Source organism: Zeugodacus cucurbitae, chromosome 6 (assembly GCF_028554725.1).
Source record: "Zeugodacus cucurbitae isolate PBARC_wt_2022May chromosome 6, idZeuCucr1.2, whole genome shotgun sequence".
NCBI classification, from domain to species: domain Eukaryota; kingdom Metazoa; phylum Arthropoda; class Insecta; order Diptera; family Tephritidae; genus Zeugodacus; species Zeugodacus cucurbitae.
Genome location: NC_071671.1, coordinates 13,540,182 through 13,659,655, shown reverse-complemented (window position 1 = coordinate 13,659,655; position 119,474 = coordinate 13,540,182). Strand labels below are relative to the sequence as shown.

The 119,474-nt window shown below is 33.3% G+C and overlaps 7 protein-coding genes and 1 long non-coding RNA gene across 14 annotated transcripts; 4 read left to right on the top strand and 4 right to left on the bottom strand.

Annotated features, from left to right (window-relative positions):
- Positions 1 to 747: 747 nt before the first annotated feature.
- LOC105215106 (putative fatty acyl-CoA reductase CG8303) lies at positions 748 to 35,786 on the top strand. 2 transcript variants are annotated; one of them, XM_011188874.3, is made up of 7 exons: positions 760 to 855; positions 1,706 to 1,850; positions 29,206 to 29,594; positions 33,154 to 33,658; positions 34,669 to 35,110; positions 35,169 to 35,426; positions 35,644 to 35,786. In XM_011188874.3, the coding sequence occupies exons 3-7, from the start codon at positions 29,328 to 29,330 to the stop codon at positions 35,774 to 35,776; spliced, it is 1,605 nt and encodes a 534-aa protein (XP_011187176.1). In that variant the 5' UTR covers positions 760 to 855; positions 1,706 to 1,850; positions 29,206 to 29,327; the 3' UTR covers positions 35,777 to 35,786. The 2 variants fall into 2 exon arrangements, with proteins under 2 accessions (XP_054089647.1, XP_011187176.1); XM_054233672.1 differs by lacking the exon at positions 1,706 to 1,850 and having other exon boundaries at positions 748 to 855.
- Positions 35,787 to 40,883: 5,097 nt separating this feature from the next.
- LOC105215108 (putative fatty acyl-CoA reductase CG8306) lies at positions 40,884 to 58,202 on the top strand. 2 transcript variants are annotated; one of them, XM_011188876.3, is made up of 10 exons: positions 40,884 to 41,041; positions 41,593 to 41,759; positions 54,318 to 54,768; positions 54,917 to 55,062; positions 55,137 to 55,246; positions 55,336 to 55,528; positions 57,197 to 57,334; positions 57,400 to 57,519; positions 57,594 to 57,851; positions 57,914 to 58,202. In XM_011188876.3, exons 2-10 carry the CDS (start codon positions 41,752 to 41,754, stop codon positions 58,050 to 58,052), a joined length of 1,563 nt encoding a protein of 520 aa, XP_011187178.1. In that variant the 5' UTR covers positions 40,884 to 41,041; positions 41,593 to 41,751; the 3' UTR covers positions 58,053 to 58,202. The 2 variants fall into 2 exon arrangements, with proteins under 2 accessions (XP_011187178.1, XP_054090997.1); XM_054235022.1 differs by having other exon boundaries at positions 40,929 to 41,153.
- Positions 54,589 to 55,855, bottom strand: LOC128922850 (uncharacterized). Of its 2 annotated transcripts, none has more exons than XR_008472044.1 (3): positions 55,643 to 55,855; positions 54,850 to 55,577; positions 54,589 to 54,794 (listed from the first exon to the last, which is right to left on the bottom strand). It is a non-coding gene; the product is annotated as an uncharacterized LOC128922850 (long non-coding RNA). The 2 variants fall into 2 exon arrangements; XR_008472043.1 differs by having other exon boundaries at positions 54,589 to 54,791.
- LOC105215107 (U7 snRNA-associated Sm-like protein LSm10) lies at positions 58,079 to 58,854 on the bottom strand. Its single transcript, XM_011188875.3, has one exon. It carries the CDS (start codon positions 58,747 to 58,749, stop codon positions 58,330 to 58,332), a length of 420 nt encoding a protein of 139 aa, XP_011187177.1. The 5' UTR covers positions 58,750 to 58,854; the 3' UTR covers positions 58,079 to 58,329.
- Positions 58,855 to 59,093: 239 nt separating this feature from the next.
- LOC105215111 (pre-mRNA-splicing factor Syf2) lies at positions 59,094 to 60,126 on the top strand. The gene has a single exon (XM_011188879.3). The coding sequence runs from the start codon at positions 59,319 to 59,321 to the stop codon at positions 60,012 to 60,014; it is 696 nt and encodes a 231-aa protein (XP_011187181.1). The 5' UTR covers positions 59,094 to 59,318; the 3' UTR covers positions 60,015 to 60,126.
- Positions 60,108 to 61,776, bottom strand: LOC105215110 (zinc finger protein 277). The gene is made up of 3 exons (XM_011188878.3): positions 61,442 to 61,776; positions 60,487 to 61,379; positions 60,108 to 60,427 (listed from the first exon to the last, which is right to left on the bottom strand). The coding sequence occupies exons 1-3, from the start codon at positions 61,692 to 61,694 to the stop codon at positions 60,188 to 60,190; spliced, it is 1,386 nt and encodes a 461-aa protein (XP_011187180.1). The 5' UTR covers positions 61,695 to 61,776; the 3' UTR covers positions 60,108 to 60,187.
- Positions 61,777 to 62,017: 241 nt separating this feature from the next.
- Positions 62,018 to 106,611, top strand: LOC105215112 (histone-lysine N-methyltransferase, H3 lysine-79 specific). Of its 3 annotated transcripts, XM_054235021.1 has the most exons (6): positions 62,018 to 62,422; positions 88,779 to 90,945; positions 101,188 to 101,406; positions 101,470 to 101,946; positions 105,171 to 105,224; positions 105,493 to 106,611. In XM_054235021.1, exons 2-6 carry the CDS (start codon positions 88,809 to 88,811, stop codon positions 105,519 to 105,521), a joined length of 2,916 nt encoding a protein of 971 aa, XP_054090996.1. In that variant the 5' UTR covers positions 62,018 to 62,422; positions 88,779 to 88,808; the 3' UTR covers positions 105,522 to 106,611. The 3 variants fall into 3 exon arrangements, with proteins under 3 accessions (XP_054090996.1, XP_011187183.2, XP_028898033.2); XM_011188881.3 differs by lacking the exons at positions 105,171 to 105,224; positions 105,493 to 106,611 and having other exon boundaries at positions 62,019 to 62,422; positions 101,470 to 105,029; XM_029042200.2 differs by lacking the exons at positions 62,018 to 62,422; positions 105,171 to 105,224; positions 105,493 to 106,611 and adding an exon at positions 85,504 to 85,638 and having other exon boundaries at positions 101,470 to 105,029.
- A 6,528-nt stretch (positions 106,612 to 113,139) lies between these two features.
- On the bottom strand, positions 113,140 to 116,701 carry LOC105215114 (uncharacterized). 2 transcript variants are annotated; one of them, XM_054235018.1, is made up of 3 exons: positions 116,554 to 116,701; positions 113,971 to 114,402; positions 113,140 to 113,888 (listed from the first exon to the last, which is right to left on the bottom strand). In XM_054235018.1, the coding sequence occupies exons 1-3, from the start codon at positions 116,606 to 116,608 to the stop codon at positions 113,197 to 113,199; spliced, it is 1,179 nt and encodes a 392-aa protein (XP_054090993.1). In that variant the 5' UTR covers positions 116,609 to 116,701; the 3' UTR covers positions 113,140 to 113,196. The 2 variants fall into 2 exon arrangements, with proteins under 2 accessions (XP_054090993.1, XP_054090994.1); XM_054235019.1 differs by lacking the exon at positions 116,554 to 116,701 and adding an exon at positions 116,430 to 116,549.
- Between the last annotated feature and the right edge of the window lie 2,773 nt (positions 116,702 to 119,474).

The following is a 119,474-nucleotide window of genomic DNA, read 5'->3' as shown; positions in this document are numbered from 1 at the left end:
ACAGTGACTACTGCTATTAACATTAATATATTTCCAGAGTACTCTAAACGGTTAACAGCTCGCTGTAATTTGTTTAGTTGCTCCCGAAGCACCCACGATTACTGTTAACATAGACTTTACAGCATAATTTCACTACCGCATTTTTAATGTAATATGAAAAATCATTACTGCTGTTAACATGGCTAGATTTACTAGATTCAATGATTTACCGCTGCGCCTATGGCATAACTGTTAGCATTAAATGACAATGCTGTTAGTCACACCTACAGCAGTTTTGGCTTTAACCCGTTCGTGATCGAGGAAGCGCTATTGAAAACCGGCGCTTCTTTAGCTAACAGACTAACAGCCTGACGGGTTGTAGGATTATTGGTTGGTTGTTTTGTTGTTTGATTTCAATTTCGACTTCGACTTCGGCAAAATGTTAAACGCACTGCTGAGACACGCTGTTCAGCTGCACAGCTCAGCTAATTTTTCAAATACTCATGCCGCCACTTCTTGAAGCTTTTTCGCTGTCGCTATGTATTTTGCATTTATTTATTTTTTTCACAATTTATTTTCGTTTTTTTTTCTTCTGATTATTGCTTTCCATTACTTGCTTTGCTGCGCTGTTTTCGGCATGTTATTTATTCTGCTATGGTGCTATGGATAGTGCCTCTGCTAGTGTTGTTGCTGGTGTTTTTGCTTTTCTGCTAGCTGTTAGCTGCTTGCGCGTTTGTGACTTCAGTTTCGCCGATTTGAGTTTTTACTGAAACATTTCTTATAGCGATCAGTCACAATTTAGCGTGCGGTGGTTAAGGCTGCTCTTCAAAGCGCAAGCGAACGAGAATCGTGAAAAATCTATTGAATATTGAATTGGTAAATTGGGAAAAACCATAAGCAAATATTAATGCCTTAAAGGAAGTGTTTTAGAAGTAAATAAAATAAATCGGTTGTAATATCACTTAAGTAAAACGCAAGTGTTTTGAACGTGTGTCATCGCATTTTTTCGTGTGATTTGGCCTAAAAGCGCAGTGTATTGCCAAACTATTTGACGTTGAGCGGCGCATGAGAGCAAAGCTATCGAATCAATACACATTTGTTAAATAATATTGCCATTTTTTCCGTTTATGCCAAAAGTAAAGCGTAAAAATTTTCGAAACGTGTACGAGACTTTGATAAAAATCATGTGAAAGGAACAATAAATATTTTTTTTAATTCTAACTGCATAATATTACATTTAATTAAGCACAAGTTGACAAATTGAACGTTTTTGCGGCGGTCTTTAGTACTCAGGGGAATTTTGTTTGCTAGATTTTATAAAATCAGCATTTTACACAGCAAGAAATTATTTTTGAAAAATTTAAAAATTAAAATTAAAAAAAAAAAATTGAAAAAAAATTATTAATTAATTAAAATTATTAATAACATAAATATTAAACAATTTTAAATATTTTTAAGCAACATATTTATGTAATTCTTTAAATTGTTTTTTTTTTTTATTTAAATTTTTTTTTAATATATCACATAAAAAATATAAGTCTTAAAATCTTGCCAAAATCTCAAAAAGTTGTCACATTTAATGCATTTATTAAATTATAAAATGCAGCTAATCGAAATTTAACAAATTATAATCAAAATAGCTCATAACATAAAAGCGGAAATATCTGCAAATACTTCTGTGTGCACTAAATTCAACTAAACGCGGTTTTGTTATTGTATTTTTTAGCATTTTTTTTTTGCTGCCGTTGCAACGTGAAAACGTGCCACTAAAATAAAATCGTAAAACAAACCAAATTGAAAAATCAAAGAAAACTTGGAAAAACAATTCGCTCCATATCATATACTCTCCGTTTGTCAACGAGCGCTGCTTGGTGAGTTTTTCCAATATTTTATGTTTAACTATTAAGTGATTAACCCGTTAGTGCGCAACAAAGTTATAAAATATTGAATTTAGGAGATAATATGAATGGATGTGATTAAGTTCGAAAAAAATTACAAAAAATTAAAGTACAGTTTTCAATAGACCCAGGGAAAAATTTTTTTTTCAAACTCAAAAAAATTGTCACAGCTTTTATGAATTTTGCCAAATTTTATTTTTAAAAATTTATTTTTTTTATAAATATTTTGTTTTTTTCAAAATCTTTTTTTGTTATTTTTTGTAGAATGGATTTCTACAGTGTTTTTTGATTTTTTGGCAATAGAAAATAATCAATTTATCGCTAGAAATCCTTAAGTCTATACACTATTTGTTATATAAGAAAGAACATTTTTTGTAAAATTTTCGTTTAATTAATTTTTTTAAATTTTTTTATCACTTCTGCTGAATGTTAATGAAACAGATTGCATATAAAAAAAACGTTAATACAAAAAAAAAACATTTTTATTAAATTTAAATAAATAAAATTCTGTTAATATAATACAAAAAAAAAATCAAATTTTATTAGAATTACCAAACAAGATATAACAAGATATAAGAGTTTTTTAAAATGAGTAATCCACAGAAATTAAAACAAAAAACATTTTTAATATTTTTGTTAACTCGGAAAAAAATAAACAAAATATATTTATTTATTTAAAAAATTTGCGTTAACTTGAAATAAGTCAAAAACCAAAAATAAAATTATAAAAAAAATAATTAAATGCAAAATAATAATTTTATACTATTTATAATAAAATTAAAATTATAAAAAAATAATAAAATAAAAAATAATAATTTTATACTATTTATAATTATTTTTTTATAAAAAGCTAAATCAAGTATAAAAATAAAATTATAAAAAAAATAATATTTTTTTATTTTCAAAAAAGAAATGTAAGCTAAATGAAGTATAAAAAATAAATATTTAAAATTAATAAACTGAAAGAAGTCAAGAAGTACAAATAATAACTTTGTTTAATCTAGAATATGAATTGAAAAAAAATTAATATATAAAAAATTAAAATAACTAAAAAATAAACCAGGGAAAAGTCAAAAATATTTTTTTTATATTTATACCTTTTTGCTATCTTTATACCTGTCCAGCAAGGAAGTAATATCGCTTATCGCTAATGCAGCGCCCAAATGGGTTAAAAATGAGATTTTTCTTTTCAATGCAGCTTTTTATCACAGCCACTATTTTGCAGCGCTTTTCCTCTTCGCAGCTGCTTTAACATTGTACTCGCGGGTTTATGCATGCTCATGCTCATTTTGATTTTGTTGGGAAATTCGCTGTTGCTCATTTGGGCTTTTCGCCGCATCGGCTGTTTTTCCAGCCAACCGAGTTAATAAGCGACATTGCTTAGCTTTTTTCTGCCACTTATTAATTCTTTTGTTGTTGCTTATGCTGCTATTGTATTTGTGCTGACTTCTTGGAAGTTATTTTGTTTGTTTGTTATTTACTCAGTTTTTGCTGTTATTATTGTTTTCCACCGCTTTTGTGGAACACTCTTTGGCTGAGTTTTCAATTTACCAAGTTTTTTTGGGCGTCTTATTTGCTTACGTTGTCGCATGACTTGTATGTTTGTATGTGTGTTGTTTATTTTTGTTATAGTCGTTTTTTGGCTTTTGTCAATGTTGTCAAAATCACTTACATTTTCATGCTGCAGTTTTGAAGGTTTATTTACAGTTCATTTATTACACATTACACACACACACATTTATACATATTTACCAGCATTTTGTTGCTCGCGCCAGCCACTCTAGTTAGCGTAGAATTTCGTGAACGCTTACAAGTTCTTTATTAACTGCATTTACACTTCAAGATCGTTTCTAATAAACTAGTTAAACAATTTTCGGCTAGTGATATGCCGCTTAGAACAAGTTGAGGCTATACATATATTTATATATTTATATTATTTTTGATTGGATTATGTAACCAGCGCTGCATACTAGTAGAACGTGCTAGTTGCACAATATTGGTAATATCTTTATATTTGGTTTCTATTAGTTTGAGAACAACATTCTAATTTCTTGTATTTCCGCTAAATTTTATGCAGCTGTGTTTTAATTTTCTTTATATATATTTTAATCCCCTTGTGTGCTTGCCGAAGTATTGTACTCAAGTTCAAAGCGGTGTATTAAATATTTTGGAAATAAAAATTGTTTTTCTAGCGCAAGCCATTCTCTCGACGTTTGAGTTCAAACACCTCGAGTAAACCTGTGATTTCAAACAAAACTGTGCCGAGATAAGAATAATTACTTAGGTTAGGTTAGGTTATAGCGTTCTTATACAGGAGCTAATTGATCAATTAACCGGCCTCTGATCGATCAAAACGTTTATTAAGATCGATTTACCATACAAAATAAAATCTACATTTATTTTTTATTGAATTTTAATCGACTTGAAAATCAAATGCAACTCTGCGACAAAGACGTACGATATACGTTCTTTGTCTGCGATTGGCTGAATTTTTTGATAAAAAAAGCCACGGTAGATGTCGTTCAATAAGCCACACATAGACCAGTTATGGTCCTTTGCGATACCGGATGGAGTGCCGTCACGAAGTCCATTAGGAGTAATCATCCTTTGGAATGTCTTGACGCTAATTGTAAAAGGCTTCACTATCGATACCTCTTCCTGATTATCATACTGTGAGACCGAAAAACGTTGGAGACGTTGTCTTGACAGTGCAGGTCAAGCGAGGTCAATCGAGTAACAGTACCAATTTTGCGTATTTCTGGTCTACTGTTTTACACATGGCCTAAGCGGTTTTGCACCCCGCTATATTTTTCCAACGCGTTATGATCTTCCTTGTCATGTTACTGTCCAGATCATCGTAAAGATAATGCATATATTTGCCCTTTCATTTCCGGATGCCAGTTGTACATCACTCTTGGCAATCTCGTCCACAACTTCATTGCCCCCAATGCCTTTGTGGCCTGGCACCCAGTGGGGGTGTAGGCACTTGTTTCTGGCGACACTTTCTACTCCCATCTTGGTATCCAAAACACTTTTTGCCGAAATGGGAACCGAGGTTGTTGCATTGATTTCTACTTGACTGTCTAAGTAAATATTGGATTTGTACTGAGGGCTAGCTCTGCGGCTTTCCCAATAGCAAACACCTCCGCTTGAAATATACTGCAGTGGTTCGGTTGCTTGAAAGGCCTCAATAACTTGTTGTGGCCTGGCACCCAGTAGGGGTGTAGCCACTTGTTGCTGGCAACACTCTCTAATCCCACCTTGGTATCCAAAACACTTTTGATCGGAATGCAAAGCGAGGTTGCATTGATTGCAGCTTGACTGTCTATTGACTTTACATTGAGGGCTAGCTCTGCGGCTTTCCCAATAACTTGAAATATACTGCAGTGGTTCGGTTGTTTGAAAGGCTGCCTTACACCTAACTATTTTGTTTAAACAAAGGACTATTCTAAAAGTCTCTTTCACTCTCTTTTCTCTCTCAAACTTTTACATTAAGAATGAATAGTAAGAACATTTGAAGAGCACAGATTCAGTTTGTAACCTACTTAATTCTAAGTCAACCCAACAAGCATTTCTAACATTTCTTATATTTGCGTTAATTTCGATTTAAATTTTCATTAGATCAACTGTAGAATCTCACTGAAGAACAATAAATGCCGCTTCCACCAACTCTGCTGACTAGTTTCTTTAACTGATTATACCTAACCTAAACATCGCTTAATTCGTTCGTCGTGAATACTTACTTTACAGGTGAAGGTCTCCAAAGATGAACATTGAATACATAAAAATGGTGTATTCATATTGCATATACAGTATTTTATATCAATAAATAACAGATATCTGCAGTTCATACTATGGCGGACTTAACCAACAAAGCAAGACATAAACCGGATGTGTTGGTAAATAAATTTTAATCAGTTAAGTTCTCTCATAGTATGTTTGTGATATTAATTTAACATTCTTATAAAATTTATTAAATCAGCATCTCGAATTGCCAGCCACGCTTCTAAAGCGCAGCTTTGATTTCATACTTCCGAATTCTCGACAACTCAACAATTTCGCGCATAGCTAATTTTCGAAACTTATCTTGAGTCACAAAAAACGATCAAATGGCCCAGAAAAGAAACCCACAAAAAAAAAAACTAAAAACAAAAGAAACTTTTTTTGCCAAATTCAAGTCTGCATTTAAAACTTCAACTCAGCAAGTTCAGCAACAACTCGTCGCCTTCCACAGCGCAGACGCACATTAATGAAAAGTTTCTGTTAATTGTCAATATGTTTTCAAAGCTAAGCTTTTATCGCAAAGTATTTTGAAATTCCCCCGAAAAAATCGTAAGCAACGAAATGAGTTGAAACACACACCAAAAATATGTACAAAAACCACATGCAAATTATTGTTTTTTTTTGTTTAATTTTATTTTTGTTCGGTTCACGTAAAACAAATTGTGAAGGCATTGGCACAGCCACAAACAACTGAAGCTGAAGCTTAGAAATAAATGAAAAAAAAATTTAAATAAGAATGAAAAAAAATAAAAAAAAATAAACAATTTATATAAACTGAAGCTGCGCTGTAGCTAAAAAGCTGTTTTGAATATCAATAAGTTATAGCGCATGTGAATCGTACGATGTCGATACACTCATACAATATATATAGAAATATATATATATATTTCAAGCAAGCTATAGTATATTTGTCATATGCCAAAATGGAGGTATTGTGCCAAAACAAAACCGATATTTACATACATACAGTATACATACTAAACACACTAAATATTCTCAGCTGTTTATGTCCGTATAACTAGCTAGTGGCATGCGCTCAATCACACTTCGTCTTTGTCTACGCCATTTGAGAAGGAAGTCGTTTCCGAAGGCACTTTGATCGCTCGTACGCTTATGCGCTTCCTTTTCTCACCTTCAACGGTGATTAGTTTCTGTCAGAAAAGGTTTTTCGAATTAGCATTTAATTTAGTTATGCGAAGATTCTAACTTGGCATACCAAATGCCTTAGCCGCATGGCTGAGACAAATGTTAATACTTGACTGGCGGCGCAATTATAATCTGTTTTATATTTCCAACTAATTTGCTTGCGTTTTGTTTTCATATGTTTTCATGAAATATTTTAGTTTGATTATAAATTAATTAAAATTTATAAAATTTGTATTTGTGATATTTGTCATATATTTTCTTTTTGTGGATCTGCTTCATACTCATTTTTTTCGTTTTAGAAATATTTGAAAGTATAATTCGAACTAATTATAAAATATTGAATTAATATTGAAATACCATTATTAATATTACCATATACTATTATCAATATTCGTATGAATAAGCTCTAAAATACGTGTAAACCCCTAAAGAGTTTAAATGGAACTGAAAATATTTTATATATAAGAAAGTTAATAGAATATTAAGAATATATTGCCAATTTTATGAGTTGAGTATAAATACGGGCCCATTCCGGATTCGTAGACTAAGCTCTCATTAGACATTCTGTACTCTCACACTATTTCAATTCGGAAGTTTGAGGTTAATCTATCTCACAACCAAACTAACAGCCTTTTCACACATGAGCTAATTGATCAATTAACCGGCCTCTGCTCGATTAAAACGCTGATTAAGATCAATGAATCATACAAAATAAAAATCTTCATTATTGCCTTTTCACACATGAGCTAATTGATTAATTAACCGGCCTCTGCTCGATTAAAACGCTGATTAAGATCGATTTATCATACAAAATAAAAATCTTCATTATAGCCTTTTCACACGGAAGCTAATTGATCAATTAACTGGCCTCTGCTCGATTAAAACGCTGATTAAGATCGATTTACCATACAAAATAAAAATCTACATTACAGTCTTTTCACACGGGAGCTAATTGATCAATTAACCGGCCTCTGCTCGATTAAACGCAGATTAAGTTCGATTTACCATACAAAATAAAAATCTTCATTATAGCCTTTTCACACGGAAGCTAATTGATCAATAAATTGCTGCTGCTCAATTAACACACTGATTAAGATCGATTTACCATACAAAAATAAAAATCTATATTAATTTTTGATTGAATTTTAATCAACTTGAAAATTAAATGCAACTCTGCGACAAAGACCGTATTTGTAATTATATATACGTTCTTTGTCTGCGATTGAGTATATTTTTTATAAAATAGCATTAATACTACTCGACGGTAGATGTCACTGCTGGAAATAAATAAATAAATAGCAATCAACTGATGAAACTCACCAATACCAACTATGAAGAGCAAAACAAAAATGTACAACATCGGTTATCGAGTAGCCGCCAGTGTGAAGGGCAAAAAAGATTTCTCCATCAAAATTTTAATTGATCATTTAATTTGCCTGTGTGAAAGGCTATAATGCCAACATCCAAACTATTATTTGCTCTTGAGATTAAGCATCATCGTCTACTGACAGTTAGAAAGAAAAGCAGTCCTTGAAAATATCGAATGTCAAAGCCTTCGCTCCTTCAAATATTCAATAAAATCGAAGTAATTTGACCGCAAGTAATTTTATACAATTGTATATATTTCTAGGTGAAATTTGCTTAATGAATTTTATTTTGCATTTTTAAAACCCAATCTACGTGTAAATCATACATTTCACTAATTTGCTTTAGACCTTAGACCTTAGGCATATAATTTGATATTGAACAAGTGTCTTCAGCGTACTTGTACTACATTTTTATATTCAAATGGCACTACAATTGAATTCATAGTATCCAGAAATTTACATGAGACATACATATGTAAATGGTGACGCTATTGTTGGAACGTATTCCTTGTACAATACTGAATATCCAATATATTTAAAATGTTATGAATTATAATCGTTTGTGTTCGTTTTGTTTATTCATTCATTCGTACTGATTACTCATCAATTGGTATACAAGAATTATTATTGAAAAGCATAAAATTAAAAAAAGGGATATTATAATACATTCTGATGAGATTTACAGAGAGCGACATCTGTTAGGTCGATAGGGAAACATTGAAAAATTTTGGTCGATTGGTTAAGTTTTTTAGAAATACTTTGGAAAACTGATTTGAGACTTGAATAACATTATATCCAAATACCGTAACGTTTGTCATCAAAAAGAAGTTATTTGGATTGGCCGCGCAGATCTTCACATCGGGTTATCCCTGACAACATTTTGTTATTTGAAAAATCACAAAGTGTACGTCTACGCATTGTAGGAACATTGTTTGACTTGAATTCGTAACAAGATTATCACTATACTACGTGAAGTTATCAAAAAAGATATTTTATATTTTAATATATTTAAATTTGCCTTTCGAGATGAGGCCCAGAATGTGATAGTCACATATTTACCCCAGACTATTTCCATGACCACCAAATACAAACACAAGTACTCAGTTTGTAATTAGTGTAATTAAGTCAATGAAACTTTTCTCACTACTAATTCACTCACATTTCTCCAGCTTCACTCGCTTGGCTTACAAACAGCGAATTTGAAAAAAATTTCAATGCAAAAATTTCTGCGCAAATTCAATTCGAGACACCAGAGTTTGCTGAGACACAGCGAAGAGTGCCAGTCATAAGCCGAACTTTAGACATCGTGTCTATCACATTGGACATTGTACTTGCAGTACTTGCATTTACAACCGTTAATTGTGTCAAATGTAAACAAATAAATCAAATGTCTGTGTATGAACTAAACAAATATTTGCAATGAGGAAATGCATTTAGCGAAAATGATTTGTGCGCATATTTGCATAACTAATTAGTGTGAAGACCACAGAGCTGCTATCACATTTAAGTCATCTCTTACGTACTTGTCCACTTACATAGTTAACGTATAGTCGTAGAAAGTATATAAGTACATATGTGTGAGTGTACTTCTTGAGTGATTTGTGAAATGAAAAAATAAAAACGAAACATTTGACAGTAAAACTATTTGCTGTTCGTCGCTTGACGTTAACAGTTAACTGTATACTTAAAATGCTATTTTATTTATTTGATGAATAACGGTATCTATGTATCATTACTTTTTAATATTTTTTTTCTTCTTTTTTTCGAAATATCGACGATTTTTTTCTTTGTCGCAAGTCCAGTAATAAGTAATTATTCCAAAGTGCGATTTATTTTACGAAATCTCTAATCTTTGTTAACTTTTTTTAGTATTCTGTAGTGGACAGATCGGTAAAGACTTCCCTACCACCATTTTCTACAAATGTTTGTAGTAAGATTCTACTTGAGATGTGTTTTCAAAACTTATTAAAATTTTCGTTCTTCAGTGCTTATGCAGACTGAAGACTTGCCAAACAAATATCGAAGCAATGTGTAATCAAGACAAGTGTTTCACTGACATTTATTTATTCTTCTATACGAGTTCAGGGTCTAGATGTAGTCTTTGTTTCCTTCTTGGTAAAGCGAACTTCAGTAGAAACTATGATATGCTTCATGAATATTGAAATAGTTCTTAATTTTTTGGTAGTGGAGATTTTTATAGAAACCTACTTTGTCAACGCTGTCGACATTAGATCCTCAATAGAATGCCTCCGTAAAACACGTTTTTCCTACAATGTATATTTTCAAAATAAAATATTGTATTTTTGAAACACAAATTGTTTAAAAAAAAGACAGTTACAATAGCAGCTTGTAATGAAAGTCTTGTTTGCGTCTTGAGTTATGATAGCCCATCTACTACTTTCTTGGCAACTGAATTTTTAATGTACTGTTCCTAAAAAAGGTTGGCTGCCTTTTAAGTTATTTGATGGGTTACAACTACATAGGTTATAAAAGAACGCTCCAATCATCTTCGAATAAGATTGTAATAAACACAGGTGAAACGTATTTTAATTGACAAAACAGCAGTCAACTATACTCAAAAAGTGGGTGATGATTTATTGACTAAAATACAATAGAAATATTGCAGTAAAGTTAAATTCATCATACTTATTATTACATTAATTCATAAATTGTCTAATGAAGAGTGTCTGGTATCATTACACGTTATTAGCTGAAGCAATTAATTGTAAAATATTGAATGCGATTATTTAAATAAATATTTGTTGTATAAATAATAAAATTAATTATCATGAAGGTTAGAGAATATATAAAATCAGTACGAATAATTTTAGAATATAATGGTTGTAAATTTGTCTTTTACATTGACAAATAAATACTTAATTGGCCAATTAGTTAATTTCTTCATTATATTACAAAATAGTAATTAAATTATAAAATAATCTAATGAGAAATATGTTTGGACATGACAGTAGGGTTTTAACTAAGGTTCAGCTGTGGACAAAATCGAAGTGTTCTTATTAATATGCCAAAAAATAGTATATTTGGGGTCAAATCTTAATTATTGACTATATTATTGAAAATTTTCTTGAGATTTTTTTCATTTTCATTTTGTTTAACTTTAAAGAGATTTATTGGTCCTGAGCTGTTTGTGATTATTACCTGACAATTGAACCAATTATTATCTTTTAAGAAATGAATGGATGAGTAACATAAATTAATTAATTTTTGAACTAATCTCATTGAAAATCTTCAACTCATAAGCATGAGAGCACTAGTAGCATATCTCAAGAGTAATTACTATAATACTCTTGGGGCTGACTTTTACGCAAAAACATTCTTACAAAACTATTCAAACAAATTAAACAATTACCAATACTCCACCAATTAATTATTACAAAATTTTGAAAACCTCGGTCAGTAAGCAATTATGCATATTTCTTTAATTAAATTTCCACATATCTAGCAACAAAAATTTAGTCACAACCTGACGGTATTCGTTTTGCTGTGGTTATTTAGAAAAGCTGCGCCGGTAAATGCACAGAAATAAATAAAATAAAATGTGGAAAGCCAAGTTAAATTAAAATAAGGTGTGCATAATATGCGAAGATAATAAGAAATTAAAAATTAATAAGATAAGTAAAATATAATCCATATTAATATTATAAATGCGAAAGTAACTCTGTCTGTCTGTTACTCTTTCACGCCTAAACGGCTGAACGGAATTTGATGAAATTTGGTATGGTGATAGATGATAACCTAGAAATGGTCATAGGCTATAAATAATCACGCCATCGTTCTTAGGGGGTAGGCAGTGGGCAGATAACTAAATTGAGTTAGTGATTTTTTGCTGGGAGTTTTGCTCTATCATGCCTAAACGGCTGAATGGATTTTGATGAAATTTAGTTAGGAGATAGATAGTACTTAGTTACATTTTTATTATTAGGTAGTTAAGGTAGCTGTTAGATGTAGGTATTTCCTTAACCAATCATTCATATGTATCTCTATGTTTACTCAGATACGTATTATTCTTTATTTTTGCAGTCGCTTACATTTGTTAATTCTCAATTCATGTGCATGTTCATATGTATGCAGCATATTGTTTATGATATAAAATATATGTATATAAATAATAATATTTTGAAGGTTGTCATTGTTGCTTTGTTAAAATATTTTTGTCATTGTTCAATTGTATAAGGTTGTGTCGATAGCCCAAAATAATTTGTAACAAGTAAGGAAAGGCTAAGTTTGGGTCCAACCGAACATTTTATACTCCCGGAATTTATTGATGTCATTTTATTAAAATAACACACAATACTGACCCATATATTCATAAAGAAGAATAACGAAAATCATCATATATTGTATATGAGGACCGTGGTAATTCCTGAACCGATTTCACTCATTTTCACCATCAAAGCATAACGGGAATTGGGGCAACTTGGCAACCTGTTAGTAGGCACACAAACTATACATTCGGCATTGAAATTACTCCGAAATTGCAAATCAACGAAACACCAGTTTGCAAAATCGCCAAAAATAGCGCTATAGCGAAAATTTTCCAGATATGCAAGTTGATAATTTGGGAAGTACAGCGCATAAAAAATCGCTTATTTATACATACAAGTGTTTTTGCAACAAGATCAAACTGCGAGTGTAGAAGCAGTTGCTAGATATTGGAATTGGTAAGATCACAGTTAACACCTCGTTGGATTAATAACATTTCAAACAGATTTCTGTCTCTTTCCGGACATAAAACAACAATATAATACCCATAATTGGCTGAGTGAACGACCTATATTGGTCGCAAAAAACAAAGATGTCGTCGATGTTAATGCGACAATTTAGAATTTCGCTACAGGAGAGCTGACACAGATACAAATTAGGATAACGTAGCCAACAATCCCAAAGGATTTTTATAATCATTGGAGTTGCCTGGATGCCATGTTACCACTTAATTTTACATTTAAAAGTAGCATCAGTTGTCATCATGCTGTATAACATAAATCAACCTCGACTTTGTAATGAACTTTGTATAGTCATCGAAGCCAAGATTGATTGTATATCTTAGCCACAAAACGTGTGGCCGGGTCTGCTAGTAAACAATAATTGCAAAAAATGAACAACCAGACAAAAGCACTGTGAACTAGAATAACACGTAATTAGAGTATATATACTCGTAAGTAAAAAGGTTAAAAAAGGTTAATGTGTATGTTGGTATATATGTAGCATAAAACGTAAAATACATGACGGTGTAATAAATCATGTTATCTTAAGCAAATTGAAATTGTGCAGGGCATTTCTTGCACTCAGTACATAAACTATGTATATCACTTTGCATACCTTTATTGAACCTGTCGAGTGATTGTTCTTCACTTTATTCTTAAAGAGAATTAGAATGAGAATAGAATGTTTTGTAGACTTGGGATAGCGATTTTTAAGCATTTATTGGAAATAAAATTATAAAAACTAAAAAAATTTTATAATATTTGAAATTCCAAATGAAAAATCTCTAAATTTAGGTGTAAACGAAAACACTCGTTTACACCCCTCTCAAATTTCTATTAAGCTTTACATAAAATTAATGAATTATGAGGTTATAATGAGTGGTACAAATAAACGAATTATAGTACATATTAAGAATAAAAATTGATTTATTGACGTTGCCACCCGATTTGTTATATATTAATTATATTATCAGTGAACAATTCAAAATACTTTTCATAAGCTTATGCCTATAGGAATAATATAATAATTTAAAATTTAATTTAAATATTTTTTATGAGTTCTTATGAGTATTTCGTTCAACGACTTAGCTATAATTGAAAATCTAGCTTCACAAACTATATAATATATAATTATGCATAAGGGTAAATATGTATATGTCTATGTAAATATGCGCATATTAGCGTTGTTTATTAATGCAAATATGTATGTAAGCACGTATATAGATCTATTTGAAAATCCACGCACATATTAGTAGGTCGTCAATAAAACCGAGTACATATTAAGCATGTCTATTAGTATGTCGACAAATATTAATTGAGTTGTTGAGGGTAAATTAAAAAACTAGAAAAAATATTTAATTGACGGATTTGTAAACGCAAGTTCGATATTTGTAAAATATTATGGTAATGATATTTATTTTATTTTATTTTATTTTATTTTGTTTTATTTTATTTTATTTTATTTTATTTTATTTTATTTTATTTTATTTTATTTTATTTTATTTTATTTTATTTTATTTTATTTTATTTTATTTTATTTTATTTTATTTTATTTTATTTTATTTTATTTTATTTTATTTTATTTTATTTTATTTTATTTTATTTTATTTTATTTTATTTTATTTTATTTTATTTTATTTTATTTTATTTTATTTTATTTTATTTTATTTTATTTTATTTTATTTTATTTTATTTTATTTTATTTTATTTTATTTTATTTTATTTTATTTTATTTTATTTTATTTTATTTTATTTTACTTTTATGTACTTGGCAATCTGATTGTTGTGCAATTCAATATTTACGCCTTGCGAAACTGCCAATTTGCTAACAACATATTATTTACCCTTAGTCGCAAGCTGATGAAGCTAATGAATGCTAATCCAAATTTTTGCTTCATTAAAATCAAATTTTGCATACAAAATTATGCAAATTTTAGCCAATGTAAAAGAAATCTTGGACTTAGCAACACACACATACTAATGTAAATGTTAGTAATAAAATAATGAAATATATCCACATATTTATAGCAAAAATAACTAACCTACGATGCCAAAAAACCACGTTCAAATGGGAAAACAAGACCAATTAAATAAATTATATAATGGTTTCCAAATTTAAAAAAATATACACTAAGCCTATGCGAACCACCATACCATATGTGGAGATGTAAAATCTTGCCATGAAAAATATGCTAACATCAACTGTTTTATGTCTGCGTATTCGATTGGACGCATGACATTAACCCAATTAGTGCAAAATTAATTGATTATTCGCGCAACTGAATGTGTCACAGTCAAGGCTGGCGAAAGAATTGGCTGCGAAAACAACAAAAGCGAAAATAAAACGCATTATTAAAATTTGAAATTTCAAATCCAAAATTTCAAATACAACTCATATACATTTAGTATATACATATCTACATTTACATATGCTAAATTGGTGGCAAAAATTTCGTTAACCTGAGTGTAGCTGAAACTCGTCGCGCGCTTTTGAAGGTAAACGAACATCACTTTTATTTTGGAATTTCTCAATGTAAAATTTGACACAAAAAATCTGCAAAGTTAGCAACTGGATTTTGTTAATTGTAGCTTTGCGGTGTGTGTGTTGTTGTTGTGTTTGTTGTTTTAACTGTTGCTTACTGCCGCTTTGTTGGAGAGCATCGTATGCAGGTTTGTATGTTGATAAATACAGTTCTTTGTAAACTTTCGGTTTTGATACTGAAGGCCATGTCGTATAAGAAAATTGGCACGAAATTAAAAGCTCATAAAAGTTCAAAAAAAGTACAAAACAAAACAAAATAATCGGTAAATAATAACAGCAAAATAATTGGTTAATGGTGCTAAATCAAAAAATTTTAAGTGCTTCCCACCACGCACTTCATTCTTGAAAGAAAACCTAAATGTATATATCTTGTGAAATATTACTTTTAAATATAAGAGTAAAATGTATGGGTAAAGCTGGATAGACAAGTGAAGTATCCATTGATAAGGATGTAGTCCGGATACTATGAAAATCTGATTGAAACTTGAAGTTATTTATTTAGGAGATAATGTGGGAATAGACTTGCAAATAAAAATGGTATCCCAACCTCCTTTTCTTTTTTTCTTCTTTTTACAAATATAGTATGTAAGGCCGGTCAGATCAGGTTAAACCCTTCAACGTTACACCACATATTCGATCCAAAATTAAAAATTGAAGCTGGATGTAACAGTATTCGACAACATGAGGTGCTGTCGACTCTCCACCTCTCATATTTCAACCAATATTCTAGAAAATATCGTTATGTTTTCTTAATGTTGCACAGAACGTCCCATATCAATAGATTAGTCACTTACCTCATCTTGGAAAAAAATTCGGTTAAATTGTGTTAAAGCGATCATAAAACTGTTATACAGGACTACCACTCCTGGTTTTTGGTTCTTCTCATCAAAAAACAGACAAAGTTTTCAAGGGTTTCCAAAGCTATAGGAAGTTGCACTTAATAGCACTATCTATATAGAAACGATCGAGCTATTATAAAGCTAAGATGTGACAATACTAGTACATAAAGACTGTAAAGGGAGATCAAATCTGAGCGAGAAAGTAAAGAGATCAGCCAAAATTTTTTAGTTAAGAAAAGTGAGAAATATTATCCCAAAATATGACCCGAAACCTTACATAAATACATGACATACATATACCATCGAGTGCCATGGGCTTATTTCGTTGATGATCTTACATTTAAAATCTGACTTTACACTTTTTGAAATTGAAATCGAAATTATAAACTTGTATTGTATTCACTTTCTTATTTTATTTCATTTGCACTGAGTATCTTGTTTCACGATTTTGACAAACCGTTTGTCATGTTGGATTAAATAAAGGGTGATTTTTTAAGAGCTTGATAAAATTTGCAAAATCTCATCGGTTCTTTATTTGAAACGTTAGATTGGTTCATGACATTTACTTTTTGAAGATAATTTCATTTAAATGTTGACCGCGGCTGCGTCTTAGGTGGTCCATTCGGAAAGTCCAATTTTGGGCAACTTTTTCGAGCATTTCGGCCGGAATAGCCCGAATTTCTTCGGAAATGTTGTCTTCCAAAGCTGGAATAGTTGCTGGCTTATTTCTGTAGACTTTAGACTTGACGTAGCCCCACAAAAAATAGTCTAAAGGCGTTAAATCGCATGATCTTGGTGGCCAACTTACGGGTCCATTTCTTGAGATGAATTGTTCTCCGAAGTTTTCCCTCAAAATGGCCATAGAATCGCGAGCTGTGTGGCATGTAGCGCCATCTTGTTGAAACCACATGTCAACCAAGTTCAGTTCTTCCATTTTTGGCAACAAAAAGTTTGTTAGCATCGAACGATAGCGATCGCCATTCACCGTAACGTTGCGTCCAACAGCATCTTTGAAAAAATACGGTCCAATGATTCCACCAGCGTACAAACCACACCAAACAGTGCATTTTTCGGGATGCATGGGCAGTTCTTGAACGGCTTCTGGTTGCTCTTCACCCCAAATGCGGCAATTTTGCTTATTTACGTAGCCATTCAACCAGAAATGAGCCTCATCGATGAACAAAATTTGTCGATAAAAAAGCGGATTTCACATTTCGAACCGAACACTGATTTTGGTAATAAAATTCAATGATTTGCAAGCGTTGCTCGTTAGTAAGTCTATTCATGATGAAATGTCAAAGCATACTGAGCATCTTTCTCTTTGACACCATGTCTGAAATCCCACGTGATCTGTCAAATACTAATGCATGAAAATCCTAACCTCAAAAAAATCACCCGTTAGTTATTTGCAAGCGCATTTCAAATCCATCATTCATATAAAACAATGGCTATCAATTTTCTCACTTGACCCAGTTTGAAATGAGCTTTTGTTGTTGTACTTTTTTTCGCTTATTCGACACAATTATGCAACAAAACTTCTGCTTATTGGTTTTGACCATTTTTGGTAGGCAAAAATTTTGCAACTTTCTGCTTGTTGTTTTTGCGTATTTTTGCATTCAAGTATGGCATTTGTTTGTCGCTTCCAGGTTCACTTAATAAATATAGGAAACGTATCTTACGTAGAAAAGCATAACGGCACTTGAAAACAGTGGGCGAAATTTTTGATGTGCATATTTGAAATGTGGTTGAAATAGAAATATTTGTGTGATAAATTTGTGAAATTTTTGTTCGCATTTCTTAGCCAATTAATTGGTAATAAAATGTCTTTTTGCATATTTGTTGGCAATATTTTTCTGACGTTGCATAGATTTTATAAGATTAATGAAAGCATATGTACGACTGTATGAGTTTATAGGATACCCGAATTGCGTATTATTAGAGTTCAATGTAATCTCAAAAACCACTTTTTTTTGCGAGGAGTGAATATGTCTATGTATGAAGTCTTAGTAGTCGATCGTTGTTGTTGTTATTGTTGCAATATTGCCAGTTCTTTGACGTTTTGACTCTTAAAAATACTTTTCTTAACGTTTTCTTCTAACTTTTTGCTCTACTCATAATAACGAAAATCATCATATATAGTATTAGGTCTACAACTTTGCTTCCGCCGTTTTTCAATAGATGTCTCCAGGGTCAAGCACTGGTCGATTAAATCGATTAAATCGTTTTATATCGATCTTGGACATTTGTGTCAACATTAACCCAACAAAATATTTGTAGAGATCTGTTTGCATCCCAAACTTATTCTCAACTGAAAATGTCACTTTTTGAGCCGAATTCTCGACATTTGCGGGAAATTTTGCTTTTCTTTTTTAATTCCAAGTAAAGTCCGGTTGAGGCTCATCGACATTTGTAACCGTTTTTATACAAAAAAAAACTAAGATTTACAAAAAACGGATGAAGCAAAGTTGTAGAACTAATATATGAGAGCTGAGGTAAGTCCTGAACCGATTTCACTCATTTTCACCATCAAGGTACACTATATCCATGCTAAGGTATTTCAGATATCAGAAAGGTCATAAAGCCTATAATTAGGTACATGGGAGTTAGAGGAAGTTACGACCCTGTTTTAACCATTTTTGGTACAAAGACACACTATTAGAAGAAAAAAATTCCCTCTGAATTAAATTAAAATATCTGAGAGATTTACCGAAATTTTCGATGAAAAATTATCCTTAGGCACTGAGTTCTTCATATTCGATATCCGGGGCATTAAAAATATAGTGCGATTTCGACAATTTTTCCACAAGTGATGCCACACATCAAATACAGTATTTGTGTAAAGTTTTATTCTGCTTTCTTCATTGGTTCCTTATGTATATATTATAAAGTGAGCGAATCAGTTGGAATTCAGAATTGAGTTATATGGGAAGTAGGAGTGGTTGTGAACCGATTTCACCCATATTTATAAAAAAAGAGAGATGTTCATATGTATTGCCAAGCCTTAAAATAAATTCGAAAGCACTTAGTATTCAAAAAATCCCCTTCTGGCTTTAGTTTCTTGTTCTCTTTAATAACTCTGCATTAATATAAACCGCAACACATCAAATTCTATGCTTTTGCTTAATCGTGCACAGATGCCTCATCACCATGAGCTGGCTGAATGCGTCAACTATTTTTGCTATAAAATATAAATCACAAAAAAAACTACTTTCCGTTTATAAAACCATAAATCGTGAGTGAGTATGACACTGCAGCTTTGTATTTTTGCAAAATTTCAACAATGAAATAAATTTTAATTATTTTTAATTTTAATTTGTTTATTGTAATTGCGAAATGAAGAGCAGTTTAATTATAAAAAGTATTTTTATATATTAATCTTATTCAATTTTTTGTTAGCATTGTATGTTTATATAAAATACTTTTTCTGTATTATTTTATATTTTTGTATTTATTATGCAAACCAACCACATCATTTCGATTCTCCAAGCGCACCTCAAAATCACAGATTTTTTATCTTTTTTAATGAATTTCTTGTGCGACTTTAATTTTTTTGTCGCTCACTTTGAACGCTCGTATGCGCTCATGAACTTCAACTTGAAAACAGCCATCAAATTGTCTAGTCACCGTGATGAGAATAAATATATTTAAAACTGTAAATGAGCGAGCGAAGGTTAGCGTGTGATTAATGCAGAAGAAATCTACATAACCGATCTGCTGTAGATGCATACTTATTATGTGTTTGTATATACATATTTGTATATATTTAAATTCCTTATAAAATATTATTCACCATAAATGTTATTTCGACAAAAAAAAATTGAAGCAAATTACCACATATGCAGTATATAATACGAGGGCTGCTATATATGTATATGTATTTCTGGCCTAATAATGAAAATAGGAATATATATCAACGAGAATGGTTTTATTGTTTTTCAAAATATTCTCCATCAAGATTTATACACTTTTGCAGGCGCTCAAACCAACCTTTGAGCCTTTTTTGAGCGATTGTCAAATTGTGCGGGATCCAACGAGAACAAACCTTTTTTACGGCCAGGTGTTCATGCAATATCGAATGTATGCTGGTGGGAGAAATGCATAGGCATGCCTCTATCTGAAGGTATGTTACATGACGGTCTTGCATTATCAGTTCACATAGGGCATCGATGTTTTCTGGCACAACGGCTGCTTTTGGACGACCTTCACGGAATTCGTCTTTGAGCAAGCGTCGGCCACGATTGAATTCTTTGTACCAGTTTTTCACAGTGCTATAGGATGGTGCTTCATAGCTATACAAAGATTTTAGTTCATCGGTGCACTCTTGTCGTGATAATCCACGTCGAAAGTTGTGAAAAATGATCGCACGAAAATGTTCACGAGTTAATTCCATTTTTTGGCCGAGATGAATTTTTTAATCCCCTGTAAATAAAACAATTCACGATTAAATGACAAAACGTTCTGAGTGATGTTATGCTAAAAAATGTCAAACTTTCCAATGGAAATGTCAGATTGCACCTGGCAACACTTAGTGTTGCCTAGGCCAGAAATATATATAGCAGCCCTCGTATGAGTGTTTAAAAATAAAAATATAGAAAATATATTTTTGAATATTATTTTGCCTTTATTAATTTAAACTAAAAGACACCTGCACAAAAATATTTATACAAAAATATACTTTTTGTTATGTAAACAAATTTTGTTTAATTTTTCTTTTTAATTTTCATGTAAATTTATAATTTTTTCCATCATTTTTTATCTTATTATCAAGATTTTTAATTATTTTTTTTATTAATTTTTTATATAGCGACTCCTTTAAATTGTCTTCTACTACCGCGTGACCTTAAAAACATAAGCAAACAATAAAACAAAAATATTTATTATTTATGCATATTTCATTGTTTTTGTCTTTTAGCATTAAGTGCATATTTATAAATACTTATAACGGAACTATTTGCAAATTTTATTTTCAAATTAATCTCTTCATTTCCTCTTTGTTTCAAAGCATCTGCTGTAGCAGTATGAAATTCCAAAGCAATAAAATTTATTCATATTCTGCATTATAATTTTGCATTCTCGAAATATTTCCTTTTCCACAATAATGCAATTAATGATTTTGAATTTCCAATACATGAATTCATAGAAATTTAGATTTTTTGTTCAATAAATCAATAATCGCGGAAGTTTATTGCAAATATGACAAAAATTAAACAAGGTAATCACAAAAAAAAATAATAAACAACTTTATTGAAAAAAAACAAATTGAATTAGTTAAATAAGTAGTTAATTAATAAACAACATTAATATGCTCATCACATATGCCAGCCCAAATTTAGAAAGTCTGCACTTCACAGGTGCGCCGAGGCAAAAAAAATAAATAATATATTTATAATAAATAGACGATGAATTTATTAATGAATAGCTTAGTTGCTAGGAGATTAAAAAAAATAATTTGGATATGAATAAAACAGAAAAGGAAAAGGAAACAGAGAAGGAAACAAGAAGTTTGGGATTGTCTCACTATGAGTTGTAAGCGGGATCGATGATATACTTTCTATTATACGTGAGAAAGTGATTATATTTTATTGTTGTTGGAATTGTTTCCTCAAAATTTCCAAATTACAAATTTCCCAAATCCAAATCCAAATTTTTAATATAGTTAACATTGCCTGTACACCTATCAAATTATTGACTCGGGAATAATACCAGCGAGGAATTATTCTGGTAAACAAAATAGTATTATGAAGAAGTACCACAACAAAAACTAGTTCTATGAAACTTCTCTTGTAAATCAAGGTATTTTTGCGTCTTAAAATTATATTTTATAATATTTTTTTTCTATAAAATATATTTTTTTGTTATTAATACAGTAATATTTTTTACCTCTTCAATTTTTTTTATATATTTTATTGGTTTTCATGTTTTTTTAAGTAAGAAACCACTACGTGACTATAAACATGTATACTATGTACATATTGTAAAAGTAACTTTAGTCATATCTATTTATATAAATAGAAATAAATCATATCAATATAAATATATATTTTACACATATTAAACTAAAACGGCAACTAAGCACTGCGAATAAAGCTGCGATTAGCATAGGAAATACGCAGTAATACGCACAATTTATCACAAATATTTATACATATTGATATATACAACTGTATTAGTAAGCGTGAAGCCATCAGTTAGCAAACTCATACAATCTATCAGCAGCAGACTCACCTAATTCGAAACTGAAATTTACATAAATGTGTACATATATGACATTTCGTAGACATTGCGTCGTGGCCATGTGAATGCCTTAAAACGAGGCGTTTTGAGAGTAAACAACATAAATAAATAGAGAAATAAAGAAAATGTGGTTTAAGAAATTAGAAAAAAATTTAAAATATTAAAAATTTAATGAGAATAAAAATATACAAAAAAATAAAATAACAACAATGATAATTATATCATAAAATGTAAAAAAAAAAAATAAAAAAAAGTTTACTTTAAATTTTTTTTTAATAATTTTTATAAACATTTAAAATAATAAAATAAATGAAAATAAATTGTCGGAAAAGAATTAGAATCAAATCAATTTAATAATTAATAATGAATAATTTTTTTAATAATTAATTTTACAAAAAAAATAATTGTTTTAACATATAATTTTTTAGTACCGCTATTAATTATAAAAATTAAAAACAAAAAAAATTTTAAGAAAAAAAATCGTAAAAATAAAAAAATTAAAAAATATAAAAACATATTTATTTATGATTATATATTGCAAAACAATTTTTGAGACCAAGAAATAGAATTAATGTGAATTTTTAAAATAAAATTTAGTAAAAAACAATAAAAATATTATTATTATGTTTAAAGAACTAAGTTAATAAATTAATGCGACTTTCCACATAAATAAAATAATTGTAGTTAAATATAATAAAACAATAAAAAATTTAAGTTTAAGGAATAATAATATCAAAAATTAATTTTGTAAATTTTTTTTAATTATAATTTTCACTAATATAATTTTTGAAAAATTTATTTATTTTCGCTTATTATAGCAATTAAACTTTAAATTTTCGTAACACATTTCTTAACTAAAATTTCCTAATAAGGCACTCTAATATTTCCAACCAATATTTCTAAACCAAAAAAACAGGTTTCTCTCGTCAAAAGCCCTTCAAATTTCACATTCATTTCTCATACAAAGCAGTTTATTGTTCTTTGCACAGTCGTTACAAAAGCACATTTTCTATAACAAAATATGTCAATATTGACTTATCAGTCACTACTACGCTATTTTGCCGTTAGCTTTAAAGGTATGCACGAAATTTTATGCGTGTTCAATAACAAAAAAGTATTGACAATAGATGGCGACGATACTCATCCAAAAGTCAGCTGCCAACAAAAGACTCAAGCAGCGAACTCGCTGTTGAATGTGTGTAACGCGTGGGATAATTGCCGCGCAGAAGGCAATATTTTTGAAGTGGTGACAACATACATATGTACATACACACGTCTAAGTGAAACTATAACTCAATAATAGAAGGTGTTAAAGTTGGGGAATTTTAAATGAAATTTTAGGCTCAAATGTGGCGGTTGAGGGCTCAAATAATAATATTTGGTTTTTATGATATTTTTTTGCTTGTGTACACTTCGTTAGTTTAGGTGAAAGCTGTCATAAAATACTTTGCGCATTTTAGTTTTACTTACATGACTTGTTGTTTCTGTAGTAATATGGTTGTAGTTGCTAAGTTACAAAGCAAATAAATGAGTACATCAATCACATCATATTGGTAATGGAATTTATAAATTAAAAATCATGTAATTGAACAGGTTGCATATTTCTTTATACAATTTAAATTTTTTTTTTTTGTAAAAAGTAAATTTTCTTTAAAAATATTTAGCAGAAAAAAAGTGGCAGAGTTTTGACTTTTAAATGTATTTAAAAATTTTTAAGTTTATTTGATAATTTATGCTGTTCTTTTTAATATTTAGATCACATTTTGGGAGAAAATAGTTATCTGAAGCCTATCCCTATTTCATTACACAATTTTTTGAAGATTTTCTTCACCTTAAATCACAAACACATGCGCTTTCAAAGCTTTAGAATACTGCTTCGTTCAGAAACTTTAAAGTTAGGTCAGCTTTTGAAGCCTGCTTCAGCTTGGGCATCATTTACAACCTTAAAAGTAGAGTCCATTGACATGTTAAGAGAGAAGATAATGCTTAGGCTGATAGGCATTCTCAAAAAATAGCTACAATTTACTGGCTTCTAATTATCAAAGACTTAGCCTCAAGCAAAAATCTTCAATTAAAATTTAGACTATTTGGTACCAGTGGGGACTATTCTAAATGTGCTTCTTCCATTTTAAAAGCATTTTAATTTATTAATGCAATAAGGAAGCTAGTGAGTTATTTTTCTACCAACTTATGTAATAGATATCTGATCAGAACCTTGTTTTAACCCTGCATAAATACGTAATTTCGGTCGATGTTCTCTGTCCTTGGTATTACGAAAATGTATTCAATTTATAGCGGTTAACCAGACTTTCTGGTATAAACTGGTATAAAAACAATTGAACAAGCGACTGGTATACATTAAATATTAAACTGGCATAATCATTTATAAAATACAATTATTATATATAAAGTAAAATATCTTAAAGTATTTTCCCAAATTCAGCACGGCCATGATTTACTTTCTAGTCATTTTAGTACATTATCTAGCACTTCTCTTTTATATCATTTTAGACCAATTCACAACCCAAATTAATTAAAATTTTTCAACTCCATTAAAAAAAAATAATAGGTGTGTCTTGTGAATGAGCACTGACTGCTGTTGCTGATAGTTTCATTTGCTATAAACGCAGAGGAAGTAATGAAAAGACGGAATTATCAAAAACTCAAAAATCTTTAATTAATTTACACACCCCTTTATTTACATACATAAATGTCTACAGATTTTTTTTTTTATTTTTCATTTAAATATCTTATTTTAACTGACTGCAGCTAGTTGCTCACCTCCAAGCACAAAACCGTATTTCGAACTATCTTAAAGAAAAAACGCTAACTACAAACGGTCAGTTCCGGTAAAGGTAAAGCACTTCAACACTGTTTGTCAGCTCCGCATTACAAACATATAAACATACATATTCACCTGCGCTAATGTGTTGCTGTTATTTGATTGTAATGGCATTTGATCGTAATCGATGCAGACACGCGCAGCTTCATTTGAAATAAATCAAAGTGACCTTGACACAAATACCAATACTAAAAACCCAGTAATCGAAGAGTAGAAATAAACAGCTAGCAAGTTAAGTTTTTGTAGACAGACTACGATGACATGAATCACAAATTTCATTCATTGAACGCATTCGAGTGCAAATGCACGCGCTTTTACTTACAAATGTGTACATAAATATGTCACAAGTTATAAGCAGCGGAGGAATGCGAGGTAAAAGACGCTTACGCAGCATTAAAAGCAAAGCAAAAGGTCGTGTGACACATAAACCACAGATTTTAAAGATTTCAGAAAATTGCAGCTGCATATATTAATACAATTGTTGAACAGACGCATTAGCTCGCACGTTTTGCAGACAGAAGGGCGCTCTAAATACTTGTTTACTATGAATATTAAATTAAAGTGGCTAAAATTAGTACGAGGAGAGGAATGCATTGAAAATAGATAACTCAAATGTTTCAAAGTTTTAATAATAAAAAAATGTCTTAGCACTGTTTATTTCAGATGAACTCCATCATATTTTTAAATATCTAATAATAGTTACAGCGAATTATTATCTAAAGAGTGTTAAAAAATTCAGTAGATTTTTGTGAAATAGACTTAAAAAACTTGATTAATGGTGAGCAAGAATAATTAAGGTATAAAAATCTTCAACTGATTCTTTATGGTTTTTCCAGAATTTTTGAAGTAATGACACGTCTAAGACAAAGTTGATCTCAATTTCTAGATTTTCTATGTTTGCTATATACATATATCCATATTTCAATTTCAAAACCAAAGCACTATCGGTATAATGGATGTGCCTGAAAGAACCACAACCGATGAAAAATTATTGCTGTACTCCAATTGCTTTCTCTTGAAGAATAAATAAGAAGGTCGTCACCGAACTTTAATACAATAAATCTAGATTAACCAATTTATAACAAAATATTGATGAAGAGATACGAATCTTGATAACGGCTGTCATCTCTTTAGAAGAAATTGATAAAAATTAAGACACATAGGAATAGAGCAATATGGATTTCAAATTCAAGAGATATAGGAAGTTTTCTGCCGGAGATTACAAAATTATCCAACTGATTGAAAAATTTAGTCCAGTGAAATTTATAATACAAACTTTTTCATACAATATGGGAGCCATGCTGAGATTTAAGGGGTCATGTGACGGCCTGTTGAAGGATATTTTAGAATATATTTTCTACCACTTATAAATAGTTTGAGCTTTAAGTCAAACATAAATTTTAAACTAAAAATGTGCAGAATATGATTTACAACATTCTGAACGTCCCGGCCTCGAAAAAATTAACTTACACTTCCTCCACGATTGCGGCTGATTGGCTTATCAGAAACAAAACAAAATAGTGGCGTTTTAATCTGTAAGCTTAAATGCATGGCTATGACTAATGTCAAATGAATATACCAAAAATTGGACCTTGGTAGACATTTGAAAAAATTTCGAATTTTGCCTTTTTTTGTTCTTTTCCTATAAAATCTGCTAGTAAAGCCGTTTTTGAGATACGATGGAGTAAAGTTTGAAAAACACAGATTTGAGAAGAACGCGTTCAAACTTTCCAGCTGCCAACTCAGCGTTTCGAACAACTCATTTTTCTAACTGCAGCATCTTTATAACGACTTCGCATTGTAAAAAAAACTTTCTACCGTATTCTAGTCATGTTAAGAAAGCAATTTATGATAAAAAAAAATAATTTTTTTGAAAGAAAGATTACAGTTAAAACTACAACGAAACTGCCATAACTTGAACTTCTATAAGTCGAAGATCGCCATAACTCTAACATTTGAAATGGCAATAGAAGAGAAATTTCTTAAAAATTTCCTTCCATAAATCGAACTATTCGATTAGGTAATAATACATAATTTCAAATTTTACTATCGAGGCCGGATTTTAAAAGAGTCCCTTTATATCGTATGGAGTTGAACTAAAAATATGATATTACACCATAAATTGCATAAATCATGTAACAAAGGGATGGGATACAGACGTCAAGAGCCAAACAATAGCAAACTGGGAGAAGAAAATTACAAAATACATGTTAAAAACATAGTGTACATAAAACTTTATGCGATGTAAATAAATAAAAATGTATATAAATTTATATTTTACAGCTTTTTGAAATATTTTTTTTATTTTAAAATTTTCTATCACTCGAAGTTTTTTTGTGAATTATGGTGATGCGAGTTAGAGAAGTTCCACTGTATATTCCGCTGAATGTTACCATCTGTTACAAATTTTTAATTCAATAAAATGTATACGATATACGAATTACTACAATATGTGTACAAATTAATAAGATTTTTAAAATATAATATATAGAGTGTTACCACCATTAAAAAATTAATTAATAATTAAAACAAATAATACATTAGCTATAACATGGTTATCCAACGGAAGATCTTTAAGAAAGCTTCCATTTAAATACGAAATAAGTTAATAATATATAAGTAAAATATCTACGATTTAATATAATAACAAAAGACACCCAATAATTATTAAAAATTAATAATTTTTTGGTGAGGGTTGCCATCTGCCTCTCCAATTTCTGATGGCAGATTCCTGATAACCAATGTTCATTGTATAATATATTATAAATTATAGTCAAATAAAAATAATAATAATAAAAAAAAAATTAAAAATAAAAAATATATTTACAATTCAGTTTTTTGGTACTCTCTATTATGACACAATCTTTCACTCATTGAATATATGTACTACTTAATCAACTACAAGGTTACCATATTTCACACAAAGCACCCAATAAGAAAACCTTAACTTTTTGTAATATTTAAATTTAAATTATTCCATAAAAATATCTATTAATAAATAATAAGCTCTTCGTATTGTGGGCCATAAAATTTACACTGCGCTTTGAACTTGAAAGTATTTTATTATCTTCCATGTGTCTTTTATCAAATGACCTACAGCAATTTGTTCTAAAGAAACAAATTAATACAAATTCAAGTCAAAGTCGAAAATTAATTCTTAATAAAAACCTTGACAGTGCACACATGCAGAGATATAGTTATAACAGCAATTTTCGACTAATCAGCATTTAACGGTCACAACAAAAGATTCGCTTTTAAAACTAATAATAATATATTTCTATTTTTCTAGTTTGTTAAGAACCAAAATAAAGAAATCTTAAAATTAGTATAATTAATGAACAAGCAGAACAACAACAATACAATCAACACTTGTATCGTGTCTAAGGAAGCGGCGGAAAAAACCTGTATATGTATGTTTACGCTCGCGTTACTACGCACGCACCAAGGCCAGGGTTGGGTGCAAGCGCATGCGCGCAAGGCCACACCGCTGACAAGTTGCCGCCGTGACAAGCCAAAGACCCAGACTTGTCGCTACAGCCGCGGCGGTGGCTGTGAATGTGTCGACGGCAGTGGCTGCTAACGCACGCGCTTTCGACGACATTCACGACGGTCAAGTGCATGAGCTGTCGATTTTCCAATTTTTTCCACAATTTTTGTTTTTGTTTTGACTTTGATTTTGAAAAAATGCAAATCTGCAGTTTAAAATATTTTTCTTGCTACGCATAAAAACCACATGAGTCATTTGAATAAATACAGTTATGAGCTGTAGAAATCGGGTTTTCAATAACACTTATAATTTTTTTATATTTTACCTTCAATAACTAACTTGTTACCACTCTTTATCTTTCCAGCCTACTCGTGTGCTCACTTCTGGACCGTTACCACTGCGTCACCTTGACTTTTAATATTACTGCTTTACACCGTCGCTTTGTAATCAGTCACATTGGCGCCGCCGACAAATCTCAATTACACGATGGCTGTCATCAGTGATCATGGCAGCAGCACCGAAGAGCTGTCGCTCAAAGAGCAACATGAGAAGAATCTAAAGAATATCGGCACAGTGCCAGAGTTCTTTGCGCACAAGAACATTTTCATCACTGGTGGTACGGGCTTTCTGGGCACTGTGCTGATTGAGGAACTCTTGGATACACATCCCGACATTGGCACCATCTATGTATTGGTTAGAGGAAAACGCAAATTCGATCCTAATGAGCGTATAAGTCGTTTGCTGCAGAAACCGGTAAGTGAGAGTGCTCGAGAATATGGGATATCCTAAGACTATATATCAGCTGGAAATAGAACCACGAATTTACATCTATTTTAATTAAATATAATCTGGGTTGAGTTGAGGGAAGATACTTAAGACATATACGAGTATGATACACCCCAGTCCCACAAAGACGAGATTTTGAATTATTTACGGTTAAGGGTATGCATGTAACTCGTTAAATTCTCTTCCAGTTATCTTCCCAGTGGAATTTCTCGAACTGATATTGATTTAAGGAGTTATCGGCTAATTCCAGAAGTTCGCATCAATTTCAATATCTCCAAGTAAAATCAAACTCTTGCACTTTCTCTAAAGTTCTCATATCTCCTTTCGTACCTCTACCCAGTAATTTACGGCATACTTAGCGAGTTAAAGATACAAATGCACTTATAACGTTGAAACAAGTTATTGTTCCGTCTATAGAGAGAGCATAGAGGTTTTGAGCGAGCGAAACAGAAAAAAGAGGGATGTTAACTCTTTTCTACATTGAACTGAATCTTTAGTAAATACATATACGACAAGTTGTTGTTGTTGTAACCGTTACTCAAGCCTGCCTGAACCGACAAGCCTAGACTAACTGTCATTGAAATCATCTAACGGAAAGCCCATGAAACGAGCTGATTCGATAGGGTAGGATCAAAGAAAAAGGGGTGTTAGATGAGTAGGACTAAGGGATGGCAAAGAGATCATATGTTGAGTTTGTCAGGGTCTAGTCTGGATAAGTAGAAGGTAGAAGGTAGATGCGATGGGGGGGTGTTGTTTCTCCAAGTACGTCATTCACGGAGAGGGAGTCAATGAAGGTGTTAAGGGCTCCTCTGTGAATGGCGTTCAATGCTTGTCTATAGTTGGTCGCATCCGAAGTCCTGTCGGTGTAGTCTATTAGGTCGTCGACGTAATTCAGGAAGGTATTCTTGATGGCTCTTTGAGGCGGCTCGGCTTCCAGTAGGTGACTGCAAGGATGATTACTGCGAAAGCATCGCAACAGAAACTGTTTGGAGAGCATTTCGTTATGCTCCTTGACAGGTAGCATACGGGCCTCATTGTGAAGTTGCTCCATAGGAGACATCAAGAGGCAATCTATAGCTGTCCGGAGAGCGGTGTTTTGACAAGTTTGACGCTTTCCCATCTGCGTCCTACTGCATCCATTTCGTATGCCTATTTCCAATAATTGATTTCAAAAGCAAATGTAATAAAATATAATAAAAATAAATTGCGACAAATTAGCCAATGGAGACTAACTTTATGCACCACCATCAAATATCTTACATAATTTCCTATAGATATACTATAATTCATATATTCACTGAAGCATTATGAGCTTCAACTAATTACAATATGACAATCTCATAAAGGTATAAAGAAAACCACAACGCATCAGCACCCAGCCGTAACCGCCTACCAACGGCAGGCGGGCAAGCAAGCGAGTGACATTCAGCGAACTGCGACATTTGTCAAAATGGACGGATGCGGCTAAGTGCGCTGGAAGTTATGAAGAAATAATTGAGGAAGTGAGAAGAAAATGTTGAAAGCTGAATTTTTCTAAATAATAACAAAAATATGAAAAAATACTGGAACAGATGTCACGAAGCATCCGCTTGAAATTCAAAAGCGACGCGAAAAAGTTATTTAAAAAATTTAAAAAATCTTACAGTTTTTGTTTTCTTCTGTATATCTACGCTTTCCTTATGTGACACCCGCCCACACGTACGTACGTACGTCAGTGACCGTTGTCCGCGAATGGGTTTTGCACTTGACGCATGCGCAACACGTCACACGCTCTAAAAATACAAAGCAGTCGCAGACAATAAAAAAGATGTTGAGGGAAAAATGCAAAAATACATTTATAGTGAAATAATGGCGCACTTAATGACACATGAAGTGCGACTTAAGTTGTTAATTCATTAATGCGACTACATGGCACTTCAGCCATTGCCGCGTCGCGCTTTGCTACCGTTATTGTTTTTTCATGCCACTTTTCCCCACTTCGCATGCATATGCACTAACAATTGTAATAAATTTAATTGTAATCGCATAATAATGACAAAATATGCAGTTTACAAGTCATTAAAGTAGTTCGTAAAATTAAAGCCATTGCCGCCACGTTGTGTAGGCCGTTCAAAAAATATGCGATAAATTAAAACAAATTATGAGAAAATAAGCGTAAAGGAATATAGTTGAAATCACTATTTAAATGGTAATGCATTTGTCAGTTGATTTAATAAAATCATTAACTTCATTGAGTTTATTTTATTTTCTTTTTATAGAATTTGTCACCAAAATACAAGATTAAATTATAACCTCGAATAAATATTAACGTCACAGTTATATTTCAGAACCCCATATAACTTTAGTAGGTAGGGCCCAAGAGGCCTTTGGAATTCAAAATCGCTAAATCACTCCGATGACCTCCTTATCGATTTGTGATTAGAGGTACCTTAAAGGGAATACTATTTTCAGGGATTTTCCAACAGAAATATATTCAAGATAAGTCTCTGAACCTTAAACATTACTATTAGTTGAGCTAATTCAATACCCAACCGTCCAAAATGAGACCGGACGAGAAATCCCAGATAAGTATTTGAACCTTAAACATTACTATTAGTTGAGCTGATTCAATACCCAACTGTCCAAGATGAGGCCGGACGAGATATACAATTTAAGTTTCCGAACTTCTAACATTTCTATTAGTAGAGCTGATTCAGCACCCCTGTCTAAGATGAGATCGGACTAGATATCCAAGATAAGTCTCTGAACCTCAACATTACTATTAGTTGAGCTGATTCAATAGCCATCTATCCAAGATGAGACCGGACGAGATATCTAAGATTAGTCTCTAAATCCATTCAAGATAAGTATATGAACCTTAAACATTACGATTAGTTGAGCTGATTCAATACCCTTTTGTCCAATCTCTGAACTTTAAAGATTACTATTCTTTAAGCTGATTAAATATCTATCTGTCCAAATATTTTCTTTAATAAGCGCTTTATCCAATTCCACCGTGGGTCAGCCAGCCTCAGTTCAAATAAAACAGTTTCTATTTGAACTGAGGCTGGCGCTGAAGGACTGCTATAATTGTGATAACGATGGATCGGAAAATTCAGATGAATTAGATAGCACGTTAGACTCTGGGGAACAATAGGAGGTTCAAAACATTAAAAACTATGCTGGTATTCATACTCTAGAATATAACCAGAACACATCGGTACACGCTGATTGAACAAGGTTACTATGTTTTAATGTTATAAACTAAGCTTAAAGGTTAGAGACATTTTTCGTCAAAGAGGTGTAAATAATATTTTAGATAATAGAGTTCTTTGCCTATCGTTCATCCGTAATAATAGCTAAAGAAATATCTTGAGATGAAAAATTTATAAGATAACGAAACTTAAACAGCTGGAGCTTAATTCATTCATAACATAATACATAACATTCTTTCAAGACTTCACAACAAACTATTTTAGCATATTTCTTTTAATATAAATGTTTATATTTAATTATTAACAACATGCCTGTATTTCTCCCACCACAGATCTTCCAGAAATTCAATGAGAAGTCACTCGCTAAAGTCGTACCGGTTGTTGGCGAATTGAGTGAAGTGAATTTCGGCTTCAACGAGGCAATACTGAACGAACTCATCGATAAGGTGAATGTGATCTATCACAGCGCCGCCACAATCAAATTCAGTTCACCACTACGTACGGCCATCAAGACCAATTTAACCGGCACAATGCGCACAATAGAATTAGCTAAGAAATTGAAAAATCTCTCCGCATACATTTATCTCTCCACCGCCTTTTGCAATAGCAACAATCGCGGCCTCATTGTCGAAGAAGTCTACAAATCACAATTTGATCCATATGATATGATGAAAATGGCTGAGGATGATGCTAAATGGGAAGATTTCACAGACGAGAAATGTAAGGAGATCATACGCGATCACCCCAATACATATACATTCACAAAGAACCTATCGGAGAATCTACTAATGGCAGAGATGTCGGGATTGCCGGCGGCGATTGTGCGACCATCGATTGGTGAGTATGAAAGAACGTGAATATGAAGAGGAATATGAAGAAGAGGAATGAAAGTAGATACAGCCGTTTGATTAATCGCTAATAAAATTTTTTGAATGTAAAAATAGCGATTTAACAACGCTACTTATAGGCAAATCTTTTAATTAATGGACTTTATTCTGTTTTTACAATTCATTTGCGCAAATTTTTGTGTTTTGCCAATTTTTTATAAAATTCGAAGCAAGTATAATAGTCTGGTTCATCAACCACAGGCTTAAGACAATCTACATTGTAAATAATACAGAAGAATTGTTCGATCTCTCAAATAAATAACAGAAATATTTCGAAAATAAAGTAAATAAGGAAAGACCTAAACTATATGTTCTGGTATTTAATAATTATTTACCTAATTATAAAGTATTTGTTTTTATTTATCTAGTAAAATTTATCATACCAAAAATTTACCCGGACAAGAGATACAATTTTTTTTGCAGTTTGGCATTTTTAGAACGAAAGATCGAATCTGCGGAATCTGATCTTAGTTCTTAACCTAACCTAGATGATCAGATCTCTTCAAAACATATCTGTCTACTGAAGAACTTCATATCCTATCACATCTATCTAACTAGCTAAAACTTAAAGAATACGATCAGTCCCGAAACCTATCCTAACCTAATCTAAATCGAAACAGGACATATTGCGATTTTTGGCAATTCCAACATCCCTAATCCTGAAAGTCCTTAGATTGAAATTAAATATTTCTCAAGAATTAGACCTAAAGAATATAGTTCTTACTAAAATTTTATCAAGTATACTAGTTAATGACTGTTTTAGAGGCAAATATGATATTTTATGCAAATATATTGCTCTTATTCAGCGGAGCTTGAGACAAACAATGTTCCAAGTTAACAAATTTCTTTTTTCTTGGACACATTTCACAAAGAAACGTCTAAATCAATCTTACAATTATCTCTTATACTTTCAAATGTTGCTTTAACTATAATAACTTTTTCTTACTCATCTTCATACAGTTTACGGTACCTGGGAGCACCCGATGAAAGGTTGGGTCGGCAATGCAAATTCTGGTCATCTCGGCTATTTAGCCGGCTTCGTAAAGGGTATCTTCCGCACTATGTGCGGTCGTGCCGCCTCTGTCATCGATATTATACCATGCGATTTTGTGATCAACTCTTCATTAGTTATGGGCTGGTATGTGGGTACACATCCATTGGAACAACCCGAAGTCATACATTGCACATCGGGTGAGGTGAACCCGCTAACACTGCGTGAATTCTGTGTTATAATGAATGAGAGCGTCAAACGGCATCCACCAAATAATTTCGTCTGGAAACCTAGCACAAAATTGCGTAACGGTTGGCGTTACAATCTCTTCTTTTACCTCTTTCACATACTGCCCGCGCTCGCTTACACCATACCAGAAAAACTATTCGGTATTGGCATGCCACAGCATACGTGAGTATTAATTAGACATATTCAGAGGTAAAAATTTTTAAATAATATTATTTTCTAGCGCCTACGAGTACATGCGCGTCTTTCACAAGGGCACCAAAGCATTCGACTACTTTTTGGACAAAGATTTCCGCTATTCATTAAAGAATGCCTTGCGCATTATGTCGATGATGCATGAGAGTGACAAAAAGCGTTATAACTTTGATTCGAGTACGTGTGATTGGTCCGAGTTCATTGATCGCTGTTTGATCGGTGTACGACGCTTCTACTTCAAGGAGGCTGCAGAGACCACTGATTGGCATCGCATGTATTGGAGAGTGTGAGTATACATTTCGCACTCAGTAGATGTCATTAAATTTGATAGCATCAGCTATTTTGTTTACGTGACATTAGCGCCAAAATTGAGTAATATCAACTGTGAACTTGAAACTTAAAATTTGAAATTTGAGTTCTAGAATTTTATTTTTGATAATTGTTATTGTACTAATGTCATATACCAATTTAAAAACATTTTCTCACCCTCTCTATCTTTATAGTTTCAATATCATACACTACCTTGGCTTCCTGGTGCTCTTCCTCTTCATCTTCGGCATTTGCGCATTGCTCTTCGGTTTAACTATTGGTCTTACGTTATCACTGGCCATTTGGGGCTTCCTGGTGTGGTTGTGAGCGAGAGGAGCTCACAATTTACCGAAGCAATAACAACAAACTCTTATTCCACATCTGTCAAATTCATTATTAGTCTTAAAATCTTTGTTTAGGGGAATTTTCCAAAGCCTTCTACTTTTTTATAATATATCATGTACCATGACGTATTTGTCATGGTCTATATACCTAAATATTTGTGGGCGTATATTTTAGTTTAATTTTTAATTTTAATTGTTTTAACTAATTATTACAAAATAGTTATGAGTACAAGTCATTGTTAGCAGTCAAGATAAACAAGCAACTTACATAGCAACAACACATATAAACATAAAATTAAACAAAAAACAGTTAAAAAATACATATTTTACTTACTTTTGTTTCTTAGGTACAAAAGTTTATAGTAAATATATCGAATTACTCTTAAGTACACAATAAAATAAATATTTTCTTAAAATATACGTAAACCAAATTAAATGGATTTCAGGAAATACGTTTAACAAAAAAAACAGTTATAACAGTACAGTTATAAAAATAATTTTTACAATTACAAATATTAAACGATACAAAGGCGAATAAATACTTTGCTAGATATACATACATATGATTTCTTAGCAAAAACAAAATGAGTTCCATAAAAACGAACAACTTTAGTTTTAGTTTTTAGCATAACTACATATACAATATATAATTTTGTATGCTGTGCAATTTAACGATGATAAATATAAATACTGGAGAACAGATGTTTTTTATTATAATATGTGAAGTTACTAATTCCTAGACTGATTTCACTAATTTTCGACACCAAGCTACATTATATCCAGATTCACTAAACTTTGTCAAGTTATCTCACATATTTACACATATCCCACCGAATGTTTGAACCCTCTAAAATATTAGATATTATGTTGTCAAATATCTGTGATGACGGTGTGATGTGGTGACCGATTTAGTTCAAATATGCGCCGTTTCGTTCGATAATCTTTTTCCATCTAGACTGCAACTTCATAATACCCCCGTCGTAGAAGCCCCCCCTCCTTTTTTACGAAGAACTCGGACAGCCATTTTTCACAAGCCTCGCACTACCAAAGAAGTGAGTGGCCTGGCGTTGTCCTAGTGGAACACTACACCCTTCCTTTGGCCAATTCTAGACGCTTCTGGTCGATCGTCTGCTTCAAGCGATCCAGTTGTTCGCAGTAGATGGTAGAATTAAGCGTCTGGCCATATGGTAGCAGCTCATAGTGGATGATTCCCTTCCAATCCCACCAAACACACCACAAAACCTTCCTGGCCGTCAATCCCGGCTTGGCCACTGTTTGGGACGATTCACCGGCCTTCGACCATGACCGTTTTCTCTTGATATTGTCGTATGTGATCCATTTTTCGTCGCCAGTCACCATCCGTTTCAAAAATAGATCGAATTCGTTCCGTTTCAGTAGCATATCGCAGGCGTTGACTCACGGAACGTTTCTCTAGCGAATTTGCCTTTAACGAAGGAAAACTTTAAAATAGCGCGAATTTCGGCGTTAGTGAACTCCATGCTTACACGTTTATTACTTTTGAACGCAATATCCAAACTAATCATGCATAGTGTCGTTTTGTAGGTTATGTCAAGACCTTTCAAAGATGTGTAGTATATCCAGATACGAGCTCTGTAGCGCTTTATACATAGCCGCGAATTTCAAAGAAAAAAAGGCGGAATGGAGACAACCTAATATTATATATGGGAGCTAGGGTGCTAGAAATAATCTGATTTTACACATTTTTGGCAAAGTAACTTATTACTATCAAGAAAAAGCATTCTTCTTCTTGACTGGCGTAGACACCGCTTACGCGGTTATAGCCGAGTCCACAACAGCGCGCCACGTATCCCTCCTTCTGACAGTTTGGCGCCAATTGATTATACCAAACGAAGCCAGATCCCTCTCCACCTGGTCCTTCCATCGGAGTGGAGGTCTCCCTCTTCCTCGGCTTCCACCAGCGGGTACTGCATCGAATACTTTCAGAGATTCGCTGGACTATGTCTATGTCGTCGAATAACACATACAGCTCATCGTTCCATCGTCTGCGGTATTCGCCGTTGACAATGTATTAGGGACGATAAATCTTCCACAAAACCTTTCTCTCGAAAACTTCTAGTGCCATCTCATCGGATGTTGACATCGTCCACGCTTCTGCACCGTAAAGTAGGACGGGAATGATGAGAGACTTGTAGAGTTTGTTTTTTGTTCGTCGAGAGGGGACTTTACTTTTCAATTGCCTACTCAGTCCATAGTAGCACCTATTGGCAAGTGTGATTCTGTGTTGGATTTCCAGGCTGACATTGTTATTGCTGTTAATGATGGTTCCCAGGTAGACGAAATTATCTACAACTTCAAAGTTATGACTGTCAACAGTGGCGTGGGAGCCAAAACGCGAATACGCTGACTGTTTGTTTGACGACAGGAGATATTTCGTCTTGTCCTCATTCACCACCAGACCCATACGCTTCGCTTCCTTATCCAGTCTGGCGCGGGTGTTGTTTCCAATGATATTGATATCATCGGCGTACACCAGTAGCTGTACACTCTTATGAAATATTGTACCTTTTCTGTTTAGCACTGCAGCTTGAATTATTGTTCCAGCATCAGGTTGAAGAAATCACAGACGGAGGTTTTGGTGTTGCTCAACGTCAGCTTTGCGTGGATACCAAATACAGAAATCGCGGCATAGAGGCAGCTCCTTTTCGTGCTGTCGAAAGCAGCTTTAAAGTCGACAAAGAGATGGTGTGTGTCGATCCTATTTTCAAGGGTCTTCTCCAAAATTTGGCGCATGGTAAATATCTGGTCTGTTGTTGATTTTCCAGGTTTAAAGCCACACTGATAAGGTCCAATCAGTTTGTTGACGGTGGGCTTTAGTCTTTCACACAGTACGCTTGACAGAACTTTATACGCGTTGTTGAGGAGGCTTATCCCACGGTAATTGGCGCAAATTGTGGGGTTTCCCTTTTTGTGTATTGGGCAGAGTATACTGAGATTCCAATCATCAAGCATGCTTTCTTCCGACCATATTCTGCAAAGAAGCTGATGCATGCACCTTATCAGCTCTTCGCCGCCGTATTTGAATAGCTCGGCCGGTAATCCATCGGCACCCGCCGCCTTATTGTTCTTCAAGCGGGTAATTGCTATTCGAGTTTCTTCACGGTCGGACAATGGAACATCTGCTCCATCGTCGTCGATTGGGGAATCGGGTTCGCCATCGCCTGGTGTTGTACTTTCACTGCCATTCAGCAGGCTGGAGAAGTGTTCCCTCCACAAACTCAGTATACGAGTAGAAAATCAAGTCGAGTAGAAAATCGTTCGGCTGTCGGTATGTCGATATGTTGAAGAACCTCGCTTTGATGCGGATTGTGGCTAGACGTTCATCCACAGGAGTGAATGCCAGGACTCGACGATGGAGTCTCTCTCCCACCACGAATCCCACACCGAATTTGCGCTCCTTTATATGGCCGCTGTAGTAGATGTCACAAGGACCCACCTTCTTCCGTCCTTGTCCCGTCCATCGCATTTCTTGGATTACGGTGATGTCAGCCTTTAGTCGTTTGAGGATATCAACCAGCTGGGCGGAGGCACCTTCCCAATTAAGGGTCCGGACATTCCAGGTGCATGCCCTTAATTCGTAGTCCTTTAAACGTTTGCAGTGGTCGTCATCAAAATTGGGGTCTCTCAGCCGAGGCTGTTTCTTCCTTTTCATTGGGGGGTGTTTTTATGTGGTGGGTCCCAAACCCTACGCACAACCGCATAAGCGGGTTTCGCCTTCTCTCTTTAGCTCGCCTCCAGACGGATGTCTGTTGGCTACCCAGAGGATACTTGGTCTAAGACCGGAAGTCGTGAGCTGCTTGAGCCACATGTAAAAGAATCGTTCCTGGCCACTCCCAAGTGAATGACAGTCAGAAACTTTCCTCACTTACGTGAACTTCTACATATGACTCTATCCTCCGCAAATATTAATTTTCGTATAGCTTTATTAATGGATTTATTATAGCACTTTAAAGATTTCATATAAGTATCAAGTTTCATTATGAATTTTTTACTCAAGTTATCAAGTTATCTCAATATATATAATTTATTCAAGGAGCCATTTTTAGACGAATGTGATCTCGATTTAAGACACACTCGGTTATTTCCGATATTGCAATTATGTGAAAGTCAATCTCACCAACTGAAATCACTATTTTGATTGAATGGATGGTATATGCGGGGGCTAATATTCGATTTCACCCATTTTTGGGTTACATTCTCTTACTCATTACCAGTTGGCGCCAAAAAAACAAAAAGGAGGAATGAATGGCGCGTTCTGGTGGATTTATTCAACAAATGTTTGGGCATATCAACCCCTGATCTGAATATGCATCTAATATTCTGTGCAACTCGACTCCAAAAGAAATGGAATAGGCCAAAACGTCTGAAGAGCCTACTATGTAATTGTAAGTATATGACTAACAAGAATACATCCGTAAGTCTAACACTACAAACTAAGTTGTATTACAATTAGCTTTATTTATTTCAAATTTAACGGTTTAAATATACTATATGAGACAATGTGTACCTTAATAAACGCCTAAAAGTATGCCATAAACTTGAACGAAATTACAGCGTTGGATTTTTTGGCACTAGTGTAATACGACACTTATTTCGTAGATACACAAAATCCTTAAATTCTTTTTAAAATCAGACAATTAAATTCAGTAATATTACTATAATTAAAAAACTATATAATTTAGCAATAAACAGTATGCAAAATAGAGATAGAGACAAATGAAATTTTACTTAAATATTTACTTGGAATTTGAGACTGATTTCATTTCTAAAAATATATTTTTTTTAATTAATATTAGTTTAATATTTTATAAATAATAAAAAAATAGTTAAATTAATTATTTTTTCCTAATACTTTTTATTTTTGACTTCATATTTTATTATTTATTTTTATATAATTATTATTTTTTATTTTTATATTATTTATTTAATTTGTTTATTGTTATTGTTTCACAAAAAATTACTTTTTATTTAATAATTTTGTTTACTACTTTTTTCCGAAGCTTTCAAGCGCATTGCGCTACCGACTGCGCCTTAAATTTCTGCTACTAAAACTTCGTTGCAACCATTTGCGCCGATTCAGTTCAACTTTGGCCGCGAAACGCGTCGGTTGTGTTTTTTGTGCGCTGATTAGGTATCTTCACTTCGGATCAACGCAAGAATTTCATATACGGCCTTATTTATATTGCCGCAGTGTTGTTCAGAAAAAAAGGTAGAATAAAGAAAATACTGCAGTAGCAGCGCGTATAAAAATACACAGGCTTCATTATAACCAACAACAACAAATGAGACGAAATGCAATCGAAAAAGAGTTTGACGTAAAAGTCATAAATACATTTTGAGGTTTTTTCACGAACTAATTTTTTATTTGTTGAATTGTTGCTTTCTTTTTTTGTTGTTGTTTTTGCTGCTTATGTTGTTGTTGCCTGCTATACACCGGTTGTATTATTGTGTGGCGCATCGTACTGAAATATTTGCCGAATTGATTCACACATGATACTGCGGCAATTGTAGCAGCACAACAACAACAACAACAACAACAGCAGTCACACAAATAAAACAAGTGTGAATAAACAAAAAACGCGGTTAACAGTGAAACAGTCTTATTATAGTCGTGTACGTGTGTTTGTACTAAAACAGAATACGCGTGTAGAAATCTTCTTTTGACGAGCTTAGAGAAAGACACTCTTAAATACATACATACATATATGTTGATATATATGTGTTTGTGTGTACTTATTTACTTGGATTTTGCTTTTTTAGGTTTTGCTTGTTGCGGGACGTGAAAGTCTCACATGTTTTAATACCGTAGTAAATTGAGATTAGTGAAGTTAAAAGAGCGTAACAGCAACAACAGCTGAACAACAAAAACAATAACAACAACGCATATTTTGTAGATCAAGCAGCGACAGCAGCACGAACATGGCCGAGTAAGTTTTAGAAATTATAACAATTTTGTTTCATTTATTCTTATTGTTATTGTTGTTGTTGGAGTTTGTTTTTATTGTTTGGGTTGGGCACTTCTTATTATACACTTATCTCTCTACTGAGTATGTAAATATATTATACATACATACTTATACATTTCAACGCTTGTTTATTAGCGCGCTTGTAGGCGTTAAATAATTTAATTGTCCACTTAATTTGTTTTTAGTAATATTGCTTTGTTGTTGTAATTTCAACATCTGACGTTATTCTTATTCATATCTACTTATTTACCAATTCTGCTCTTCTGAATCTTTTCGTTAATTAAGTACATGCAGTAATTTTCCAAAAACAGCTTGCAACATGTTCTCGACTGCATGGCCTTCTAGGTTGTCTGTTTGTATGTATGTATGTAGAAGCGTTGCAGTTCATCGTACATCAAGGTCAGTCAGAAACTGGCAACAACCGTTCGCTACGGTTGCAAATGCAATATTGTGTGTTAAAAAAGCATTACCACACAGCTGTAGCGTCCCATATTGCAATAAAAATTAATTAAAGTATATTGAATTGGTGATTTATTATATGCACATACAAATGTATATATGTATATATAAATATAAATATGCATACATATATAAATTTTTTATAATTAAATAATTGCAATAAAAACCTTGCAATTATCTTGGCGAACTAGATTTTATGATCTATGTGTATTATTAACCGGCAAATTGACCCTTTCTCTTACACGCAGACATACACACTATTATACCGCTTGTGCATGATTCGGAAACAATTTTGAGAGATAACAATAAGGCTAAGTTCGGGTGCAACCGATACTATTTTATACTCTCGCAATTTATTGATGAAATTTTATTAAGATAACACACAATGTGATCCATATATTTGGCATAAAGTCCAATAGAATAACGAAAATCATCATATATAGTATATGGGGGCTGAGGTAATTCCTGCACCAATTTCACTTATTTTCACAACCAAGTATATCCTAGATTATACGGTCACTTAATTTTGCTAAGATATCTCACATATTAACCGATATATGCGGTATAAAGTCCCCCGAATGTTTGAAAATCAGTACAGGAGGTATGTATATGGAAAACAATTAGAAGAAACACATCTCCTTTGAATATCTGAGAGTTGTATCGATTTTTTCGATAATAAATTAGATAAAGGCTGTGAGGTCATCATGTCATATTACTGGGGCCCTGAAAAGTTATAGTCAGATTTCGGTGATTTTTATACTGGCTATGCTACATTAGAAATACAGTATTTGTGCAAAGTTTTGTTCCGATATCTTCAGTGGTACAGTTGGACTTCAAAATTGTGGTATTTGGGAAGTAAACGTGGCTGTATATCGATTTCGCCCAAGAAAATGGTTCGAACCGAATTTTGTTGAAATTAGTCGAGTATGGTTTTTAACCCATAAGTGGGCGGATCCATGTCCATTTCAAATTCTGTAAAAAAATTTAGGTGCAATCCTTGTGTGTCATCTTTGTCATGAAATGTTATGTTTCTGGTGTTTTTCCTTCCTGAATTGTAGCATTTTTAGTAGTTTTCAACATAACCCTTGTATGGGAGGTAGGCAGGTAGGTATAACCCGATTTCCTCCATTTTTAAACTGTTCCTGATCACTTTGGAATATATATCTCTATATCTAGCTCGTTTAGTTTTAGGTGTTATAAACAACCGTTATGTGAACAAAACAATTATACTCTCTTAGCAACTTTGTTGTGAGAGTATAAAAATGGGAGACTAACGAGCTCAAAATTCTTCAAAATCTGTACTAAATTGGCACTTGCTGAGCATGTGTTTGGCCTCTGGTTTAGGTTAGGTCAAGGGGTAGAACTCCGCAACTACATAGAGTCTCACTTAGACAGCTTCGACAAACTAGCTTAGACTTTATTACAAAAGTCGATCACCAGTCACTTCACTGACTTCGCCGAAAGTGCTCCTACCGAGGTATTTTAACCCATTCTGGCGAATGCCGGGCATTGAAGGAGGAAGTGCTTGAGTGATTCCCTTTCCTCCGAGCAGCTTTAACCCGAATCAACCCACGATTACCATATGGTAACGCAAACTTTTTCTCTATATTTTCATAAATAACTTGAAAATTACACTATAAAACAACAAACAACGTTGATTTTTCCATTTTCCGGAAAGGTTATATATTGAATACTAGCAGACCGGACGTTTTGTGGTTAAGATATACAACCAATTTTGGCTTCGATGACGATTCAAAGTTCATTACAAAGTCGAGGTTGATTTATGTTATACAGCATGATTACAACTGATGCTACTTTTAAATGTAAATAAAATGCAATCCAGGCAATTCCAATGGTTATAAAAATCCTTTGGGATAGTTGGCTACGTCACGTTGTACGTTGTACATTGTATCCGTGTCAGCTCTCCTGTAACGAAATTCTAAATTGTCGCATTGACATCGACGACATCTTTGTTTTTTGCGACCAATATTGATCGTTCACTCAGCCAATTATGGGTATTATATTGTTGTTTTATGTCCGGAAAGAGACAGAAATCTGTTTGAAATGTTATTAATCCAACGAAGTGTCATTTGTGACCTTACCAATTCCAATATCTAGCAACTTCTTCTACAATCGCAGTTTGATCTTGTTGCAAAAACACTTGTATGTATAAATAAGCGATTTACTTCCCAAAATACCAACTTGAATATCTGGAGAAATTTCGCTATAACGAACGAACAGCAATTCGTTTTTATATCCATAGAATACAAATTGTTTGTGTGGGAGGTTAAGAAAATGTGAATTTTAGACTTTTTCAGGCAATTTTTCTCTCCATAAGAACCATCCTCAATCCCCCTGGAATACACACAAAGAAGAATTAGTGAAATCGGTCCAGCAGTTTTCATGCTATGTCGTGACAACGGAAAATGGGTTTCATTTTTATATACGTATGTATATAGATAGATAGATAATGAATCGTAAAACAGACTTCACTTTAGTGCTCAGGCGGTCAAAATACAAAATCTGAAACGTAAAAAGTTCTGAACAGTACCGGATTAACAACTAGCGTTTGGCTTGATCCCTAACCTCACCGCATGTGTACCTAATGGATTACGGCCTGTTAGCACATCAATAATTCCGGCGAGATGAGCCTTCCTAAGCTACAGTCAGCGTCAGAAAGACCTCGCAACGGCACAGATGCTGGTTGTTGTCCAGCGTTTGGCCAGCTCACTCGAAGTCAGTGCGTCCAGTGCTCTAGTGCAAGTGAACTACTCACATGCTTCCAATCCGACGTCAATGTTGCTGGGTACCCTGTTTTTCAAGCTGGTCCGCTCTGCAGTTTCAAGCGATTCCGCGTTGACAGGGCACCCACACAAGTCCGATGTTAGACACTCCCTCATCAGTTTAGAGCGTACTGTCATCGATTCCAAGCCCAGTATTTACGCTCTGCTGTCGGTGTAAATACACTGCTCTCTGAAGGGACCGTATGGCTACTGCTATTTTGCCTCAAATACTCTTAGGAATTTAATCTAAAGAATTCTCCAAATAATTTAAATAATTTTAAAAATGTCTATTGAAATTCTGCTAATAATAGTAAGCTAGCAATCAAGTGACATGTTTTTAACTCCAGGTTATTAGCTTATTATTACGTATTTTTTATTACATGCATACTCATTTATAATTTATAAGCGCGTGTGTAATTTTCGAAGCACTCTAAACACCTGACATTAAGTCACATTTTTATTTGCCTCCGAGTTGAAGTATATTTCTATGTTTACAGACCCATTAAGGTATTTAGTTCCTGTTTAGTGAAGCAATAGAAAATCTAATTTTATGATCTTACTGAAATAATAACTTTTATAATTACCTATTCTATTAAATATATGCGTGCTTTTTTAATAAACACGTTATTCAGTAGCTTTGTAGACTTTTCCCCTTTAACCAATTAGGAAAAAAAGTATTTTTCATATAAACATTCCAATCTTATCTTATTTTGACTCATATTAAAATAATATTATTCTCAAATCAAAATTTAATTTGTTGATTAGCAAAGGTCGTAGCGAGAGTTAAGTGGAACAGGTATGCAGATAAGCGCTTGGTTTTTATAGACTTGCTCAAGTGGCTGCTCAATTAAAAAAATTATATCTCATGACCGTGTAGATTGCAATTTTAGCGGGCGAGAGTGGAATACAAAATTTGTAAGATATGCTGATTTATTACTGCGCTTTAAATCTCTCGATGAATATGTATACGATTTTTATATGAAATTAATGATGTTTTTTGTTCAGTAAGGCATAAAGCTCGACCATATTGTAGAAAAAGTTTTGTAATGCAAATATTGCGACGAAATGCCCGAAAAAAATTGAAGACAAGATAAATTTTCATGTTAGCTGTAAGCGAAAATACTCCGAATCTTTCCTAAACTTATACAGTTTACTGTCAATGGTACTTAAAAAAAAAAAATAATGAATAATTGGTCTATACTATTTTCAGTTCGTACACTATTTAAACTCTTCTCTCATTCTCTATTACTTTAAAATGACTCCTTACCAGAACCACTTATTAAATCTAGTTAATATATTTTTTTTTAATGATAAGACTGGCTTTAACTGAATATTAATTAAAAAAAAATATATATATATTTATTCATTTGCCTGATTGGTGTTGTCACCCTCAAAATAGTCCCCATTCGATATTATGCACTTATGCCATTGCTTCCACTTCTCCAACTCGACTTTTGGAAATCCTTTGTCTCTTTCATTGATTTCTCGTATGCTTGTAAAACGTTGGCTCTTTAAGGTTCTCTTTTTGGAAATAGGAAAAAGTCATACGGAATCAGGTCTGGCGAATATTGAGGCTGAGGCATCGTTACAGTACTGTTTTTCCTCTAAAATTCACGAACAAGCAAAGAAGTGTGAGCTTTTAAAAAACGAAAATCGCCAATGAATACAGTTATCGCAATTAATAGGCATTTATATCAACATATTAAAAAAATGTTCACAATTGGACACTCCAAAGACGTGAAATTTAAAATTTTATAATTCCTGTTATTTTTTGAACACACCACGTATTGATCTGTAATATAGAGTAGAACTTCCCTAATTCAAATCACCATAATCCGAGTTACTGAAGATAATTTGTATGAAATTTGTCTGCTGTTGCCAATTCAAGAGTTCAAGTGATGGAGAACTTCGAGTTATAGACGTTTGAGTTATGGAAGTTCAACTGTATGTGTAATGAACTGATGAAAATTAATGCAGGAGTGCCAGAGAACATGCTTGACAAGTTTCATCAAGTTGTCTCAAGGTTTCCTCAAGTAAGACGTAGCAATGACAGACGGAAAAACGTTATAAAATAAAACCGTCTCGTGACAGTGATCACTTCAATAACCCTCTCAAATTCACTACTTCCCTGCACCTTCTGCTCTTGATAAAATTTTTCAATTTTCTATCCAAAGCAACAACAAAATTATCAAGTAGAATTTACTACAACATTTATCTATGTGGGATATCAATAAAATGGTATAAATGTTTGCTATTCTATCTCCAGCCTATACCTAGTTCTCTGTTCGCTTCACCAGCAGCAGATAATTGTAATAAATAAAGGTAACAGGTTCGGAAGTTTCGCTGATAAATTCGAATTTAATGTTACTCAATTAAGAAATCTAATCTAATAGCCTTTTCATACAGGAGCTAATTAATCAATAAACCGGCCTCTGCTCTATTAAAACGCTGATTAAGATCGATTTACTACACAAAATAAAAATCTCAGTTTTCTACATTAATTTTTAATCGATTAGAAATTGAGTTGAAAATTGAACACAACTCTGGGGATTGTTGTCCACGCTATAAATTTGGCTGTGTTTATTGATAAAATAGCAATCAGCTGATTAAACTTACCAACTTCTCATGAACAGCAAAATCAAAAATGTATAACAGCTGATGGTTAATCGAGTAGCCGGCTAGTAGTGAGACTTGAAACATTTTCCATTATATTATAATTCACGCTGTAATCTCTAAATTCATACTCCGTTGCATTGCGGTGACTATTTTTTGTAATTATGCCAAAGTAAGTCATAATTAATTACAAGCTACAAGAAAAGCTATTAAATAAAGGCATGCACATACACTATATTGGTATAATGTATTTCTATCACTTGTAAAAACATAAGAGTATCGCATATGGCTTTTTAATGAATGACATCCTCCTACTAAAAACTAACAATGGAAACCCAAAAAATAATAAGCGTAGATTATATACGAGTATATAAAAATATATTTCCACACTAATTAGATTACACCACACGAAAGCCACTAATTAATACAGCGCTCCGTTAGTCGGGCAAGTGTAACATCATGCAATTGTTGTTGTTGTAAAAGAGATGAAATAGATGAAAACCTAGCCAAACAACCGTTATGTACCACCTACAGCACTGTCCTATCTGCTTATCGACTAAATGTACAGCACTCTGCTTCGAGCTACTCTTCTTACAACAAGCGCGAGATAGTGTCTTCCGCACGAATATCAGTTTCATCGTTGGTCGCAACTGCATGCATGAGCGCACGATCGCTCCCAACGATCAGCCAACTGCCTGTGTTGCTCATGTTTACATTTGGGATTGAATCTGCATGTGTGCGAGTGTGGTTGTTGTTATTGCTACCGTTTGACTCTCGCCTTTAGTTACTTGTCAGTTTGCTAATAATTTCTGCTCGAAGCATTGGCGGTTGGTTGGTGATGACTTTCTGCTTTCACTGGTGGCTTCGCGATTGCGATTGCGCATGCGCTTTGCTTTGCTTGACTTGGTAGCAGAGCCAATGATGCGCGCAGTGTTTGGAAATTTGGCAAGCACGCAATTTGTGTATAAGGAAGTTGTTTTTAATAAAAATTTTTGCAAACTATATATAATTATATATGTATGTTTGAAATCGTTCATTGGTGCGGATATATTTATTTGTTGCATTTGCTATATTACTTAACAACCTCACGCAATAGACATAAGTTCGGCAGGCATTGGAGCATCGTAAAACAATAAATCGATTTATTACACTGCAAGAAACAGGTATTCTTATGTAACATGGTTTCAAAGGTCCAGAAAAAAATTAGGTTGATAAAAAATGCATACGAGAAACGTGTCCTAACGGACACCTCCCTTGAGCGGACATTATAAGTGCAACTTTTAGAACAAATGACTCTCGCTTCGGCGGACTCAGACAATTATTAACTATAATAATACACAAGAAACCTCTACTGAGCGAATTCGAACCTCATCTCAACGGACTAAGAGATTATTTTTCATAACAAATTCAACCAAAACCTCTGTTGGGGGGACGTGAACTCCTCATAGGCAGACAAAAGTAAAAAAAAAGTCAACGAAAAGTTTACTGCAAGCTGCACTCATTGTAAAAAATAAATAAAATATTCGAATGAAATGGTTGTCTGGGGACTATGTTGATATAAAAAGATCGTTTGTGAAATCAGATAGGAAAAAACTGTATGAAATTTGTTTCTTATGATTGTGCAAGACGAGAAGCCAAAATATTCCCATATCTTGACCAGTATACAGGCGAAGGCCAAAGAGATCGCCCAAAAGCTAGACGTCAACGTTATATATATATATATATTTGACATAGGAACCACTTACGCGATTATAGGCGAATCCACTTGAGCGCGCCATTTATATCTACGTTTTGCAATTTGGCACCATGTGGAAATCTCAAGTGCTGCCAGGTCACTTTCCAATTGGTCTTTCCAACGGAGTGGAGGTCGTCCTCTTCCGCGGTTTCCTCCAGCGGGTACTGCATCGAACACTTTCAGAGTTTGAGTAATTTCGACCATTCGAACAACATGCCCCAGCCAGCGTAGCCGCTGTCTCTTCATTCGCTGAACTATGTCAATGTCGTCGTATAAATCGAACAGCTCATCGTTCCATCGTCTGCGGTATTCACCGTTGCCAATGTTCAGAGGACGATTTCTTCTTCTTCTTGACTGGCGTAGACACCGCTTACGCGGTTATAGCCGAGTCCACAACAGCGGGCCACGCCTATCTCCTTTTGGCAGTTTGGCGCCAATTGGTTATACCAAGCGAAGCCAGGTCCTTCTCCACCTGGTCGTTCCATCGGAGTGGAGGTCTCCCTTTTCCTCGGCTTCCACCAACGGGTACTGCATCGAACACTTTCAGAGCTGAAGCACTTTTGTTCATTCGAACAACATGACCTAGCCAGCGTGTGTCGTCAATAACACATACAGCTCATCGTTCTATCGCCTGCGGTATTCGCCGTTGCCAATGTTTAAGAGACCATAAATCCGCAAAACCTTTCTCTCGAAAACTCCAAGAGTCGTCTCATCGAATGTTGTCATCGTCCACGCTTCTGCATCATAAAGCAGGACGAGGATGATAAGCGACTTGTAGAGTTTGATTTGTGTTCGTCGAGAGAGGATTTTACTTTTCAATTGCCTATTCAGTCCATAGGATTTACTGATTTTAAAATTCATTATCGCCGCATTTAGGTTAATCGTAAAAAATTGTTTCCAAAAAGCAGAGTTTAACAAGAATAGAAATCTAACACTGAAATTCGATCTCCAAAATGATTTGCCATTAGCAACGTTAGCATACATTTTTTTATTATTTAAAACCCTCGGAGAGCTTTGATCGGATGACTTTTTCGGAACAGAAAAACGTAGACTTCCAATCCTTCCAATCCGAAGTTGTTGTAATTGAAAAAAATTTAAAAATTATTGAAGATTTGAAGCACATATTTCGTCCGTTCCGCTAATGTAGATCCCATTGTCATGAAAAGATCATAGACTTTTAAGTTTGGTTTGCTTATGGTCTAAACCCATCATTTACGAAAATAAAAGTCAAAATTTATAAAATAAAAGTTTGGATGTCATAAACGATTTGGGTTCTGCCCTTAGTAAACATTTTTTTATGTATCTGTATGCACTAGGCAAAGAATAAGTATTTACCTCATTTCCGATTCCGCAGATGATTCCGAGTCAGAGTTAATACCATGTATGCTAGGTACGATCAAGAGGGAGCTCAATACACAATTTGAACAATTACCTGAGAGCAGATGGAAACATACAACCAAATACAATAGGTAATGTCTACGCGGCTCCGAACTAGATGAGAATAAAAAGTAATCTTCCACTCCCTCTGTAAATGCCCAACCCTATCGCAGTTCCGACTACTACTAAAAGCATAGTAAGTAGTAGGGCATATGTAAGTAGTTTCATCGAAAACACAAAATGGTTTGAACGAAACGAGATAGCAGTAATATGTATAAAATCCCGGCTTGGCCACTGTTTGGGACGATTCTCCGGCTTTCGACCACGACATTTTTCGTTTGATATTGTCGTATATGATCCATTTTTCGTCGCCAATCACAGATATTTGTCAACCCAATACTAGACTTACCATTAGTACCCCACTTAGTAACTGATGCTCTCATGACTTAACCTCTAAATTTTTTAGCTTAACTCTCTAATCTCTATCTAATTAAGCAATTTTCGAAATTTGAAACGCAATAAAAACTTTAAATATAGCTCAACGCGTATTAGCCTGATTTCTATTTTTTATCTATAGCCACGACATCCTATTAAGCGCCTATTTTTATGACTGATATAATCAAAGCAACAATATATTCAATTTTTTTTACAACAATAACAACAAGATTATAACTACTATGTAATCACAAATTGTTAACCAACAATTTGTTGTTGATGTATTATAAACAAAAACCTGTTTTAACAGACACACAAAATTGACGAGATCGGCATTTGAACTTCAATCTAAGTCCAAGTGGCATAAAAAAGGCTAAATTATACAATAAGGAAAAAAATTAAATTTAAAAAAGGCAAAGGCGGCGAATACAAATGCATATTTATGTATGTGTGAGTATGTTCATAGATAAGCAAATAACTGCATAGCTAAAAGGCAGAGTTGAAAAGCATAAAAAAGGTCTAAGCACATAAAAGCCGCAGTAGCCAAGCTGCTTGTGGCATCAAATATGTAAATTTGTTGTATGTGTATGTGTGTGAATACATTTTGTGCATAAATAAATATTTGTAAATTGTATATGATATAACAGATAGCCAGTTAATAGCTGCGCATGCGTTAACTTTCACTCGAAACACATTTTTTGAACGCTTTAGAAACTCGCTAAGAAACCATATTTACACAATTTCAAAAGCGGAAAATTTTTGGAAGATTTTTTAGCTAATTATTAATGTAATGTAAGCGCAGCTCGTAACATTTAAAAGTTAGATGAATATCGTTTTCACGTTCTCAATAAGTGTTACATTACATTGATTACATTTGTATATAATTACTACTATATATGTATGTATAGTTATATATATATGTATGTATGTAAGTAGGCACGTCACTGAAAATTATAGCAAAATAATTGAGCTCTATCAGGCGCATCCAAATCGCTTTTACGTAAGCAAATTTAATGTTTATGACTATATGTGCATATGTACTTACGTTGGTGTGCGTGTTGCTGGTATAAAGATTTATTGACTCAATTTCACTTTTAAGGCACCTCTTCATTTCATTCTAAGTTCCATGTAGCTTACTGTGCTGTCGGCATCCTAAATTCATATTAAGATCAAATAATTTCATTATTTACGAAGCATTGTTTCATTCGTTTCAGCCAAATTTTCAAAATTGATTCAGTATTTTTCGAAATATCAAGTTTTTATATTTTTTTCGAACATCCAACTTTGACTCCGTATAGCAACTGTCATATAAACTTGATCTATCGATCGTTTTTTTTTACTAACTCCATCCAGTAATGTATAAAAATGCTTTTTAATAACTCTATTTTCGAACATCAAATGCCAACTTCGAAAATTTGAAAATAAAGGTTTTTTGCATATGACTTAATCTCCCGGAAAGATTTAGTTGGATCCAATATCCAGCCGAATGTTGTACAGTATAATGGAACTAATGTCAAAATTTCCAGTTGAACTTTAGTTCTTCAGTTAAATTTAATATACTTGAGAACTCACCACTCAAAAGCTTTAAAAGCTTCTTGAGCTCTAATGAAAGCTTTCTTACATGCCTCAACATACTTCAAAAATGCTAAATTAAAGCCTACAATCTGCTTATCATTTTCTAATTTTTATACTCTAGCAACAAAAGTTGCTAAGAGAGTATTATAGTTTTGTTCACATAACGGTTGTTTGTAAGTCATAAAACTAAACGAGTTAGATTTAGGGTTATATTTATCGAAATGTTCAGCGTGACGAGGCGTGTCAAAATCCGTCCGTCCGTCCGTCCGGATAACGGATAACTTGAGTACAAATTGAGATATCTTAATGAAACTTGGAACACATGTTCCTTGGGACCGTGAGAGGTTTGCTTTCGAAAATAGACAAAATCGGACCACTGAAACACACCATGAAAATAGTTGAAATCTGATAATAACCACGCCCACCTCTCATACAAAGGTTAGGTTGAAAATGACTAAAAGTGTGTTAACTAACTAACTAACGAAAAACGTCAGAAACACCAAATTTTACATAAGAAATGGCAGAGGGGAGCTGTACTCAGATTTTTTTACAAAATGGGAAATGGGCGTGGCATCGCCCACTGATGGGTCAAAAACCATATCTCAGGAACTACTAGAGAGATTTCAATGAAATTCGGTATATAATATTTTCTTGACACCCTGATGACACGTGTGAAAAATAAACGAAATTGGTTCACAACCACGATTACATCCCTTATAACTCATTTTTGAATTTTATCTTATTCCTTCACTTTATAATATATAGTACATAAGGAACCAATGAAGATAGCGGAATGAAACTTTACACAAATAGTGCTTATCATCTCTGGCTTCACTTGCGAAAAAATTTTCGAAAACGGACTATAAATTTTCAAGGCCCTAGGCCGTTTTTCAAAAATATCATCTCCTAGCTCCCATATATGTTATAGGTTTTTCAAAAATACGGTGGGCTTTATTCCGCATATATGTATTGGTTAATATGTGAGATATCTTAGCAAAATTAAGTGAGTGTACCTTGCTGGTGAAAATGAATGAAATCGGTTCAGGAATTATCTCAGCCCTCATATCTATACGAGTATATGACGAATTTCATTATTCTATTAGACTTTATGCCGAATTTATGGGTAAATTTCTTCAATAAATTGCGACAGTATAAAATGTTCAATTGCACCCGAACTTAGCCTTTCCTTACTTGTTAATAAGTCCAATATCTAGCCGAGTGTTGTACAATTTAATGGAACAAATGTCTTCCGTCTTCAGTTCTTCAATTAAATTTAATATACTTTAGAAATTACCACTCAAAAGCTTTAAAAGCAGCTTCTTGAGCTTTAATGAAAGTTGTATTGAGCTTCAATGAAAATTATTATTATCCAAAAATGTGTGGGAATTATAAAAACTGCACTTTCTTACATTCTACAATAGTCTTCAAAAATGCAAAATTAAAGCTTAAAAGCTTCTTATCTTCTTCTAATTTTTTTTTTCAATTATTTCCCAACCTAACAACTTCGCATTATGTTACTCACACACTTCCATTTTATTGCAGTAATCTCGCTTCACCCATCAAAGCATTTTACACCGGCAAAAATGTCTTCATTACCGGCGCCACTGGCTTTGTGGGCGTCACGATTGTCGAAAAGCTATTGCGCGATATACCCGAAATCGGCACCATCTACCTGCTGATGCGTCCCAAAAAGGGCAAGACGGTGGCACAACGCTTGGAAGACATACGCAAGAATTCCGTATTCGACAAGTTCAAGGAATTGAAAATCGATGAGAAACGCTTCGATAAGATTGTACCCATTGAAGGTGATGTGGGTCAAGAGCATTTGGGCATCTCCGAAACGGAACGTCAGGTGTTGATCGATAATGTGCATGTGGTCTTTCACTCTGCTGCCACATTGGATTTCTTTCAATCGCTCAAAGAGACCACAAATATTAATTTATTAGGCACACGACGTGTGGTAGAGTTGTGTAAGCAGTTAACGAAATTGGAGGTGAGTTATTGAGTATTAAGTGTCTGCTGAAGATGAGCGTTAATTAATGCTTATGATTAGAGAGTGTTACTCGATACATACATGCATGCATAAATGACTTTTTAAATTATTTTTTCTTAATAAATATTATTATTTGTATTTTCTTTAGGCTCTCGTACATGTCTCCAGCGCTTATGTGAACTCCTACATCACTGAAGTGGAGGAAAAATTATATCCCGCTCCAGATGATCCCGAAAAGGTGATACATTTGGCTGAAACGCTAAGCGATGAGGCGCTCAAGGAGTTAGAGCCCAAGTAAGTCAATTTTTTAATTATGAGTTTTGTTGTTGTTAAACATAATTAATTCCATATAAACCCGTTATCAATAGGTTACTGAAAGATCATCCCAACACGTACACGTTCACCAAACACTTGGCCGAACACGAAGTGGCCAATGTGGCCTCACGTTTTCCATGCGGCATTGTGCGACCAAGCATGAGTAAGCTAAAAATAAATGAAATTTATATATTTCTTGCATACATATATAACAGTAATTAACTAATTTTTTATTTAATTCCTCCCCCGCAGTCACCGCCGCCTGGAAGCAGCCCACACCCGGTTGGACAATCTCGAAGAATGGTCCACAAGGTTTCTTTATGGGCGCTTCTCGCGGCATTTTGCGTCGTTTACCTTTAGATCCAACCATTATCATGGACTACATACCCGTGGATGTGGTGGTGAATGCAATTATCACAACCGGTTACTATGTAAATGCGCTCAAGTTAGTATTCATTCGTATGTTTACCCAAAACTAGTATGTATAAACAATTCTAGAAGAGCAAAGTCATTGACTATTAAAGCCGGCACTCAAGTTGTGTAATGTATACATACGTACATGCTTACAGTACAAAGTGGTCACGCAACTATTTGCAGTTGTAGTTTTGCGTACGAAAATTGCTATAAACATAAATGTGAACGATGTATGTAAGCTTATGTGTGCATAAGTATTAATTTACAGTTTTACGCAAACTTTGGTATATTAATTTTACCTACAAATGATAATAAACTGTAATATTTTTCCTAAATATAATTGCAAATTTGAAGGATGAAAATGTTTTAAATAGTTTATTTTAGTTTTTTTGATATTTAAAAAAATTTTTTTTTTACTATTTATTTTTTAAAATATTTTTTGATTAATTTTTTTATTTTAATATTATTTTAATCATATTTTTTAAAATAATTGTTGAAAGATTTTTTTAAATATTTTTTTTAATACTTATACTTTTAACATTTTTTTATATATAAATTTTTATATTTGTTTAATATTTTATATTTTTAATATTTTTTTTTATTATATTTATTATTATTTTTTTATATTTTATATTATTATAATTATAATTCATTTCTTAAATTTTTTTTAATTTTTTGGTTTTAATATCTTTTAAAATTATTTTTAATAATATTTTTTTTGAAATAATTTTTTTTTATAATTTTTGTTAAAATATATATTTTTTTAATACTTATACTTTTACCTTTTTTTATATCTTTTTTTATATTTGCTTAAAAATTTAATTTAATTTTTTTAATATTTTTCTTTAATTATATTTATTATTATTTTTTTATATTATTATAATTATACTTAATTTCTTCAATTTTTTTATTAATTTTTTTAATATCTTTTAAAATAATTTTTAATAATTTTTTTAATATTTTTTTTTTTGTAATTTTTTTTAAATATTGTTTATATTTTTTTTTATATTTAAAAGAAAAAATAGTATTTTTTATATTTATTTTGTACTTTTTTTCTATTTTTTTTTTTTGGTAAATTAAAATCACTCCATTTTTTCATATTTGAAAACAATTAACATTTGCTTCACTGTCTTTTGCAATACAAACACAACTTCTATACCACATTTGCGCCTAAAAGCAGGCTACATAAAAATATACTTAGTAAAATACTAGTATGAAGAGTGGTGAATTTACACTAATGTGTAGACACTCGCTATTAACATCAAACTAAAGAACGCTGTTTTGGTTCAACTTGTTCAGGTGTTGTGTTTAAGCATTCGTCTTTGTAATACAAGCGCATGTTCGAAACCCAGCGAAAGTGCTTGAAATGCTATTGTTAAAAAAACTGAAGTAACTATCACGAAGCCGCTCTATTTGGCCGGATTTATTCACACATGAAAATATCCGATAATGCAAGAGCAGGCAGATTAAGGTATGGAGGGGATTACGCCTTCGGTGCCCACAACGGTTATAAATCCGTGGGTTAACTATCATCCTTGTTTCCCGCCACAATTACTTTTTGAAGCAAGCTAGAAAAAAAAAGAAATTAACATATTATGTTACAGAATAATATAAATACTTAACTGAATTAATATCTTTATCAAATAGTATTTGAAATTTATTAATCCATATTAATCATCTATTTTCCACCTCTTTTCAGAACCAAAAACGCCGGCAAACCAGCAGAGCTGCAAATTTTCCATCTCACTTCCAGCACATACAAGCCATTCCGTTTTGAGTTTTTAATCAATAAGATCAATGCATTCCTTCACGAATATCCGCTAGTGTCTGCTGTTTGGTAATAAGTGTACAATAGCTTGTATTAACACATGCTTACAAACCAAATTATTGCTCTATTTTCAGGTATCCACATCTAAAACTGGTCAAGAGTTTGTTCCTCTTCCGTTTAGGCGCTATACTGTTTCACTTTATACCCGGTTTCTTCTTGGACTTGGTCACCAAACTGAGCGGTGGTAGACCCATGTATGTTAAATTATGCGTTCACATACATATATTTTTAATACCTCATTTAAATTATATTTTCCACAAACACACAGTCTCATACGCCTACATAAGAGCGTCTGGAACTCGTTGAATACATTGGAGAAATTTATTTTCACTGAATGGCATTATGATAGCAAACATACGTTAGCGCTTTCGAAGCAATTGGATCCACGTGATCGGGAAACATTCTTCATTGATATTGGCGATTTAGCTTGGGATGACTACTTCCTCAACACTATTATGGGCGTGCGTCAGTATCTGAGCAAAGAATCACCGAAAACATTGTCGGCTGCCAGAAAGAAGGATAAGATGTAAGCATTTACACCGAATTATTGAAATAATGTGAAAAAATTATATATTTTTCTATTTACAGTCTGCTGGCGTTACACGTTGCCCTGCAATTGGCTTTCTATTATGGCATATGGAAGCTAGCTATATTTGCTTTTGGTCTCTCCAATGCCAAGGCCGCATTAATACTGCCAGTGGCCTACTTCCTTATGGGACTTATTTAGGCACTTCACATCACAAATAATACATAATCACATACATATATTTTCTTTACTTGAATCTTGTGTGGATTCGCCTTGAGTTTTTGCTGTGTAATTTCATACACAAATATTTATTTGAATTAAAACATTATTCAATTTTCATTTTCTCTTAATTTCAACGCTTGGTTTATACGCAGTACTTATTGTCAATATACATATAAATACAAATAAAGTTTTTTGTATTAAAAAATAAAATTATAAAAAATCAAATATATTGATGACAAAATACCAATTTACTACATTATTGTTTTTTAGATATTTCATTCAACACTTCTATGTGCCTTTGCTTCGCGCGTTTTTCTTTAAATGTCATTTTCCCCTTCCGTTGTTGTGGTGCTTCCCTGACTGGTTTTCGGCCGTGATCCAACCAATTACGAATAGCGCTCTCAGCGTCTAAATGCGCTGGTAAATGTATTTGACGTATCAGACGTGGACGCACCATAAACTGTTCGAAGGGGTATTGAAGACCGTATCTATCTATAAATACAGCATCTATTAAGTGGATGTTCATATAACCATCAGTTCCAGTGGCGTTAATGCGACCGGCTACAGATGTCTCGTTTCGTAAATCTATCAACACTGAATGACCATCCAACATAAATGGCAAACAGTTGAGTGTATTTGTGATAAGATAGGTTTCTTTTCCACTAGATTTTTGCATTTTTGAAATGAATAAATGCAATAAACAATTTCAAATTTTTAAATCTTATATTTTCTTTATGGATTTATAATTTCCTACAATTTATCGGCGTTTGACAGTTTTCATTTCTATACATTCACAATGGTAGAAATCATATGGACAACATACTGTTCACGGTATTATTTGCTTTAATATACAAAGAAATTTAAATTAAATTATAATAAAAATTATTATTATTTATTTTACAATTTTCTGCTTAATTCACAGAGATTATTTTCTGTGAAATATTTTAATAATTTTACATAAACTGTTTTACAAACTATTCTACATATTTCATTGTTTATCAACACTTAACATGACAGCTCATTGTGAATGGCACTTTGAAAAGAAGCAGGTAGTAAATAAACTACGCACGTAAAACTGAAGAAAAAATTGTGAAGACGTGATTAAATTATTGCAACAAACTGCATATAAATATAGAGCAAATTCAACACTCAGCTCAATAGTTCTTTATCTCAGCAATATAAAGGAGCGAACGACGACATTCTAGTAAAATACACAAATATAAAATATTTAACAACTCAACAAAGATGGAAACCGAGAAAGTTCAGGAGAAAACGAAAACGGCAGCCGAGAAATTGTCTGAGCGTAAAGCGCGTTTGCGGGAATTGCACAAACAGCGACAGGAGGCACGTACACAAAATAATCACGAAGTGATTGCTGAGGACGCACGCAAGAAGTTGCCTAACAACTGGGAGGCGCGTAGACGTCAAGCAGAATGGCTGATAGCAGATGAAAAGGCACGTGAGGAAGCCACCCAAGAAGGAAAGGATTATGACCGCTTAAAGTTATTGTCTGTATCAGCCGTTGATGCTGAACGTATTGAAAAGAAGAAACGCAAACAGAATCCCGATTTAGGCTTTTCCACATTTGAGGCGCAAACAGCACGTCAATACAATCGTCTGGTAAAGAATCTACCGCCACGCGATATGGCCAAATATGAACAACAGAAGGAGGAGTTAGGTGAAGCGTTTTATGGTGGTCCCAATACCATTTTACAAGGTTTGGTGAAGGATAAAAAATCGTCAATCGACAACATGGCAAAAGATCTGGAACAACAAATAGAACGTAGAAAGAAATATTCACGCAGACGTACTTACAATGACGATGCCGATGTCGATTTCATTAATGAGCGCAACTCTAAATTCAACAAGAAACTGCATCGTTTCTACGGTGAACATACGGCAGAGATCAAACAGAATTTGGAACGTGGCACGGCTATATAAGCGTATACCATACTTTAAACAAACAAACACTTGCTTTAAACTGCAATTAGCCATAGGAATAATAACTCTAAGGATATCAATAAAACAAAAAACTTTTGTTGTATACAAATAACCACTTTTTTGATTTTGAATCTCATTTAAAATGTGTGAGTTACTATAAAAATTATGCTACATTACGCGTATTGAAAGTTCTCTAAAGACAGCCGTTCAGCATCTTTATTTATCTGCGCAACGGTGTCTTCAGAAATAATACGCACCACTCCATCATCCATATCATCATTGGGACTATCATCAAGTACACATAAAAGACTGTCATCTTCGTAAGTGGGGAAGAAATATTCGGGTTTATCCCATTGCTTTTTAGTGCCACAACCAAAATGTTTCTCTGTTTCCATATGCTGTAGTAATTGTTCCTAAAATGATGCAGATATTTTAAAACCATTTAATTAATTAACATTATCACAAAACGTACCTCATCTTCACAACGTAAATTGCAGCTAACACAACGCATGAGACATATTTGCCGTCGCACATAGTTGACAACTTTAATTTTCTCATAAAAATTCAGCCCTTTTAGCGCGGCGTCAAAGTCTACGATATGTGTGGCTAGCATATGTTTCTTGAGTGCTTCGAATTTGTCTTCTTTGTGTTTACAATACAGACAATTGAAGGGCGACATCTTTCCCATATCTTCATCCCAATCAGACCAGTCTGAATCACTTGCGTCACTCTGGCTACGCACAGGAAAACGTTGCTCAAAATCAGCTTCTGGCGAGGTCGCCAATTCGGGTGAGCGCACTTCTGCTACTGTTTCTTCTTGTACTTTCCGTCTGCGCTCGGTTTTCTTTTTCACAACTGTTGGTTTATTGTGTGGTTTCTTATTGCGATAGTTTAGCAGAAAGAAACGATCATAATCACGATTATTAGGATTAATACGTTTATGCGCTTTTTTACGCATGTGCTCTTTCAAAGTGGAGCGATCTTTGAAAACCTTCGCACAGTAGAGACACACCAAATTTTCAAGATTCTTTTGCACTTTCGCCAGCAGCTCATCTATATAAACCAGATTTTCGGGTTTACCTAATTGTAAGAAGTGTTTATTGAATAAGTGTTCCAGAAAATCGGAACGCAAACCAGTAATAATATCACGACAATAGAGACATTCCTTTGTAAAACTACGATCTGTTAATTCGAACTGATGCTGAGCGAGTGCACGTTCCAAGTGATCTTTCTGTAGATTATGACGCAGTTCGTAATCTTTTGGTAGTATATCACTCAGTAAATAATATCTTTCATTTTTCGCAGGTGTGCCATCGGGCAATTGATCTAGTAGCATTGTGGTGCAGTATTCCTCCAATTCCTGGCCTACAAAATTTTCAGTTTCATTACAAATTTAAATTTCTTAAATATGTAAAAATAAAACTAACCTGTGAATTCTTTAAGCCAAAATTTCAAATATTCTTCCAATAATGGTATATCCTCCACATCGGCTATAACCAATCGGTGCTCCAAAAACAGGTGTGCGAGGTAATCATCTTTGTCTGCCGGAAACTGGTAAACACGACTGCACTGGAGACATGAGATTTCGGTTGGTTCAGGTGTTTGTAAATTCGCGTTGGTTAACTTCTGGCTAAAAGATAATGCAGGAAGTATTTCGTTTTCATGATTACTTTCCTCCATTTCTCAACAATCTTAAACACTTTGGTTTTTGTTTTTTGGAGCACTACAATTAGAAATGTCAATATAAAACAGCTGTGCGAAAGCCTGTTAACAATAGACGGTGCAATGGAGAAATTGTGAAAATACTTTTGAGTGAAATAAAATTCTAAATAATATAATAACTATAAATAAAATAATTTTTACTTAAACAATAATATTAAAATCCATTTCGCTAATTATCATTCCCATTCGATATATTATTTTCCTATTGCAATTCACCGTCGATCGCAAGTCTACACGCTAATGTTTGGAGACTAAAAACGTCATATGATCGCAGCACGTAAACGTTCTCTGTCTGCCTAATGACAGACGCATAGCAAAAGAGGGAAAAATAAAATGTTTTTTACTTTAATTTCCAATTGGTGAAATATTATTTCGGTTCGCGAAATAAACGTACATTTCGCACAAATCGAATGTTATAAAGTTTATCGTACTATTGAAGTGGAATATGAGAGTTAATTAATAATAAAGTTTGAATAGATTGTGCATAAAGAAAAGATAAAAAAGCAAACGAATATAAAACGCACAAACGATATTGCAGAAAAGCAGATAAATTTGCGAATTGTGAAAGCAACATACAGTGCTGATAAACTTAAAAGCTAGCAAACGGCAAATTAGATTTTGGAAAATCCGCAATTACGGCAAATAAGTTTTGCAATTTTGCAGCTGACGTCGGTGAAAACATTGCGGTAAGTAATTAAAAATACATACAATTACGAAATTATTAATAATTTTAATTGTATCTATTTTGGTGACAGGCAGTTTGTGATACGCTAATAATGCATATCTTTTGCCATTGACAATAATGGCCGTACCTATTAAACACCCACTAAAATATCAACAACAGTAACGGCAATAGTAAGATTCTATTTTAGTGTATTTAAACTATTTCAAATTTGTAACTAAGTATGCACACAGTGTCCTTAATGACTTGTGGTGGTCTACATACATTCTTTGTCCTCATATAACTCACAAAGTTGTCTTAAAATTGAATTAGTGCTTTATATACTTCGTAATTTACAACGTCATTCAACAAAGCAACAGGAAATGACAGACAACGATAAGGTGTGCGCTCAGTTATGTTTTTTTACCAACGATATTTTATCTACCCTCTTCTGTATAGCCGCTTTCTCAATCTGATAAGCATTACAATGCTTATCGCTTCCTAATTTTTATTTCTTATCGTTGCAAATTTTCCTTCTCCAGTATTTATGCAAACTTTGCGCATATTTCCTCACGCCCGACATACTACAGGCATACAAATGCAGTGAAAAAAGCAAACTTTATGGGATTTTGAAAAAGAAACGATTTCTTTGTCGTCATACTTTTATAAAAATAATATAGAACATCATGCTTAATTCGAGATTTCATCAAACGAGTTAGGGCTGTGGCATTCTTCGTAATTATATGTATATATGCGTGTATGTATATTATTCCTTTGTTAATTCTTATTTAACTTTAATTTTTTTATTTTATTTAACACAATGTGTACATACATACGTACATGTTTGTAAGTACTGTGTAGGAAGTTTCACTATATCAAAGGCAGCTGCGCCAATTTTTATCGTTTTCTCTGTATAACTTTACCAAACCAAAAACACTTATTGCATTATAAATTATGGTAAATTTGTTTCGAAGAGTTTAAGTTTGCGTTTTTTTTTTGTACTTTCTTAAAAAAATAAAATAAAAATAAATAAGCAAATGTTGGTAGGCACATTCTAATTAATTGTTGTTGTTAGTGAAAAATATTTGTTGTATGTAAATATGAAATTGAGTTTAAAATTAAAAAAAAATAAACTAAAGTAATTTAGTGCAATAAATAAATAACTATGTAAATATAAGTAAAAGAGTGTAAACCACAAATTTCTTTCGTTGTTATTTTGTGCCTGTTATAAGCTTAAAAATATTTAAAATGTATTTAATTAAATGATAAATTATTTATTTTTGCCACTAGCAGGCAATACCTACATATAATTATTTTGCATTTGGCGCCAGTAATCTCTAGCATGTCACTTAATGATACCATATCTACGATTCACTGCAATTAGCGCAAGACAGCACTTTCACTATTATAAGTTTATTATATTTGTTCTACGAACATATTTACACATAGCTATATATTTAAGTGTAATTAAGTATGTACATATATACATATTAAAAGGTAAATTGTTTTTGCGTATACTGTTATCTAGAGGAACATCCAAAAACAATAAAATTATAAAAAAAAAAATAAACAAACCAACAACTAAAAACAAATAGGTGTTATCAGCTCTTTTGCATACATACATATACAGATGTATGTACAAATATATATTATATTAATGTGCAAACAGTTGTGCGTACAAGCTTTTTGATAAGAAAAATTCTCGGAATCGATAATGCGACAAAAATATTATTAACTCCATACATACATATGAACATAAGTACGTACTTGGTCACTAATGCAATGTGTTTGCTTGCAAAATTCAATGTTTACTGTATGCCTCGACAATATAAATTATATTTAACTTTTTTTGTTGTTGTTTCAACATTTTATATTATTTCATAATAATCTCATACTTATAAATACATATTTTCTAGTTGTTTGGCATATATTCACTTAATTTGTGTGACTGACTGGCTGATGAGTTTTTTTAACTAAACATTCTTGGAGTTTTTGTATTTTAGTATCTGAAAGTTTCAAAAACCACGAAACTTTATATAAAACATATTCTTTTGGCTCGTGCTTGGCAAGTGCCTTACAATTTAACCGCTATTCTTATCACACTTAAATATTTCTGTACATTGTACACATTTATGTGTATAGAATTCCGGTGATTAGCAAAAAATATAATTATACATGCCTAAACTTCAAGCCACAAAGATGTATGAAAACCTCAAATAAAAAAACTCAGAATTTGTATACATTTGTTTATAAATTTTTCAGTAGTTCAGTGAATTGATAATATGGTTTTCAAATCTACGCTTTTTGCTATAATACAACATATAAACCTAATACAGTTAATTAACTAAATTTGTTGAACTGAGTTTTGCAGCGAATATACATACATACATATGAACGGTCTGTAATTCGGTTGTCATCTAGAGAAAGGTCAAAGTGTAGTCTTACATTGTTCATATTTTTATACCCTGAACTGGATATATTAAGTTTGCCACGAAGTTTGTAACACCCATAAGGAAGCGTCGGAGGCCCTATAAAGTATGTATATAAATGATCAGTATGTTGAACTGAGTCGATTTAGCCATGTCCGTCTGTCTGTCTGCCCGTCCGTCCGTCTGTCTGTATATATACGAACTAGTCCTTCAGTTTTTAAGATATCGTTTTGAAATTTTGCAGATGTTATTTTCACTATAGCATATAGCTGCCATACAAACTGAACGATCGGAATCAAGGGCTTGTATGGAATCTTTCCGCATTTTACTACATATCTTCACGAAATTTGGTGTAAGTTATTGGTCATAGAAATAATTTAATCTCCGAAAAAATTGTTCAGATCGGTTCACATAGCATAAAGCTGCCATACAAACTGAACGATCGGAATCAATGGCTTGTATGGAAAATTTTCGCATTTGACGTGGTATCTTCACGAAATTTGACATGGATTACTGCTTAAGGTAATCTCCGAAGAAATTGTTCAGATCGGTTAACTATATAACCTTAATATTTCTAGCAAACAACCCGGCTAAAAAGAATTAGTAAAATGTTTTCTTTTTTTTACTTACTTTTTCTTACGTCTTTAGATTTGCTTAAACACATAGTTACTAAAAGAAATGCACCTGTGAAGGGTATGTTAGCTTCGGTACAGCCGAAGTAAACGTTTTTTCTTGTTTTGATTTGCCATTAAAACGCTATAATTATTATTATAAGAGAAGATAAGAACGCTAAATGACGTAATTATTGAATTCAACAGAGGATATCAAAATATTTGAAGAAGTTCACAAAATAGGTAATTCAGATTAGATCATGGAAATATCCAAATTTTCAGGAACCCCTCCCAAAACGGCCTTTTGCGGTGGCCACTATATCTCTGAAGTGGTTCGTCTGAAATGAAAAAATCAACCGGATTTCGTCAAAGTAATGTATAATCTTATGATTAATCAAAGGAATACGTAAAATTTTTTTTTACAAATTGATGGCTTCTCAAAAACAAATCGATATTTTGCCATTAAATTGTGTATAAAAAATAATAATTTTTATCGGATTCGATTAAGGGGTTTTATTTCATTTTCTTAATATACATATATTTAAGAATATACACAGAAAATTTCATATCGTTCCGGTGAATATTTTCAAAGTTACAAGCAAATGAAAAATTTGAAAAGGCGTTTCAGAATGCTTGGAAGCACAAGGTCCAAACTTTAAACGCGTTTTTCTCAAAATGGTGTTTTCAAAGTCGGTGACCAACATTACTCGAAAACGGCTAGACCGATTAGTCTCAAATTTTAACACGACCTTCTTAAATATATTTTTTAGTAATTAATCGTAGATTTTTTCTCTCCGATAAATATTTTTTTTTATAAACAATTTAAGGCCGAAATTTCGGTGAAAAATCGATTTTTTTTTTTTTGAGAAACCGCCATTTTGTCAAAAAATTTTATTTTGCTTATTCCTTCGATTAATTACTAGATTTAACATTATTTTAACGAAATCTGTTTGGTTTTTTAATTTCGGATGATCCAGTTCCGAAATAAAGTGGTCACCGCAAAGCGTCTTTTTTGAGAGGAGCTCCTGGAGATCAGCTGTAGCTCTTTTTCAAATAAATATTTTTACTAGTACTAAGTCTTAAAATACAGTTAAAAGATACCATAATATGTGTATAAATTTTTGGATCAATAAATTAAAAAGTTTTCTCAGAAAAAATTCTGGAAAATTCACTTTTTTTCGGCCGTCTAACTGTATATAACCCCTTAAGTGCTATAAAATGTAGTTCGGAAGCTTGTTTAAAACTTTAAGACTAATCAGTGCAGCCATTTCGAGAAATCTTGGTCATCGACTTTAAAAACATAATTTTGAGAAAAACAAGGTTCAAGTCCGGCCTACTACTTTCAAATGCTCGGACGCGTCGTTACAATTATACGTGTAACTTCGGATTGACTTGGACTTGGATTGACACTAAACTCTTATAAAAAATTAAAAAATCTTATAAAGAAATATAAAATCATAATCTAAAATAAAATAAAATTTCACGAATACCTACTGTAGCTCCCGTTAACATTCATCTACATATATGTACATATATATTTGTTTTCTCCCATCGCCTCCATAATTTCTAAGGAATCATGTTAAATCCGCCTGATGCCTTGACATTCTAAGAGACGGCACATAAAAAAAGTATTAAAACACACAATAACAAAGTTTAAATATGTGGGAATGTGTATATTTGTTCATATGTATGTATGTCAACTGGTCTGTACATTTGTCAATATGCATACGTTACATATTATATATTATGCGGCGCCGACGGCCTTTGCCCCGCCTAATGATTTCCCACACTTATCTACAATGCTTTCCTTTCACAAACACATATACATATGTAGATAGGTATATATAAATAATTTTTTATACCCGCGGTAAAACATTCACAAAATGTCATATGGTTTTTTTTCGATACAACAACAACAATACAAATTAAAATATTTCAAATTGATTTTTGTTGTTAAATGTTAAAACCAAAATAAAATGAAAAAAATGCCCAGATTATGATTTTCGGAGAATGCCACAGTTATACGCAGAAATCATGGTTTCGAACTCGTGTTGATAATGACGAACGATTTTAACCTACGAGAGTATAAGGCCGAGAATGATAACTTTTGTAAAATAAGATCTGCTAAATCCTAAATCATCAACAAATATTAAGAAGGCGTAACATAGTAAAACTGTCACAGTTCGAAAGTAATTCTAAGTAAACATTTTACCGTTATTTCGTTCATAAGATCTCGAACTAATTTATTTTGCTTGTCAAACTTTTACTCAATTACTTTTAATACACCAAAACAATATCGAAAATTCGAATATAATTCTTAAGAAATATATTGGACGTAATCATTGAATTCGTTTCGATCGAAAAATTTTACGTCGGAATCATTGAAACCGTATCGAAAATAAAATTCACATTGAACTCACTTACCGACTCGCAAAAATACATTCCGCGGCTAATAGATGTCGCTAATTAAGAAATCATTAAATCCGCAAAATCGAAAATTTTGGTCGAAATCTATCCGCTAGTGACTGAGTTGCGGAAATGTAGAAGAAATAAAACATTTGGAAGTTTTTATATAAATAATTACTGATGACGGACTAAATTATGTTTTGAATAGGTATTTTAAAGACGAGAGACAAAAACAGACAAACAAAAATAAATTAAAGATGTATAAAAACGATATAAAGTTGCCCCTCGAAATAGCGAATGAATTTTCTCAAAGGGCCTCAGGAGAATGAAATATTTTTATGGAAGAATTTTCTCAATAGTTAAATGTCAGTTTTAATTTTTTTTGAACAAAGCAAAAGCCACAGACACTTTATCTAATTTGTCGCATTTGTCGATAAAGGTCGATAAAACTGATTTACGTTCTCACTTTGTGGTAAAGCAGTTTATCGACAGAATCAATAATTGCATGAACATTTTCAATCGAAAATCGTATCGAAATCGAATTCGCTGCGGATTCATTGATTAGGCCCATTATTATTCGGTTGCGCCCGCACTTAAGCCGCCTTACCTACAATATTTATGTTTTGGCACAATTCAAAAACCTAAAACAGATCGCTTTTCTCCAACCGCGAAAGTAAATTAAAAAAAAAGAAAGAAACACCGAATACATAATGCAGGGAGCAGAAATTTTGAAAAATAAATATTAAGCAGTGTGTGAGAAAATAAAAAAAAAGCGAAATACGAAAATATTATGTCTAATGACGTCAGATTGGTATTTGACTGACGTCCGAAATTCCACAGAACGCCTCTTCAAAAATCGATCGCTAGCTGGGCTGCTCGTAACGGTCGATCGCCTGTACGGAAAATCGGCCATAATAAAGTTGGTTTTAGCGTTGATTTTTATTTTCTTTATATTACATACATACATATATAATATTGTGGTAAGGGTGTATGTGAGTAAAGGGTGGTCAAAATACACAATACAAATTTTAAAGCAATTTTTTAAACTTTTGAAAAGTACAAATTTTAGATGGTTATAAAAGTGAGGAACGCTCAACTCTAGTATGTATGTCTTATAACAGTTCGTCATTATACAAGTTGTTAGGTCAGTTTGAACCCTGCACTTTACTTCAAAAAAATATTCTGAAAATAAGGAAAGATTGAAGACCACTACACTTCGATAATTTACTCTGAGAATATGGAAAATATTCCAAATTTCTCTCTTTAAAGCTTTTTAGACAGGTATTTGAATCTTTAAAAACATTTATATGTCCATTTTTATATGAAATGTTTTCTAAAGTCTTTTCGAAATCACATTTTTCTATTGAATAATGTTCTGAAGATCATAAAGTATCTATGCTTTAAGTAAAAAAGTAAAACAGTTTTATTAGTCCAAGATGAGCCTCAACTATTATGCCTTAAGAGGTTACATCTAGCTAAGAGCCTTCAAAATGAGGTTTTTCAAACATTTTTCATGAGAAAACTTCTAAATTTAATATTCTCAGAATTTGTACACATTTAGTGTTCATTTTGAGTATTGAATAATTTTTTATTTGTAAAAATAACAGTTTTTGAAGCTGCTACAGCAGATCTCCAGGAACCCCTCCCAAAAAGGCGTTTTGCGTTGACTATATCTCTTAAGTGGATCTTCTGAAATGAAAAAAATCATACGGATTTCGCAAAGTAATGTATAATTTTGTAATTAATCGAACATTTTTTTATCGGTAATGAAAAAGCTTCGATTAAGTGCTATAAAATATAGTTCAGAAGCCTGTGTAAAACTTTGACTCTTGGTCACCGACTTTCAAAACACAGGTTAAACACCGACCTACTACTTCCAAGTGCTCTGACGGGTCGTTACAATTGTGCCTGTAACCTTCGAATTGACTTGAAATTTACAGAGTGTTTAATTAGATATAATCCCTTAACATAGAAAGTAACTGTCGAACTACTAGCCGGTGTTTTCGTGCCTATTGGACTCAAAGTATATTTTTTTTGATATTTTCTTATTATTATTATGATATTTTTCATTGTTAAATTTTTTATGTGTTGATTTATTTTCGAAACTTATTGCTTCAAATTTTGTGTTTTTTGCATTTTTTTGTTGTGTGTGTGCGTGTGAGTTGTCGGCAAATACATACTTGCGTAGACAAATATATTATTTTTATGAAAATTTATTTTTATTTTAGTACTTTTTTAAGTATTCGATGGTGAAAGCGATAGGCGCGCGACAGCGCCAACTATGACACGCCCCCGTCCGCGCAATGCCACCATCAACGCGCATAAATTATCATTTCTACGCAATTTTGGCACTTCCATTTGTTATTTTGAGCGTTTGTCCTTTCAAGTTATTGTACAGATTTTTTGAAAACTTATTTTTGAAAATATAAGGGAAATGTATGCATTGTTTCCGGTCAATTACTTAAAAATAAGTATATATTTTAGAATAAGAATATAATATTAAAAAAAGATGTTGTGGCTTTACTACTTCTTAACTTTTTATGATCCCTAATTATGATCCGTGAATTCGATAATGATCTCTAAAACATTTAAATATCTCGGGGAACCATGAAATACACTGGATTATTTTCTCTATATCTCGCTCTCTCTTGTTTTTATCAATCAGAAATATTTTTATACTCTCGCAACAAAGTTGCTAAGAGATTATAATAGTTTTGTTCGCATAACGGTTGTTTGTAACATCCAAAACTAAACGAGCTATTTATAGATAGATCCGCCCGTCTGTGCAAGATGTAACTTGAGTAAAAATTAAGATATCTTGATGAAACTTGGTACACGTGTTTCTTGGCACCATAAGAAGGTTGCTTGCTGGGAAAAATCGGACCACAAAATGGCGAAAACCGAAAGCACATAAAGTGCCATAAATAAAGCTATGGAAGTAAAATTTGGTATGAAGGATCGTAATATGAATTTTGTTTGGGAAATGGGCATGGCCTCGCCCCCTAATAAGTGTTTTGTACATATTTCCTAAACTACCAACCGGTACTACCTTATACAGTCCAAAAATGGAGGAAATCGGATTATAACCACGCCCACCTCCCATACAAAAGTTGAGTTGAAAACCTTAGTGGTTTTAATTTAGCAAGGAAAAACACCAGAAAACTTAAATTTCATCATAAAGAAGGTACAGAAGGGCTGCATTTAAATTGGTATACAAAATTTTAAATGGGCGTGGCTCCGCCCCCTTATGGGTCAAAAACCATACCTCAGGAACTACACGACCAATTTCAATGAAATTCGGTTTATAATATCTTACTAGCTCCCCAATGATATGTTGTGAGAATAGTCCAAATCGGTTCACAACCTCGCCTACTTCCCACATACCAGGACTTTGAAGTCGATCTAAATCGTTTACTTTACAACATAAAGTAACAAAACATTGTTTAATGAAAAACTAAAGTTCTTAACTAAGATAATGTGAGCATAGCATAAAGTTTTATTTTTCAATGGAAAAAAATTTTTACTGGGCTACTCCCACAAATTATGTCATAAATTGTTTTCTGATTATTTAGTTATTTATTTCAAAATTTTCACATAAATAAAAACGAATCACTTTCTTTGCCCTTGTCGTCGTATTTTTTACCTGCGTCCTTCAACACCTTTCATTGTAGCACAATTTATCATTTCCCCAATTTCCTTTGATCTTCTTCACATACCATTAACTAATCCAGCCACCTTATGTGCTGTATTAATCGGTAAACATAAGTGCGAAGAATTCTCAGTAATCTTTAGCTGCAATTCCAAACGTTTTGTCACATGCCAAAAAGTTATTAGTAGAAATCACTTTATCACGCTGAAATTAAATTCGAATTTTCTTTGCCACTTTCACTTACTTACGCTCATTATATACGACATAAATACCGCATTATACGTGGACGCGTAGCATTTCCTAAGTTTATTCTTTATCTTGCTTTTGTCTGTTTGCTACGAACTGTCGTTGACAAGATCATCGCTTATTTTTGGCTCATCATTCATTCCTCTCGCTTGTTTGCTGCTTGACAATTGCATAGGACAAAAACAACGCCAACTCAATAACATGCATCGCGCTTTAGATATGTCCAAATAAATATAATTCTTCGCTGCTTGTTACCAACTGTTCAAGTGTTGATGGAAATGTCCTGTTTTTAGGATGTTTTGTGGTGTTTCGAGTTGTACGATTGAGGGATCAGGCCCGTTGTATTGGGCTAATTAATTCGAAATTGTGGACTTTGCTGTTTAACTTTTTTGTTTCATTTTAAATTTCTCTTTCATTTTATTTTTTAATAATTGTATAATATATTTTATTGATTACGTATATTATATATTGACGTTCACCTTTTGGCAGGTGTTCAACAGTACATCTTCAACGTTTTTTTCATATTGTATTTAAAATTATATTGTCGAGTCTCGGTTGTATATTTATAAAAATCTCTATTTTTAAATTCATAAATTGTAAATTAATTATAAAACACAATAATTAGTTCTTTCTTCCAACTAGTACTTTATCCTTGATAAAGCCAACATATTTAATGAAAATATTTAACCTCATCTTCCGTTGAGATATTCAACTGGATTTAGAAGATTTGAGATTTAAGGGGTGCGGGTTTACATGACCATTTCTTGATGTAAGATGGCGAAGTACATTAAGGCAGTAGTCTGCTTTACAGGCTTAAAAAAATCGATTTTTTTGTTTTGTTTTAAATCTCTACCAAAACTATCCAAGAATATGTCTTTAAAATTCCAGAGGCCAATTCGACATATTTTCGAAGCTAGAGCAGTTTTAGTGGCCGATCGTCGAGCAGGTGCGAATGCTCAGGCAGACCTTTAAGGCGTGTTTTCTCGAGTTTTCATTTTCACAAGCGTTAGAAAACGGTGCCGATCGAAAAAAACCAAAGTTATCTAGCTTTAGTATTAAATTATCTTCTATTTGAACTAAAAAAGTTGGACAAAAGTATTATTTAAACTACTTGTTTTGCAAGTTAAAGTAAAATTTTTTCTTAAAAAAGTGAATTTTTTTTCAAACTTCGAAAAAATTTTGAATTTTATAACTTCTTTGGTATTTTTTTAATTCATATAGAAAAGAAACTTATAAAAATTAAAAAAAAAATTTGGTTCGACTGTTTCAGGTGCAACGCACGACCTCCATCACCGGCACCGATTTACAAGTGCAGACTCCAGGCGCTCCAGAAAAATACTTACAACTTTGAAAAAATTTCTATATTTTTTAATAATAAATATTGTTTTCTTAGCCTTAAATATAGTACACTATCGTCTTAAAATTGCTTAAAAAAAATTTTCGGCTTCTAAAGCAGACTACTGCCTTAATTAATCAACTAATTATGTTTTCTCTTCATTTAATTCATTATTACTTAATTCAGAGGACCTAATGATAAATTAATTTTCCCAATTGCCGTCCAATAGACTGTTTGCACAGCCAAATAAATTTAGTACATTAAGATTATAACTGAGAAACCATTTTTTGCTTTTCGCACAGTCGGCAACTCGATTAACGATCAGCTGTTACACATTTTTGATTTTGTTGTTCATAAGGATTAGTTATTTTCATCACCTGATTGCTATTTTATAAATAACCACTGATTTCCAGCATATACAACAACCCACTGAACCCATTCCAGTTTCAACTCGATTTGTATTCGATTAAAAATTAATGTAGTAAAATAAGATTTTTCTTTTGTATGGCAAATCGATTCAAATCAGCGCTTTAATAAGGCAAAGGCAGTTTAATTGATCAATTTACTCCTGTGCGAAAAAGCTATAATGGATTCGAATTTAATGAACTTCTTGGTGTCGTTTTTAGGTGGCAAATTTCATATTTTTTGTTTTAATTTTTATACACTTATAAATTATACAATTATAAAAAATGTTGAAGAGGTCTTATGTAAGTCTCGCGTATGAACCAATTTCTTTATTTCCCAAAAATATTTGAAATTTTCAAACCATAAAATATGAGATCCGACAGGTGGCGCTCGTATTAAGATATTTGAAAATCTATATTTTATTGTTTTTTTGAAATCTATTTTCTATTTTTATAACAAGAGAGTTCTTTTTACGAGATCCATGTAGTGTAATTTCACTGAACCGTTTTTTTTTTTTTCAAAGAGAAACAAAACAATAATTGGAAATAAATATTTTTGGTTCTTTCTCATTGTATTTGCTCGGAGAAAAGACAGATAACAGGTTTCAGAAATAGTATTCAGTTCCTACGACAGACGACATAAAATCCGCTTGAAAAGAGGTGACTTTGACTGGTCACTTAGATCTCCAGATTCTGCTCCCCTTTCTTATCTTGATAAAGGTGTATTTTTTCGTAATTATTGTTTACTATTTTTGTTCGGTTCTCACAGGCACACAGTGCCAGCTGCTCCTCTTTCATTGCTATGTTTTCATTGCAAACAAAAGGGAATTTATGCCCAGCTATTTTCGCAGTTACTTCCGAAACTTTTTTTGCTTTCGATACTAAAATGCAAAAATGCATAATTTTCACAATTTTTCAGTTAAACAAAAACAATGCAGTAATTCTTAAAAAATAAATAAATATTGTAACGAATATTTGGAAACGAATTACATATTTACATGCATGCATGTAAAAGCTAGAGCGCGCTGGTAGGAGCACTGCTACCATAATTTGTTTATTTGCCGAAATTCGCTTGCAGTTTTCTTTTGCTTTAGACGCTTTGTTTTTATGGGCGATATGGCATTGCCAAAAAGTCAGCAATAACCCCCGCAGACAATCGGACGTGAACGCGTATTTGCGGTATTTTTGTTTATTGCGCACCATCAAAGGAGCAAAACAACGGATTTTTGCGAATATACAACGAAGCAACAGCGAAGAAAAACGAACGAAAGAGTAAGCGAGGAAAACAATAAAGCGAGATGAAACAAGCAAAGAAAATAGAAAAAAGAAAATAAAGGAAATAGAAAAATAAAATTAAAAAATATAGAAAAAGAAATAAGAAAAGAGAAAAAAAGAAAATGGAAATTAAGAAAATAGAAAAAAAATAAAAAAATAGAAAATGTACGAAATTTGCAAAAAAAAATTTAAAAAAAAGGAAAATCTTTTGCCACTAAAATTGCGAATTTAATTTAATGAATGGGGATTTTTCGAATTTTCTTTTGTTTTCCTTATTTTTTTTTTTTTTGTTTTAATATATTTTTCCTTTGCCGCTATTTTATATACATAGAAATGTGTGTGTTTAACAGTGTATGTAAATGCGTGTCCCTCACCCTCTAGCCTAGTTGGCAACAAATCTCAAATGTGCTCTGCTTACGGCTTTTATTTCACCACTAATTTTGTTGTTGTGCATTTAATTTTATTCTTATTTTATTCGCTGTTGATTACTTTGTAAATGCCGCGCGCCATACGCTCCCCCTTTCCACCTCTTTCTAACGCTTTTCGTCCCACACCACTACTTTACACAGCATTTTTGTTGTATTTCTGTCAGTTTGTTGTTAGCGCACTCTCTTTTGGTCAATAACAAAAAACAAAAAGCGAAAAATAATTCAAGAAAAGAGATCTACAACACGATCATTGCATATTTTTGCCAAAATTAAGTCGCTGTGTAAATAAACTTTATAAGATTGCCTATAAATAGCCAGCAAATGTTGTTTCTTCGTATATATGTATGTGTGTAAGTGTATGCTATATTGTACTTAGCGTGTGTAGTTGGTGTAGTTGTTGTAGCGTTTGCGCGCACTTTGGCGCTCATAAAATTTCTGAATTGAATTGAATTGTCGTTAGCGCCTTCGTCGTCGCCTTAGTGTCAAGCAACACCGGCGGCGTCCCCTCCGTGTTGACCGCACTCATTACGTTCATACAAAGTATCGATGGTTTTAGCTACTTGTTTTTGCTGTATTTGTTTTTGTTTAGATTATTTTTACCGATTCTCTAGCATTGTTGTTGGCGTTGGTAAAATAAAACGTCTGCTGACTACGCCATCAGGCCGCTGTTCGTTCACTTGTTTCGTTGTACATTGCGGTTGTTGTTGTTGTTGCTCTTGCAATCTGCCTGAAATTATTTTTAATATTTTTTCCGTTTTTCGTTTGCCGCTTTGACGTAGAAAAACATGCTGTGCTTTTGAAAATACACCGCTAATTGTGAAGGTCGTTCTTACGTGCGAGTATGCTGTGCACTTGTATCGCGCCACCAATACTCCCATCACAGTCAATTTACTAATATATAACGGGTGATTTTTTTGAGGTTAGGATTTTCATGCATTAGTATTTGACAGATCACGTGGGATTTCAGACATGGTGTCAAAGAGAAAGATGCTCAGTATGCTTTGACATTTCATCATGAATAGACTTACTAACGAGCAACGCTTGCAAATCATTGAATTTTATTACCAAAATCAGTGTTCGGTTCGAAATGTGAAATCCGCTTTTTTATCGACAAATTTTGTTCAGCGATGAGGCTCATTTCTGGTTGAATGGCTACGTAAATAAGCAAAATTGCCGCATTTGGGGTGAAGAGCAACCAGAAGCCGTTCAAGAACTGCCCATGCATCCCGAAAAATGCACTGTTTGGTGTGGTTTGTACGCTGGTGGAATCATTGGACCGTATTTTTTCAAAGATGCTGTTGGACGCAACGTTACGGTGAATGGCGATCGCTATCGTTCGATGCTAACAAACTTTTTGTTGCCAAAAATGGAAGAACTGAACTTGGTTGACATGTGGTTTCAACAAGATGGCGCTACATGCCACACAGCTCGCGATTCTATGGCCATTTTGAGGGAAAACTTCGGAGAACAATTCATCTCAAGAAATGGACCCGTAAGTTGGCCACCAAGATCATGCGATTTAACGCCTTTAGACTATTTTTTGTGGGGCTACGTCAAGTCTAAAGTCTACAGAAATAAGCCAGCAACTATTCCAGCTTTGGAAGACAACATTTCCGAAGAAATTCGGGCTATTCCGGCCGAAATGCTCGAAAAAGTTGCCCAAAATTGGACTTTCCGAATGGACCACCTAAGACGCAGCCGCGGTCAACATTTAAATGAAATTATCTTCAAAAAGTAAATGTCATGAACCAATCTAACGTTTCAAATAAAGAACCGATGAGATTTTGCAAATTTTATGCGTTTTTTTTTTTTAAAAAGTTATCAAGCTCTTAAAAAATCACCCTTTACTTACATATACTATGTACATATAGGTACGTATAGGCTTTTTAAATGATTATAACCACCAAACGTACTGGTGGCAAGTGTTTGCATCTTTTCAATACTTATGGTGTGACTTTGAGGTGGTTAAAAGAAATGAAATCTCGTTCCTGTTTAACGGTTTTAGGTTGAGACGCCAAATTTCCCTTACAAGTTCGGTTAAACGACTAGCTGATCCTTTTGAATTTTTTCGCAGCCAACTTCACACTAAACCGCTTTACCGTAATATATTTGAAAAGCTGATATGCCAAATTTGGTTTGCATTTCTTCTGGCAATTTCGATCTTCTGAAAGGACTCTTGAAGCCGATGTGGATAAAAATTCGTTGATCGTTGCAAATCGTCGAATAACAACTCGAGTGATTACGAGGGCTGCTATATATATATAAAATGGTTTTATTGTTTTTCAAAATATTCTCCATCAAGATTTATACACTTTTGCATGCGCTCAAACCAATTTTCGAAGCACTTTTCTGAACCTTTTTTTGAGCGATTGTCAAATTGTGCGGGATCCAACGAGAACAAACCTTTTTTACGGCCAGGTGTTTATGAAATATCGAATGTATGCTGGTGGGAGAAATGCATAGGCATGCCTCTATCTGAAGGTATGTTACATGACGGTCTTGCATTATCAGTTCACGTACGGCATCGATGGTTTCTGGCACAACGGCTGTTTTTGGACGACCTTCACGGAATTCGTCTTTGAGCGAGCGTCGGCCACGATTGAATTCGTTGTACCAGTTTTTCACAGTGCTATAGGATGGTGCTTCATAGCCATACAAAGATTTTAGTTTATCTACGCACTCTTGTCGCGATAATCCACGTCAAAAGTTGTGAAAAATGATCACACGAAAATGTTCACGAGTTAATTCCATTTTTTGGCCGAGATGAATTTTTTAATTCCCTGTTCTGAGTGATGTTATGCTAAAAAATGTCAAACTTTCCAATGGAAATGTCAGATTGCACCTGGCAACACTTAGTGTTGCCTAGGCCAGAAATATATATAGCAGCCCTCGTACTGTAAAATTTTAAATTTTGTCTAACGCGACCGTTCACAAGCACATGAAACATTTAGGATTAATTTCGAAGCTTGACATATGGGTTTATCATGTTCTAACTGTGATTTTGCTGATTAAACGCCAAAGAAATTATTGATTTTTGATCCATTGTTACTGTTTGCTTAAGAGAATTTAAAGCGCAAGTGATCGAGGTCTAAAAAGGTTGAACCAGCTCAAACCATTATGAACGCCGATAGTTATCAATAAAAGGTTCTGTTGTCTGTTTGATGGGATTTTAAAAGGGATCGTTTGGTTTGAACGTTTGCCCGACAATACATCGGTTATCGGAAGTGTATTGTTATCAGCTGAAGAAATGGAGTGATGTACCCAAACAAAAGACGCCAGAACTGTTCAATAGAAAAGGTGTAGTGTGCTACCAAAGTAATTCGAGACCTCATACAAGTTTGATGACTCACAGTTTGAATGGGATGTGCTACAACACCCACCATATTCTCCAGACTTGGTACCATCACTCTATTACTTGTTCTGATCTCTGCAAAATTTTTTAGCACAAATCTGGACCTCAAAACCACTTAGACCAGTTTTTTGCCTGTGAGGATCAACAATTGTATAAGGAATCAATCTCATGCCCAAAAGAATTTCATAAAATGTTTAACACAATAAAAAATATTTTTTTAAATTTCACTAAAAACGACCCTTAGGTAAAATTCGTTCGTCGTATACTACTTTAAGAATATAGTCGTCGTAGCAGAGCGTTGGGTTCACAACATTGTTGTTTCATTCTTAGCCAAAGAAAATCCAAATTGAAGGTGGTAAATTTCGCAACGGAAATCACGGAACAGTAATTGAATAGACCGATCTTTTGAGAATCCGAAGTTATTAGGTTCGAATAAAAAACCCTCACGTACTTTGAGCCTATCAGAAAGTTTTTTGGGAGACTAACATTCATTCCAGCCAAAGTACTCGGTCCACTGATGGATATAATGTTTTAACCTCAGTCTCGTGAAAACTGTGCAGGTGTAGAAATGTTCCCACATAGCCTTTGTAAGACAACTTTGACAATTGGCTTCCATCAAACGAGCTGGATAGATCTGACAGTTCCGCAAATGTTGAAGTGTTGGTTGTTGCCATCCAGCCGTCTAGCACGAGCCCACAAGTTTTGAGAAAACTATGCTCTATTTTTATTTGTTTTTACCGAACTTGCAGTAAGATTTTCATTTTTTATTTTTATGATTTTTTTTATTTTTGCTAAATATAAATACTTTCGCATACCACTCACGAAGGTCAAGTTTTTCGGTTCACCAAATATACAATTACCTCTTTCTTAGTTCACTTATTTTATTATAAATAATTGTTTTTTTCCTTTGAATATATTTACCTTATAATTCACTAACCCTATCCCCCTTACGTCTCAACATTTGCACCACCACTGTATGCATACGCCATATAAGTTTTCTCTACTCATTGTTCTCCCTACAAATTCCTCAGTATTTCTGTTTAATGAAATTACCGTTATTATTATTATTTTTTCTCTTTGCTTCCACATAATTATTGAACAATTTGCAAGAGTATTGTTAAAACCTTTAGGATTTTCATAAACAACCGAAATATTTTACACTTTCAAGTAATTAATGCCGCAATCTTTCGGCCGTTTCTGTCAAAATAATGTTACAATTTGGAGGATCGCACAATATATTAAAATGTTAATGTTGCACAACATTTAATGGGGCATTTCGAAAACAACAACAACAGCACGTGTTGCGTTGAAATGAAAGTATAAACGGTAATAAGATCAGCGGGCGAGCATTGAATGCAAGAATTTTATTTGCAACAATGTTGAGGAGAGCGGCAAATAAATTTGAAAAGATTATACCCCGGAATTTTGTTCTAAATATTATGCGCTTGTTTTATAAACATATATCCGTATATATGTTGTTTGGAGGTGTGGCAATTTATCTATACTATTTTGTGCATTTGTTGTTGGATATCTAAAATATATATATTGTTTTTATATTATGAAAATCAGTGAAAATTTTGGGAACCAAAACAAGCAACCTTCTATTTGCGTAGCGTTTCTAATCAAAAATATACGCTTTAATTTATAGTGTTCGCCTTTAGATTGTTTTGTGCCAAATCTGTTTAATAATTCATATTCGGATATATGTAGTTGTACATATATATATAGATATACATATATTTGGGAGATATGTCAATAGAGTTGGCGCTGTTCATTCATAAATCAGCGCGAAGTGTTTTTTATACATATAATAGCATAATCTAATACATATTTGTATACAGTTGTGGACATATAATTGAGTCAAGTAATTCCATAAAGGACTTCATGCACCAAAATGGACTGTGAACTTTGAAAAAAAAAATCAAAATATTACCCGAAATTATTATTTAATGTAAATTTTACTTTAATGCAACTCGCTTATATGTTTACTTATGCTAAAGAAACTGTATCAGTTTAGGGTCATAAAGGTTTTATTTACAATTTTTGAGTTGCTGCTAGTCTCATGCAATATTTAATTTTGTTTTCTTTTTAGAAAATGAGCGATTATTTCATATGTATATTTATATATTAAATATTTATTTGTGATTTCCCAGTTTTTTCCCCATATAACAAATCAAGGTCGTATAACGTTTTTTCCGTCACGTAGTAAATCAGGTTATGCTGTTTGTATTACGCTGCTTCTTATTCGTTATCCTAAGTAATCTGCTATGTACCTCCAATATACGGTAAAAAAAATGAGTATTTTTTAAATAAAATGAAAACTATTTTTTAAAATTTCCTCTATTTCCTGTCAGCTCATTGTATTTTTTTCATTAAAAACAGGAATTTTCACAGAAAACACATTTTCTACATAAAGTCTACGTATTAACGTACATTTCGCCGCATTTGTATACACTTGTACATGCCCCTGTATGTGTGCCCGGTGCTGCGCCAACATCCTACGGTTTCTTGTTTATTATTTATCTCAACACCTACGTCTTTTTGAATATTTTGGCATTTTTGTGTTTCAATAAAAGTTACCAGTTTCACATGTGTATGCATGTAGGTGCAATTCTTTGGTCAAATTCTGTAGCGTTTAAAAGTAAATACATCAATTATTCCATCAAGAAGCAGCGCATTTCATTTGTGAAAGCATACAGGGGTTCCTCAATATACATTTTTGCATCTCACTTTCATTTCGTTTTTTTTTTTTAATTTAATTGCAAAATTATAAATTTTTTGTTAATAAATTGTACTGACTGTAAATGTTATTTTGATAAATTATTTCTTATTCTATTTTATATTTTCTAAAAATCTGTATATACTTCTCCTCCTCTTTTTCTTTTTTTAGAGTAATTGTTTGAATGCATGGCTTATTCAGTACTTTATAAAATAAAAATTGTAAGATTAATGCTGATAAATTATTAAATTTTGTTTTTAACTTAATTTATTTATTTTTTATATTTTATTATAATAATTAATTTTTAATTATTTAAAAAATTTTTTATTTAAAAAATGAATTCAGATAAGTTGTTAACTTTTATTATTTTTTAGTTTTTTTAAATATTTTTAATATTTGAATATTTTAAAATATTGTTTTTACTTATTTTTTTGTAAAATTTTTTAATTTATTGTTTAATGTTTTCTTATTTTTTTTTTTAATATAGAAAATGAATTTAGTAAAGTTAAAGTTTAAATTTTGATTTAAAATTTTAATTTAAACTTTTTATTTGATTTAAATTTAATTAATTATTTTTTAATTTTAATTAAATTTAACTAATTATTTTTTGATTTATTTTTAATATTTGAATATTTTTTTAGTTATTGGTTTAAAGTTGATGTGATAATCTTAATTTAAAATTTTTTATTTGAATTAAATTTAATACATTACTTTTCAATTATGTTTAATTTTTTTGTTTATAAAAATTGCATTTATTTTTTTTTCAACATGTTTGTAATTTTTAATTTATGTAATTTTTTTAATTAATTATTTACTTTTTTCATATTTATGCATAAATTAATTAAGAATTATTTATTAATTATTCTGTATTTCTAACTCTTTTCCTGTTTGTAAATTTTTGTTATTCTTTTTTTCTTTGTTTTTTTATTTTTGGGGTTTTTATTTTAATTCTTTTATTTTTTACTTTTCTGGTTTTTAATTTTTTGCGTTTTTTTTAATCTTTTATTTTTTTGGTTTTTTTCTTTTATTATTTTTATTTAATTTTCTGATTTTTCTTTAATTTTATTATTTTTTTTAACTTGTATTTATTTATTTTTCAACATTTTTGTAATTTTTAATTTATGTAATTTTTTTAATTAATTAATTGCTTTTTTTTCATATTAACGAATAAATTAATTAAGAATTATTTATTAATTATTTTGTATTTCTAACTCTTTTAATGTTTGTAAATTTTTGTTATTATTATTATTTTTTTTTGGGGTTTTTATGTTTTTATTTTATTTCTTTTATTTTTTTAATTTTCTTGTTTTTAATTTTTTGGGTTTTTATTTTTAATTCCTTTATTTTTTTTTAATTTTCTGATTTTTCTTTAATTTTATTAATTTTTTTTATACTTTTTTTATTTTATTTTATTTTAAATAAATTTAGTTCGTTCCTTTTTAATTATGTTTAATTTTTTTTAACTTTTTAATATTTGTATTTTTTATATTATTTGTATACTTTTTTGTTATTATTTTTTAGATATTCATATAATTAATATGAAATTTTAATTTAATTTGTTTGTAATTTTTGTTATTATTTTGTCTTTATTTTATGTGTTTTTTTATTTTAATTCTTTTATTTTTTATTTATTTTATTTATTTATTTATTTTATTTATTTATTTTTTTTTTTTAATTTTTTTTTCTTCTTATTTTTAATTATTTATGTTTATTTTTTATTTGTTTAATTTTTTTATTATTATATTTTTTATTTTTTTCATATTTGTGTTAATAACTAATTATTTACTCCATACTTATGAGCTAATAACGGGTGATTTTTTTGAGGTTAGGATTTTCATGCATTAGTATTTGACAGATCACGTGGGATTTCAGACATGGTGTCAAAGAGAAAGATGCTCAGTATGCTTTGACATTTCATCATGAATAGACTTACTAACGAGCAACGCTTGCAAATCATTGAATTTTATTACCAAAATCAGTGTTCGGTTCGAAATGTGAAATCCGCTTTTTTATCGACAAATTTTGTTCAGCGATGAGGCTCATTTCTGGTTGAATGGCTACGTAAATAAGCAAAATTGCCGCATTTGGGGTGAAGAGCAACCAGAAGCCGTTCAAGAACTGCCCATGCATCCCGAAAAATGCACTGTTTGGTGTGGTTTGTACGCTGGTGGAATCATTGGACCGTATTTTTTCAAAGATGCTGTTGGACGCAACGTTACGGTGAATGGCGATCGCTATCGTTCGATGCTAACAAACTTTTTGTTGCCAAAAATGGAAGAACTGAACTTGGTTGACATGTGGTTTCAACAAGATGGCGCTACATGCCACACAGCTCGCGATTCTATGGCCATTTTGAGGGAAAACTTCGGAGAACAATTCATCTCAAGAAATGGACCCGTAAGTTGGCCACCAAGATCATGCGATTTAACGCCTTTAGACTATTTTTTGTGGGGCTACGTCAAGTCTAAAGTCTACAGAAATAAGCCAGCAACTATTCCAGCTTTGGAAGACAACATTTCCGAAGAAATTCGGGCTATTCCGGCCGAAATGCTCGAAAAAGTTGCCCAAAATTGGACTTTCCGAATGGACCACCTAAGACGCAGCCGCGGTCAACATTTAAATGAAATTATCTTCAAAAAGTAAATGTCATGAACCAATCTAACGTTTCAAATAAAGAACCGATGAGATTTTGCAAATTTTATGCGTTTTTTTTTTTTAAAAAGTTATCAAGCTCTTAAAAAATCACCCTTTATGTATGTAAATGTTACCCACGGCGTATACGTAACCTATGTATACTATAGGCATTAACTCGCTGTATGTTACACATACGCCTAGTTGTACCAACGTCACCTCAGACCACGCGTTATATACTACAAATGGCTTTTTAAATAATTATTATTATTTACTTACGCTTGTGTTATACAAAATCAGTACTCTAATCCAGCGCTCATTCTTATCAACTGCTAACTGATAACTTGTTACCGACGAGTGTTTAATGCTTATCGCATTAATAGCTTTTAACACATAACATTTTTTTTGCTACAACTTGCGTATTTATTTCCGATTAATCAATAATGGAAAAGAATAAAAAGGCAATATGTAGCGTGATCTATCTCTACTTCGCACACACCGCGCACACGCTGCTGAGATCCCCCAAAAAAGTTTGTGTGGGTGCACGCCAACGCGTCTCTCTCTGTGTTTTTGTTGCTCGAAATATTGGGTTTTCCTGCTAATTTTCTACTTTTCATGTTTTTATTTTATTAATTTATTTACATATACAGCATTTAAATGTGTATTTCACAGTTGTGTTTGTATGCTTACCTGCAACTGTGTGTGTGAGTGTGAGAAAGTGTATCGGCGCATGGTTGCTTCTAGCATTTTAGCATCGATTAAGCAACAAACGGACCTCACAGTTTCAGTCAAAATTCAGCATTTAAAACGAACACACGTGAAATATTATTTGAAAAAAAAAAACCGCTCGCGAATAGGACGCACGCCGCTCAGCCGTGACCCCGAAACGCATATCTTAGACAGCTAATCAGTGTTATTAATTAGTAAATATATGAAAATACTTCTCGAAATTATTATTTTTTTTTTGTTTTCTGCTACACAACTGACGAATTTCGAATGTTTTGCGCCTGTCGCTAAGCACCTACAACAATAACAATAAAAATACATTACTTAAAAATTTATAAATTTTCAAAAATTGACGAGTTAATATGCGCGGCTCACTCTACATATTTTACATATAATCGTGCTTGTACGGGTGTAAATAATCGTGCACAACGTTTGCCATCTGTCTAAAAGCCTGCAATCAAAAGTGAAAATTCAAAGTGCAAAGTGATTAATTATACATACATATTTACACACACACATATTATATTCTATATACGTAGAGCAGCTGCTTTACAGCGTTGCGCGTTTAAGTGTGTGACTTTATTATTTTAATTGAATTGTCTCAACTAATTTGCTTGGGAAAATTTATGAATATTTACGCGCGTGCACGTAATGCTGTGTATTTGTTGTTTTTCATAAGAAATTGTATAAATGTGTAAAACAAAAACAAAATTAGTGACTGCATAATTGAACGAATCGGAAAACCCATATTGATAGCGGTGCAGCTGCTCGTTGCGAAGAAGTGCCAAGTGCAGAATTTTATCGAACGAATTTGAAACGAATTCGAAATTTATTTTTTAAGTGTTGAGAAAAAAATAAAAATTAACAAAACAAATCATATACTGCATATTGAATGCTAAAAAAATATATATTATATTAAAAGAAGCGTAAAAAATAGCATAATAAAAGAAGCGTGTACAAAAGAACGCAACGCAGGTCAAATAAATTTTTTTGACTATATTTGCTAAAGCTTCTGTTGAAATTGAAGATGTAAGTAAAAAATATAACTTAACATTTTTTCATAATTTTCATAAAAAAAAATATTAAATATTTTTTTCTAAAATCAAAAAAATATATACTTTTCACTAATTTTAAGAATGCAAGTTTATATGGTTATTTGAGTTTTTTCGAGTAAAGTGCAGAGTTGCGCACCGGCTTTGTAACTCATTTAAGTGTTTTCAAGATGTGTTTAGAGCATAATAATACAAAGTTGTTAGATGTTGTTATTGCTACGTTCCTTATAATCCTTATAACTATACATTGGATTGTAGAATTTTCGTACTACAGTTGTAAATAATTACTTTTGATCTTCCTCCAGATATCAATCTATCTTGTTTTGGAAATGTTTTGACACAAGCAACAGCTTCAAAATTACTATTCATAAATAATTAATTAGTATTCACCAAAACCATCATCACATTCTCGAATTTATAAAAAAAAAAAAAATTATTTAAAAAAATATAATTTAAAAAAACATATACATAAATATAATTTTTAAAACATTTTTTTTTATATAATTTTTTAAAATATTTTTTTTTTATATAATTTTCTTAAGTATTTTTTTTATAATTCTATTCAATAAAAAAAATTATTTAAAAAAATATAATTTTTTAAAATAATATAAATATAATTTTTTAAAATATTTTTTTTTATATAATTTTTTTAAATATTTTTTTTTTATATAATTTTTTAAAATATTTTTTTATATAATTTTCTTAAATATTTTGTTTTATAATTCTATTCACAATTTTTCAACACTTTTTTAATTTAATTTTTTTCAATCAAATATTTTTTTCTTTTCTTCTATTTCAATTAATTTTAATTAAATTATTTTTTGATTTTATACATTTAAATCCATCCCATGCTTTTTTGTCACCTGTCTTGTATTCAAATCGTCCACCAATTACCCCTTACCTTTGCAGCGTTTTATGTCATAAATATTTTTAAATATTCCTGTCATTTGTTTATAAAGCTTTTTTTCGTTTAATTTCCACTTTTTATTTCTTTTACTGTATCTGCCACTTATATTTGAAATTTCTTTTCGCCGCATTATGTATACGTCATTCAAACATACACTTTGCGCGAAATAATCCACAACGTTTCGAAACATATTTGCGCCAAACACAATTGTAGGCATGTGTTTGTGTACGAGTAAAGGAAATTGCTTCGATAAGTGGGTGAAAAGTTTAATACAAAAAAAATAATAAAAAAACAATAATTTTAAATAATATATTTTATTTCTACAAATTTTATATATCATATATCGAAGTTCATTGACTCAAAAACCTTATTCCATTGATATCTGTTATCAATTCGAAGGCGTCTTTGGTACAAATTTCACTAGTATTTTTTAATAGGTGTCAAATGAAAAATTTACACGTGCTTCTTTCATCTTTCGTCGCTGCAATTTTATAAAATAAGTTAAAAGACTCATTTCTCAGTGTCAGTAAATATTTGTTCGCACAAATATTAGTTTTCGAAAACTCCGAAAAGTTTAATTTTCCACCATAACTGTGAACAAAAAATCTCATTTTCCCTTCACGACGTCACAACCAAATATTTATCTGCCAAAGGTATTTCTACCCATGAATACTTCACTATTACCCAAAGTTCGGGATTATTGTTTTTCTGAATATCACCCCATAGGTTATCTATGGAATTGAGGTTAAACCATTGCGCAGGCCAAGACATGACCTTAATCCCATTGATACGAAACCACACCTTGGCTAAACGACTTGTATGTTTCGGGTCATTATCCTGCTGGAAGACCAATTTCAGAGACATTTCGTTTACAGTATAAGGTAACATTGTGCTATTCAAAATATCAACGTATATGAGCCCAGCAACATACAAATAAATACAAACCCAAATTAATATTTTTGACCCTCCATGTTTTACCGTTATTGTAGAGTGTCTGGGGAAGTATTCAGTATTCGGTGGACGATGCACATACTGTCGTGAACTGAGCCTGTGAACGACTTCACTTTCATCTGTCCATAATATATTTCGTCTCTTTTCTAATAGTAGTATTTAATACTATACAAAAATAAGTTGAAAGTGCTTTTAAAACAATTATCAAATTGTTATGTATTTAATTTGTCGTAATCGTCAAGGTCTTATTGAGCCTTCCTAGTTTGCACGCGTCAATAGGTATTTATGTAGTACTTATTGTTTTGGATATACATATGCATGCCGATATATTCCCAGCACGCCGACGCATTTCTCTCAAAGTGGCAGTTTATTTTCTATTATTTTAAATGCTATTTTCGCTTCCAACATCACGTTTAGCGCTAGTACGTAGCGCTAATTCTGGAAATGAAATAAGTGTTGCGATTTTCTGCAAAAACAAAAGAAAGACGAGTATAGTTGTGCAGGCATCTCAGCGTGCTAAGTTTACCTTTTCTTCTGCTTTTATTTCACGCCTTTTTCTTAAAGCTATTTGTACTGTTTTTCTCACCTCACTTTGTATTGTTTACATTTCAAGATCAATACTAGTTATACTCTAAAAGCGTACTTTCTAATTGAATTAAATACTGAAAGTGGTATACATAGGTTACAGATATGTATATGACATTGAAGAAGGGTCTGCATTTTAAAGACCTTACCATTCTTGCTTTATGTATATATATATATTTGTGTGTAACCATTTTAGTCATCTCAAGAATGTCAAGGTGAGAATCACCTGGTTTCGAAATCGATTTTGTTTACTGTTTTGTCAGATTTTAATTAAATCACAAGTGTTGACTATCGCTCAGCTGTTAGTCCGTCAACAACAGCGACCATTACGCATTGAATATTATTCATTATCGTGTAATGAGTCGTCGATACGAGTAGTTAAGGGTCATACTAGGTTAGAGGTTGATTGTTTTATACACGAGGACTAATATTGGCGTTAAACTTAGTTGAATTGATTTTATTCCTATTTGAGGTGTGTGTACCTCCACGGTACCGAGGAAGATTTAAGTCGATTCCTAGCTTAGTAGCATTCTACAAAAATATTTAGGCACGGTTTTATGTCTCCAAAATAGAAATAATAATATCGTTGAAAAAGTAGTTTTGAGTTTACATAAGTAATATTTTTGTCTTTAAACAAATTTTTAATCGCACGTCCTTCACTCTTCTTCTTCCAGGTGCGTGTTTACGGCAAATGATGGCCAAAAATGGCGGCTAAACCACCGAAGCCGCCAGCTACTTTTCTGAAGCAAAGTAGTCCCAACAACAACAACAACGACGCCGACAATAACGATAATAACGGCAATAGCAACAACAGCAATCCTAGCACTTCTACTGCCACTGCCACAGCAGTAGCAACACCCACAACGCCTACCTCCGCAGCGACACACTCGGCCAACGCTGAGACGACATACAGCAAGCTGGGTATACAACGATACAATAGTCGCGAAAATCTACTAAATAACATTACTAACGATTACAACTACAACAACGAAAACGATTCAGAAACGATAGGCAATAGTGCAGAAGGAGCAGTTGCCGCCGCCGCCGCCGCACGTCCCGCTTGTAATTGCACGAACATAAGTATTATGCATCTCTTTCATGAGATGAAGCAAGAGTTTCCGACCATACCCGATCCGATAGTAGCACAGTGTGTCAACGATAATTGCCATCAACGTGAGAATTGCATACAGATGTTGAGGAATGAGTTGGCACTAAATCCGATACCAGTGCAGACGTACCCAGCCAAAGTATTGCAACAACATCACATCAACAACCAACAACACAGTAATCTGCAGCAACAAAAGCAATTGCAACAACTTAAAAAGAGTCCACAACAGCCAGCGCACACACCAACACCGCCGCAACGACATAAAAACGCGTCCGCGCAAAAACCCGCAACGCCGTTGCGTCCCATACGCGCTGCGCCCACACAACCACCGTCGGTGGCAACGCTGCAATGCGTACGCGCGGTAATCAAAAATAGTGCCGTTACACCTCAAACCAATTGTGATAGTGTTGAGCTAGTGCCAAATAGCGGCAATTTAGCAAAAGATGTTAATAGTGTTCAATTACCGTGCAATAATCAGAGTAATAATAATAACAACAGCAATAGTAGTGTCAGTGATTCCCCCAAACAAGCGTGTGATATGCCCGTAACCGCGACCGCGAACGCGCCTATTGAATGCGCGCGCTCTACTGACTTCATAACGGCGCTCAATAGAATTGCCGGCGCTCATACAGCCTCCCCGGCGCCCTTACCAGCCGTAGGTGTGCGCGCCCGCCCCAATACGCTGAACCTGCAAGCATCACAACAACAACTGCAGCGCCAGCAGTTGAACAAACAACTGCAGCAGCATTTGCAGCAGCGCAGCCAGTTAAAACAACACCAACAACAGATTGCGAGCAGTGCTGCCGATGAACCGTCGCAACAGAAGCCGATACGTAGAGCGCCGTTGCCGCCGATCGCGCCAAAGCCAGTATTTCACAATAATATCAGCTATAATTGCAACAACAACAATAACAACAACAGTTGTGGAAATTCACCACAATCACAGAGCGTCGGCAGTTGCTCGACCGAATCGGCTGTGACGAGTCCGTTGAGTTCGTGCGGCGAAAGCGAAGTATCTGCGAATGTGGGATGTACGCCATCGCAAGCTTTTGCGCTCAGCCATAACAATCAAAATAGGCAAAATAACAGTAACAACAACAACAATAACAACAACGTTGTTCCCACTTATCAACCACAGCCAACATCACCACTTCGTTCGCCGATACGCCATCGTTCAGTTATCACTGTACAACCGGAGCCGCCGTACGCGCGTGATTTTCTGCCGTCCACAACAAAAATTAGCACCGTCGCAAATCCAACCACCGGTGGTAGTGGTGGCAGTACGCCAACAAGTCAGAAAAGTTTCACCTCCGTCAATTTGACATTGCGTCAACCCACCAACGCTGTGCCGCAATCGACCATTGACATCTCCGCCGGTCCGGTGTTAAGCGGCAATGGTAGTGGTCTGACCTATTCCAGTACATCGTATAATGCGCGTCACGGTTTTCAGCAAAATTTCCACATAACGGTCACCGAAGAAGGTGGTGTATTTAATGCGAGTCGCATTCGTCCACGTAATACGGGTTACTACGCAGGTATTGAGGGTGCAAATACGCCAGACGGACCAGCGGGTGGTACGGGGCAGTTAACGCCCACCACGCAACAACAACAATCGCAAACACCTACAACAATACTGCGGTCGCCAACAACGCAGGCGGCACAAAATATTGCGCCGCAAGCGCAGCTCACAACGGCCAGCAGTGAGGACATGTGTCTGCCATTCGAAAATAGTGGTGAGTTCAATGTTAGTGTTCTTTTTCATATTTTTTTGGTGGGTGTAATGTATTTAAACTTGTGATTAAAGTTCTTTTTACCTTTAGCACGAGTTTAGCAATCTTCTTTCCGTAGTTGTGTTATCGGCTAATAAGGAAACTTATAGCCTTTGTGGTAGCATACATATCTTCTAAATCCATTCTTAAAATTCTGCTACTATATCAGTCAACATCTAGGAAGATTCTATCCGAACTAAGGCCCCTTAAAGCTGGCTTAGAACTTGTCTGATGTCTTTACATTGTATGTTAGAGACTTTAAGTGTTTTTCGATGGTATTTCTCTGTTGTGTTCTTATTTCCTCAATAATATATATCGACAAACTCACTTACTTTTATGTATAACTCAAAATGTCGTATTCAATACCAGTTGTATATTTTAGTCGAGCGCTAGTAATTATTTACAACGTAATAACGATCGCTATCAATCTGATAAGCACACATTATTTTTTATAAATCATTACCTTAATGTTTATGTGCTTTAGATGTATACTGTCTACCGCTTGATTTTCCACTTTTTCTCCCTCCCGTTAACTGATCGATCAATTCGTAAATAAAAATAGTAAAAATGCAAAATCGCTATAATCAGTGGGGCTTCAAACTTCCATACTTCCATACTTCCATGTGTTTCCCTTATCAGTTAATTTATTAGGAGTCTACTTCGAAATTTTATATACCCAATAATACATATACATATTTACATACATATGTGTATTTTTGTATATGAAATGCCATATTACACTTGTCTGCTGCCACAGTATGTTATTTATTTAGCTTTTCAATGTCTCCAATCGACAAATAATATAGGTATGAAAATCTATTTATACTTTTTGCTTTGTTTCTGACGTCATTTTGGTGTAGACTAGTATTTTAAATATGCACATATGTATTGTTTAAGCATACGTCGATTGTTTTTCACAATAATGTGTGCTATTTATTTTTTCCGCATTTGCGTTGTTTTTGTATTATTTACTAGCCCTGCGTTTGTTTTAAGTTCACAGATACTGAGCAATGTATAACTAATACAAACTTTAGCTTTTTAGTGTTATATTAGAGTGGTTATACCAGTTATACTTCGTGTTTGAATTTGATCAGTTTTTTCGAAATTTAAACTATCTTAATGTATATTCACTTCAGAAGTGTAATGTATTAAATGAGTAGTTTAAAAATAATACATCGACACATGTAAAGGGTGATCCATTTCGAGGTTCCCTACCTTTTTATAAAAAAAAAGAAAATTCAAATTTAATGGGGAGTGTTTATTATAAGTCGCAAGAAATTTTTAGGCATTTATTTTTAAAAGAGTCCAATTTTCGATTACTCGTTCGAGCATTTCCACTGGTAACCGGCAAATGACACGCGTAATGTTTTGCTCCGAGGCCTTTAGACTTTACATATTTCAACAGGAAAAAGTCTAACTGTGTGATATCACACGATCTTGGTGGGCAATCGACCGGCCCAAAACCTGAAATTAGCTGCACACCAAAGTGTTCTCTCAATGAACCCATTGATTGATGCGATGAGTAGGAAGTGGCGTCGGCTTTTTGAAACCAAATGTCGCCGAGATCACGAGCTTCAATAGTCGGTTATCATGGCGCGATGGCGATTACCATTGACGGTTACATTCTCACTGGCATCAAGTTTAAAGAAATATGGACCTATTATTCCACCGGCCCACAAATCACACCAACCCGTTGTTTTTTTCTCGATGAAATGGCAGTTCTTGAATCTCTTCAGATTGATCTTCATTCCTTTGCGGCAATTTTGCTTCTATACATACCCATTAAGCCAGAAACTGGCCTCATCGCTTATCCGAATTGGGCTCGAAAACGTCGGTTATTCTTGGAACTTTTCAAGAGCCCATAAATCGGAGCGATGTCGCTTGGGAAGGTCGAGCGGCTTCAGTTCTTTCACAAGCTGTATTTTTTTCGCTTTCAATTTAAGATCTCAACGTAAAATGCGCCAAGTCGTTCTATAAGTCAGTCCGAGTTGCCAATGCGACTCTCCACGATCAGCTATGGCTGCTGTCCATGTCCAGTCTATTCAGTCGAATATTATCCAATAATGAAATGCTGGGTCTCAAAATAATATGACAGCTTGACTTGACTCACGCGTGATCTTTCAAAAAAGTCTTTTAAAAAAGTACCTCTAATTGGAACACTCAATATATGTTAGTTGTCGAAATCTGAGAAAATGGTTTGGAAATGAAAATTAAGGGCGAGGGCCAATTCGAAACCACTCAGTTCTTCATCGATCGCTAAATACGAGTCTCGACCGCTTATAGTTAAAAATTTTGGTCTTTTTATAATTGTTTAGTGGTCAGATCAGCATAAATCCAACATAAACAATATGAAGTATAAATATCCCTCAACTTCTAATTTTGCTTACGAAAAAATCATTCAACTTCTCACAAATAAGGAATTTTCAAAGTGTACCAATTAATTATCGTCGTACTGATAACCCATCCTATACATATAACATTTCTAAAATATTATTTTTTTGTTTTCTAACTGATAACCCCTTCGAATGTAAATAACTTTAAGTTATCTACAATGCTTATTATTTCGTTCTTTGTTTTTGTGTTATTATTCTCAATATTCATTATTTTCTACTTTCTGACACCTATTTTGCACCATACTTTGTTTTATTATTTTTTATGTCGTCAACGATTTATAATTGTCCACTTCGGTTGCATGCATGTATGTGTGTTTGTGTCTCTACGTTGCGTGTGTGTTTGTTTGTTTTGTATTTTCTATTTTTTAGCGATACGAGTTTTCTCAGCGCTTTGATTTTCGCTCTGCGTTCAAGTTCAGGGCGATTTTCTGTAGTATATCTTTAATTTTCTTGCCAAATTTTCCTTTGTTTTCTCACTTTTACTTATTTCAGTTTTAGCGAATTCAATTTTTTCTTGATTTAAATTAAAAAAGTTCTACTTATTTATTATCAACTGTTTTTTATTGTTTAAAAAATCGATGCAATTAGACCAATTCGAAGTAAATGAAGTACTGATACAGTTGAACTTCTCTAATTCGAATCACCATAATCCCCAAAAAACTTCGAGTTAGAGAGACTTCCGAGTTACGAAATGCAATTCGTATGAAATTTGCTTTTATTGTCAATTCAAGAGTTCGAGTTATGGAGAACTTCGTGTTATGGAAGTTCTACTGTATAAGTTTATTTAATTTATGTTCGTTGTATCGAAGTACTCGCTTTACACTATTGCTGATATTAAGGTCACAAAACAATATCCAAATGTTGATTTGTTCCATTTGCTCCCTCGATTTCGACCAATTATTGTAAATTTATTCATTAAGGATATAGGTGTTCTTTTTACGATCCGAATTGGCAATGGAACTGAAGCTAAAAAATTCTCAATAGTTGGCGCATATTTTATTAATAAAACTCTAGCGGGCTAGATTTGTTTAGGAAATATTTTCGAACAAAGACATTATATTTGAATTAATGTTAGAATTTCTTCTTCTTCTTGACTGGCGTAGACACCGCTTACGCGGTTATAGCCGAGTCCAAAACAGCGTGCCACGCATGTCTCCTTTTGGCAGTTTGGCGCCAAGTGAAGCTTGGTCCTTCCGTAGGAGTGGAGGTCTCCCTGTTCCTCTGCTTTCACCAGCGAACCATTCTAACAACATGACCTAGCCAGCGTAGCCGCTGTCTATTTATTTGCTGAACTATGTCTATGACGTCGAATAACACATACAGCTCATCGTTCCATTGTCTGCGGTATTCGCCGTTGCCAATGTCTAAGGGACCATAAATCTTCCACAAAACCTTTCTCTCAAAAACTCCTAGTGCCGTCTCATCGGATGTTGACATCGTTCACACTTCTGCACCATAAAGCAGGATGGGAATGATGAGGGACTTGTAGTGTTTGGTTTTTGTTCGTCGAGAGAGGACTTTACTATGAAATTGCCTACTCAGTCCAAAATAGCAGCTTTTGGCAAGGATGATTCTGCGTTGAAATGCTGGTTCCCAGATAGACGAAATTATCTACAAGTTCAAAGTTATGACTGTCAATAGTGACGTGGGAGCCAAGACGCGAATGCGCTGACTGTTTGATGACAGGAGATATTTCGTCTTGTCCTCGTTCACCACCAGACCCATACGCTTCACTTCCTTCACTTCCTTCCAATGATATCAATATCATAGGCGTACGCCAGTAGCTGTACATTTTTTTAGAAGATTGTACCTTCTCTATTTAGCTCTGCAGCTCGTATTATTTTCTGCAGTATCAGGTTAAGGAAGTCACACGATAGTGAGTCACCTTGTCTGAAACCTCGTTTGGTATCGAACGGCTCGGAGAGGACCTTCCCGATCCTGTCGGAGCTTTTGATGTTGCTCAACGTCAGCTTACACAGCCGTATTAGTTTTGCAGGGATACGAAATTCAGACATAGCGGCATAGAGTCAACTCCTTTTCGTGATGTCGAAAGCAGCTTTAAAATCGACAAAGAGATGGTGTGTGTCGATCCTCTTTTCACGAGTCTTTTCCAAGATTCAATTTAGAATTTCCCACGTATAATAATACCCAGCAACCGAGGTCATCTATATCTTGCTAAATGCTTTAAACTTTTGGAAAAATCAGTAAGAAATTAGTTTTTGTACTGAGACTACATCATTTGGTTTTGGCTGAAAACTATTAAAGAGAATAACGTTAGCAGAATGATCCAATTACCTAAATTAGTTCTTGGCAACGGGTATTAAAAAATTAACTCATAATTTGGATTAACCGCTTTTTAATCCATTTATTGTCGCAAGCACGTTTCTGGCAATCATTTCCTACCTTTCCTATTAATTTTTTTAACGGATGTTATTATCTACATTCTAATGTGCAGTATTTGAATATATGTTTTTTTGTCTTATAACAACTTTGTTGTATTCCAATAAAGATCCAATACAATTTTTTCCTCCTTTTATTATGCATTATTTTTAAACCTATAAGTTCACTTACCGTATTATTGTTATTTATATTTTATACTAAACCACTTCATATATGTATTTGACATTTGATCACGCGACTCCTACGGCCACAACTCACGTCCGCCGCCTGCCAACCGGCGAGCACCGCTCACCACACCTTACCCACGGCATGTGTTGTCATGTGCGTTGCGGAGATGGCGCAGGGCGCGACGGTCAGTTTATGACGCTGATCGGTGATCAGCGAACGCTCGACACCCGCTGAAAGAAAATTTATATCAGCATTTCTACATATTTCATTTGAAAGTCACACATTGACATGTGAAACAACTATGTATATGTATTATAGTATATATATATGTATTTATAGTTTTGCATGCACTTTTAATATTTTGTGAAAATATGCACGTCTATAATTTTGTTTGCTTTCCGGTGTGTTGTTAAATTTAGCATGAAAATTTTATATTTAGCATTTGAAAAAAAAAATAAATGAAAATATCTACATATTTACCTTTCCGTCACAATGCCCAACAGTTTTGATTTAACAGTTTATCTTATTAAATATTTTTAATTAATGCTCATCCCGACTCTCTGCCACGTCAGGTGAGAGATTTTATTTTATGATTTGCTAATTAAGTTAGCTTACACCCAATAGACGAAACCAAATATTTCAATTTTGAGTTCATCATCAATTGGCACAACAACCGAGTGTCGATTTTTGGCCGCGTCCATAAACCTTCGCCAGTTATCTCTGCATTGCGCACGACGGCGCCATTTGGCGATTTCAAGCTTCGTCAGGTCCACATCCACTTGATCCTTCCACCTGAGTTTCGGTCGTCCTTTTCTTCGTCGCCCTACCCACTGGCGGCCGTGTCGTACATTTTTCGTGCTGGAGTGTTTTCCTCCATTCGGGCGATATGTCCAAGGTAGCGCAACCGCTATATTTTTATGCGCCGCAATAATGTCAGTATAGCCAAAGAACTCATGCAGCTCGGCATTCCAACGAATCTGGTACTCACCTACGCCTACGCATAGCGGGCCATAAGGTCTTTGGAGTAATTTTCTCTCGAACGCTCCTAAGGAGTGCTCATCTTTATTGGTCATCGTCCATGCTTCCACGCCATACATCAGGACGGGTATGAGGAGTGACTTAAAGAGCGTTACTTTGATTTTGCGAGAGAAGCGTCTGTTTTTCAATTGAGCCCGTGATAGCACCTGCTGTGCAAGTGTGATCCTCCGAATGATTTTGTGGCGGACGTCGTCGTTTGAGTTTATGCTGGAACCTAAATAGATAAACGAAGACTTTTTTTTCTTCCTCGAAGTTGAGACACTTTGCAGGATGACAGGAGATACTTCGTTTTGCCCTCGTTCACTACTAGACCCATTTGCTTTGCTTCTTTTTCCAGGCTTGAAAATGCTGCATACACGGCCCTATTGTTGCAGCCGACAATGCGATATCGTCGGCATAGGCCAATAACTGGTGACGCCTGAAAAAGAGTGTGCCATTACGATTAAGATCTGCAGCGTGAATTATCTTCTATTCTAGTATTGGGTTAAAGAAATCGCTCGAAAGGGGGTCGTCTTGTCTGAAACCTCGTTTGGTATCGAACGGCTCGGAGATCTCCTTCCCTATTCTGTCGGAGCTGTTGGTAGCGCTTAACGTCATTTTACATAGCCGTATAAGTGTTATGGGTATCCCATAATCAGACATTGCATCATAGAGGCGATCCCTTTTTGTGCTATCGAACGCAGCTTTGAAATCAACAAAATCAATCAATTTTAAGTTCAGTTTTTTAGATTTCATAAGCAATAGTGAGTGTACGGTGCGTCACAAAGTATGTGTATGGATCAAATCAATCTATGGTTCCTATAATAATATATAATAATACAAGACACTTTTGGATTACATCACCCAAAGCACACTGGGAAAAAGTTAATGTGCTCTTTATAGGTTTTCCTAAACGTCAAAAAATTTAAGAACTTTTCCTGCTTTAGAACTTATAACACTCTGCAGTTCACAACAGACAATCCCTTATGGGTTATAGAATGTTTTTACTCCATCTCCAAAAACAACAATTGTGAAGAAAGTTGAAGCTATGAGGCAAGTTATCAAAACTTTTTTGTTTCGACAAATTTCTCTCTGAAGATTTTAGAAAAGTGGAAAGAAGTTTTATTATCTCAACCTATTCACTGAGTATATTATAAATATAATTTGTTTGTTGCATGTTGCTATTGTTTGTCTCTTGACGTCTGTTTTTCTTTTTCTTTTACACAGGAGCTAATTGATCATTAAACCAGACTCTGGTCAATTAAAACGCTGATTAAGATCGATTTACCATACAAAATAAAATCAACAATAATTTTTGATTGAATTTTAATCGACTTGAAAATGAAATGCAACTCTGCGACAAAGACCGTATTTGTAATTATATATACGTTCTTTGTCTGCGATTGGCTGTATGTTTTGATAAAATAGCATTAAGACGGTAGATGTCGCTGCTAAAAATTGCAATCAGCTGATGAAACTTACCAACTTCTTATGAAAAGGAAAAACAAAAATGTATAACAGCTGATCGGTTATCAAGTAGCCGGTAGTGTGAAGGGCATAACAGGGTTTCTCAATAAAAATTTTGATTGATCAATTAATTTGGCTGTGTAAAAACGCTATCGACCCTGGTCGAAAAGTTCGATTTATGGACAAATTCCAATTCAAGAGTTCTAGTGATGGACTTCGAGTTATGGAAGTATATCAATATTTATTTATTGATGTTTTTTCATCTGTAGTTGTATTTAGTAATTGCTGTTGGAACTTTTCTGAAATATTTTATGCATAATTATACTCTCGCAACAAAGTTGCTACGAGAGTATTATAGTTTTGTCCACATAACGGTTGGTTGTAAGTCCTAAAACTAAACGAGTTGGATAAAGGGTTATATATACCAAAATGATCAGGGTGAAGAGTGGAGTTCAAATCCGAATGTCTGTCTGTCCGTCCGAGTAAACTTGAGTAAAAATTAAGATATCTTGATGAAACTTGGAAGACGTATTTCTTGGCACCGTAGGAAGGTTGCTTTCGAAAATGGGCGTAATCGACCATTGGATCACTGCCACGCCCACAAAATGGCGAAAACCGAAAACACTTAAAGTGCCATAACTAAGCTATAAATAAAGCTATGGAAGTAAAATTTGGTATTAAGGATCGTACTACGAAGGGGCATATGTGGATGTAATTTTTTTTTTGTACGTATCTCGCAAACTACTAAAGGTATATCGAGGAAACTTTCTAGAGTCGTTTCTTTTAGGTACTACCTTATACAGACCAAAAATGGAGGATATCGGATTATAACCACGCCCACCTCCCATACAAAGGTTATGTTGAAAACTACTAAAAGTGGGTTAACTCACTAACGAAAAACCCCAGAAACACTAAATTTCACATAAGAAATGGCATATGGAAGCTGCACTAAGATTTTTTTACAAAATGGAAAATGGGCATGGCATCGCCCACTTATGTGTCAAAAACCATATCTCAGGAACTACTCGACCGATTTCAATGATCCTTGGTTTGTAATAGTTTCCTTACATCCCAATAATATGTTTTGAAAATAGGCCAAATCGCTTAACACCCACGCCTACTTCCTATATACCAGAACTTTGAAGACGATCTGATCGTTAACTTTACAATATATAATGTAAGCACTAGTGAAGACATCGGTGCAGAACTTTGCACAAATACTATGTTTATATTGTGGCAGCCCCATTTTAAAAATCGATAAAATCGGACCATAGGTTTTCAAGGCCCTGTATATCGAACATGAGGACCTCGGTAATTCTAACCAAATATTAAGGTTTTCAACTTTCAATGGACTTTATACAATATATATGACGAATATGTGGGTCAAATTGTGTATTATATAATATTAATAAAGTTAAATAAATAAATTGCGAGAGTATTAAATGTTCGGTTACACCCGAACTTAGCCCTTCCTTATTTGTTTGTACAACCCTCATGTTTACTGCTGCTATACCGAAAATTATTATTATTACTTTTTTTATTATTTTATTATCATCTGCGCTAAGCAAATAAAATTAATAACTATTTTTATTGTCGAACACTTTATTTTCGAAATAATATTTTATCCAACATCCGTTCAACGCTGGGGCCTGTTGAAAGCATACGTTCGTTCGGCACTCCATATGCAACAATGTTTCCGATTCAACGCCATTAAATTATTATTAGAACTCAGATAAAAATGTACAAGAATGTTTATTAATTTGTTAAACATTTCGAATTTGCTTTTGTTATTATTTTTATGTTTATTATTGTTTTTTTTTTTTTTAATTTGTTTTAAGAATACCTATTTTCGCAATGCCAAAAATAAAACGCGCCCGCTGCTGAAGAAAAAAAAACTTTATGGAATAAGATTTACGAGCGTACTTTTCCGAGAATTTCAACTCTCGATGGCTTTTCTATAATATATTAAAGCTTAACATTTAATTTGTTTGTATTTTATTATTTTCTGTGTTTTTTTATTCGTTTTGTTTGGGGTTTTTTATTAAGTAAATTAGCGGAGCATTCGCAGCAGTTTATCGGATTAAAAATTAATTTCAGCTGTATTTCATTTGTATGTGCATTTGATGCTTTAGCTAAACACAACTAAATTTTTTTAGAGCTAATACGTGGGCATATGTACATATGTATTGCTATGTGCGCTTCAGTGGAAAGTGCCAAGTGGTTAGCGTGTACGATTTTCGAAATCGCATTGAAGTCACGCATATTCAGATATAAAAAAATTAGCGCCGATCAAGTGGAATTAAAAAATATATTATTTTTTATAAAAAAAATGTTGCAATATTGAAATTTTTATTGGTTGTCATGTTCTGTGTCTAATAAATTCTAATAATAATAATAATTGTCGAAATGTTCTGTAAAATCTGTGTCGCACACTGCCTACAGCAATATTTGTGATGTATAGAACAGATTTATGAAACTCTTATCTCTCTCTACCCCTCTCCTAACCTCAATTTTTTGTCCTCAAATTGTTTGTCATAAAAGTCCGTCCATATGCTCATTAAAAGCGACCTAAAAGATCGAAGCGTTTTTAATATGTTTAAGACTGTTCAGCGTGATTAGAACAATTTGAATAAGGCGCACTGTTTCAAAATTTCCAAACCCCTTCCTTTGACTTGAGCGTCTAATATTTATACTTTACATTCATTGTACATACATATGTAGTTACACTAACACTTAAAAAAGTTCTCCTCTTATTTCACAGTTTTCATCGAGACCATAAAGCGACAGAAAGCGCGTCGTGACAAATTGGCCTCGGCACTGCGAGAAAACAAAAATAAGCTTGGCAATGTCGAGGAGGAGGTGAAAATGCTAACCGAACCCTTGAATGCCGGCGAATCTGAGAGACTGGATTATGAAATAGAAAGATTACGCAGTGATTGTCAACAAACATTGAATGAAATCGAAAATATCAGACGTTATGGTAAGATAACCTCACTTAACACACTTTAAAATAATTGCAGTTAACTTACAATTTGTATTACAGGTCAGTTAAGCGAAGCCGACCGACTGAAATTACAGCAGCAGCAACAGCAACAACAACAACAGCAAGCATTCCTACGGCAACGCCCACCACGACCGCCACCACCACAACAACAACCGCAAAGTCCCTACCAACAATACCAGCCCACAGAAGTAGATTATCTGCAACAACACAACACACCTGTCAGTCTCGGTAGTACTGTTGGTGTTGTTGGTAGTGGACCCAGTAGCGCTGCATGCACACCCAACTCACCACGCATGCAACAACCGCCGCCAACACAACAACGCGCAGATTATGTCGGCCATCCACCACAATATCAACAACTGCCTTCAACGGACGAGGAGGACTACTCCGATTCGAATACGGATGGCGGTGACGACTATGAGCCGCTCGAACGCTGGCCCTGCTCCATGTGTACATTCCTCAATCATCCACAGCTGAACATATGCGAGGCGTGCGAATGTGTGCGCATAATACCCGGTACGATACGCATTGTGTCCACAGCGGATACCAGCGCCAGCGCAGCAGCAGCCGCCGCCATGCCACAGTCACCGCCAGCACCAATGGCGGCTACCAGTTCGGCGACTGCAGCTGCTGCTGCTGCGGCCTTAAGCGCTGCGACTCCAACTGCAATTGCGCATGGCGCGAACACAGCCTCAGCGGGCAATTCGCCAACGTCAGCGGCACGCACCGTCGCTGCGGAATAACACTGAATGGCTTGCATGGCGTTTTTATTGCTATTAATGCGATTTATTATTTTTTTTATGTTACGTGTTGTGTAGTTTCTATTGACACGATGCTAAATTATTAATTAGCCGCTAAGTTTATATTTACATAATTTGTTTTTATTTTTATTTTTAATGCTAAACTAAACCAAACACATTAGTTACTTGTATACTTGTATATAAGGCCGTTACAGTTAATGCGTTGAAATGTTTGTATTGCTATGTTGTTGTTGTTTTGCATGCAGTTAAAGTGTCTACATACAAGCTTACACTACTGTTGAAATTATGTCGGAAATATAACATTGTACAACACTTGGCTAGGCGGAAAAATTTTATACAGAAAAAAAATTTAACTTATTTCCATATTTGGTATTGGTTAGTAACAATAACCTATAATTAAAAATAACAATTTTAAAAAATATTTTTTTTTTTAATTCGAAACCAAATATTTCGATTTTGGAGACTAACTTTGAAAATCGAAGAATGCACTTTTTTAATTTTATCTCAAACTCACGGAAAAAATTAGTTTGGTCAAGAGCGAGAACAAAAGTCAATTTTGACGTATAGTGTAATAATTTTAATATTTTATTATTTTTCTACAAAACTACATTTATTATATGTCCTAGCATATATAACACGCTTTTAAGTTTAAACTTTATCTATTTTACGCTCATTTTACTTAAGTATTTTTAAGTATTTTCTATAATATATGCTTACATTTAATAATAGCGTAATGAATCAAGCATTTGCTCAGCGTACAGTTTACAAATTGCTTTAACTGCATGTGATTCTGCACATAAACACATACATATATGCATACAAAAACAATAGAAGAAATAGTAACTAGAAGCTGTGATAATTTTAATAGCAAGTATAAACAGTGTTTGTGTAAATAAAAATAGAAAAAAATTGTTATAAAAAGTGTATTTTAAATTAATATATTTTATATACATACTTAAATGACGTGCTATATGTAGTTAATTTACACATTATATGCGAGAAATTAAACAAAATAGTAAATATAAAAAAAAAAATATATAAATAGATTTAATTAATTAAGTCTTGTGCATTAATTAATATTATATATATATTTTTCCGTAGTTCCTAGGTGGAACATAGGGCCTCAATATTAAAGAAAATAAATAATCAAATTCAAATGCTTACATACACATATACTTTACATATATACATTTGAATAATTATAGTAATTATATTTGATAAATATTTAAAATGTGAACTAAGCTAATATTAAGTCAATACGTATTATATTAAATTAAATAGTATGGAATATGTATATTGTTTAACACCTCTAGTTGCGCATTAAAAATGTCTAACTGTACTTTTAAGTTAGCTCAACTCATTATTTTAAATATATGTAATTTAATTACTATTTTATTGTGTATGTGTGTGCTGCTTAATTTTTTTAATTCATTATTATTATTATTTTTTAACATTATAATTTTTGAAATTTTCAAACAATTTCGAAACACTACTTATCTGCTGCAATACAATGTAATCAAAAGAACAAACGAATTCGAGAACATATTGCTGATTTATATTTAATTTTTCTATAATTCGACCATAATCCATCTCTACACTAAAAAAATATGGTTAAAAAGTTAAACCACTTAATACTGACATATATTTGGAAACAAAATACATATTGGCCCTAATCATTGAATCCGTGTCGAGCGAAAAATTTTACGTCGGAATCATTGACACCGTATCGAAAATAAAATTTACGATCACATTAAACTCACTTACCGACTCTTAAAAACACATTCCGCGGCTAATAGATGTCGCTAATGACGAAATCATTGAATCCGCAAAATCGACAATTTTGGTCGAAATCTATGCGTTGGTGAATGAGTTGCGGAAATGTAAAAGAAATAAACCATTTGGAAGTTTTTATGTAAATAATTACTGATGACGGACTAAATTATGTTTTAAATGGGTATTTTCGAGACAAGAGACAAAAACAGAATAACAAAAATAAATTGAAGATGTTTAAAAGCGATATAAAGTTGCCCCCTCGAAATAGCGAAAGAATTTTTTCAAAGAGCCTCAGGCGAATTAAATATTTTTATGGAAGAAATTTCACAATAGTTAAAAGTCAGTTTTAATTTGTTTTAATAAAGCAAAAAGCACAAACAATTGATTAGATTTGTCACTTTTGTCGATAAAACAGTTTTACATTCTCACTTTGTGGTAAAAGCAGTTTATCGACGGAATCAATGATTGCATGAACATTTTCGTTCGAAAATCCTTATAGTATCGAAATCGATTTCGCTGCGGATTCACTGATTAGGCCCATTAAAAATGAAAAACACGCGACGTCTGACTCATTTGGTTACTTAAATATACAGTTGAACTTCCTTAACTCGATTTAATTTATATGAAATTTGACTCTTATTACCAATTCAAGAGTTAGAGTTATGGAAGTTTAAATGTATTTAACTGTAACTTATAAAAATTTAAAAATTGTACAACTTAACCAAAATACTAAATAAAAAATATTTCAATGTCTGCTTTAATTTTCACATATACACACAACAACTAATCAAGTTAAAATGAAAACTTTAGAGCTATGCAGAAATCTCAAGCTTAGCTTGTCGAGTTGAAAAGATATAATTTTTTTAATAAAAAAATAAGTATTTTCCATACCAACAATAACTAATCTGCCTTGCATTGTTGTTTAATTATTTTTATTTTTTTATTATTACACTTTAATTACAACCAATTGAAACTATATAACCTTTATTATCAATATCAAAACTAATAGTATGTATGTAAGTGCAGAAACAAATACAATAAATTGTAATTGAAACTTTAAAATTATGCGAAAATTGTGTTTAAATTGTGTTCTTCCCACACCATTGTTGATTGTCTGCTTTCGCTGCTTGCAATGTTTAAACTAACCTCACTTTTAATGGTTACACAGTTATTATGAAGTACACTTTTCTCCTATATTTGTTGCAGAACCCATTTTAAGTCGTGAGGATATACATATCACACTATCGCCAGGCGAGAACAGTAAGTAATATATAAAGTTGAAATTCCCTAACTCGAATCACCATAATCCACAAATAAACTTCGAGTTAGAGAGACTTCCGAGTTACGAAATGCAATTTGTTTGAAATTTGACTTCTATTGCCAATTCAAGAGTACGAGTTATGGAGAACTTCCAGTTAAGGGAGTTTGAGTTATCAAAAGTTCGAGTTATGGAAGTTCAACTATATATATATATATATTTCTATTTTTTGTACCAATTATTTATGAAAACCTTATCGTCTGCTTCTAGGAATTGTGCATTCTTGGGTCGTGTCATGACAGTCACCGCGTAGACCATCATAACCATTGTGTTTGTTGGTCTATCGAGGATTACTAGTACAACAGGTGGCACAGTGAAAGCGACTGATAACCAATACATATTTACTCAGATGTATGTATCTATGTATATATATATACATATTGAAGAATACTCGCATCTAGTTGCAGCAGCTGCAGTGCTTTGTTCAAGAACATCAGCGGAAAGTTGAAAACCATAATTTTTGACTGGATCAACGCTTTGTCAGTGGTATATTGGTTCAAAAAATTTTAAGGTTATTAAAAATTGTTTTTGTTGACCTCCAAGTGTTGAGCGCTGACCGGCTACAAGATCTAAATATGCAAAGGCGTGTACGTTTTGAGCTTCGGTCGCAAGCGTAAACTTAAATTTAGCGACAAATCTACTTTAGCATCTACTGATTAAAATGTGTTATAACTGTGATTACGAGGAGTGCCTCATATTGTTCTATGAGTACTGCGTGCTTTAAGCATTGGCTCTAATAATGCCAATTATGAATTTGGAAACTGAAAACGAATTATAAGTATGTTGTCATTTTATTAATTGCGTCAAATTGTGGCTCAATTTCTTTTGCCATGAAATTAAATAGAATTAAGTCGACATGTTTAGTATATACATACACATGTATGCGTCGGAGTAACAATGGAAAATAGCTTTAGACGCTTCGCATAGATTTTGACTCATTGAAATTGTAAGAAAAATAATAATTATTATAAAAGGACTACAATTTTTTTTAATGAAAGTGAAATGATGAATTTAATAACAAGCATTAACATGATTTGCGAACACTAAATACATATAGATTTGCTGTAAAGAGTGTCTTAATACAAAGAAATCGAAAAATCAAAGCGAGAACGGAATAATTAATTTCAATGAATTATTTCAAATATTTTGATAAAAATTGTATACCAAAAATCGTTAATTCCAAATCAATATTTAGAATAGATCTAAATACAGTAAAAGCTCTTTATTCGCGGGGTATATGTTCCATAAATATGCTGCGAATACAGAAACCATGAATACGGGATGGTAATTTATATGGGATTATAGGCGATATGTTCCTAGGTGACAAAAAAAAACAAATATGTAATAAAAAAATTATTTAATTCAAGTTTTTGAACATTTTAACTTATTATCTTAAGGCTTTAAGGAATTTTGTAATATTTTCTTGATTAGCAGTTTTCAAAAGCTCCTTCAATTCAGACTGATACACAGCACTCGCATTAGCAATTTGTCTCTTAAAAATTCGACTTCGTTCCATAGACGGATCAATGTTCATAAAGAAATCGCAGAGCTCATTTGCCATTCTTAAACCTTCACTGAGATTTTTCAAATTGAATGTCACGTTTCCAGTGCTTGTTAAAGCCTCTTCATCAATAGGTTATGTTCAGTTCCATGTGAGGCCCTTCTATACGGAAATATTACCAAAAGTTCAAAAATATTGCGAAAATAGTGGAATATTTAACATTTTCTTGCAATAAGATCTATTTTACTTTTTTATTAGTACATTTGACAAGAATATCGGGTTGGATACTTATTGTAATAATTTTATTATTATGTATGTGCTTATTAGATCCGCGAATAAAAAAATTTTTAGTAGCGAATATAGAAATCGGGTCTCATTTTTTTAATCCGCGAATAGTGAAAACGCGAATAAAGGAAGCTCGAATAAGGAGCTTTTACTGTGTATCAATATTTGGTGATTTTTGTACAAGAATTCTAGACGTATTAAATTTTATCGATCGCTCCGATGGCTGTATCATTTTTGAAAAATAAGTATTCATATAGAGAAGAATTTCGTTTATGATCACATGAAAAATAATATTTTTCTCAAGCTTTGGGTTCAAATAAATAAGGTTTATTTTTATACTCTCGCAACAAAAGTTGCTAAGAGAGTATTATAGTTTTGTTCACCTAACGGTTGTTTGTAAGTCATAAAACTAAACGAGTTAGATATAGGGTTATATATATCAAAATGATATATATAACGAGATATATATGACGAGACGAGTCAAAATCCGAATGTCTGACTGTCCGTCCGTCCATCTGTCCGGATGCAACGGATAACTTGAGTCAAAATTGAGATATCTTAACGAAACTTGGAACACGTATTCCTTGGCACTTCAGAATAAAATCGATTCAGGAATTTCTTCAGCCCTCATACACTATATAGGACGATTTTCGTTTATCTATTAAACTTTGTGCCGAATTTATAGGTAAATTTGGGTGTTATCTTAATGCAATTTCTTCAATAAATTGCTAGAGTATAAAATGTTCGGTTGCACCCGAACGCAGCCTTTCCTTACTTGTTTTATTTAAAAATATGAATCAAAAGTAAGCGATGAATTTGAACAAAATATCATGTTTTTTCGAAAAAAAAAATCGTGAAATATTAAGCGATATACTTGTATAATTTCACAAATTAGGAAGCAATTTTCATCAAAGTATCGTTTTTATAACGATAGATCGATAAAAATCATAAAATAGCGAGCTAATCGAGAAATGGGTATTCAAAACCAATGAAGGATATATATTACAATTTGATAGCGAAAAGTAAAGTAAAAGATCACTGAAATTCGAAAATTAACTATTTATCGAAAATCACTAAATAAAGATAAAATTTATTTAAAAAAAATCGTAAACAAAAATTCTTGACAAAAAATAAAAATTTAATATCAAACGTATCTTCATTTTGAACTTAGGCATTGACACTCACGCAGCATATAAGTCATCCATTTATACATAGTATATGTATACTACATAGTGTTCCAAAATAATTCTGCATAGATATTCAATCATCAGCTAGCGCATTTATCAAGCAAAATTTTTTTAGCACTCAAATTTTAAGAAGTAATTAAACAAAGAAACTGAACTATTTTAAGGGACTCTATAAAAAAAAAATTGTGAATACAAAATATAATTACCAATAATTTTGAACGATTTCGAGGAAAAAACGAAAATATTTTTGAGACGAAAGAGAATAAAGCATGCAGCGCTTGTAAACGAACGCTCTATAGCTGGATATATACAAATACAATGTATGTATGTATGTATGTAGCTGTACCGGAAACTTATGTACGTGTTTAAAATTGCTGCTGGCAGCAAATTACGTGTAAAAGTTGTTAAAATACTTCTTAACTAAACCTAATTAGTCCTAATACTAAATAATTTAGTTGAATGTGTAAAAAATTAAGAAAAAAAAAACAGTAAACAGTTACAATAACGAGGCATATTACTTCATTTCGCCGACATAATTTAGTCCACAGTAATTATTTGAAAATGCTGTGAGAAATGTGAAAAAGACTTTTGTAAATACAACAATTTAATTGTAACGCTATTATATAAATATAAATGATATTTTAGCCTATTCTAAAGAGACGTATGTTTAGAAGCTAGAGTTGTACTATTGAAGTGTTGCAATAATTCTTACGTTTTGTAGCGTCGCATGCGAATGTGATAACTAATTTAGTAGATCAAACATGATTGATGATTTCGTCTAAGCAATCAATTTGTTAATATTTTACCACATGTGTATTTATTATTTTATTAATTTCAATATAGTTATGTGTATATTATAGCGCTAGAATGCAATATTGTGAGTTTTTGTAAATTTTTATTTTATAAAATAATTCAATAAATATATGTAAATATTTATATAGTTGTAGACTTTTGTATATAGCGAAAAATTGTTGATATAATTTGTAGTTTAATTTTGATACAAACATATTTATTACATATTATCTAGAAATACTTGTATGTAGCAAAATAATCTAAATTTTAATTAAGAAATAAAGTTAACAATATAAATATAAAAATACATATATACACAAATAAATTTATTCAACGCTTTTTTTAATTTAAATGCCAATTGCAAGTGGAATTGTTGCTCTTCTTCTTGACTGGCGTAGACAACGCTTACGCGGTTATGGCCGAGTCCACAACAGTGCGCCATTCATTTCTTTCTTTGACAGTTTGGCGCCAATTGGTCCTTCCAACGGAGTGGAGGTCTTCCTCTTCCTCGGATTCCACAACTGCATCGAACACTTTCAGAGCTGGAGCAATTTCGTTCATTCGAACAACATGACCTAGCCAGCGTTGCCGCTGTTTTTTTATTCGCCGGACTATGTCAATGTCGTCGTATAAATCGTACAGCACATCGTTTCATCGTCTGTGGTGTGTGCCGTTGCCAATGTGTAAGGGACCATAAATCTTCCGCAAACCCTTTCTCTCGAAAACTCCTAGTGTCACCTAATCGGATGTTGAAATCGTCCATGTGTCTGCACCATAAAGTAGGATGGGAATGATGAGGGACTTGTAGAGTTTAGTTTTTTTTCGTCGAGTGAGAACTTTACTTTTCAACTGCCTACTCGGTCCAAAGTAGCACCTATTGGCAAGAGTGATTCTGCGTTGGATTTCCAGGCTGACATTGTTGGTGTTGTTAATGCTGGTTCCCAGATAGACGAAATTATCTACAACTTCAAAGTTATGACTGTCAACAGTGACGTGGGAACCAAGACGCGAATGCGCTGACTGTTTGTTTGATGACAGTAGATATTTCGTCTTGTCCTCGTTCACCACCAGACCCATACGCTTCGCTTCTTAATCCAGTCTGGAAAAAGCAGAACTAACGGCGCTGGTGTTGTTTTAAATGATATCAATATCATCGGCGTACGCCAGTAGCTGTACACTATTGTGAAAGATTGTACCTTTTCTGTTTAGCACTGCAGCTCGAAGTATTGTTCCAGCATCAGGTTAAAGAAATCACACGATAGTGAGTCACCCTGTCTGAAACCTCGTTTGGTATCAAACGGCTCGTATAGGTCCTTCCCGATTCTGTCGGAGCTTTTGGTGTTGCTCAACGTCAATTTACACAGCCGTATTAGTTTTGCATGCATACCAAATTCAGAAATCGCGGCATCGAAGCAGCTTCTTTTCGAGTTGTCGAAAGCATCTTTGAAATCGACAAAGAAGTGGTGTGTCGATTCTCTTTTCACGGGTCTTCTCCAAGATTATGCCCAGGGTGAATATCTGGTCAGTTTTTGATTTTCCAAATCTAAAGCCATACTGGTAGGGTCCAATCAGTTTGTTGACGGTGGGCTTCACACAGTACGCTCGACAAGACCTTATATGCAATGTTATGTAGGCTTATCCCACGGTAGTTTGTGCAGATTGTGGGGTCTCCCTTTTTGTGGATTGGACAGAGTACACTTAGATTCCAATCGTCGGACATGCATTCTTCCGACCATATTCCGCACAGAAGCTGATGCATGCACCTTATCAGTTCTTCGCCGCCGTATTTGAATAGCTCGACCGGTAATCCATCGGCCCCCGCCGCCATGTTGTTCTTCAAGCGGGTAATTGCTATTCTAATTTCTTCACAGTCGGGCAATCGAACATCTGTTCCATCGTCATCGATTGGGGAATCGGGTTCGCCATCTCCTGGTGTTGTATGTACTTTCACTGCCATTCAGCAGGCAGGAGAAGTGATCCCTCCTCAAACTCAGTATACTCTGGTCATCAATAACTTGATCACCTCTGGGGGTCCTACAAGAGTGTGCTCCGGTCTTGAAACCTTCACTTAGTCGTCGGATCTTTTCGTAGAATTTTCGAGCATTACCCCTGTCGGCCAGCTTGTCAAGCTCTTCATACTCACACATTTCGGCCTATTTCTTTCGGAAAGTTTTTCAAGCCTTTTCCTCATTCATGTCCTGTTAGTCTGTGTTGACCATATTAGAGCTGGACAGTTTAGTAACAACCAGTAATTTGACAGTTCAATGTCACTTTCTCTATTCCTCAATGGTTTCCGGATAGGAATTTTAAAATCTTGTTCCCTCTTAGAACTAAAGAAAGCATAATCTAGTACTACACCCTGTACCCAGCCCTATTGGTACAAGGAATAAGTATGAGAGAATGTTAAAGTATTGTCTCGTTATAGGTTTTTTAACTTCGAAAACTGCCAACTATGAACCGAAACAGTATATTTAATATTCCCTTGCTAAAAGTGGCTTGGATTTCTGAATGACCAATCCTACCATGTTACAAAGTTCCATAAAAATTCAATCAATCGTTATGTGGTAATTGGTCCCAGATACGCTACCGCTGTTATATTTACAATGCAAAAAACTAAATTTCATGTTGTGATAAAACTTTGTGTCCTAATGTCGGTTGAAGCAAAACAATGACTATATATACGCTCTTCGCCGTAAAGACAGTCAACCTGGAGGAGGTGGTGCCTTAACATGTAGTCTTAGTGCTGATTACGGGAACCTTGTTATAATCGACGAAATATTAACCAAAGAGGTTTACCTCAATTTAGTACAAAAAAATTATTTGTTTCTCAGTGAATAAATGGAAATAAAGGAAGACATATTGTCCAGATGTGGCTGCTACAAAAACTAACTCATCTTTTAGATGCCCATCTCATCGAACATCAACTTATAATTCAAAGAAATTTTAAACATTCAAAAACCCAGCTGGATATCGAATATCATTAGATGTGACTAAACGGTTAATTCTCTCCACGGCAAAACGATTAAAATGGGTTATTATTATACTTAATGGATACCCAAAGAAATATCAACTTTAATTACCACCTCATTGAAAATGTATACTTTATCTACAGCCATATCAAGAATTCTACGAATCCAGTTTTCATATTTTAAATGAACTGTTGTTGTTTTTAAACAAACTAGTCACTTTTTAAATGAGTGGCGTTAACCAATCGTATCTTCACAGGCCATCATTGTAATCTCGCTGGTGGAACAGTATGTACATATATTGAACTAATAAAACTAGATTTTCTTTTTAGCATTGCACAATAAAAATATGGATATTATTTTATTTGTTATAATATTGTTGTAATATATAAGATTTAAGACTTTACTATAAGCATATATATGACCAGCGACTGCCAATAACACTATACGACAAAGTCCACTTTTTTCTGGCAAACTAATTTTTTCCAGAAGATTGAGTCATAAGTAAAAATAAATGTATCTCCGATTTTCGAAGTTAACCTCCAAAATCGAAATATTCGGATTCGAAGTACGAAAAAAAGGACTTTTTAAAAAATATATTATTAATTACAGGATATATCTACTAATGTATCCAAAATATAGACATAATCAAACTTGTCCTCTTACTTCAGTGGCTTCGTCAAGTTTATATGACAAATGTTATACGGGGTCCAGTATTTTTCAATATAATGTTTCTTACTTTTTTTCGAAGATCAAACTTTGACTTTTCAAAGCATCTGTCATATACATAAGCTTGGCCGAAAAGTTTTATACACCAATGAATTAAGAGGAAAAGGTAGATTATATCCATATTTTGGTTTTTTTTAGCAGTAATATTTTTAGAAAGTACTTTTATCGAACTTCGATTTTGGTGGATAACTTCGAAAATCGGATTCAGTTTTTTTACTTATGCCTCAATCTCCCGCAAACAATTAGTTTGGTCCGATGCCCAGCCGACCGTTGTACAGGGTAATGATTAGTGCCGCGATTTTTAAATACAAAAAATCAATCACTTAGAATTGACATATAAAAATGCATAACCGCAAATTAATCGTTTTCATTTATGTTAATATAAAATATACAATAATGATTATTTATGATTTTATTTATTTATTTTTTGTTTTTTTTTTTTCAAAATGAAACTCTACTTATAATGCCACCATGGTGGCAAATCATAAAATTTTTGTGTCTCCGATGTACTTATCCCAGCATTTTTCCAAAAATCTTCTAATTCGCAACAAAATGTATAACCACGATTAACATTATCATAGAAGCGGGAATCCAAACCATACTCTCGACAAATATTTTTACAAAACTCCACTTCTTCACCAACAGTATTGTATGGATTATTCAAAGTGACAAAGACGATCTTAATTTTCCAATTAGGATTGTGCACCACTTTATAGTACCATTTCGGCGCAGCAAGCTGTTTAGCATGATCCAAATAAATTTCAGTGAACATAGGGGTATTTGGCATTCGCAACTTTAATATATCGAAAGTACCGGTGAATGTCAATATATCGGTATTGATGGCGAGTTGGCGCGTGGCTTTCTCCACTTTTGCCCAATTCCCGGCGTTCACCTGCTGCCACTCAGGAGCACAATTCGCAAAATAGAAAGTGGCAAACTGTTCGTAACAAAAAGTGAAATCCGCATTTGGTGCTAGATGACCACGCGCTAAGAAACGTGTTATGTTGCTAACCAGAAACTTTTGGTTGCGACCAAAAAGATTTTCGAAGTGCATTGTTTGATTCTCGACTTTATAGAACTCGTTTGGTTGAAAGTTCATACCAATGTTTTTAAAAGGAGGAGTATTGCAAGCCCGTCTCATTCTAACTAAATGTATAATGTGAAACGAAAAAAAAACATAAAATTGCATATAAGTTGTAATATCAAGTATCATATTTTTTGAACATACCCTTTTCCACATTTCTTTTAATAATATTACGTGAGTAAATCGTACGCTGCGTGGCTTTATTAAAGCATATTGTAAGGATCTCGAGAAATTTGTTTTCGTACGTAAAACCCACTTCGTAGAATTCGCCAGCACCGTTAGCACAAGCTTTGCGTGTTTCCCTTAACTCAGAGTCCGGTACGTCGTTGCATTTCATTTCTTTTAAGTTGTATTCTTTTTTTTCATGCCGAAATTTACCATCTTTGCAGGTCAATGTGACTTTTGCTTGATTTAGGATTACTATTTTATTACCTCGACCAGCGCAAAACAGCGTTATACTCTTTCCATCTTCAATTTTAGTTTCGTTATTATTAGGTCTGAACAACTCGTTATCTTTCAAAATTATTGGCGTTGGTTCCGGCACCTCCTCCGGCACTCGAATAGTACATGGGTTGGCTAAGATTATAAAGATACATTTACATTTGTAAAAATTTCTCTTGGTATTCTTCTTCATGCACTAAGTAAGGAAGGGATAAGCTCGGATGCACTCACAGTTTACAAGGACAGAACTTTGTATTAACAATATTGAATTAAATATTTGTTATGACATAATACCGATAAATATATCATTTATAACTTTTAACATGTTGGATTTAAGGATTGGCTTTTTCGCCTGTATGGTTTACCGTTAGTGAGTTAACTCACTTTTAGTAATTTTCAACCTAACCTTTGTATGGGAGGTAGGCGTGGTTATTATCCGATTTCAACTATTTTCATGGTGTGTGATGGGGTACGTAAGAGAATCGACTGCAGAAAGTTTGGTTTATATAGCTTCATTGGTTTGTGAGATATGTACAAAAAACCGTTTTGGGGACGGGGCCACGCCCACTTCCCCAAAAAAATTACATCCAAATATGCCCCTTCCTAGTGCGATTCTTTATTCCAAATTTTACTGTTATAACTTTATTTATGGCTTAGTTATGACACTTTATGTGTTTTTGGTTTTCGTCATTTTGTGGGCGTGGCAGTGGACCAATTTTGCTCATTTTCGAAAGCAACCCTCTCATGGTCCCAAGAAACGGACGGACGGACAGACATCCGGATTTCAACTCCACTCGTCATCCTGATCATTTATATATATATAATCCCATATCTAACTCTTTTATTCCTTGGTGACACAAACAACCGTTATGTGAACAAAACTATAATACTCTGTGCAACAGGTTGCGAGAGTATAAAAATACGAAAAAAGAGGCGCAAGGTGTATTATTTCTGAGCAGTGTCTACGAAAAGTCGTAATATGCGCTAAAAGTCGACCTATAGTGTCAGCTGTGGAGATTTGGGACGTACTGAACCTACCCTGCGGTGTTCATACAGTGAGAGAACTTCTACGTGAACATAATTTATATGCTTGCAGTCCTCTACAAATACTGTTATTAAAAAAATCATGTAGCACGACATCTTAAATTTTACCAAAGAACACCTAACTTGACCGATTGAGCAATGGCGCAAGATCTTGTGGACCGACGACTCGAAAGTGGTTCAATACGGCGGAAAAGGATGCCGTTAGTATGTAAGACGCCCCTTTAATACACAGGATGACCCTTGAATTACCACAAAAACTTTGAAGCATGACGAAACGTATACGAGGATATAATGCCGAATATTATGCGATCATTTGCTGAATAGGATATGCCGCTGAAATGGATATTACAGCAGGATAATGACCCGAGTCATACCACTTGGGTGGCAAAGAAGTGGTTACGGGCCAATGGAATTCAGTTCATGGATTGGCCAGCTCAAACCCGTAACCTCAATCCCATTGCAAACCTTTTGACAGACACAAAGAAAGTCGTGTGGAATGATAAGCCCAAAAACAACAACGAGTTGTGGACCGTAGTACAGCAAGCATGGAGTGCCTACCACAGAAAAGATCCCGGGGTCTCGTAGGTTCTATGAAGAGGTGTTGTATAGCTTTTATCAAAAATCGTGGTCATGCTACCAAGTACTAAGATTTCGTATAGAAGAAACCCTTCAAAATTTTTTTTTTTAATTTTTATTACTTCACTACTATTTAACTGGCCCGTATAATTTTCACACATAAACACATCTTTGTAAAAAAATATATGTTGCACCTATGCAAATCAAAATATTTTTTATTAATAAACATAGCCTGGAAAATATACTCCACTTTTGCATTTCAATAGTTGTTAAAATTTTTTGGTATTTTATATAATTCAAAGATATGTAAAACTCTAACACCCTCTACTATTTCACTGCTCGCAGCTGTATATATATATTTTATCATCATTGCTGCTTGATTTATTTGTTGTAAAGTTTATTATAAGTATTACGATTTTTACACAAATCAACAGATGGACAGGCAAGCGCAAATCAGCTTAGCTTGTCATCCTGATAATTTTCATATACATAACGCTACATCTATTACGGTTAGATTTTACAAACATCCGTTGTTTTAATACTTTTATTGCACATAATCCTTCATACAAATTCGGGAAATCACTTGTTTTACTCTTTAATGGTTAAATATTATATATATATATATATGTACATATGTGTATGCATATACATATGTAAAATAATTACCGTAAACACTACTTAGCACCAAATAAAATGGCAACAATTGCCACAATTTTGACATTTTACGAAATTCAAATTGCCCAACGATTCACAGTGACCACTAATTAGGAACTAACTGAAGTTTGCATTGTTTTCCGCATTTATATAGGAAAATGGGTACCTATTGTACATATTTAGATAAGCTTTGACACAGAAATTGTATACCCACCTTGCCATGTCCCATCTTTGTTGTTCTCGAAATGTAGTTCTTTTTTTAATTACGGTTAATGGATTTTTTAGGTCTTGCTTCCGCTGTTTTCCAATAGATGTCTCTAGGGTCAAGCACCGGTCGATTAAATCGATTAAACCGTTTTATATCGATCTTGGACATTTTTGTCAACATTAAACCAACAAAATATTTGTAGAAATCTGTTTGCATCCCAAACTTATTCTCAACTGAAAATGTCACTTTTTGAGCCGAATTCTCGACATTTGCGGGAAATTTTGCTTTTCTTTTTTAATTCCAAGAAAAGTGCGGCTGAGGCCCATCGATATTTGTAACATCGACTTGTAGCCGTTTTTATAAAAAAAAATCTTAAATTTACAAAAAACGGCGGATTAAATATTGAAATATCTAACTCTCGGTGTGAATAATCCTTGCGCAACATATCGACTATCGTTGATGGTGACACCGAAAATCCAAACATAAAAACTTAAACATTATTTTCCCCCAATTTGATCCAAATATCTATCCAAAACTATGCCTACCTGTCATTTCAAATCCTCAAAAAGCTAGTATACCTTTGAAAAACTTAGTGATTTAATCGAGCGAAAATACAACTTCCTTTAATAGGGTTTTGAACAAACATTAACTGAGAGATAACTCTTTCAAATTTCAAAAAGAAATCAAAAGATTTCTCATAAAGCGTATAAAGCCACAGAAAGCGCGCAGTGCTAAGGTGGCAGCGTTTTTATTTTGAGGTTAGCGACAAAAGCCTTGCATATATTGATGCAAAACTATGATTACAAGGAATTGCTCATATTGCTCTGCATGCTTTGAGCATTGTCTATAATAATGCTGATAATGAATTTGAAATCGGAGCACGAATTATATCATTTTTGTGTTCCATTTGTGACTCAAATTTTACATCGGTATTGATGGCGAGTTGGCGCGTGGCTTTCTCCACATCTGTCCAATTCCCGGCGTTCACTGAAATTAAACTGACTTATGTCGTCAATTTTGGTATATACACGTACATATAATAAGAATGTAAGCTTAGTTCTTCATGTTATATTGTAAAAAAATATATACAATACATATAATGTATAGTTTTTTTCATATTAGTTAGTATTCAATTCTGAACCATTGAACCGAAACGAACCATGGTTTAGGCATGCTCACAAATCGGTTCTTGAACCGGTATACGTTTTTTCTTACGCTGCCGTTACACAGGAAAGAATATGCTTTCAAGTCGATCACACGAATTAATTGTCAAAATTGGCGTAAATCAATTATTGTTACAGAGCTGCCATCGTCAAGAAAACTGCTTCCATTTATCGCCAAAATGGATTCGTAAGTCTTTATTTTTAAATCACTATTTAAATACGTCGGGTGATTCATGTTCCACAAAATGCACTGTTTGCGTACAATTTCGTAAAAGGGAATAATTCACTTATTTCAACTTTATTCGTGATTAATTTTAAAATTTTGATAATTGTAATTAGAAAATTGGAGAACTCTATACTCACCTGATCATTTCTTTATCAACTTGAAACGCTTCTTATCTGAAAATATTGAAACAGCTGCACTGCATTGCTTATGAGCTTTAAAAATTCATAGATTTCACTGCACTGACGCATAACCGCTAGAATAAAAATTAAAATAACGGTAAAATTGTTCGATTATAAAAAAGTAATTTGATTAAAGGTGGCAACGTTTTTATTTTTAGGTTATATCGTAAATTTAAGCTTATCTTTAGCAAGAAATGCCTTGCTTAACACGTTGACTGCCAAGGCCATTTTCTGAAAACTGTCCAAAAATGACATTTTGATTTTTTCACATTATATTACTAAAAACTCTATTTCTAGATCATTGGTATCATCAAAAATCAAATATGATGTTTTTTAAGGAGAAAAAGGAGCTACGAGTTATGTCGTAGTTGGCGTCTGGGAAAGAACGCTACGAATTATCTCGTAGTAGGTGGGCACTTCTGTCCAGCCTGTCCAGAGAAGCCAGCCCTTTGTGTGGAAAATTGTTTTAAAAACTACCACAAACAATAATATATTGCTTTATTTATTGTATTTGAGTTAATTTTTCCATTATATTGAATGAATTTTTCCATAAAAATTGGTAGTTTTAGGTAGTACGAGATAACTCGTAGTTGGCTTCCTGGAAGGGAAATCATACTACGAGTTATCTCGTAGTTGGCAGTCAACGTGTTAAACTGATTCAAACGTGTTATAACTGTGATTTCGTTGTTAATGAATTTGAAATTGAAGCACAAATTATGCCATATATCGCGCTATATTTGTAATATAAATAGTTTTTTCACTGAAATTAAATCGATTTAAATCGACATATTTGGTAGGGTTCATGCGGTTTTTTCTAAGTGGTTCGAACCACATAACCATGGCTGTTAATAACACACAGCCACAAAAAATCGCTATAACCAAACCATTAGTAATGGCTTCATATAAAAGTCATTTCAGCTTATTTTATGAATTAATTGTAATGCTCTCTAAAGCAGAGAACGATTCCTTTTTGTATTGTTTTGAAAATAAGTTATGTTTCGATTCTCTGTGTTGAAGATGACTCATCAATGTTGATTGCAGTGCCTCATATTCAAAGAGAGTAATGAATACGTGATACTGCATCGAAACCCCTTTTGACGCAAACTGCACAGAAATTGAACTGTAGAGCAATGGTAAAAGCGTGTTTATCTTGCACT

Bases quoted from the DNA above. Each gene is read 5' to 3' on its own strand.
- LOC105215111 (XM_011188879.3), top strand. From the start codon at position 59,319: ATGGAAACCGAGAAAGTTCAGGAGAAAACGAAAACGGCAGCCGAGAAA.
- LOC105215108 (XM_011188876.3), top strand. The intron at 55,063-55,136 runs GTAAGTCAATTT...CGTTATCAATAG, and splicing joins CTCAAGGAGTTAGAGCCCAA to GTTACTGAAAGATCATCCCA. The intron at 55,247-55,335 runs GTAAGCTAAAAA...CCTCCCCCGCAG, and splicing joins CATTGTGCGACCAAGCATGA to TCACCGCCGCCTGGAAGCAG.
- LOC105215107 (XM_011188875.3), bottom strand. From the start codon at position 58,749: ATGCAAAAATCTAGTGGAAAAGAAACCTATCTTATCACAAATACACTC.
- LOC105215106 (XM_054233672.1), top strand. From the start codon at position 29,328: ATGGCTGTCATCAGTGATCATGGCAGCAGCACCGAAGAGCTGTCGCTC. The intron at 29,595-33,153 runs GTAAGTGAGAGT...CTCCCACCACAG, and splicing joins GTCGTTTGCTGCAGAAACCG to ATCTTCCAGAAATTCAATGA. The intron at 35,427-35,643 runs GTGAGTATACAT...CTATCTTTATAG, and splicing joins CATCGCATGTATTGGAGAGT to TTTCAATATCATACACTACC.
- LOC105215110 (XM_011188878.3), bottom strand. From the start codon at position 61,694: ATGGAGGAAAGTAATCATGAAAACGAAATACTTCCTGCATTATCTTTT. The intron at 61,380-61,441 runs GTTAGTTTTATT...AAAATTTTGTAG, and splicing joins TTGGCTTAAAGAATTCACAG to GCCAGGAATTGGAGGAATAC. The intron at 60,428-60,486 runs GTACGTTTTGTG...GCATCATTTTAG, and splicing joins ATTTACGTTGTGAAGATGAG to GAACAATTACTACAGCATAT.
- LOC105215114 (XM_054235018.1), bottom strand. From the start codon at position 116,608: ATGTCAAAATTGTGGCAATTGTTGCCATTTTATTTGGTGCTAAGTAGT. The intron at 114,403-116,553 runs GTAATTATTTTA...TTATAATCTTAG, and splicing joins GGTGCTAAGTAGTGTTTACG to CCAACCCATGTACTATTCGA. The intron at 113,889-113,970 runs GTATGTTCAAAA...TTATACATTTAG, and splicing joins TAAAAGAAATGTGGAAAAGG to TTAGAATGAGACGGGCTTGC.
- LOC105215112 (XM_011188881.3), top strand. From the start codon at position 88,809: ATGGCGGCTAAACCACCGAAGCCGCCAGCTACTTTTCTGAAGCAAAGT. The intron at 90,946-101,187 runs GTGAGTTCAATG...CTTATTTCACAG, and splicing joins TCTGCCATTCGAAAATAGTG to TTTTCATCGAGACCATAAAG. The intron at 101,407-101,469 runs GTAAGATAACCT...TTTGTATTACAG, and splicing joins CGAAAATATCAGACGTTATG to GTCAGTTAAGCGAAGCCGAC.